This window comes from Panthera pardus, unplaced genomic scaffold (assembly GCF_024362965.1).
Source record: "Panthera pardus isolate Hobbes unplaced genomic scaffold, ASM2436296v1 HiC_scaffold_22, whole genome shotgun sequence".
Lineage (NCBI taxonomy): Eukaryota > Metazoa > Chordata > Mammalia > Carnivora > Felidae > Panthera > Panthera pardus.
The window spans coordinates 58,829,823-58,968,185 of record NW_026526788.1 but is presented as its reverse complement, the minus strand read 5'-3'; the positions used below and the strand labels follow the sequence as shown (position 1 = coordinate 58,968,185).

At 49.2% G+C, this 138,363-nt stretch overlaps 8 protein-coding genes across 21 annotated transcripts; 2 read left to right on the top strand and 6 right to left on the bottom strand.

Moving 5' to 3' along the window:
- Positions 1-70: 70 nt before the first annotated feature.
- KAZALD1 (Kazal type serine peptidase inhibitor domain 1) lies at positions 71-4,711 on the bottom strand. Of its 2 annotated transcripts, none has more exons than XM_019459194.2 (5): positions 4,286-4,711; positions 2,668-3,224; positions 1,317-1,477; positions 1,088-1,235; positions 71-893 (listed from the first exon to the last, which is right to left on the bottom strand). In XM_019459194.2, exons 2-5 carry the CDS (start codon positions 3,170-3,172, stop codon positions 799-801), a joined length of 909 nt encoding a protein of 302 aa, XP_019314739.1. In that variant the 5' UTR covers positions 3,173-3,224; positions 4,286-4,711; the 3' UTR covers positions 71-798. The 2 variants fall into 2 exon arrangements, with proteins under 2 accessions (XP_019314739.1, XP_019314738.1); XM_019459193.2 differs by lacking the exon at positions 4,286-4,711 and adding an exon at positions 3,658-4,275.
- Positions 4,712-22,889: 18,178 nt separating this feature from the next.
- SFXN3 (sideroflexin 3) lies at positions 22,890-30,629 on the bottom strand. Its single transcript, XM_053909857.1, has 11 exons — positions 30,031-30,629; positions 28,625-28,788; positions 27,785-27,959; positions 27,342-27,436; positions 26,892-26,967; positions 26,639-26,724; positions 26,250-26,377; positions 26,020-26,069; positions 25,135-25,184; positions 24,607-24,654; positions 22,890-24,339 (listed from the first exon to the last, which is right to left on the bottom strand). Exons 2-11 carry the CDS (start codon positions 28,783-28,785, stop codon positions 24,243-24,245), a joined length of 966 nt encoding a protein of 321 aa, XP_053765832.1. The 5' UTR covers positions 28,786-28,788; positions 30,031-30,629; the 3' UTR covers positions 22,890-24,242.
- Positions 30,630-31,403: 774 nt separating this feature from the next.
- PDZD7 (PDZ domain containing 7) lies at positions 31,404-51,096 on the top strand. Of its 4 annotated transcripts, XM_053909852.1 has the most exons (17): positions 31,405-31,526; positions 32,184-32,575; positions 37,333-37,473; positions 37,779-37,953; positions 38,502-38,678; positions 38,913-39,060; positions 40,384-40,444; positions 40,822-41,229; positions 41,737-41,934; positions 43,501-43,548; positions 44,124-44,299; positions 47,477-47,568; positions 47,679-47,770; positions 47,926-47,997; positions 48,497-49,102; positions 49,397-49,497; positions 49,904-51,096. In XM_053909852.1, exons 2-17 carry the CDS (start codon positions 32,350-32,352, stop codon positions 50,117-50,119), a joined length of 2,937 nt encoding a protein of 978 aa, XP_053765827.1. In that variant the 5' UTR covers positions 31,405-31,526; positions 32,184-32,349; the 3' UTR covers positions 50,120-51,096. The 4 variants fall into 4 exon arrangements, 2 of the variants coding, with proteins under 2 accessions (XP_053765828.1, XP_053765827.1); XM_053909853.1 differs by lacking the exons at positions 49,397-49,497; positions 49,904-51,096 and having other exon boundaries at positions 31,404-31,526; positions 48,501-48,652; XR_008424904.1 differs by lacking the exons at positions 47,477-47,568; positions 48,497-49,102; positions 49,397-49,497; positions 49,904-51,096 and having other exon boundaries at positions 31,404-31,526.
- Positions 50,939-58,509, bottom strand: LZTS2 (leucine zipper tumor suppressor 2). Its single transcript, XM_053909855.1, is given in 7 exon segments — positions 50,939-51,988; positions 51,990-52,301; positions 53,109-53,366; positions 53,888-54,550; positions 55,176-55,625; positions 55,771-55,834; positions 58,163-58,509. Coding segments are annotated over 5 exon segments (2,013 nt in total). The 5' UTR covers positions 55,584-55,625; positions 55,771-55,834; positions 58,163-58,509; the 3' UTR covers positions 50,939-51,616.
- Positions 58,510-63,370: 4,861 nt separating this feature from the next.
- Positions 63,371-68,161, bottom strand: TWNK (twinkle mtDNA helicase). 2 transcript variants are annotated; one of them, XM_053909854.1, is made up of 5 exons: positions 66,866-68,161; positions 66,647-66,701; positions 66,180-66,287; positions 65,722-65,863; positions 63,371-64,563 (listed from the first exon to the last, which is right to left on the bottom strand). In XM_053909854.1, the coding sequence occupies exons 1-5, from the start codon at positions 68,106-68,108 to the stop codon at positions 64,243-64,245; spliced, it is 1,869 nt and encodes a 622-aa protein (XP_053765829.1). In that variant the 5' UTR covers positions 68,109-68,161; the 3' UTR covers positions 63,371-64,242. The 2 variants fall into 2 exon arrangements, with proteins under 2 accessions (XP_053765829.1, XP_019314724.2); XM_019459179.2 differs by having other exon boundaries at positions 66,439-66,679.
- Positions 68,162-68,825: 664 nt separating this feature from the next.
- MRPL43 (mitochondrial ribosomal protein L43) lies at positions 68,826-70,363 on the top strand. The gene is made up of 3 exons (XM_019459187.2): positions 68,826-69,018; positions 69,107-69,213; positions 69,335-70,363. The coding sequence occupies exons 1-3, from the start codon at positions 68,888-68,890 to the stop codon at positions 69,574-69,576; spliced, it is 480 nt and encodes a 159-aa protein (XP_019314732.2). The 5' UTR covers positions 68,826-68,887; the 3' UTR covers positions 69,577-70,363.
- Positions 70,364-70,996: 633 nt separating this feature from the next.
- On the bottom strand, positions 70,997-85,131 carry SEMA4G (semaphorin 4G). Of its 5 annotated transcripts, none has more exons than XR_002082605.2 (16): positions 85,000-85,131; positions 81,617-82,096; positions 81,362-81,510; positions 81,017-81,079; positions 77,659-77,757; positions 77,443-77,536; positions 77,178-77,291; positions 76,823-76,992; positions 76,578-76,747; positions 76,137-76,281; positions 75,776-75,998; positions 75,240-75,355; positions 74,954-75,117; positions 74,727-74,788; positions 72,227-73,289; positions 70,997-72,092 (listed from the first exon to the last, which is right to left on the bottom strand). XR_002082605.2 is itself a non-coding variant. In XM_019459175.2 (15 exons), the coding sequence occupies exons 2-15, from the start codon at positions 81,738-81,740 to the stop codon at positions 72,460-72,462; spliced, it is 2,523 nt and encodes an 840-aa protein (XP_019314720.1). In that variant the 5' UTR covers positions 81,741-82,096; positions 85,000-85,131; the 3' UTR covers positions 70,997-72,459. The 5 variants fall into 5 exon arrangements, 3 of the variants coding, with proteins under 3 accessions (XP_019314720.1, XP_019314721.1, XP_019314722.1); XR_002082606.2 differs by having other exon boundaries at positions 70,997-72,088; XM_019459175.2 differs by having other exon boundaries at positions 70,997-73,289.
- Positions 85,132-86,648: 1,517 nt separating this feature from the next.
- Positions 86,649-134,937, bottom strand: SLF2 (SMC5-SMC6 complex localization factor 2). 5 transcript variants are annotated; one of them, XR_002082604.2, is made up of 21 exons: positions 134,569-134,937; positions 131,925-131,968; positions 130,691-131,424; positions 129,242-129,299; positions 123,646-124,634; positions 122,599-122,669; positions 120,219-120,341; positions 119,662-119,829; positions 118,563-118,665; positions 113,185-113,260; positions 112,247-112,388; positions 107,206-107,308; positions 106,031-106,207; positions 104,728-104,825; positions 103,917-104,004; positions 102,546-102,677; positions 102,027-102,104; positions 98,741-98,827; positions 95,656-95,724; positions 92,364-92,847; positions 86,649-88,187 (listed from the first exon to the last, which is right to left on the bottom strand). XR_002082604.2 is itself a non-coding variant. In XM_019459171.2 (20 exons), the coding sequence occupies exons 1-20, from the start codon at positions 134,706-134,708 to the stop codon at positions 92,812-92,814; spliced, it is 3,516 nt and encodes a 1,171-aa protein (XP_019314716.1). In that variant the 5' UTR covers positions 134,709-134,937; the 3' UTR covers positions 89,547-92,811. The 5 variants fall into 5 exon arrangements, 4 of the variants coding, with proteins under 4 accessions (XP_019314716.1, XP_019314717.1, XP_019314718.1 ...); XM_019459171.2 differs by lacking the exon at positions 86,649-88,187 and having other exon boundaries at positions 89,547-92,847; XM_019459172.2 differs by lacking the exon at positions 86,649-88,187 and having other exon boundaries at positions 89,547-92,847; positions 123,646-124,631; positions 134,569-134,932.
- Between the last annotated feature and the right edge of the window lie 3,426 nt (positions 134,938-138,363).

Genomic DNA, 138,363 nt, shown 5'->3' with positions numbered 1-138,363 from the left:
TTGGATGCCTCCCAAGGAAATGTGGTCTTCATGTGCACATCTGCATGAACCATCTGTGCATCCGTGTGACTCAGTTTGTTCATAAATCCTTTATTGCGTGCCTACTGTGCCTAGTCCCGTGCTAGGCATTGTCCAATACAGAGTGGTATAAGATATGGTGCTGGCCTTGTGGGGTTTCCAGAATGACAGAAGCCGGTCATGACCAAATGCCCATTTTACTGCCCTGGACTAAACCATGCTCCATTATGCTTTTCTAGACAACAGATGGCCAACAGCAAAGAGGACTGCAGTTAGTAAGTGCAATTGGGACTTAGGTGAGGGGGGAAATTTCTAGAAGGTGAGTTTTGAGGACGGGTAAACTGAGGCTAGGCAAAGGTTAGGGACTAGAAAAATAACAGCCGGGGCTGTGGTAAAGGGTAGTTAGAAAGACTGGCTGAGCAGGGCTGGAGGGAGGGCTCTCAGAAAGAAATGGAGGACCTTGGTTGCCTCCTTGTGCGCCCCCACACCCCTACCCAGCCTAGGGACCAGCAGGCAGCTGCTGTCTTCTGCCTGGTTGGTCCCCGCTGGAGACTGTCCTGGCCAGGGCACTTCCTCCATGGGCCTCTTAGCATCCCACCACCCCTAGTCTCTGCCTCTCTCCTTATCCTCCAACTTTGTCTTCCTACTTACCACTACCACGTCTCCCCTATTAAGGGCATTAAAGCGATGAAAGGCCCCCGCTCCCCCTTTCAGGTCTTTTCAAGAGCAGAGATGAATACTGTCCCCACTCACCCACCCCCATAGGCCAGAGCTCCGGACCTAGTAGTAATCCTCGCCCTCTTCACTCTCAGCCTCCTCCTCAGGAACCAGATGTAGGGATGGCAGCTGGGGGATGCCTGTAGAGTTCAGCTGGTCTGCAAACACAGGTGGGCAAAGGAGAGAGAACAGGAAAGGGGCTGTCGGTTACCCACATGTCCCAGACTGTGAGAAAGCCATACTTGCATGTGCACCCATATGCGCGCACACACACACACACATGCGCGCACATGTGAGGTCCTGAATCCACCACCAGTCCCCCCAGTCCCCAGAGCCCAGGGTTCCCCCTTACCCGGCGTGAGCACCGTCAGGCTAGCTGGGGCCTCAACCTGGCCGAGAGCATTGCGGGCCAGGCAGCGGTAGATACCCTCATCGCTGGGACGCACAGCTTGGATCTGCAGCCAGCCTGTCACTTCAAACCTCTGGGGTCCACCCCTGAACTGGAGCCAGAGAAAGGGTCAGCAAGATCCTTCTAGGGGGACCCTGGGCTGCCCAAGGGAGGCCTCTGCTCCCTATCCTACCTGCACTGAGATGTGGGGATCATCCCCTGGCAGCTGAATGTCCAAGCCGTCCTTCCTCCACTCGATGGATGCCATGGGGTAGGCAAACACCTCACAGCCAAAGATCACATCCTGTCCCGTCACGTTCCAAATGTCATATGGGTGCAACACGATCTGGGGCTCTAGGGGTGGAGGCGGAAGGCCTGAGAACAGGGTGGCACATCTCGCCCAGCAAGAAGCCCATGTATGAACCCTCATGGATGTGTTTGCGGGGAAACACAATAGACGCTCAGGCAGATACACATCCATAAGCAAGACATGACATGTACACACAGGTACATACAAATGCAGGTGCGGGTACACACAGGTACAAACCCAGAAGTGGCGAGGCACATGCAACAGGATGCACAGGAACAAGCACACAGGTCCACACCTCAGCTTGGCAGCCACACTCTGTCCCTGATTGCTCCCCTGTCCTCATTCCACCCTCTAGGCCCCTGTCCTGCTATACTTGTAACTGACACCTCCCCCTACCCTCCCCCTTTCCTAACCGAGTGGAGTTGCCAAAGACCAGAAGAGCGGCCCTCCCCCTACCCCCCACTCTGGGACCAGGGAAGGGGGCGAGAGAGGGGGGTGGGATTCCCACGTGGGAAAGGCAAAGAACCTGAAACCAGATCTGGGCAGCAGGCAGAAAGCCTGAAGTTGCGGGGTAAAGTGTTGGGACCCTGTGTTTGTTTTCCTGGCAGCCACAGCCAGGCCAGATCCCTCAAAGGGGCTCAGGAAGCGAAAGTTACTAAAGCTGCCAAAGGAAACCTGAGGCTTGAATGGCCCTCAGCACCACCACCACCACCACCACCCCCACCCGGGATGGGAGGGAGGAGGTGGAAGAGCCCCCTCCTTCACTACTCCCGGGGCCCAGAAGAAAGAGAAGGGAGGCGGGAGACTGGGCTAACAGCTTGCTCTGCGAATCCGAATCCGCCCAAGTGAAACCTGATTTCATCTCACTGGAACCCAAATCGCGTTGCCTGGGCTCCAGCGGTCTAGGCAAAGCCTGGGAGTCTCTTCACTCTCTCCCTTTTGAGAGACCAATCATTGGCTATGTGCCTGCTCCCTCAGAAGGGTCCGTCCCGCCGGCCGGGTCTGGAGCTTTCACGCGCCTCAGGGCACACAGCTTGCTGACAAAGCTTGGACCGCACCTTAGGGCAGCGGTCTCTGCGGACCAGCAGCGAGCGCGGGCTCTTACACTGAAGTCGAGCACTCCCCTGCCTCATCTTTTTCGCTCCGCTGGCCAGAGACCAATTCAGTCGGAGGTCGGGGATCAGTGCCTCGAGCGCCCCGAGCGCCAGGGGTAGGGACCCCGGGCCGTGCGTACCCGATTCGCAGGGCCCCGGGTGCGCCACAGTGAGGTTGGCGTCGGGCCGAGCGCGGGCCGCCTCCTGCAGCCGGCAGATCTGAGCGTAGGTGCGGCCGTCGGATCCGCAGAGCGGGCGCTGCGAGCGGCAGGCGCACAGCGGCTCCGGCACCTCCCCGCGGCTCAGGTCCCCGCCTGCGTCCAACCGGCACTCAAGCTGCTCGCCGCAGCGCCCGTAGAAGTGGGCGCTGGGGTCCAGGTCGCAGAGCTGGCCCTCGAGGTTGGCGCATTCCCAGCAGCAGCCGCACGCGTCGCGCACCCGGCCGGCCAGGCAGCCCCGTGGCGCGGCGCACTCTTCTGGCCGGCAGGGAGCGCAGCCCTCGCCCTCCGCCAGCAGCCGCAGCCAGCCGCGCCGCAGGTAATCGGGGCCTGGGGACGGTCGCGCGCCTGTCGGGGGCGGCGTCCGCACCACCAGCAGTAGCAGTAGCGAGGGCAGCGCCAGGGCAGCTGCCGGCGGCCGTGGCATGGTTAGCTGGAAGCCCTGCGAGCGCTCTGGGCATCAGCGCGTTCGTGGCACCCTGCCAGGGAGGGAAGCCAGGTCAGGAGGTCAGAAGCAACCTCACTGTTACTTGTACCAAAGTTTGACCCACGCACTGCCCCCTTCCCTGCTGCCTTGGAGTCAAGGAGACCCTCAACACAGAAGCATAGTGACTCTCTAGGAGTCATCCAGTTATTGATCGGACCGGGTTTCTGGGGTTGGGGACAGATGAGAGGAAAGGATGGTAAAACTCAGGCGCCAGCATACACGCGCGCGCGCGCGCGCGCGCGCGCGCACACACACACACACACACACACACACACACACACACCCAGCAGCAGCACCACAGACCATCCAACTCTGAAGCTTCCTGTCCTAGAGGTAGATGGGAATGGATGGCCCCAGAGCTAAGGAGTTGTTAACAAGGGAGGAAACGCGGAAAGAGTAGATGCCCCGGGGCCCAGAGTGCTCACCTACTGTCTAGGACTAAGCCCTTCAGAGCAGCCGTGATTCCGGTCCGAAAAAGCAGGCAGTGGAAAGAAAGCAGAGGCCAACAAACGGCTGGGCCTGCCAGCCACCTCTGCTCCGGCTTGAGGATCTCTGAGAGAGCCCAAGGGCTTGGACTCGGAGAGCAACTCCTCCGCCCCCTCTCCCCGCCTCTCGACGTCGCACACAACCCCCTCCCTCCAGTTTTGAAGCTGCCAATTTTATGCAGCCGCACAGGACCCTCCTGGGCCACTTCCCCTAGCTGGGCCAAAGTCACAGTGAGAAGTGAGGAGTCGTAACCGGACACCGAAGCTGGGAGAAGACAGGGGGCAGGATGGGGTGGGGGGTTGGGAGTAGGGGCTATGAGGGTGGCTGGGAAGCTCGAAAGAGCCGAGTGAAGGTCTAAGTCTTGTCCCATCCTACTCTACAGTCCCTGGGGTCTGCTAGAGCATCTGCATAACGCGGAGGCGGTAGGAGCTCTGGTGCCTAGGCTCCTGGAGGGCAGAGCCAACCAATGTAGTCTCCCCGCAGCCCAGGGCTGGCTTCCCAGGGACTACTGCAGTCTCGTCCACCCAGCTTCCCCACTAAGGCGCCGGTCAGAGATTCGGTGCTTACATCTGCCTCACCACATCTGGCCTCGTCCACCCTCCCCACATCCGGCAGGTGCTTCAGCCCGCGGATGAGCCTGGAGATTAGAGGTCCCAGCCGACCAGCAGCCGCAGGGAGAGGTGGGCGGGGCGCCTCCCCCGCGGACCTCGCTCCGGGTCGGGATTATAGGTTATAGTTAGTTCCAAGGCCGGCAGGGCCGGAGGCATTTGGTTTCGCGGCCGCCACCGGCGCCACCGTGGCACTTTGGGCTGGGGGCGGGGAGGAGAGCGTTCCTGGAGGCCCGCCCGCCTTACAGGGGGTCGGCCAGGCCCCGCCCTAGCCTGCCCCTAGCGGCTTACAGAAGCCGCGCAGCAGTTCAGCGTGTAGGGGGCGAAAACTGCGCTTTGCAGCGGGGGAGGTGACAGTATTTAGCCAGTCTCGGGCCAGAAGGACCTGGCCCCCAGCCTAGCGGCCTCCGAGGCCTCCTGACTAACCTCGAAGTTCAGGGCTGGCGGCAGCCTGCCGACCGCCCAGGGGGATCCGCTCCGCATGCGTACTGGAGGCCCGGAGAGTCCAACTCCCTGATGCGGTCCAGGACTGTCAGTCCGGACCTCAACTTGGACAAGCCCTTCCACTTAGGGGTTCCCTAGCCGCGGGCACGTCACTCCTGGCCAGAGGAGGCTCTGATGAGGTGGGCGAAAACAGATACACAGTCACCGTGGTCCCCCAAACTCCGGAGGGACAGGGAGCAAACTTCGCGCGAGATCTCACAACTATCGCGAGAACCTGAACAGGAAGCCTAGGAATTCGGAGCAGGAAAGGCCCGCGGGTTTTAAACCGGAAAAAGAATGGGCGGGGCCGGCGATGGCTGATATTTGTGGGTAAACCCCTTTCTTTTGCCCTGGGGTCAACTGAAATGTTGACCTGGGGCAGATGTGAACTGTAAGAAAACTGCAGGAAGTCCTGAGAAAAACAGGAGAGTGGGTAGGAAGGGACTTGAAATTGCGGAACTGACTAATGGAGCCACTCAGGGAAGTCTGACTCTGAATTACAAAATGCCTTGAGGGTGATCACTCCCAGTATACAGAGGGGAAGCAGTCGGGGATCTCAAAATGAATTGTTACCGGCTTCTAAGACTTGGAGCCAGTATTTAAACAGCAAACTCCCCGGACCTACACACTCTTTACTTACCCCACTTTACTGTAGCCGGTTGTTTACTTTCAGTATTTGCTATGCTCTAAGCGTTTGACATTAGGAATCGTGTCTGACTCTTCACTGTATCTTGCGTACCTAGCCCTGCGCCTAGCAGCACAGTAAATTCTTGGTAAATATTTGGGGATTAAATGTGAAAGACTTCCTGTGTGTGAAAGTCAAGTTTAATTTAGACTTTCGGAGTCGCTGAAGGCTGGATAGACGGGGAACGAGCGCCCTCTGGTGGGCATGCGGTTGGCGATGAGAACAAGATCGTGCATACAGTAGGCACCAAAGATGTTGACGGTACAGATCGGCTTTTATTAAGTAAAGATGTGTTCCTGGAAAAACACCACATATTGTAAAAAATATTTTTAGAAGGGTTTTTTTTTTGCAAAAGACAATTTGAAAGTCTAGCTATGTTCCCAGAGCCTCATCATCTGACACTAATCCAATTCAGACTGCAAAACACATTCAATAACATCTATTCCCATTCAGTGTCTTGAAGAATACATAGTACTGCCTCTTTCTCTTCCCCACCCTTGACTGTAGACGCTTGTACTGAGAGGAGGAGGCATAGAATGTAGTTTGCTTTCCACCGTGATTCATAGCCTGGAGTTCACAGGCTATCGTATCTTCACTTTCAGCCACTGACCCATGAAATAGTTGTTAGATATAATGATAGAATGAAATGGGTCTTGTACAGATGAACAGCAGAAGAAGAAACAAGGGTAAAAGATCAGTGTGTAACCGGGTAAGAAATTACTTGGGAGGGATCACACCTTCCAACCTGACACCAGCCTCTTTTGACATGCCTCTTTGACGTGCCACTTTGATGAAGAGGCAGAAGTGAAACAAATGGTCCAAACTGACCCATGAGAGACAGATACAGAGGAATTGTGTTTTCTGAGAACATTAGAACCAGTTAAGTCAAAGAAGGCTCAACAGATAATTAAGATGGAATACCTTGTAGATACCAATGATGACAAATAGGTGAACTTAGTCAAAATATGTGTAGGAAAACAAGGTTAAGTGAAAAGGAGAAGGATCTGGATACTAATCATTACTGTGTAAATATTTGCCATGTATATCAGTAAACACCTTAAGACAATTCAGAATGAGGCAAATCGTTGAGTATACAGCTTACTATTCCTTTATTTTGTAAAATGTATTTTCCATAATAAAAAATTAGAGGCTATTTTTTCTAGGTAGATTTAGGATGTTGAGATAAATTTAGAAAGTTGGGACAGCCAGGTGGGCAGATACACATTATAATGTGGCTACAAATAATATTACCAAATGAAAGTTGGAATACTCAGGAGACGAGCTGTCTGGAATACCTAGGCATTAAGTCAAGTAAAATGAGCTTTAAGACATGCAGAGAGAGATCAGGCGAAAATTTCTTTAGTTTACTCTTCCTATATCCCAGGAGGCAATTCTCTCTGTCCCACCCTCAGTGTCCCATCCACCTTTGAGATGGAGTCTGTAGCTCCATCTGACCTGATGACTTGGCCATATTTTGAATTAATAAACTTAGAAAGGATGTTTAAGTCATTTAGATTCTCTCTACATTTCTTGTTCTTGTTTTTAACTTTTTTCCCCCATTTTAAAGTATAAAAGACAAACAGAAAAAGTGCACAAAATAGAGATATAGGTCAATTAATCATTACAAAATTAATACTCATGTGATCATCATCCAGGTCAAGAAATAGAACATTGTTAAAACCGCCAGAAACCCTCATGTCCCATCACAACCATTAATCCCTCCTTTCCCCACTAGGTACCCATTTCTAACTTCATATTTTAATTTTACCTGCTTTCAATTTATATATAAATTGTGATACACCTAGGAATGGAGTAGCTGCTTCATGTGACATACACACATTCAACATTAGCAGTTATTGCCAAACCATTTTCCCAAGTGACTCTATCAATTTACATAGTCACCAGCAATTAATGAGCGCTCCCATTGTGCCACATCCTTGCCAACACTTGGTATTGGCAGTCTTTTCAATTTTAGCCATTAAGTAAATATTGTAGAGCCTAAGATCTAAGATGGCCAGTCCACAAGGATTTCCTCCCCTGGATTAAAAAAAAAAAAACACAACACTTTATTTTGAAATAATTTAACATTTGCATAGAAGTTTCAAAAATAGCACAGGGGTGCCTGGGTGGCTTGGTCAGTTAAGCATCTGACTTTTCAGCTCAGGTCATGAACTCACGGTTTCTGAGCTTGAAACCCCCCAGTCCGGCTCTGTGCTAAGAATGCAGAGCCTGGGGCGCCTGGGTGGCTCAGTCGGTTAGGCATCCAACTTCGGCTCAGGTCACGATCTCGCGGTCTGTGAGTTCGAGCCCCGCGTCAGGCTCTGTGCTGACAGCTCAGAGCCTGGAGTCTGTTTCAGATTCTGTGTCTCCCTCTCTCTCCGACCCTCCCCCATTCATGCTGTCTCTCCCTGTCTCAAAAATAAATAAACATTAAAAAAAATTAAAAAAAAAAAAAGAATGCAGATCCTGCTTGGGATTCTCTCTCTCTCTCTCTCTCTCTCTCCCTCCCCAGCTGGCTCTCTTTCTCTCTCTCTCAAAATAAATAAATACACATAAAAAATAGCACAGAAAGTTCCCATGTACCCTCACCCACCCGACCCCAATGAAACCATATTATATAACCATAGTATAATTAACAGAACCCAGACATTGACATTGCTACAATACTATTAACTGCTAACCAAACTATGGACCTTATTCAGATTTCACTAATTTTTACATACATTCATGTGGTGTGTGTGTGTGTGTGTGTGTGTGTGTATGTGTTTATAATTGAAATTTTATTACATGTATAGGTTTGTGTACTATGAGGTGAATAAGTGGGTCTTCCGGGGTATGGGAGACTAAAGCGCATGCCAGGGGAACAACTCGTAGAATCTATAACACTAAACCAAATGTCATTTAGTATATAAGTTGCTTTTTAAGTTACTATCGAAAGTCATTGAAGGGAGGGGCACCTGGCTGGCTCAGTCGGTGCCACATGCGGGTTTTGATCTTGGGGTTGTGAGTTTGAGCCCCACATTGGGTTTAGAGATGACTTAAAAAATAAAATCTAAAAAAAAAAAAATCATTGAAGGGAAAGGAGGCTAGTTGTCAAGAAAGCTAAATATACATTTTCACACTCAACATCTACCTGTTGGGGCAGCTGGGGGCAAGGGCCGAGTCCCAGGGTCACTGGTGGAGGTCAACTGTTCATTATGGCATACTCTGAAGGAAAGACCTGGTAATGACAAGTGATGTTCTCCAAAGTGGCAGGCTCTTCAGTCTTGCCTTGCTTTTTACTTGAAGACAATTTTCTGTAAGTGAGGCCAACGAGATAATTTCCTGCTGAGACATCTACAGTGATCCTTTATTCATTCTACCATTATTTTATATGTCCAGATGATACCCAAATTTCCACCGCTGGCCCAGACCTCTCTCCTGAATGTCACACCAGTACAACCAAACTGATGAATCCACTTCTAGCATTTTCTTTTTTTTAAAAAAAATTTTTTAACGTTTACTTATTTTTGAGACAGAGAGAGACAGAGCATGAACCGGGGAGGGGCAGAGAGAGAGGGAGACACAGAGTCGGAAGCAGGCTCCAGGCTCTGAGCCATCAGCTCAGAGCCCGACGCGGGGCTCGAACTCACAGACCGCGAGATCGTGACCTGAGTTGAAGTCGGACGCTTAACCGACTGAGCCACCCAGGCGCCCCTAGCATTTTCTTCCAAGCAGTCAGAGAAGAAGGCCAGAAACAGCTTCAGCCTGCATCATATTTATGGCTCCCAGAAAAAAAAGCATCAATATGTCAAATCACAGGGTAACATTTCATTGACTCTGCTTGAGTGATATGCTCAACGAGAATTAATCAGATGGCCAAGGCCTGGCCAGCCTGGAGCACAAGTCTCCCCCTGCTGCAGATGCAGTCCATGCCCCACGCATTTACTCTTGGCCACCCCAAAGTTTACCTGCAGACCGTTCATTCCTGTACAGTCTCGTGGGTCTGAGCCCCTAGAGTGAGCTCAGGTAGCAGGGCAGGCTAAAAATGCCAGAGTTAACCCAAGAGCAAGCCATATCAGGTGAGGGGCAGGAGTTGAAGGGTAAATACCTCTGCTTCGTTTCCTTTCAGTGGGATAATTCTGAGGTGTATTCTGTCTGGTCTTCCAGAAGGGCTCCAGTGGGACTGAGCCCCAGTTACCCTCAGTGGTAACTCACTCACTGATGCACCCTCTATTTGTTTCCGCCCCCCCTTCCCTCACTTCCCTTTTCCCTCACTGTGTTCTCTGGGGGGTTTGCCAAATAAACAACTTCCACTCAAACCTTGTCTCAGGATGTGATTTCTGAGGAACCAAAACTAAGATGACCCCTGTAAGGCCATCTGTCTGGAAGCCCCATCAAGACCATTTGACCAGGAAAAGATTTTGGACCCCAAACTACATTTGTTTGTGACCGTATCCTTCGCTCATACCCCACTTTCAACCTTTGCTTTTTTTTTTTAATTTTTTTTAACGTTTTTATTTATTCAACCTTTGCTTTTAACGTATAACAGTTCAGTGTTGGCTTCTGTGGGGAGTTGGGCAATAGGTTAATAACATCCGAGACTTCTCCGAACTGAAACCAAGGTTTCCCTGAAACCAAGGAAGAATCTGGGAAATGTATGCTCAGAACTCCAAAGAAGAAATGGTAGGATGTTTTCTCAAGGGCTGATGGAAGACAGAAAGAACACTATTAGGAACTACTTGGCTTTTAGGCAACCGCACCACGTAGAAACCTCTTGACCCCGGGCAAGAATCAGAATAAGGTGAGTATAATCCTAGGCAAAGAGTAACCGCCATCTCTGCTCAGTGTGGACAACTCAGCACTAACAGAACAAACATGTTAGAAAGGATGGGCGGTAAAGAACAAACACGGGGCTCTCCCAACCGAGGTCGGGAGTCAGACTGCGGATTTGGGCTCAGGTCATGTTCTCATGGTTCGGTTCATGGCGGGCTCCATGTTGACAGCACCGAGCCCGCTTGGGATTCTCTCTCTCCCTCTCCCTCTGCTTCTCTCCCTCTCAAAATAAATAAATGGACTTAAAAAAATAAAAAAAGAACAAACACGAGACTCAGCATGAACCTCTGAGCATGTCCAAAAGTCCATAAGCCTTACATGTCACTATGAAGCCACATGAAACCCCGGACACACTTGTACACTTTCTCTCCTCTTCCCCAGTGGTTAAGGTGTGGGAAGAGAGGTACCAAGAGAGGGCACAGGAGAACCATGGCTAGCGAACCTCCTGCTGGCTCGGTCCCCCCATTGAGGGAGACCCAAGTGGGGAATTCGTTGAGTAGAATCACACTGCGGTTGAGTTCAAGAAATGGGTACAAAATGGTGCTTTAAGCTAAAAGCGGAGATCTCCAAGGGTCCCGAGACGTGACTTCGCGCCGGCTGTCTACAACGTTTCTAAAGAATTTGGATTTAGCCCAAGAGCGAAGGCTACCGTGCCACTGGTCCAGCCACTGGCAGCATCTGCAGCGTGCGGCAGCTGAAAAGGCCGACAGTGTGGGAAGGGCCTCACAGAAGTTCCTACTTGAACTTAGCATCCAGGCTTCCCGTCAGCTTTGCCAGCAGCTGCGACCCATCTGAACCTCAGTTTCCTCTGAGAGACGAGGGTGAATTCAGCCTTCGGACATGTTGTATTCGGCACAGGGTTTTGGGGTTTCTAACTAATTGCCAATATTTCAGCATAAAAATCCAGAATGTGGGGGGCAGCGTCGGCAGGCCAGGATGCTCAGGGAGGCCTGGGGGAGAACTCCCCGCTGCTCTTAGTGCTGAGATAGGGAGGTAAGAAAAGTCAAGCTAATATCAAGTTATCAAGCTGCTGGTGCTGCTAAAAAAGAGGGAGTGGGGCGGGGGGAGAGAGAAAAGAAAACCTGGGGAATCTGGTCCACTTAGCAACCACTGAGCATAAGTAGTGGCTGCTGTTTTAGGTGGGTCTGGCCCTCTCTAGCTCACCCTAGTCCTGATGGTGGGACCAGTTTGCCTCATTGAAGACTCCTGCCTGCCCCTGTAACCTTTGCGGATATGATCCTTGAACTAGATTGGTCTTTGGCTCCAAAAGGCAATAGCAACGACAACAACAACAGCTACCGCTGAGCAAAGGTTCCAGTGTGCCAGGCACTGTGGCCAGCAATTTACATACATTAGCTTGTTGCAGACTTACAATGCCTTGTAAGGTAGGCTTATTAAACTTATTTTTTTAATGCTTATTTTTGAGAGAGAGAGAGAGAGAGAGAGCACAAGCAGGAGAGGGGCAGAGAGAGAGGGAGACAGAATCTGAAGCAGGATCCAGGCTCTGAGCTGTCAGCACAGAGCCCGATGCGGGGCTCGAACTTACAAACTGTGAGATCATGACCTGAGCCAAAACTTACTTTTTAAATAAGGAAACTGAGGGGCGCCTGGGTGGCTCAGTTGTTTAAGCATCTGAGACTTTGGCTCAGGTCATGATCTCACGGTTTGTGGGTTCAAGCCCCGTGACAGGCTCTGTGCTGACAGTTCAGAGCCTGGACCCTGCTTCGGATTCTGTGTCTCCCTCTCTCTCTGCCCCTCCTCTGCTCATGCTCTGTCTCTCTGTCTCTGTCTCAAACGAATAAACATTGGGGCTCCTGGGTGGCTCAGTCCAACTCTTGGTTTCAGCTCAGGTCATGATTTCGCGGTTCGTGAGATGGAGTTGTGTGCTTGAGAGCACAGAGCCTGCCTGAGATTCTCTGCCCCTCCTCTGCTCTGTCTCTAAAAACAAATACACTTTAAAAAAAGTTTAAATGAATGAACAATAAAAGAATAAATAAGGAAACTGGGGTTCAGACCGGTAGGTAAGTTTGCCCACTGCCTCACTGACCAGTAGGCAACAGAGTCAAGACTTGAACCTGGGGCTGCCCAGGCATGATTCTACCATCACACTGTCCTGACACTATCACTCTTATCTTTATCTGCTACCTTCAGGGCAGCTAGAGCCAGAACTCCAGCTGGTGGTTTATAAGTTTAAATGCCCCATATTCAAGAGCCAACCAGTAGAGATGCAGGTGAGTATATGTCCAGTCAGCAGAAAATCGGGAGGCGGGGAGGTGATGGGGCACATCTTCGGTTAAAGCATTTGGGCACCTGAGGCCAAAGTGCCCCGGGGTTAGTATTAATAGAAGACGAGAGCTATGAGCTTGGGGGAGGGGGGAGATGGGATCAGTCTCCTGAGATGCCAGGACCTTCGAGAGGCCTTGGGGAAGACCTCTCCAGGTGCTCCTAGTGCTGAGACAGGTAGGTAGAAGGTGAGAGAGTGATGGCTGAGCTGCTGGTATTGACAGGAACTCTCCTGGCTATGGGGGGTTGGGGTGGGGGGTTCTGGCGAATGGAAAGCGGGTGGCCGTCTGAGCTGGGGGACAATGTGAGCCTCTGAGCCATGAGGCCTAGGGGTCCCACCCATGCCTTCCTCCCTTCTTGCCCCTCCCCGCTCCTGGTCTGAGGGGTCTGTGGTAACCAACCAGCTTCCTGTGCAGGACTAGCCCAGCTAGCTCACAGGGGAAAATTGGCTGGGAGCCTTTCTTAGGTGCAGCATTTTACCGAAAGCCTCGCGGACACGGCGCCCCACAGTGCAAGGACGGGAGAAGGACAAGGAGGAAAGGACTTGTTCAGAGGCCCTTCACCTCGGCGGGGGGCTCAGCCTCCACTTCCCTGGCCCGGTGGGTAGCAGGGAGGATGAGGCTAGGTCTGGGGGAGCGAGGGCACCGCGCGGTTCCGTGTCCCAGTCAGGTGAATGGCCCGGAGCCTAGAACTGGGCGCCCTGCCTGGGATCCCGCAGCCAAGGCCCGGAGCGCCCCCTGCGGAGGCCGAGAACACCGCAGGCAGGTGGCAGCACCCGGCGAGGAGGCCGGAGGAGGGAGCTCCAGCCCCGCCCGGGAGCCGGGTGCGCCCCCATCCCACCTGCACGAGGGCACCCCGCCCGGGGGAGGGGGGCGGGAGTCCGAGGCGGGTCGGATTCCCAGCCAGCTCTCTCCTCACAGGAGGCGGCCCATTATCCGGCGTCGTTAAAGAGCAATTAGATGGAAATTAAGCCGAGAACAAGTATTGATTATCTCATTAAGGCCGGGGGAGCCCGCTCTGTCGGTGAGAGTTTACCGCCGCTCACCCCATTATCTGCAAGGTGAAAGCCTGCGGTCATCAAAACCCAGTGAAGTATTGATCTTACCCCTATCCCCAAACCCAGTCCCGCGCCCTCCCCCTAGAGTGTATGGGGTCTGGAGAGGTGACACGGGGTGTGGGGGGGGGGGGGGATGATGGGGGGAGGAAAATCTCAGGCCCCCACTCTCTGTGTCTTAGCACTTCCTCTGTATTCCTTTCATTTTCTGCTTCCAAATCATTATTTTTCCCCATGCTACTTTGGTGGGGGGGAGGGGGGAAAGGAGACCAGAGATAATTCACATCCCTCCAGGGCAGTAGAGGGGGATCCCCTAGTTTTACCTCCAGAGAAGATAAACTAAAGTTGAAACTTAACTGAAATTATTTGCCCCTGTTGACACAGCATATCGGGTGTCTCTGGACCTCGAACCCCATACCCTGCAGGGAGGGGGATGGGTTTACTTCTGGATCACCACCATCTCCAAAACAAGAGATACCTAGGATCACCCCCAAGGCCCCCCAAGGCTTAGAGACCTTAGAGTTAAGAAGGGGCTTCCCCAGGGTCCCCGATGATGAGACCTTGGGAGAAAAATCAGAGCGTGTTAGAGAGAAAAGTTGTTTTCATCCTAGTTTTGCTTCTAGCTAGCTGTGTAACCTCAGGCAAGTCACGTTGCCTCTTCAGGCCACAGAGTCTGCAAAGAATGGGGTTGGAAGCGCTCTAGAGCTCCTGCGCCCTCAGACACAACAATCTGTCAGACAAAGTGCGGAGTCCGGCTGGCAGGCCTGGGGGTGCAGCTGTGTGCCCAGCCCCTGCCTGACCCTGGGGGAGCTTATGGCCTCAAGGGGAAGAAGACATTGAATGGATAATCATGGAAATAATTAATAAGTTGCAATTATGATAGGAACTAGAAGGAAGAGTGCAGGTGCTAAGACGGTGTTGGAGAAGCGAACGGAGGGGGCTTGCGCAGGAAGCAGATGTTTCAGTAAAGACACAGGGAACGTCTGTTGCCCACTAACTCGTTCAACACACGGTTACTGAAGGTGCTCCAGAGCCCAAGGTGAGCAAAACCACGGTACTTCTCCCTGGAGCCCATAATCCAGTGGGGGGAGACAGACAGCAATGATCTAACCACACAAATGAAAGCAAAAGCACACATACGGTACACCTACTGAAAAATACGACGAGTAATGAGCGAGAATAAGAGGAGGGATTCACTTGGAGAAGAGAGGGTCCAGGAAGCCTCTCTGAGAGCGCGATGGTCAGTCCATCATTGAAGACCAGAAGCCCTTCAGTGGAGTCTTTGGGAAAACGGGGTGGGGGAGGGAGTCTCCTGGAGAGGGCGCACCTTCCTCCCCAACGCGCCTTGCCTTGGAGCGCGCCCAGGACGGAGACCCAGCAGAGACTAGGGTTCCGGCCTCTGACACTCCGGACCCCACCGTGGGGCTCACCTGAGAGTTTCAGGCGAGCCTAGGGGGCGGAGGGCGGGCCGGCGGCGGCAGGTGGTACACCGGGCGCGCACCAAGTTGGCCCGAGCGGAGTGCGCGGCGCCGCCGCGGTATCTGGGCTCATCTCCCTGCCCCGGAGCCGGGCAACGATTAATCTTGGTTGACGGTTTCTAATGTCCTAATTGGGAGGTGGGGAGAGCGGCCCAGTCCGCCCTAAAGGTAGAAGCGGCTAATGGGCCTCTTCATCACCGCCAGGAGCGGGTCCCCGGTGGAGCGCGAGGGGCGCTGCAGCAGGTGAGACGCGGAGCTGGCGGCGGCCCTTAATGAAGCTGCCCGGCCTGCGCGGACCGAGAGGAGAGCTCCGGGGAGGGAGGCGGTTCCAGGGGTGGAGGGCGGTTAGCTCAGCCCAGCGCGGGGGCTCACCTGGGTGCCCTTTCCCTGAGGAGGCCTCCCGGGGGCGCAGGGCTGGGTGGGTGGGGGTGCTGGGTTAGACCTGAGTAGAGAATGGATCTTTTCGGAGGTGACAGGAGTGGGACGGGATATGGCCCTGCAGTAAGGAAGGGCCTGGCACTAGGTGGGCTCTCCGAGATGTTGCTGACCCACAAGGCCTGTGCCCGACGTGTGCAGGTAAGAGATGTGAGAAGCAAGTGTGGATTCTCAGGCTTTCGGGGACCCTAACGACTCCAGAGCGCCTTGTCTTTCACAGCTGCGCCCCTTGCCCTCTGCGACTCAGTTTCCCTTCTGGAGCGGGTTTGTGAGCTCCCAGCCCCTCCAGCTCTCAAGCCCACCCCCCCACCCCCTCCTGCATATACTAGCGGGACCTGTAGCTAACCTAGTCCTACCGATACAGTCTCCCTCACCCATCCCCATGTGGCCCAAACTGCGGGGGCTGGGGGGTGCGGGTCACGCTTGTGCCCCACTCCCACCCCCCGCCAGCCCCGGACGCGGTCCGCGCCGCTCTTGTTCTCCCCTGGGAACCTCTGCTTTCTGGAACCGCGTCTTCTCCGCGGGCTTCGCTGTCTCTCGCTCGCTCGCTGGAAGCCTCTCTCCCGCCCCCTTCCCCCTCCAGCCGCCCCAGAAATATATTGTATTCTCACCTAATCCTGTTCAATTACAGCATAATAAAACACATAATAAAAACCTAATTCATTTTTCTCCCGCGCCCCCCATCTCCCGGCATCTTCTTGCTCGGGATTAAAAATTTGTCTTCATGCTTGTGGCACCGCAGTCCCGGCGCCTCGGCATCTTTAATGTATGAGCCGGGGAGCCAGGGACCCGCCGGCTCCGCCGTCTCCGCTCCGGAAAGGCGTCCGCTAGTCACCTGAGGATGCGGGTGGGGACGGAGGGAGGAGCGCATCCCTGAGTGGGGCCCCATTGGCAGCCACCCCTCCTTTCCACGGGACGATTTGGGGCTCAAAGGTCCTCAGATTCCCAGTGGTGAGGCGATAGCTTGTCCGTCAGAGGCAACGGACCCAGTGTGGCCTCCAGGGGACGCAATGTGGGGCAGGTCTCCGGGAGGGAGTGTCCTAAGGGAGGCTTGGCTCCCCACCCCCTAATGCAGAGCAGAGCCGGGCAAGCAGCGGCCCCAGTTTCCTCGGCCTTCATTCTCTCCTCTGCTTCGGCACAACCTGGATCGCTGAAACAAGGTTAGAACTTCCCACAAAGAATTATCAAGAATTCGATACGAGAAAATTTCCTACAAAGGCATGGTGCCTGGAGATTGTAGAGGGCAGGTCTGAGACCCAGTACAAACTAGTGGTACTCCCTCATGCCTTCATTTCTTCCTTCATGCATTTAGGGCAAGGGTTCTCAAACTTTCTATGGGTTCCAATGGGACCTTTAGTTTCCCACTTTTCTTCACAGTACCCTAGGCCAAAAGAGATATCTAACAGTTCTGTGTAAGTACTTAGGTCCAAGCAATTCAGTACATATTTCTGTCCTAACTCCTTTGTACCTGTTTGAAAAACAAATCCACATACATTGCGGGAGGGGGGAGAATATTTTTATATAATTCGTAACCTTGATTACTTACTAACAGGATGTGTGCACCTGTTGAGATCTGCAAAACTTGTCCACACTTGGAACCAGCTTGGCTGCTGTCACCCTCATTGCCTGTGCCCCATTGATTTTTGTGTACTTCTTGCTTTTTGGCACATCAAAAACCCAGTTTTGCCCAAAGGCATTGAAAGTAATGCAGCACAATCTAATTTTGAAACCACGAACTTGGGTTAGCAGTTTGTGCAATGTCCAGCATATGTGGAGTATGCTGGGCTTCTCTTGAAAACTGAAAATATCGGGGCGCCTGGGTGGCTCGGTCAGTTAGGCGTCCGACTTCGGCTCAGGTCATGATCTCGTGGTCCGTGAGTTCGAGCCCCGCGTCGGGCTCTGTGCTGACAGCTCAGAGCCTGGAGCCTGTTTCAGATTCTGTGTCTCCCTCTCTCTGACCCTCCCCTGTTCATGCTCTGTCTCTCTCTGTCTCAAAAATAAATAAACGTTAAAAAAAATAAAAAAAAAAAAAAGAAAACTGAAAATATCTTGCCACAGTCCTAACTAATTCACTGTAGTGCTCTGGGGTGCCTAAGTACACGGTTGGGAAACCACAGATTTAGGGAGTCTGTCTGTTTCCTTTACACAGCAAGCCTCTAGTGGTCTTGGAAAGTTTGGGACAAGTGAATGGAAGTCATCTGATTCGGCCAAAGAAAAAGAACTTGAATCTTATCCACAACTCAGAGATCAGATAGCAGCAGGGTAGTCTGACAGCCTGGGGCTTTAGGTGTCAGAAGCCAGCTTGCAGAAATGGGGCACTGGAAGAAAATCACTAGCAGTGAAAGCAAATCCAGCAGGAAGAATCTGACCCAGCAGAGGGCTTGAGTATCATAAAAAGGAATGCTTCCAGGTATATTGTAGGGTGCCAGGTATATTGTAGGGTGATGCTTAATCTTACATCACTGCTACCCAGCACCTCCCCCACCCCACTGTGCCTTGGTGCCCTGGAAAAGAGAGGGGGCTGAGCCCCTCCTCTCACTGGCCATCACGTGTAGGGACACAGCTAGAGCAACCTTCACCTTGCCTGAGGGACCTTTCAAGCCCCAAGGTTCTGATATGCCTCCCGGGGAGGATAGGCTCCCCCATCGTCCAGGCTGAAAGTCACTAAAGATGCGAACCATTGTTTCTTTTGTGAATTTGTGACGTATTTTAGGTTTGCTGAGGAGTAATAAAATAGAGAGACACTGCTGGTGATCTTACCTAGGACCAACCTATGAGTGAGCTTTAGGGCTCTTTTGCATTCCACATTCATTTATTCAGCAAACATGTATCGAGTACTTACTGTGAGTCAGGCGGTACTAGGGGTGGTGTGGGCATAAAAAAGTGAATATATGAGCTGTTGTTTAATGGGTACAGAGTTTCAGATGCGCAAGATGAAAAAGTTATGAAGACCTGTCTCACAACAATGTGCATATATTTAACACTACCAATTATACACTGAAAAACGGTTAAGATGGTAAATTTTGTGTTATGTGTGTTTTATCACAATTTGTTCTAAAAAAGTGAAGATAATGGGGCCCGTGGGTGGCTCAGTCGGTTGAGCGTCCGACTTCGGCTCAGGTCATGATCTCGCGGTCCGTGAGTTCGAGCCCCGCGTCGGGCTCTGTGCTGACAGCTCAGAGCCTGGAGCCTGTTTCAGATTCTGTGTCTCCCTCTCTCTGCCCCTCCCCCGCTGTCTCTCTCTGTCTCAAAAATAGATGAACACTAAAAAAAATATATTGGAAAAAAAAAGGGGGGGACGGGTTTACTTCCCTGTTGGATGTATGGGGTTGGGGAGGGAGGGGCTGTGTTTGTAGCCCAAGCTATGCAGGGTTCCTCCCTGCTCTAAGGGTTGTTATTCAGTTTTCAGAACCTTGCTGGTTTCAGATTGGAAGGAGGAAAGAAAAAGCTGGAGGAGGCTGGGGCCCAAAACTGGGGCCTGCGGTTATCCTTCTGGCAGCCTGAGCTGGGAGGACTGCCCGTGAGGAAAAAGGTGTGTATATTTAGAAAGAAAGGAGGGAGCTGCCCAGGAAGTTCCCTTGGAGGGTATGATGCAACTGGGCCAAGATTCCTCCACGATTCCTAGCAAAAGAATGCCTCCGCAGCAGCATCAAAACCGAGATCGCTGTAACAGGCAGGGAGATTGACGTAGAGGGGAGGAGGGAGAGACATCTTAATGACTGCTGGGCACAGGCTGTGTCCCTGCAGATGGGGAAGGACTCTGTTCACCCAACAGGCCATTTCTACCCAGCACCGAGCATACAGCCACTCTTAGCAGTTCAGTAAACGTTTCCTGAACTGTGGGATGCAAGCGCAAGTGGCAGGGCCAATAGTCGGGTAGGCCGCGGAAAAATCCGGGCTTGGGACCCAGGAGAGGCATCGCGCGATTCCTCGAAAACGTCGCGGATTTCCGGGCAGGAAGTCAAAGGGCGGGCGCTGGGGCGCTCGTGAACTTCGAAACTGGAAAGGAGGGAGGCGATCTGGCGGCTGTAACGGTCCGCGACCGAGGACACCCGGAAAGCGGACCTGATAGTAGGTTCCTAGCTCAGGTGGGGATGAACAATTGCATTTCCGGCCAGCGGCGATAAAGCCGTTGCCTGGGAAACGGAAAGGAGGTGGAGCCCAGCCTAACTTTGATTGACAAGGGCCAGAGGAGGGGCGGGACTCTGCGCTGACTGGCTTCGCCCCCCCAGGGGGCGTGGCTTACCGATGACTGACAGCCCCCCCCCCAGGGCGGGGCTGGCTTGAGACTGACAAGCTTGACTGAGAGGAAAGGGGCTTGGCTGTGACTTGCAGGGCGCCGCAAGGGGGTTGGCGGGAGAGCGAGGGGGAGGGGGGACTAGCCTAGTCTGATTGGCCTGCGCCCACAGAGCGGAGCTGAAGCTGGCCCTAACCACTGTCCCTGGGATGCCAGCCTCAGTGACCCTAGAAAAGGGCAGGCTAAATCTACTCCTGAAATCATTGTTGCACTATATGCTAACTTGGATGTAAATTTAAAAAATAAATTAAATTTAAAAGAAAGAAAGAAAGGGGCTCCTGGGTGGCGCAGTCGGTTAAGCGTCCGGCTTCAGCCAGGTCACGATCTCGCGGTCCGTGAGTTCGAGCCCCGCGTCAGGCTCTGGGCTGATGGCTCGGAGCCTGGAGCCTGTTTCCGATTCTGTGTCTCCCTCTCTCTCTGCCCCTCCCCCGTTCATGCTCTGTCTCTCTCTCTGTCCCAAAAATAAATAAAAAACGTTGAAAAAAAAATTAAAAAAAAAAAGAAAGAAAGAGAAAGAAAGAAAGAAAGAAAGAAAGAAAGAAAGAAAGAGTGGGATATGCCCATTTGGCTCCCTCCCTATGGCCAGCCTAACCCAGACCTGAGCCATTTTTCTCCTCAGAACGTGGGTTGGGAGAGAGGGACGGTTGTGGTCTTTCTTAATAATGGGCAAGATGGGAGTTCTGGAGCAGATGAAACCAGGCCAGGGGAAAAAGGCTGGAGAGGAAGACCTAAGACGCAGATGTAGGCTCCCAAAGAAGGTTCCCAGAGTCTGGCTGCGCATGAGGAGGAAGAAGGGAGGCCCAAGAATGGGGGAGATTATTTTCCAGCGAGAAAAGTGCTACCTCTGTCCAAATGCTGACTTCCCAGGAAAATTCCAAGTACGTGGAAGCAGTTTGGAAAAGGCACCTGGCTAGGATTTGCCCCTAGAGAGCCTGTGAAGTTAGCCTACAGCCAACTTTTGCTCTGAGAAGCTGGTGTGGAATTAGGAAGGAAAGATGGCAGGAAAGCATTCCTTCCTAACTGGCCTCACTGGTGCCTTGGCCAGTTCCCTCCCTGATAGGGTTAGTGTTATCTACAGAACACAGTAAGTTATAAAGTGTTCTTAATGATTTTGTTTAACAGAGGTTCCTGCACCTCCCTCCCCAAATAGGTTTATTTTACATGGATTTTTCCAGTAAGAGTGCAAGGCCTCTTTTCAAGGAGGTTACCAAAGACCAAAGCAGTACCTGCAGAAAGAGGTTTCAAGAGTTGACCCAGAGCCCCCTGGGCTTGGTAGGAGGCACCCGTCAAGACTGGCAGAACAGGATGGAATTGAAACTGGTTTTTGAAATGTCACCCCATATTTAAAAACATTTTTTTAAAGTAAACTCTAGGCCCAACATGGGCTCAAACTCACAACCCCAAGACCAGGAGTCACATGCTGTACTGACTGAGCCAGCCAGGCACCCCATCTAAGTGTTGCCCTGTATTCAAACAATTTTTTTTAATGTTTGTTTATTTTTGGAAGAGAGACAGAGTGTGAGTGGGGGTGGGGAAGAGAGAGAGGAAGACACAGAATCTGAAGCCGGCTCCACACTCTCAGCTGTCAGCACAGAGCCCGACCCAGAGCTTGGTCTCACGAGCCGGGAGATCATGAGCCGAAGCCGGACGCTTAACCGATTTGAGCCACCCAGGCGCCCCATGTTGCCCCATCTTTAATCAAGAAGAGAAATCTTTGCTTATGCTCCTTCAGCTGTAAAACTCTCAAGCTTGGAAACTCCTCGGGCTTTAGTAAAAGGTCTGAGTACACTTGTGGGCCTATCAGTTTTGTGGGCCTATAAACAAACTGGGCCCAGGGAGGAGAGGCCCTGGAGCGTCAGAGAGACGAGGAGAATGATCTCAAGTTTGGCTGGTGGCTGGCAGGTGAGGAAGAAGCTTAGCCCAGTGGCTTCAGAGTCACGCGACTCGACTTGAATCCTGGTTCTACCACTTCCTAGTTGTGGAACCACGGGCAACTTTTTAAATGTCTTCAAGCCTGTGTTTTTGCTAAGAATGGACATAACATGTCTGGTCCCCCAGTGGGTTGTGAAGATCAAAAGGTGGGCTTAAAGCACTTGGCCCAGCACCACACGTACGGCTCAATGAGCAGTAGCTGGTATCACCCCCACTGCCCATACAAGGAAACTTCCATTTCCCAAGAGGAGTGAGAGAGCCCAGGCCAAGGTCCTTGGTTCACTTCAGGTTGTTGTGGGACCATACAGTCCCAAAGATTGTCTCCCACCACCTAGTGTGAGAGTTTGGAGCTGAAAAAGGGGAGATGAGGGGTATGTCCTGCAGGGAGTAGGCAATGGATTTTATCATAGATTCATACATGTTTATTCTTTTGAATCTTCCAAAGCCAAGACTTGGGGTAAGAGAGGCAACTAACTATAAACTGTTTAATAGTAGCTCTCACCATCTGTTCAGAGGCATGAACTTTTGGCCTCATTTCTCCCAGGGGGGGAAAAAAGGGTTACATAAGGGGGGAGTGGAGGATCCTGGGATGGGGGGGCAGGAAGGGGTGCTAACTAGCAAATGGTCCCTGCCAGGCTTGTTCCTGTGCTGTACTGGTGGGGGCATGGAGGGGTATGGAGGGTGTGCTGGTGCTCTAACTTCTCTCTGATGGAGCTGGACAGTCCCTAGCCTTCCTCTCTCCAGAGGCTTCCCTGGGAACCAGAGGCCCACCGACCCATGCCAAATGCCTGAAGGGAACCAAGAAGCCCAGAGCCTGAGCTGGTAGGTAGGTGGGATCAGCCTTCCTAGCCAAGAACGAAATGAAGCCAGGACTCTATCTGCAAAGGGAATAGAAGGCATCTACATCCCCTTAGTTAGCACTCTGGGTGCTGATGGAGGACTGATTTTCTAATCTCAGAGTGCCCTCTGCTGGGGGCTGAGGTTCCATACAGAAGAGAGGGAAGAGCTAGAACCTAGATTTTGTGGGGGAGGGAAGGCTGAAGGCAGGAGACTGGTTCTTCCTGAGCACTCAGAACACAGAATCAAGTGAAGATCAAGAAGTAGATCGGTTTTTAGTTTATTGAGTAACAATGGCATCATAGTTTTAGTCACTGGTAGCAGATAGTTGGGGGAGCACAAAAATGCTCTTAGAGGATCCCACTGGGGCCTTCCTCCACACCACCCACTGCTTCAGCTAGAGCTCATGGGAGTTGGAGTCAAGGTCAAGCTCTGCATCCTGTGAGCGTAACACCATACCTTCCATTCCCAAGCCTACCTGCCCTTTGGACCAGCTATGGATGCCTGGGCCCTTCTTCCTCGTGGGAGATGGGGGTGGGAGATGGGGGTGGGAGTGGAGGTAGGAGCAGGGCCAAGCCTCAAAAAAGAGGAGCTAAGGTCAGGGTTCTGCTGAATGTCTAACAAGAGTCAAGAGAAGACAGAATTTCCTGTCTTAAGATTGTACACTCAGGGCCTAGTTGCCCTTGAGGGTGTGCTAGTTGTCTCCACTCAGATACCTGTGGTATCTGAGGTTAAGCACCATTCCCACGGCTGTGTCCCTCTGCAAGAGGGGGCGCGGGGAGCTCTTAAAGGGGGAATGCTTGCTCTGCCTCCATGGCTTTTTGGTTTGGGTTGGGACTATAGGTGTAGATTTGAGTCTATGATGTCAGAGCAGACCAAGAACTCCTAAGAATGTACCTAAAGATGTCCACACTGCAGTGTAGGGGCGAGGGGAGGATGGCAAGAGTTGTACAGGATACCACCCCTTTGTTCCGACAGAGGAGAGGAGAGGAAATGAGCTCTTTCAGGATGTGGGGGGTGCACAAACTCCCCGTCTCCCTTACCCTGATAGGTCTTTCTCTGCCAGCCCAGTTCCTGGGAGCCAGGAAGCAAAAGTCGGAAGGAGTCGGGCCCGTTTGGCCTGCTAGTATCCCTCAGTCTCTGTTCTGAGATCCTGGCTACTCCTGTGTCCAGAAGGGGCCCTCGAGGTGCTGTCAGAAATGACTTGGCCAGTGGAACTGTTTAGGCAGGGAAGTCCTGTAGCCTGGCTGGCTGACAGGTGGCAAGAGGCCGAGAGGAGAAGCCAGATTATCAGGACATCCTAGGACAGCACGTCCGTTCCTAGCTTCTAGGACAGCATGTACACACACACATACACACGTATCATGTGTGTACATACATAAACACAGGAGCACAGGAGAAAGGGATTATGTGGCCCTGCTCTTTGAAACCAGAGAGGAGAGAAAAAGGCTTAATGGGGGCACCTCTCAGCCTATGGATTGCTGGTCTCAATGGCTGCTTCCCCACCAAGCCCCCCCCCCCCAGTACCAGGAAGAGGGGCAAGTGGCAGGGACGGCAAGGCTCCACTAAAGCAGCAGCCCAAGGAGGTGAGAGAGGGGTCCAGGGGCTGACCCTCCCTCAAAGCCCCTTGTTGTAGTAAACCACTTCGATGCTGGGGTTTTGCTCACGGACCCGAGCTCTCAGCTCTGGCTCCAGCCTGCTCACATGTAAGGAGCTGCAACAGAACAGCACAGGCAGGCTGAGGATCCCCTCAACCCAACCTGCATCAGCCTAAGGGCTCACCACCTCTCCTCCTCCCAGGCTGGACAGTCTCCTTCAACGGCCAGAAGGCCCAGCTCACCATCAAGTCCCCACCCCCAGAATAAGTCTAGTGCCTGCCAAGCCTCCTCCTGGAACACACTAAAGGACCCTAAGGTCAGTGGGTTCCAGAGATGTGGAGACCTATTCAGAGCCCCCAACCAAGCCCGGGGGCAGCACTTACCTTCTCTGGGGGAAGAGGGCACAGCACAAGGGGGTGGCAAATACCAGGCTGGGGGGAGAAGAGTGTTGGGAAGGTTTGTGAAGTTTTGACCTATGGTTGTTGCCTCCCTGCATCCCACCCCATCCCTGGAGACAGCCCCGAGGGGTAGAGATTGATTAAGGCCAACGCCGACATCAGGTTCTGGCTAAGGAAAGAGCCTCCAGGGCAATGACCCAGAGCTCCACAGCCAGTGAGTGCCTGAATCAGAAATTAAACGTGCATGAAACTCCTGGATGATACCAAAAGGTATATTTCCACGCTTTCCTCTTGTACACAAAGACTAGAATGTCTTCAACTAGACTGTTGACCTTCAAGGATGGCGATCACCTGCTAACACACACAACATGCCCTACAAGTGTCTAAGAGCCCTACCAGCTGAATGGATGAATGAATGATGTACATAAACATCTTAAAATCCGCAAATACCCACCCACATCCACCAGGGAAAGGGCACTCCCACACACCCTAGCTAAGTCCCCACACACTTACCAGAAGCCCACCAGTCCCACCTGCAGGGGCGCTCCCAGCCAGGGGCGACGCTGTAGGGAGACAGAGGCAATGGGATGGCTTGTGTCCCCTCCTCCCCTAGCCCCCACCACATTTCCCCTACCACAGCTCTATCCCACCAACCCTGCCTTTGAGTCTTTTCTTTCTCCCAAGACCATAACAGGCTTGGAATTTCCAAATCACCAGCCTCCAGTCCAGCCACGCCTACTTGCGACACCCTCCCTAGTGTCCCTTCACCCACTCTCCCCTCACAGGATTGGTTCCGCACTTCCTCCAGGAGCTGCTTTCTTCAGGAAGCCTCCTCTAACACTCCGCTCCCGTCCCAGTAGCATGCATGAATCTGTCCCTTTCCTGTTCTGCACGCCCTTCTCCATTCCCTCCAGCCACAGGGACCAGCGTTCGGTTCCTCCAGTGGGCACAGCTGGTGCTCAAGATATATTGGTGAATAAATGATTCAATAAATGAGCTTGTAGTCCTGTGCCTTCTCTGTTCTGTTCGTGCGTGTGTGAGCCTGTGTGTCTCATTGTTGTCGGTAGGTGACAGCATGAATATAGTGGCCAGTGTGATGGTGGTGGTCCATCCCCGTGTGTGTCAAGAGGCCTCTGGAGTGATACCAGCTCTCTTCAGGACAGAAACCATTTCCTTCCTTTCCTTATCTTCTCCTCCTGCTCCCTCAGTGTTCCTTCACCCCAGCCCACTTCCTTCCTGCTGAATGCATGAATGAAGGTGGAGGGGGCAGCCCAGGGGTGGGGCCAACAGGGAGCAAGTCTCAGACTCCTGGGCCAAGCTGGAAAGAGGGTTGGGGACTGGTCACTTCTGCTCCCAGCCGTCACCTCTTCCAGGGTGGGAAAGGTGGGCGTGGCCTACCTTTAGGAAGTCTTTCTTCTCCAGAGTGTCCATGATCACCGGGGGAATGGCTGCAGGGAGAGCAGGGCAGAAGAGGAGGTAAGAGTTAGTGGAATGAAAGTCAGAATCCTGAGGAGGGGTGGATCCCCTTCACAACTCTTCCCACTCCCCCGGGAGTGCTCAAAACCCCTGGAGAATGCACCCTGTTCTCTTAGAGCCTCCCATGCCCCACCCAGGCACCCCTGCCTCACCCATGGCAGGAATGGCCATGCAGATTCTCGATATCACCACCTGGAAGATTCCCTGCTTGGCAGCGGCCACTGAGTGGCCAAGTCTCTGACCTTCCTCATCAGTCACTGGGATGCCCACCTGCAGTTCCCTGAAAAGGGAAGGGGGTGGGGGTCAGATCACAGGCCCGCATCCTACCTGCACTGCCCTCACGGGCAGCTATTCCCTGGGGTCCCGTCAGATATCACAGATTCAGATATCATTCCAGGATCCCAGAGTCAGACTGAGACTGTGCCCAGAGGCTTCTGTTTGGAGAGGGAGAGGACGGTCCCCACCATGGGCCAGTCGGCATGGCGGGATGGTGTGCCTGCCTGCACGCTGGGCCCGCATGCCAGGAGCTGGAGCCACTCACCTCTGCCTCATCAGGGGGATGTTGATGCAGTTGGCAGCTGCCACAGCTGCAAAGGGGACAAATCTGCCCACCAGGGGGGGCAGGTGCTGGGGGGAGGAAATATATCGTTTAGTGGCCCTAAGGGCCATGGAGTGGTGAAGAACTCTGGGGAGGGATGTGGGGAGCCTGTAGGTTGGTGTGGAAGAGCGATGGGGAAGAGGGAGACAGATAAAGGGTAAGTGAGGGGGCAGTACAATGGGGGGGGGGCATTTACCTTGGTGAGGGATTTGAGTCCCAGGGCTGTGGCCACGGCCCCAGTGGTGGCACTCACATAAGCTGTTCCCAGCTGCCTGTGGGTGGAAGAGGCAGGACACAAGGCTGGAGGTGAACAGTCCAGCGTGTGGTTCTTTCCTTCAGGGACACGTCAAAATCCTCAATACGTGAGGCGTGACGGGCAGAGAAATTCCTCCCCTGCTACAGCATAGACTTGCCTGGAAGCTCCAGTCCCTCGGACAGGGCCTCCCTTAGCACAGGCAAGAGGACCCCAAGCCCTCAGGCCAGGAGAGTGGGGAGAGGGGCGGACTGAGGGGAGGGAGTTGAGTCACGGGCTGCAGGAGCACTGAGGAACAGGAGCAGACAAGAGGGAGCAATGGTAGGCCTGGGGAGGCCAGGGCAGGGAGAGAGTGGCGGGGTGGGGAGTCCCGGTGAGGGGATGAGCTCTCACCCCACAGTGATGGGAGCGTCGCCACTGCGATTGGAGTAATTAACAACAGCATTGAAGGACTGATTCACCCACTGCCAGAACACCACGGTCGGGGTCTTCCTGAGGGAACAGAGACACTTACTGCTGCTCCTGCTACAGTGTCCCTTATCCTCAAACCCTAATAAAGAAACCCTAAAGGTTATTCCCAAACCCTCAGGAGGGACCCAGCTGATGACCTTAGAACTTGCTTCGGTGACCTCTGCACGACCCTCCCCACTGACACGACCACATACACTTGTCTCTGGGGTGGGAGGAGCCCTGGGGCTGAGTTCTGAGGAATGCGAGGGATTCTAACACAAGCTCTCATTCACCCACTATTTTCTGCCCAAACTGGCCTCACCTAGTCATCAGGCTACACTCTAGCTTGGACAGAGTGCTCAGGGAGGGGACACACGGGGCAGGACCTGCCTGTAGAAGGTGAGCATGCAGCCAGTGATGGTCATGTTCATGGGCACCTGGGCTGACATACGGCCAATCAGGACCACCTTCTCCCCCGTGTCCGGATGGAAAGCAGAATCGTACACATACTTGGCCCTCCAGAGCTGGTCCTCAGTGAGCCCTGGCGTCACCACGCCGGCCCTGCAGAGAATGTCAGGGAACAGACAGGCAATTCTAGGGGCAGATCTGCCCCCACCAGCCCTGACCACTTAGCTCAGGGAAAGTCTGGCCAGAGGACCAGGAACTTTGGCCCTGAGTCTCAGAATAAAGGAGCTCCTTGTCTCTGGGGGAGTCAAATCTTCCAGAAGGGCAGAGGGGCTCCTATTTCCATTTTCCTTCTAGCCACATAAAGAAGGGTGCCCTTCTGTTTCTGCCTAAATGCCTGGTCATGGGTAATGGTAGTTTCCAGTGGGTCAAAAATGGCTGGGGGCATCTCAAAGGTATTTCCTCTTGGGGACAAGGGGGTGCTCTCCTATCTCCTTGGGACTCAACTTTGAGCCCCATCTGTCCTTGAAGAGGGTGGGCCTAGCAGTGGGACAGGACCCTGTGGAGGGTTGTGAAACATACAGCAGCCCCCCACCCACAAATATCAATGCCACCTCCTCAACCCAAACACCCTGAAATTCTCTGGGTTGAAGCGCTGTGCCATAGTTGCCTGTGATTCCAACATATAGAGCTAGGGAGTAAGGGGGTCAAGGAGTGGGACAAGGTCACTCTCAAACTTGAGGAGATAGATGCAAAAGGTACCATATTAATGGCAGGGAATGAGTACCCCAGGGTCTCATTCGGACGGGGCAGCGGGCTACCTGTAGTTCTGCACGATGTTCCGGGAAGCTTCCAGCTGTGCTCCAGACAGCAGCAGATTTCGGGGGTCAGTAACGGTGAAGAAGTGCCGGGCTCTGCCCAGGAAAGTGCTCTGGTCCCAGCGAGGTTCCTGGATATTGATATCTAAGGGCAACTCCCCCATTTTCTGCAGAGCAAAGATCAGGATCGGAAGGGCTCCAAGGAGGGAGTCCAGGAACTCAACCTGCGGGAGCCTCTGGTGGCTCTGCCCTGGTCCCTGGGCCTATCACCAACCCCTTCTAGAGCTCAAGGTGACTCCAGATAGGTAAGCAAGGGTTGGGGGGAGGAGTTGTTTTCCAGGCAAGGCCCTGGCTCAGAGACCTGCAGCCATTGGAGGAGGGGGCAGGGGAAAACAGAACCAGAAAAAACAGATCTCTTTTGCACTCTGGCCCCGTGCAGCTTTTCATCAGTGAGGATTTACACGTGTATGGTTGATGCAACAGCAGCAACTAATCCTATGCAGCTACTCTTGTGCTCTGTGTGCACAAAAGTGTGTATTATATGCATTATACATGCATGCTCAGGTCAGCTTCAGGGCCCAGCTGCCTTAAGACCTAGATACAAACCCCCAAGGCTGTCTGGGAAGATGGCATAAGCCGTCCCACACCCCAGCCCCTGATTGGAGGAGAACAAGGGCTCACTGGCTACTTCGGGGCTTATCTATTCCAGATCTCAAATAGGGGACTCTGATGCCAGCCAAGCATGCGTGCCCGCAGTCATGCACAAGTCCCCCTCTCCAGGGGCATTTTTCTCAACCCACACTGAATGGCCCAAGGCCCTCCTTGTTCCCCAGCTGGGCAGGGCTGGCACAGACACCCATCCACCTCTCCCCAAGCCACCTACGTCTAGAAAGGAGGAGTCAGTAAGTGCCCTCTCCACCCAGTACCAAGAGGAAAGCCTGAAGCAGCCGGCTGGCTGTGTTAGGCAAAATCCTACAATATGACTAATCCTCTCCAACCGCACTTCCTCCCGCACTGGAGGAGACACCCTCCCCTCTCTCACAAACTCACACTCACATACCCACATACAAAGATGCGTACATGCCCTACACAGATATACAAACGGCGGACACGCACTGCATACACCAGCCCACAAAGACCGTTACTTGCACACTCACACATACGCGCACACACACACACCCCATATCCATCAACTGCAGACACGTGAATGTGTGACCACATAAGGCCCCACCCTGACATTCCTCCCACCAGCCAACCTCCCCTCGTGCCCCAAGCACCTCCCTAGAACCGAAGATACTGAATCCGGATAGGATAGAGAGCACACCCAAGGCAGGCTTCCCTCCCTCTTAGCCCTCAACCTCCTACTCCCCTGAACCCCGCGAACCCCGCCCCGGACAGCCAGCACTCACGCTTTGCTGAGCTCCTGGGCTTCTGGCCTCTGCAGCTCCCGGACCCGCCTTTCTCTCGGCGCGTCGCCCCTGCCTCCGCCCCCCCAACCCATCACGCGTAACGTCACGCGTGACGCTGACAGGCAGGAGGGGCGGGGGCAACCCCCGCGCGTCCGCCGGGCGTGCCCAGGGATTGGCAGAGCCTGGGGGCGGTGGGTGCCATTTGGGGCGACGCCCCCAGCCCCGGCTGCAGGGAGCTGGCTCTACGCCGCCTCCCAAAGCCAATCAGGGCTCGGGGAATAGGTTCTGGCCCGTCCCCAGGCCTAGAGAGGAGGGGAGGAGCCGTGGGCGCTGCCCCCTTTGCTTGCAGTCCCCTGACTGGCCTCGGGAGGCACCCGGCTTCGGCAGCAACGCGTCTAGGTGCCCAGGGCGAAGGCTCGCTGGGCGCAGGACGAAGGCTGGCGGCGTGGAGGGGCCATCCTCTGATGGTGCGCCCGGAGGGACTCGGGTTACCGCCTGGGTTGTTTACTAGATGGCCGCCTTGGCAGTGGCCTTTGCCTACTTGGCCCCCTGGGCTCCTACCCCAGTTCTCACAAGCTCTTCTCGCAGCACTTGGGCATTCGCAGTCCTCCACAATCTCGTTCCGCTCGTGCCTGTGCCCCCTTCTATGTCCCCACCCTTTTCCTCCTCCAGCCCCCTCCTTACCTAGCTCCACTAGGTCCCAGTTTCCTTACGTCCCCGATCCCTATCCCGGCACCACAGACCTAGCCCCAGTCCCTGCCCTGGGAGGTGTAGGGGAAGAAGGCTCAAGGTAGCTCTGTCTGCATCAAGCAAGTGGCTCAGAAAGATTCTTCCTCCCCCTAGTGTCCTGGAACCAGTGATCCACTCTGTCCCCTTTCCAGAACTGAGGGGCCAGAGAGACACTTTGTGACATAGAAGGAAGACGCATGAGAAGGAAGTCAACACTCAAACACACACCCACACCCACCCACACACACATATACTTCACAACTCATCCAGTCACCTTACAGGGCACGCCTGCCGCACGCCCAGGCGCCAGCCCACGCTCCTGCCCACCTCATGCTCACGCCCCCACTGCCCAGGTGACATTCCTTCACTGAGGCCTCACAGGTGACGCGAAGGGGTGACAATTCCGAGCCCTAGCATCTAGCTTGGCCTGGAGAAGACGCGGTTCTGGGCTCCCCTGCGCTGAGCCGGTAGCGGGAGGGGGCGAGGCGTGACCCAAACCCTAAATTCGTGGGGGCGTGGTGGGGCATCAGAACTCGAACTGCAGGGGTCTCAGCCCAGGTGACAAACGCCTGACCCGAGCGCCCGAAACAGGGGGCGGAGAGAGTGACTGGCGGCCCTCGCAGCCAATGGGAGCCCGGGGCTACGTAGGCCAGCCCTGTTCCAGCAGCTAGGCGGAGCGTGGGCGGGGTTCCCCGGACGCTGCAAGAGCTCGCGCCCGCGCCCACCGGCTGGCTGGCGAGGCCGGCGGCCGCCGCACCAACAAGCAGGTGAGGGGGGCCAAGCTCAAGAGGCGGGGGCCGAGGGTGGGATGCTGCGTTCTGAGTCCCAGAGCTGCTCTGGGGGACTTAGCTCCGGGTTTGGGACGCGATGTTGTGGGACTCTAGCCAGCAGGTTCTCCCCGCAAGCCTGGGAGACCTTGAGGCAACCCCTTTCGACGGGAGAGGGGGTGGGAGGGACAGCAGCCTGGAGCCAAGGGATCTGTGGCGGTCGGGAAATCTCCGGGGCCATTGGCTGCAGCTGTCCCAGGTCCTGACGCCCTGCCTCGAGACATGAGCCCCCTGCCCACAAACACAAGGAAAGGCATGCAGTGACTGGTCCTGCCCCCAATTTCTCTCACACCACTTGAAGCCCTAGGGCCCGCAAGAATCCATCTCCACTCTCTCAGCCTCTACTGAGAACTGGTCACTGGGGTGGATGACTCAGCTGAGAGCAGGAATGAGGGGTGAATGAGAGGTTCCCACTGGCGTTGTATAAATGACTCCGAAAATCCACGATGGTGTCTGGACTGGGCCAGGGGTGGGAGACGTGAGGGGCCTAGGGCATGGGAGGGCAGGAAGCTCAAATCAGGGCGAGGGGTGGAAGTTCTGGGAGGCAGCAAGGGCAACATTCACACCCTTGTCCCAACCCCTGCTCTCCCTCCGCAGGCCTGGAGTGCACACTGCTGTGAGGCAACGGAGGCGGGGGGCTCCCAGTCCCTGAGACCCCAGTCCCGCACGGAAGGCTCATGGAGCCCGGGGCACGCGGGGCCCTTTGCTCCAGGGCTAGCAGATTCTTTCTGGACCTGTAGGGCGCCACCCCAGTCTAGCCACAATGGCGCACAGTTTTGCGGTGGGCTTCGACCCACTGGGCCTTGCAGACCTAAGCTCGGGCTCTCTGAGCTCCCTCTCCTCCCGAGGCCACCTGGGCAGCGACTCGGGCTCCGCAACGCGATACCTGCTGAGGAAGCAGCAGCAGCGGCTGTTGAATGGGCCCCCCCGCGGAATCCGAGCCTCATCGCCCATGGGCCGTGTCATCCTCATCAACTCTCCCATCGAAGGTGGGGGCGGGGCCCAGCTTGGGCCGGGAGCTAAGGGTGGGGGTAAGGGACAGCAGCACTAAGCAGGAGGAGGCAGAGCCAATATGGGTGGAGGAACCCAAGTGATGGGAGTCTTAAGGATGTGGGAGGTGGAGGGTCTCTGTTTACCCTTATACTCTACCTTATCAGCCCTTTCCTTATGTTTAGGCCAATCCTTTAGTGTTGCAGGGCTGTAGAGAGGTCAGAGGTGGGAGATAGGAGCCCAGAGGCACGGAAAAGTGTGTGTGGTATGCTAGCCCCCAAGTGAACAAGATAGGGTATTGAATTGGCCCCTCCATCCTATGGGCTCTGCCTTTCTCCAATCCCTTTGTGTATGCCTTTGGTGGGGGGGCAGGATAGAGAATGATATAATCCCATCAACCAGCCCATTGTGTGACCAGCTCAGTGCAGGGCTGTGAGGAGTCAGTGCCCAACTGAGCAGACAGAATTTAAGATTTCAGGTTCAGAGGCCCCTGACCAGTTCATTCAGGAGAGCGTGCGGCTCTTGATCTCAGGTCATGAGTTCAAGCCCCATAGTGTGTGTACAGATGATTTCAAATAAGTAAATAATAGGGGCGCCTGGGTGGCTTGGTCGGTTAAGCGTCCGACTTCAGCTCAGGTCATGATCTCACGGTCCGTGAGTTCGAGCCCCGCGTCGGGCTCTGTGCTGACCACTCAGAGCCTGGAGCCTGTTTCAGATTCTGTGTCTCCCTCTCTCTCTGCCCCTCCCCTGTTCATGCTGTGTCTCTCTCTGTCTCAAAAATAAATAAACGTTAAAAAAATTTATTAAAAAAAACAAATAAGTAAATAATAATAATAATAATAATAATAATAATAAAAGATTTCAGATACAGAAGAAAAGAAATAGAAGTAGAGCAGCAAATGTTCCAAAAAGTGGGGAGAAGAGGAGGGTTGAGGATCAGGAAGGGAGTCCCAGGACTGAGCCCTGGTACCTAATCAGGGGGTACCTAATCTTCTGTAGTTGCCCAATGCTGTTTCATTGCACTCCTGTTCTATACCAGCCCTGCTTAGGTCCTGTAGGGGACCTAGAGAAAAATAAAGGTCAATCTTCACCTTCCAGAAATTTACAGGGTAGCAGGGCTTAGAGACAGAGCAATGAGAACAGCTGCTGCTGGGGTAGAGGTATCCCAGATAAGGCTGGAAGTGGAAAACAAGAGTACAAGTTGCGGGGGGGGGGGGGATGCAATTAGGAGACAGCCAGGCTGCAGTGACAGATGTGAGGCGACACAGAGCTAGTGAGTAAGGCAGGACCTTGAATGCCCATGGGGAATGGGGACCCCCCGCCCCGGGGTTGGGCTCTCTGCGGGCCAGATGCCATTAATGTCTCCAGCTCCCCTTTTGTCTCTCAGCGAGCAGAACTCCCCTGGCTGGATCCCAGAGTGGGCTTTTCAGACCCTCTTCCTCCCCTCTGACCCAGCTGGGCATCTCTGTTCTCCTTCCTGGGCCACTGAGGCAGGGATAGCCATGTTGCTCAGGCAGCAGGCTTTCCTGCCTCAGTGGCCCAGCATGCCCACCCCCATCATCTACTATGATGGGCCTCACCCCTAGGTGAGCTGTAGGGCACTGCTGAGGGTCAGCACTGTCATTCGGGTCATGGAGCAGAAGTCCTGAGAGGAGCTAGGAGACATGGTAGGGGACAGGGAAGGCACTGGGGCAGGACCCTTGTAAGTCCCATTGTATTAAAACAACTATGTTTTACCTCCCCTTCACAACCACGCACACCATGCCCAGCTACGATGTAACAGCTCTGTCCACTGTCCTGCTAAAGATCCTCTTGCAGAAGTTCCAGGATTGCTCTCTCTTTCTGCCTCACCCTAGAGCCCCAGTGCAGCCAGGAGAGCAGGGTCTCCCAGCAATGGGAGGACTGGGGCATTGCTCTGACCTGCCAGCCCCTACCCTGTCTGGGCTGGGAAGCTCTGAGCCCAGAATCTTCCCCCTCTGCCCGAGCACAAACATCTCCCAATTCCCCGAAGCCTGGAACCTCTCCCCCTTGTTACTATTCAGACCATTCCAGAGGCCTAAAATAGCTGATAAGGGAGAGACAGTGGGAAGGGAGAAAGTGCTACCCCCATCACCCCCACGAGTTCCCACCAGCTCCACAAACTCAGCTGGTCCCAAAGGAAATGCATCCTCTAATCCAAACCAGCCCTTACTCTTCACTCTCCTTGTTCATTGGTCTATTCACTCATTCATCCATTTATTCTTTTACTCATTCAAAAAAGACTTAGCAGATATCAAGTGCTGCGCAGCACATTGGAGATATATTGGCAGAAAAGAATTACAAAGTCCCTACCACGATTGAGTTTACAATCTAGTGGAAGGAGACAGACAATAAAATATGAATAATCAGTATATGAATAAATAATATATGAATAAGCAAATAATGAGAAAGGATGGTAAGAATCTTGGAGGTACTAATTTGGACGGTACGACAGAGTAGCAGTTCTCAAACTTTGGAATACATCAGAATTGCCTGGGGTGGGGGGGCTTGTTAAAAGACAAGTTGCTGGGTCCTACACCCAGAGCTTCTGATTCATTGTGTCTGTAGTGAAGAGCAAGAGCACACATTGTTGTTATATAATTTTTTAAGACTTTATTTTGAAGTGATCTCTATACCCAACCTGGGGCTCGAACTCATAACCCCAAGACCAAGAGTTGCATGTCGTACCAACAGAGCTAGCCAGGTGCCCCAGGTATACATCTTTTTTGAATAAGTTCCTGGGTGCCGCTGCTGCTGTTGGTCTGGGGAGCATGCTTTGAGAACCGCTCTAATAGAGACCATCTGGGAAGAAGGGAAGGGACTTCTTTAGGTAGGGTAGTCCAGGAAGGCTTCTCCGAGAAAGCGGTGTCCGAGCCAGGAGGGGCTGCAGAATGGATGCTGGCTTTACAAAAGTCTGGACAAGAGTATCAAGGATTGAGGGAACACTGAAATGATTGGCCCGTGAGAGGAACAGGAAGGAGATCAGTTTGGCCAAAGCTCAGTGAGGCTAGGGATGGTGGCCAGAGGTGAGGGTAGGGAGGTGGGTAGAGGACAGCCCATGGAGGGCCTTACTGGGCAGGGGGGGCTGTGGAGTTCCTTCTAGAAGCCGGAGCAGGCATTGAAGTTCTCAATAAGCAGTCTACTGTAAAAGCTGGCTCTGGCCACTGTAGAGAATGGTCTAAACGAGGCAAGAATGGAGGTGGGGAGACAGTGAGGAGGCTGTGAGTGCCTAGAGGGAGAGGTTGGTGGCCCAGGCTAGGGTAGTGGAGGTAGAGAAATTTCCATCCTCAGAGGCCCCAAGCTCCTATGCTCAAAACCCCAGTGTGGCATCCCTCTGGCTCAGGGCCCTAGGAAGGCCCTAGGGAGGGCCTGAGAAGAAAGAGGGTTGGGGGGCAGGAAAGCAATAGACTCCTCGGCTGGGTTGAGACGTATACAGTCAGAATCAGCCAGGAAGCCTTAGAATATCGCACATCTCTGTCCTGCACCATCCATGCCCACAGGCTGCCCTTGGAGATTTCTTCCTGAGCTGTTCTGCTCATGTATTGTAACCTGATTTCTCTTAGATCACAGAGAGAGAGAGAGAGAGAGAGGAGAGAGAGAGAGAGAGAGAGAGAGAGATTTGTCCCCCAGAAACACCTCTAGAGTAAGCCTTGTTCAAGAGGAAATCTCATCTTCTCACCTTCTCACCTGAGACCTAGCTTCCCTCTGCAGTCTTCTTATTTTTCTCTAACCAAAGGCCTTCTCAAGGACTCACTCCATCCCCTTCTTCAATAGTGCCCTCCCTTTCTGCTCCCCCCCTCCAACCAAATCCCACTCATCTCAGGCTTCCAAATCATTTTCCCTGACAGCTCCAGCCCCTAGGGACCCTGCTCCTCTGACTTTTCCCAACACTGATGGAGGGGACCCCTCTGGGCTCTGGGCAAACCCTGCAACATAGTGGTGTTTTGGGTTTCTCTCCTCATATAGTCAAGTAGCTCCTAGAGCCCTTACCTCCAGAATCACAGAGTTGAAGAGATAGAAGGAGCCTCGGGGATCCGTCCACAATATCCCAGACAAGGATTTATCAGGGGTCAGCTTGTATGCCTCCAAAGATGGGGAACTCATTATCTCTCCAAAACTCATTCCGTTGTCTGACAGCTGAAGGTTTTAGATAGATAGCCTCTATCTCAGGCTTGGTTCTGTCCTCTGGGTTACACAAACAAAAACATCCAATGTCTTTCACAGAATAGCTCTTCAACTGTTTGAAGATTAGCATACTCATTTCTGTGCAAGCTGAAGAGCCCAAATTTGCTCAACTCTGCCCTATCGAATGGAATCTTGAACCTCTTCTCTATCCATCTGACCCTTAGAGTGACAGGATTTGTAGGAATTTGTCCTATCTCAGGCCTGTGGGTGTGAGAAGCTGAGTAAGCATTAGAAACACACACACACACACCTGCACACACGAACACGCGCACACACACATACGCACACACACTCACCTATATAAGGGAAGGAGAGCAGTGGCTTCTACTGTGGAGTCCTGTCCTGCCTATTCCCACACTCTCCCTGGCCCATGGCCTCAAAACCACCAATAGGGAACTCAGAAATTGGCTGCCCTCAGGCCTTAGAGCTTTAGGTATCTTTGCCTAGAAACCCAGCCTTTGCAGGCCCCAACCTGGGAAACCCAGGGGCCCTCTGTGCCCAGAAAGGACATGGGAGTCATGCCTATGTCCCTCCCACCCACACCACCACACAGCCAACAGTGATGAGAGCGACATCATCCATGCGGTCCGGGTGGAGAAGAGTCCAGCAGGGAGACTGGGTTTCAGTGTGCGGGGCGGCTCGGAGCATGGCCTGGGCATCTTCGTCAGCAAGGTGGAGGAGGGGAGCAGTGCAGGTGAGCAGGGCTCCCAGGAGCGAGGTTCTGGCTTAGGATGGTGCTCTTATCAGGGATGGGAGGAAAGGGTCCTCAGCTTTGGAGGGCCCGATCCAGTGGGGACATGGGGCCCCCTCCCAGGGTGGAGTGGGCTAATGGACAGGTCCCTAGTCTCATAAGGACTACTCAGACTTCACCTGGGGATCCCCAATTTCACGGAAGAAGTTTTACCCCAGGGAGCCTTGTGTGGTGGCGGGAGGCTTAGCTTCACCCTGGAGGACTTCTCCCAAGTGGCCCCTGCCAGCCACGCCCCTCCCCTGGTGCAGAGCGGGCCGGCCTGTGCGTGGGGGACAAGATCACAGAGGTGAATGGGCTGAGCCTGGAGAGCACCACCATGGGCAGCGCCGTGAAGGTGCTGACTGGCAGCAGCCGCCTGCACATGATGGTGAGGCGCATGGGCCGAGTGCCTGGCATCAAATACTCCAAAGAGAAGACCACGTGGTGAGAACGCCTGGCCCCAGCCCTGGCTTTTCCCCTCCCCATCCAGTCCCCGCCCCCCCCCCCCCCCCCCCCCCCCCCCCCCGCAGGAGAGGCCGAGGTCACAGGGCTCTGCGTGGAACTTGACTAGTGTGGCTTCTACTCTTCCCTCCACCCAGGGCACCGGAAACACAGGGATCCCAAGGCCTGACCTTGAAATAAGACAAGGCCGTGTCTCTCCCCAGCCCTCCTCCCAACCCTGCCATCCCAGAGGCCAGCGGCCCTGCCCCCAACACCGCCCAGCCTCTGCTGTGAGCCTGGGGGTGGCAACAGCATCTCCCCCTCAGGGCTCTTGTAGGGAGTTGGGCACGATGGAGCTGCTCCGTAAAAAGAGGAGATCCAGGTCGTTTTCCAAATTTGGCGAAATCTACATCCCACTGAACGTCCCTGGGCTGGGGAGTCCCCCAAGGCAACCTCTCCTTTCCCGTGCGGTTGTCAAGGATGCTGGGAGGAGGGGGGGTGGTGGTGGTGGATGGGGGGCCCAGGCCGAGGGCCCCTTGCTGTTGTCCCAGGGTGGATGTGGTGAACCGGCGGCTGGTGGTGGAGAAGTGCCGATCAACGCCGTCTGACAGCGGCTCGGAGGATGGCGTGCGGCGCATCGTCCACCTGTACACCACGTCAGACGACTTCTGTCTGGGCTTCAACATCCGCGGGGGCAAGGAGTTCGGCCTGGGCATCTATGTGTCCAAGTGAGCGCTGGGCGGGGCATGCAGTGGGCGGGGATCAACAAGCGAGGCCTGGCCAATGACATGTCCAAAGGAGGGCCTGGGTCAGGGGTGGGGTCTGGAGAGGGGTGGGGGGCTCCGGGAGAAGAGCCAAGGAGTCTGGCTGGGGCATCCCTGTATCCGAGGGAAGAGAGTCTGGACTAGGGTGAGAGAGGGCAGGCTAGGCAGCCGACCAGACCGCCTCCTGTCTGACCCCAGAGTGGACCACGGTGGGCTGGCCGAGGAGAATGGCATCAAGGTGGGGGACCAGGTCCTGGCGGCCAACGGCGTCAGGTTCGACGACATCAGCCACAGCCAGGCCGTGGAGGTGCTGAAGGGCCAAACACACATCATGCTGACCATCAAGGTGGGCAGGACCGTGGGTATCAGGGAGAGGCCAGACTATAGAAGGACTTCCCTGACCGCTCTAGTACATCATTATGCCCATCGCTCTACAGTCTATGGTTTTGCCATAGCCATCGGAGAGGGAGGGCAGGCATTGCGCTCGTCCCTATTTCTCAGAAGAAGAAACTGAGGCTCAGAGAGGCAGAGTAACTCAGGAATCCCAGTCCATTACTCAGCTGGTCAGTAGCAGGGCCTGGGTCCAGTCCTGCTCTTCAGATGCCTAGGGCAGTGCCCCTTCATATGAGTGGTGGAGGACCTGGGCTGAAAGGAGAAAATGTCCCACCCAGAGGGTGGGGTGGTAGCTGTGGCTTTGGGCAGGACGTGGGCACAGGGCAAAGAGGCTGGGCTGGGGCCAGAGATTGGATTTCAGGGGAGGCACCTGCATTCATTATTCATGTGGGTCTCACACTTGCCTGAGGATCAGGTCTTTCTCACTCTGTCTCCAGAGGAGGTGACGTCTCGCTCTCCGCTAGTGCCCAGTCCCAGCCCCTGCCCTGCTCTCTTCCCTTTCCCAAGCTTTCACCCACATTGCCCTTCAGGGCCTCCTCTGCCATTCCTCTCCTTCTGCAACCTTATTTCCCATCCCACGACCACCCCCCCCCCATCCCGTTTCTCCCTTTCCTTCCTCTCACATGACCCCAAACACTCCTCCTCTCTCCCGCTCTGCCCCTCATTCATCCACTGAACATTTTCGAGTACGTTCTACATGATGGCCACTATGACAGGTACCGGGGCTGCCACGGTGAACAAGACAGGCAAGGTCTCTGCTCCTCGGGGGAGACGGACACACTAGATGTGGGCCAACTGTGACGAGTGCTACACCGTAATTAACAGAGAGGTGGGAGGGGTAATTTGGGAAGGCCCTTTTAGCCAGAGCGGTCAGGGCAGGTCTCTCTGGGGAAGTGACACCCGAAGAGGGAGGAGCTGGCCAGAAGGTGAGTTGAAGGAAGAGAATCAAGGCAGAAGGAACAGCAAGTACCAGGCTCTGAGGTACAGAGGAGTTTGGCATGTTGAGAAATAAAGCAGCTTGTTTGTCTAGAGCATGATGAACTTGGATGAGAGAGAGAGATGGGGTTGAAAAGTTTACTCCTGTCCCATCACTCCCCCTTCTTAACCCCATCCCTTCTCACCCACCCCCTTCTCGTCTTCCCTCACCCACCCCTCCTTCCACCCACCCCCTTTCTCATCCCTCCTACTCACTTACCCCCCTTCTCATCCCCCTTCTCACCCACCCCCTTCTTGCCCACTCCCCCATGCCTTCCTATGCCCACCGCGCTCTTCCCAGGAGACTGGCCGGTACCCTGCCTACAAAGAGATGGTTTCTGAGTACTGTTGGCTGGACCGATGTAAGTGGCTCAGGTCCATGGGTTGGAGGGAAAGGGCTGAGGCCCAAGGGTGGGTCAGAGTCTCTGAAGAATAATTGGGCAGGAGGAGCAAACCTCCTTGGGACTTTCACACCACCCAGCGCCATTTCTGGGCTCCCTTCCGAGGAGCTGCAGGTTTGGTTCCAGGCTCCCCTTGGCTCTGGGGTCCTGCGGTGAGTGGAGGAGAACTGATTTGCCTAAGTCAGTGGCAGGACTGCTGAGCACCGGTTCCCCGGAGCCCGTGCTTCCAGCCCTGGCTGCTGCCCCACACTACCCCACCCCCCGACCACCCCCAAGCCCAGGGTGGTCTGCAGCCTGGCCTTCCCCTCAGCCGCCCCCGCCTTCCCCACTGCCTGCAGTGAGCAACGGGGTGCTACAGCAGCTGTCCCCGGCCTCTGAGAGCAGCTCCAGCGTCTCCTCCTATGCCTCCAGTGCCCCCTACAGCTCGGCCGAGGGCTCGGGCTCCCTGCCCTCCGACCGCATGGATGTCTGCCTGGGGCCTGAGGAGCCCGGCGGTCGGGGGCCGGGCTGGGGGCGGGCGGACACAGCCATGCAGACGGAGCCCGATGTGGGGGGCCGCGTGGAGACCTGGTGCAGCGTGAGGCCCACCGTCATCCTCAGGGACACAGCCATCCGCTCCGATGGGCCCCGGCCTGCCCGCCGCCTCGATTCTGCACTCTCGGAGTCCCCCAAGACTGCCCTGTTGCTGGCCCTGAGCCGACCCCGGCCCCCCATCACAAGATCCCAGAGCCACCTGACCTTGTGGGGTACGTAGGGGGATGGGTGGCTGATGTTCTCTCCGAAACTCCCAGTCCCAAACCTGCCTCGCACCTTGTCCTGGGCCCCAAACCTCCCTTTGCCCCGGGCCTTGACCCAACCTCAGTTGCAGCCCCAGGATACACTTCGATGCTGCTCTGGGCCCCATTTTAAACTGGTCCTGGCCCCCAAGCCCCAGTTTGTTTTCCTGTCAGTTTTGGGCCCCAAACCAGTCCTAACCCATCCCTTCCACCCTACACACACACACACACACACACACACACACACACACACCAGCCCTCTTGGAGACTCCTCAAAGAACTAGAGCTGTGGGGTGGGGGAGGGTGGAAAGTTGGAGGAGGACACCCACCCCTACCTCCAGCACCACCTCCCCACAAAGCTTCAGGTCCTGTCTGCCCCCTACTCTCTCTCCTCTCTGTCCCTCCTCATACCCCTGCCCCTCGGCCTTCCCTTCTGCCCACCACTCCAGCCCCGCGGGCGCTCCCTCATGTCTGCAGAGGAGAAGAGGCAGAGGAAGAAGGAGAAGTTGGGGTCTCCTGGGGAGAAGGGAGCCCTGCAGCGCTCCAAGACACTGATGAACCTCTTCTTCAAGGGAGGGCGGCAGGGGCGGCTGGCAGGGGACGGGCACAGAGAGGCCTGGACGCTGGACAGAGGGACCCCGGCCAAGCCCCGCCCTCGCCTGGACCCGGAGAAAGGTAAGCGCCATGCCGGTCAGATGGGATGGGGTGGACGCAGGTGGGGCCCACGTTGGCATCCAGCAGCTCTGGGTTTAAATCCCACCCTGCTTATTACGAGCTGGGAGTAACCACTGGCCCCTGTAAGCCTGTTCCCTTATGAGTAAAGTGAGAGTGATGATACCTATTTCTTTAGGAATAGTGAGGAATAAGTGTATGTATGGATGTAAACCACTTAAGGACCTCGTCTGGCATATGGAAGGTGCTCAGAAAATGTAGTGGTTATTGTTATACTGTCTCGTCTCCCCACTTTCCAGAAAGGAAATCTGATAGAGGCACAACATAGCAAGGAAGTTGAAGGGCTTGGGTCAGATCCCTGTGCCCTTGGTGCTGAGGTGGGTAGGGGGCTCCTCTCCTCGAATACGTGGCTACATCTCCCCTGGCCAGAGCTCCACAGGCCCTACCCAGCTCTAGAACCATCCTTGAGCAAGGTCATTTCTAAAGCAGGGCCCAAGCAGAAGGGCCTCGGCAGGCTCCACTCTGTCAGGGGCTTCAAGGACCCTCAGAGAGGGCCTCTCGTCTCTCAGGTGAGGTTCAGAGACTGGACCGAGAGTGGACAAGTTGAGACTCTTGGGGTTGTATGGGCCAGAAACTCAACTCAAATTAGGTTTAAAGCACTGCTTGGCTCAGCTACTGATGTAAGTGGGTCTAAAGATTTAAACACTCTCATCAGACATCTGCCCCCTTCATCTTTGGTTCCATTTTCCCCTGGGTTGGCTTCATTATCATGTAGGTTTTGCCCACTCAGAGTTAAGATGGCCACTGTTGCTTAGCAACCCAGGGACAAGAAAGCTTCTTAAATAGTTCCGGCTGAAGTCCTAGGTTCTCACTGACCCAGCAGGGACCACATGCCCAACAAATGGCTGTGGGGGGGGGGGTTGGGGGGGTGCTCTCATGGGCCAGCCTGTGTCTTGTGCCCACTCTGGAGTACATGCACCGAGAATGGGGGTCCCCAGGTGAAATCGGGGTGCTGTTTCCGGAGGGAGAGTGGGTGTTGGGTAGGAGCTGGCCCTGCCCCTCCTGGGGGGCTAAAGTGAGAGTCTCACGGGAGAGACTCTTTAAATGAGGCCAGGCCAGCTTCCACCTCTTCAACCCATCTCTTTTTCCACAGCCCCCGGGGCCCTGCTCTCTCCTGATTCTCCTCCCATCCCTCTGGCCTCTCCTCTCTCTCCTCCAAAGGCTCTTCTTTTTTTCTCTGTCCCTTGAAGGTAGGTGCCCTCCCCCCACCTTCCCTTCGGGGTTCTTCCCCCCATATATTTGCCTCTGAATGAGTCTCCACAAGCAGAGGTCAAACTGTACCCTCTCTTGGTCCCAAACCTTCACGGACTTCCGCTGCCTATGAATGAAGTCCCTAGTTGACCGTGGCCCCAAGACCTTCATGGCCTGGCCTCGGGCCTCCCCATTCCACCTCCTCCCAGCCTGAGCTTTTCATCCCAGCCAGTGGTCCAGCCGTCCCTGAGCCCCCCCAAGCCCCATTTGCAGGTTGGGCGCCAGGGCCTTCAGCTTAACCCTTCTTCTCCACGGCAGGGGCAGTGGGGCCCGTGCAGAAGTTTGTCACATGGAGACTGAGACGCGGTAATTCAGCATCCCTTTAACAAGGCCTGGTGACAGAGCTGCAGATGGGGTGCATGTTGGGGGCTGCTAAGGAGCTTTGGGCTAAACTCAGCTGGGGCCAAGTATGGGGGACTGGGTGCGTATTGAGGGCAGCTAAAAGCATTGGACTAAGCTTACTCGGAAAGACAGGGCTGCAGACAGATGTTGGGGTACGTTTTTGAGGACTGGGGAGCTTGGTTGGGACTCCCAAAGACAGATTTTGGGGGCGGTGAGGAAGCCTGTGCTAGAACTCCAATGAGTACTATGACAGTGCATGTTCGGGGGCCCAGAGGGCACTGGGCTAGGACACCATTAAGGAACAGACTAGTAAAGGGGTCTGTGATGGGGGCCACGGGGTCTGGACTGGTGCTCCACTGGTGGGCAGATTGCTATGGGAGGCCATGGAGGGGAGAATCCGGCCTAGGCCAGGATGTTGTCAGGGGCACCTAGGCCTCTCACGGACCTGTTCTGGGGTCCGACCCAGTTGAGAGAGGCCCCTACTTCCCCCTCGATGTCTCCTGGCTCCTTCATCATACACCTTCGTTCCTGCCCTACAGAGCGGGAGAGGGGCCGGGCCCTCCTCTCTGCCAGGTCTGGGAGCCCCTCTGGCCAGCTCCCTGATGTGGATGAGCGGGTGCAAGCCTGGGAGAGCCGACGGCCCCTTATTCAGGACCTGGCCCGACGGCTGCTGACTGACGACGAGGTGCTGGCAGTCACCCGCCACTGCTCCCGGGTGAGCTTCCAGCCTGCCCCCAACTCCAGCACACGGTCACCCAGCCCCTCGTTCATTCAGGCCACTGTCTCCGGCTATCTGGGATCGAGGCCGTGAGGTCAGTGGTCAGAAACTGCAGGAGTCACTCCTGTCACACACACACACACACACACACACACACACACACACTGAGCTTACAGGCAGGAAGGGGAGTTACAACGACTAGAACCTAGACACCCGTAGTGGCAAATCATGTGAAGTACTGTGAAAGGAAAAAACATGAGAACATAACCCAAGAGATACAAATTAGGTCTAGGGGGGCCTCCTGGAGGAGGTGATATTTCAGCTGAGACGGAGCCAGACAGGTGATGAGTGGGGGCACATCGCAGTCACTGCCTTCCTCCTCCTCTCAACCCCAGCCTTCCCTGCCACATGCCTCCCTCTGCACCTGGGTCAGCCGACAGGCCCAGCCTCATGCCGGACCCCCTCCCCTGTTACCCAGGTAAGTTATCCTTTGCCCCCCGCCACACACACACCCCGAGCCTCCTCCGACATCTACATCTGTTTCCTTCTACTTCAGACAAGAAGTAGGGCCCCAGGGCGGGGTGCAAGTTAGAGGTGAGGCAGTCCTTGCGGCCTGAATGTTGGGGAGGCTGTGGGAGGCACAGGTTATCCCTTCCAGGGGGATTGGTGGGCCCTCCCCTATCCCTCTGCCTCAAAGACCCCCAGGTTTCCTGTGCTGGGGTCCCTGTGATGTGCCTGCATCAGTGCACGTGTGAGCCTGTGTGCAAGGACAAACTGAGGGGTTCCAGGGCATAGTTTGTGATCCCCAACCCCCCAAAGCTCTCTCACTCTGGTCGGGGTAGGGCTGTGTTGTGTGACTGTGTGATGTGTACATTTGTGTGTCCGTGGGGTCCCTGGGTTTGTGTCACCGTCATCCGTCTCACTCACTGTGACGGAGAGAGTCATCCGTCTCACTCACTGTATGACGGATCTGTGTGTGAGCGTGTATGTGGCTAAGGCACGTGTGGGTCACGTGGAGACTGAGGCCCAGTAATTCCTGTGGCCCTTTACCAAAGTCTGGTTTACAGCAGAGCTGCAGATGGGGTGCGTGTTGGGGGGAAACTAAGGTTCTCTGGGCTAAACTCCGTAAATATCAGCCTGCTCCACTCTGAGCGCTAAGTGGGGTGGCGCGCCCCGGCCGCCGTGAGTTTGCAATTCCGAGCTCCGGCCATTAGGTGGCGTGATGTGTCCGTTTCTTTGGTCAGGTCCTTCTCCATCATCCCTCTGTTCCTCCCACCCTGTCCAAACCAGGACCACCTCTCACTGCACCCCCACAGCACCTGCACACCACCCAAACTTGACCCGCACGACACCCTCACCAAGAGATCAGGCCCTCTGGGGTAGAGCTCTGGCCAGAATGATTAGTAAATCTCCCCCAGTGACTCAGATCACCGGGCCTCCCCTCTCTCTCCTCCTCTGTGCTGTCTCTCCACAGCCACCAGACCAGGCTTTATAAGTCACCTCTTTGATCACTTTACACTCCCCAAACCCCCTTGCAACCTCTTATCTTTGGCGGAATAGAGTTCCTTATGCTCACATTCAAGGCCTTCCCCGATTTGACTCCCCAACCACTAACCTCAGCTCTCCCATGGTCACCACATCACCACGTCATTATCTTCTGCTGGCCACTACATAGGGGTGTACAGGTGATGAACTGCACAACTCCAGAGCACTGCCTCTGGGAGTCACGACGTGCGCGGCCTACACGGAGGCCCTTCATGTACCCCGCGGCTAAGTTAAACTTCTCTCTGCCCATTATGCCACGTCTCCCTTGGAGCGCCTTCCTCCCAGCTTGCATGTTGTTCCCTGCATTCATCCTTAAGAGTAAGTGTAAATGGAAGCCAACAAACAGACCAAAAGGGCTCAGCGTCAATGCCGCCTCCTCCAAGAAGCCAACTCCGGTCTTGCCACCCTCCTCTGAGACTCCCTCTGCCTCATTGCCAGTGGTTTGGAATTCACTGGGGCACGTGGCTCATCCTGCCCCTTGTTCCCACCACCAGACTGGCTTCTGAAGGAGCTGGAACAGGGTCATCTTCCTTGTGCCCCCACTGCCCAGTGCAGGGCCAGGCCCGTAGTAGGTGCTGAATGCAGGTTGGTGGACTTGAAGTGTGTATGTAAGAGACTGGTTCTGTGCAATTGTATGTATCCCTCTCCCGACATGTGGGGTTGTATTTTTGATACGTGTTTGTCTGAGTCCCTGTAAGTCTGTGTGTGGTTTAGGGCCCCGTGGCTGACAACTTATTTCCGGGTGTTTCTGAACGTCTCACTCTGACCACCAGGGCTTGCTGTGTTGTGTCTCTGTCTATCCCTGTCCAGGACGCTGTGCGTGCGTCTCCCTGAATCAGTACGTGTCTCCCTTTCACCACCAGGGGGCGGTGTGCCATCCAAGCAGGGTGGCTCCCAGCGTTCGGTTTACCAGTTTGTCTGCGTTAGTGGGGTGTGGCTGGTGGCATCCGGGCAGTGCCAGGCAGAAGGGCCTCCCCCCAACCCCCCCCACCCCCCCCCCACCCCCCGGGTACTGACTGGGTAGGCTTTCTGTCGAGCCGCCCCTTCCCTAAGGTCCCCATTCCAGCCCTGAACAAAGCTTAATTGGTAGGTCTATGTGCAGACATATGCTGGGCCTCCCAGGCCCGCGGCCTAGTGTTTGGCTCAAATTCCTTCCTTCTGCCTGGGAGGTGGGGGTGGGGAAGAGAGCCCGCTGCCTGCACATCCTTTTCTGGCACCAGAGCAGGCAAGGGCCAGACTTCTCAGGTTCCAGTCCCTCTTCACACTTCCTTACCTGTGTGGCCGTGGGCAAAGTCCTCGTCTCTGAGCCTCAGTTTCCGCACCGGTAAAACGAGGATAATTAATGTCATCTCTCAGGGTTGCTCAATGAGAGATCATATGTAAAAGGCTTAAAAAAGTGCTTGCTCCAAAGCTGTCATTGTTGTTGCTGCTATTATAGGTCTGTTATTATCGCAGGCTTCCACCTAGTCACCAACGTAAGACCGTCCTGTGAACAGCCCGGGGTTGGGGAGAAGCCTTCCTAAACGTGGGGAAACCCACATGCTCAAGCAGCGCCCCCCCCCCCCGCGTCCCCCCCCCCCAGCTCTGGATGGCCGTGCTGCTATCTGACCTCTGGGTCTCTCTCTGCAGTATGTGCACGAGGGCGGTGTGGAGGACCTGGTGAGGCCCCTGCTGGCCATTCTGGACAGGCCCGCAAAGTTGCTGCTACTGAGGGACATCAGGTGGGGCGGAGGGTGTGGGGAGGGCTGGGGGGCAGAAAGGGGACCTCTAATAACTCCCCCTACCTCCAGAACTGTGCCCCTGCCCACCCCCTATCTCTTGCCCTCCCCAGGAGTGTGGTGGCCCCCACGGACCTGGGCCGCTTTGACAGCATGGTGATGCCCGTGGAGCTGGAGGCTTTTGAGGCCCTTAAGAGCCGGGCAGGTCAGCAGCTGGGCGGTGGGGAGAGGGTGGGACCTGTAGACCCTAAGCCCCGGGTGGGGATGGGAGTGGAGTCTCCCAGGGGAGAGGGGGCAGAGATGACCAGCCGTGTCCCCCGCTGGGCCCCCTGTCTCTGACCGGATCTCCTCTCCCACCAGTGTGGCCTCCTGCCTTGAGACCAGCCCAGCAAGACGCACCTCCCAAGCGTCACCTCGTCACGCCCGTGCCTGGTCAGTCAAGAGTCCCAGAGCCTGGGGAGGGGGCACACAGATGGGGTATTAGGGAAGGGAAAAGGGGCCTTCTGCCCCTGCCCCCGTGTAGGGTATCCAGGCTTCAGAAGTTTGTCTGGTTCCCTGAAGGAAGTCCCTTGTCCACCGGAACCATTTTTATCGTCTCTACTCACCACCCACACTATTATTTCCTTAATAATTGGTTTTAGACCCACTCACTTTTGAAATCTAGTCTCACTCTCTGCAATAATCTCCGAGAAATTGCCAGTGTGGTGTGCGAGCGATATTTTTTCTACGACACATATCGCGATGGAAAGTATGAAAATACTATTCCAACAGAACCCGGGCAGTGTCCCTCACTGTGGCAAAGCTGCCGCAGGGCCCAAGCAAACCCACGCCTGGGTCCCCCAGGCCCTACCCCAGCAAAGGCAAGGACTGGGGCCTGGCACCAGCAAGGGCAAGGAGGGGCAGCCTGCCTGACATCGGCCCTCTTCCCCAGATAGCCGTGGAGGTTTCTATCTGCTGCCTGTGAACGGCTTCTCAGAGGAGGAAGATGATGGGGAACTGAGGGAGCGGCTGGGGGGCCTCCAGCTCTCCCTGGGGGCCCCTGCTCCCCGCCACCCTCATAAAGGGATCCCCCCTCTCCAAGACGTGCCGGTAGATGCCTTCACCCCACACCGAAGCACCCGCACCCCCCCTCCGCAACCACCCCCCGTGGCTCCCAGGCCCCCAAGGCCTAACTGGCTGCTGACAGAACCCCCGACCCTGGAGGACCCGCGGCAGAGCCAGGTCCAGGGCCCTGCCCGGAGCCACAGCCGCAGCCGCAGCCGCAGCCGCAGCCGGGGCCGAGGCAAGTCCCCAGGATGCAGGCGCTCCCCGTCTCCAGCACCTATCTCCACCCAGAGCGTGGCCAACGGGCGCTACCACAAGCCTCGGAAGGCCAGGCCACCTCTGCCTCGACCTCTGGATGGGCAGGCAGCCAAGGCGGGAGGCCACCAAGGCCCCTCTGAGAATGGAACTGGTGGGACAGCCGAGGAGACAGCCGCGAAGGCCCCTGGCGGGGAGCTGAGGATAGTCACGTTGTCCAAGATGAAGCAGTCCTTGGGTGAGTCCAGGTGGGCCTGGGCCTGGCAGGTGGGGCTCTTGGGTTTGGTGGGGTCTGTGGGCTCGGTTTTGGGCTATAACTAGGGGGCTTGGGCTTAAGAAAAGATTGGGGTATGGGGGTAGATTGTGGAGGTGGGAGTAGACGATTTTTGGAGTTGAGGACTGAGTAATAATAGAATATGGGGATTAGGGAGAAGTCCGGGCCCGGACTTGCTGTTGGGGTCCTGGGTTTCTCCTGTGAGCTCTGGGTGGAGGGGGGTGGCTGCGCGTTCACCCACTGCTTCTCTCTTGCCAGGCATCAGCATTTCTGGGGGCATTGAGTCCAAGGTGCAGCCCATGGTGAAGATAGAAAAGATCTTCCCTGGGGGGGCTGCCTTCGTCAGTGGGGCCCTGCAGGTGGGTGAAGAGCACCCAGGCCCACTCCTGAGGCCCAGAGCTGAATTCTGGCGGGAGTGGGGCTAGAACATGCTCATCTTCCAGCCAGACAGGTTTAGACCAGGCCATGGGAGGAGGCTTGGGTGCAGGGGGGTCAGGACTGCAAGATGACCAAGCCTAGGGAAAAATCTGTCCCCTCATGCCAGCCTGGGCCTGAGGGTGGCCCATCCTGTTCCACCCCTAGCCCCAAGGGACAAAGGGCCATTGTCTGTGTCTCACCCTGCCCCCGACCGCTCCAGGCACAAAAGTCCCATTGTCCATCCCCTCCACCCAGATGGGGAGGAGTGTCCTCGCTGGTGGAGGTGAGAGGTTGGGTGTTGGGCTGACCTGAGAAGGGAGGGCTGTGATTTTCCCACTCCCATCCCAGGCTGGCTTCGAGCTTGTGGCAGTGGATGGAGAGAGCCTGGAGCAGGTGACCCACCAGCGAGCAGTAGATACCATCCGCCGAGCTTATCGAAACAAGGCTCGGGAGCCCATGGAGCTTGTGGTCAGGGTCCCTGGGCCCAGCCCACAACCCTTACCCCCCGAGTCGTCAGCCCTCGCCGATCAGTGCCTTCCTGCTGACCATTCCCCTGCCCGCTGACCCCCTCCTGGTACTCATTCCTTCCCACTGCCTCCCAGAACCTCCCATAAATGCTCTTCCCACCGATTCCCAGATCCCTCCCACTGATGCCAGTCTCCTCCAGCGGACCGCGAGCCCAGTCCCTTCTCCAACCCCTCCGGACTCCCGATACTAACCCCAGACTCTCTCCACCTATGCCGGGACTCTTCCCACTGACCTCAGATCCTCCCGCTGCCTCCCAGGACCCTCCTGCTGTCTCCCAGACCTCCCCTCCTACCCTCCTCTCGGGATTCAGGAACCTCTCACTCCTCCTCGACTTGCCTCCTCCCAGAGCTCCACACTGCTGGCGCAGACCTCCCCACTCTCTTCCCTCCCCCGCTGTCACTAAGGCTCTGCCCTTTCCAGATAAACTTGGTGTCAAGGACAAGGTGCTGCGGGGTAGGCTGTGTCACCCGCGCACTGCCCCCAACCTCCCACGACCGGGAGAGGTTGGGAGAAAGCCAAGGTCTGGAGCTTGGGACTGGCGGGCCCTTTCTCATGAGGCCCCCTTTAATGCCCCCAAGCACTGAGGAACATGGACTCTCAGGGCCCGGAGGGGTCATTGCATCCGTCCCCCAGCCCCAAGCAGTGTTCTGTGCAAGGGATAGGATGGAAAGCTTTTCTAGTTTCTCAAGTCCTGGGAGACCGCTTCATGTGGTGGTCCGTTAGGATCTCACACTTTCCACTGGAATTGTCCATCCCCCATCACCCTTTCTCTCCCCAAGACCTCCACGAGGGGTCAGAAAGAGGTGGGAGTCGGGGTCAAAGAAGTTCCCATCAACTCTCTCTAGCACACTCGTCTTTTTTTACAAACAGAAAAATTTTTAATTTGTTTCTTTGGGTTTGTACAAGAAATTTACAGTGTGGAAAAATATACAAGTGAAAACGAGGCCATAAACCTGGGTGTGGGGAGGGGCCACTTGGTCACAAACACAAATAAACAAGACGTTTCTGAGTTCTTCCTTTGGTCTGACTACAGCCCCTCACCCTGGGAGACAGGCTGCAGAGCTGGAACCTGGGTGTCAGACCCCAGTCCCAGCCCTGTCGCCCGACATGGGCAGGGTGGGGGCAGGCACATCTGGAGCAGCTGGCACTGTCTGGCTCTCTCTGGCTTCGGGGTAGGGGAGTGTGGAAACGAGGGAACCCCTTCTTCTTCCCAGCACCCCCCCCGCCCCCCCCCCACCCACCCCGGGCGTCTGGGATGAATGCGGTCGGCAGAGTGGCAATGGCGGCAGCTGGGGAGTGAAACGGGTGGAGTGAGCAGGAACCTCTGTGTGACAGTGAACACGGGGACCTTCGAGGAGTCCGATCTTGCTCATCCGAGTCACAGGGCAGCCCCAAGTTCTTGGCAGAGGCCCAGAGGCCTGGACCCCCGGGGGGCGGGGGACGGGCGGCTCTGGGGCCCTCAGTGGACCTGAGGCTCCCGCCCCCACCCCCCCCTTCGGCAAGGCTCCCCGCAGATCCGGGACGCCGAGGGCCCTAGATTTCGGTGGCGGTGATCTCCTCCAGGCAGATGCAGGGAGCTGGCTCGGCCAGGCCCAGGTCGGCGAGCTCCCGAGCCTCCAGCTCCAGGCTGAGCTGCTGCAGCTCCTGCTCCAGCTGCCGGTTGCGCCGGTACATCTGGATGTAGTTGTGCTGCAGCTGCTTCTGGTAGCGGATCACCTGCTCCTTCTCCGCCTGCCAGGCCAGCCGCTCGCCCTCGAAGCTGTCCCGCTGCTCCTCGCCCCGCCGCCGCTCCCGCTGCAGCTCTGCCCGCAGCCTCTCCACCTGGGCCCGCAGGCTGCCCCCGACCCCGGCCGCTGCCCGCTGCACCTTGGCCTCATCGCTCTCCGCCAGGAGGAAGGGGTCGGCGGGTGGCAGGTGGCGCGGGGGGTTCCCGGAGTCCGGCGGCCTCGGTGTCCAACTGGCCGGCTTTCTCTCGCAGCCGCTCGGCCTCCTGGCGGTGCCGCTGCAGCTCCTGGGAACAGGCCTCCAGCTCCAGCTCCCGAGCCCGGGCCGCCTCCTGCAGGCCCCGCGCCCGGCCCTCACTGACCCGTAGTGCGGCTCGGGCTTCTCGCAGCGCCACCCGCAGCGCCACCAGCTCGCTGCCCTTCTGCACCAGCTCCGCCTGAGACTCCTTCAGTTGCTGCTTCAGCAGGGAGATCTCGCCTGACTTCTGGCACACCTGTTGTGGGGGGAGGAATGGAGAAGGATGGTGAGAAGAGTTCTCCCGGGGGGTCAGGCCCTGAGATCACGCAGGGTATGTGGGGAGAGGCTCTCTGATCGTGACACCCGTAACACAGATGGGGACACTGAGGCAAGCTTAGTGATATGTCCAGAGTCACACAGCTGGTAAGTGGCTGAAGGGAAATAACGGATCCAGATCTTTCTCCTTCAGAGCAGGTGTCTTTAAACCATCGTGAAGCACCACCGAGCCCTGGGGACAGGCTGGTGGCAGGCCGTGCAGGAGTGGGTGCGGTTGAGGGCAGTGCCCGCATTTCCACAGGCAGGCACCGCGGTGTCTTGGTTAACAGCACAGACACTAGAGCCAGATGGCCTGAGTTCAAATCTCAGCCCTGCCACGGACTAGCTGTAATTCTGGGCTCCAGCCTTTCTGGGCCTCAGTTTCCTCAAACGGGGATGTTAACAACACCCAGCTGGCAGGGCTGTTAGGAGGATTAGAAGATCCCCCCCATATGACATAGAACGGTGCCCGGGGCACAGCAGCACTACGTTCTTATTCTTAACTGGTCGGGAGGCAGCGGGTGGGAACACCACTGGCTGTGTGAGCGCTAAACCCGACTGCTGAGGAGCCCCACAAGGGTGGCACAGGGAGACCCCCACCCAGAAAGGAAGGCCAGAGGGGGAGCTTCATCTCACAGAGGGGAGGGTGGGGGGGGGTCCTCTAGCAGTAGCAGGCCAGAGGGGGTGGGTATGGCTGGACTCCTTTTCCCAGCAGGCCCCGCTCCCTGCCCCTCCTGGTCTGGCCCACCTCCCACTTGGTCTCCTCGAGCCTCGGCCCGAGCTCCCGCTGCTCCCGCTCGAAGGTGGCGCAGCGCCGCTCCAGCTGCTCTCGTTCCTGCAGCAGCTGTGCAAAGTCGTCCTGCAGCTGCCGCTTCTCCTGCTGCAGCTGGAATACCTGCAGCTGCAGCAGCTGTTGGGCCCGCTGTGCCCGCTGTGCCTGGGCCGCACCGTCCTCCCGCAGGGCCTCGCGCTCCCGCGGCCAGTGCCGCTGCCGGTCCTCGTAAGCCTGGGGACGACAAGGCGGCCCTGGGTCCTGGCGGCTCCCCCCGCCCGGACCCCGAGCCCCGCCTGCCCACAACTCCCCGGTCACCGACTGCTCTGGCGGCCCAGTGGCTGGGCTCAGGGACGGCAGGCTCCGCTGCACCGGGATAATGATCGCGACAATAATCACAACCACTTTTAGGACGCTAGAAACAATATCCATAATAGCAAGCGCTTCCGTAGAAGTTTCTAGGTGCCAGGCGTTATTCTAAGCACTTTACAGCCTTTGCCTTACTTCATCCTCATGATAAATATCTCCATTTATAGATGAGGAAACCGAGGCTCAGTACCATTAAGTATCTTGCTCAAGTCTGAAAGACAGCAGACGGTGGTGCTGGCTTCGATTCCTTACCACTCTGCAGGTTACGCCGGACAGCTGGGCTGGGGACCGCCCCCCCCACCCAGCACAAACAGAAATGCTCCTCGGACTCCCCAGCACCTCTGGATGTCCTGCCATGCCACCCCCATTATCGCTGCTGACCACACCTGACACATGGTCACCTCACTCTCGTCCAGACTGTCCCGCAGCTGCTGCAGCTCTGCCTCACGGTCTCGGAGCTTTCCTTCCAGGACACAGTGCAGCAGGGCCTCATCCGAAGGGGGTGGCGGGGGTGGGGGCGGGGGCGGAGAGCGCTCCCCACAGGAGCCGCTGTCAGGGGAGGCCCGGGCACCGCTGCCCAAGAGCCCCCCAGCCACACGGCCTCCCAGGGAGCCTGTGCTCTTGCTGGAGGAAGACCGACCACTGTCCGAGTGGGAGGGCCCAGTAGGGGCCCCTCGGGCTGGACCCGGCAGTGCCCCCCGCCCGGGGCCGTGGGAGGGCAGGTGCCCGCCTGGGGAGCTGTTGGCTGGCTCTGCACCCCCGGTGCTGTAGGTGGGCAGGCTGGACAGTGAATTTCGGCCGGAGTCAGACAGTGTCCCCGATGGGCAGCCACTGGCCCAGCCACTCAGTGCCAGGGGTTTGTCAGCAGCCGAGGAGGAGGAGGAAGAGGAGGACGAGGCAGGGCCCCCAAACAGCTGGGTTAGGCTGCCCTGGCTCCCAGACAGTCCGGCGGCCCGAGGACCCAGGAAGCTAGGTAGGGATGGTGCCCCTCGAGGTTTGGGCAGCACTGGCTTGAAGGCTGTTGGGCGGATCAGGATTTTCTCCATGTTCTGAAATGAGGTGCCATGGGACACTGGGGATCAGCTGCCCAATCTTTCAAAGCCCTTATCATACTCCCTGCCCTCCCATCTGGGGTCCCGATCCCCACATGTTAATAATAAATGCTACCACCGGCTGAGGGCCTCCCGATGTCCTCTACATCAAGCAATTTAAAAGGTTCATCTCTTATCATTACAACAGCCATACAAGTAAAATATCATCAGTATCCCCATATTACAGATGAGGAAACGGAGGCTCAGCAAAGTCAAAGACCCCGTTCAACATCAGACATGTAGTTGTTGTGCAGTAACAGTAACTTGAGCAGCTGACATTTATTGAGTACGTTATGTGACAGGTACTAGGCTAAACCCTTACGTACATTATTTGACTGAATGCTCACAACGATCACATGAGAGCTAACCTATTACCTCCATTTTACAGATGCAGAAACTTTGGCTCAGAAAGGTTAAGTGATTTTCCTAAGGTCATGCAGCTAGAAGGAGGCAGAGCTGGGATTAGAACCCAGGTCTGGTGAATCGGGAGCCCACATTCTCTCCTCTGAATCGACCCTCAAATTCCGGCTTCTTCAGGGGCTCCTGATTCCACCCAGGCCCCAAAGGAAGGGCTGGTCCTCACCTTCTCCAGCTTTCCAGAGACAGGGATGAGCTTGGGTGGGGGGCCGCGGAGATGGGCATTGCGTGCCCGCTGCTCTCGGGCATCCTCAAGGTCACTGCTCGGGCTGGGGGGTGACTCTGTCCGGAAGTCCTCGTTGATGTAGGTGAAGCTGGTACCAGGGACGGCCTTCCTAGGGGGCACAGCTGGACACAGTGGCTCCTGTGCCTCATAGCCACCCCGTAGCAGGCCATCCTGCTGGCGGAAGAAGGTGGGCCCAGAGGGTCCGTGGTGGCGGGGAGGAGCTGGCCCCCCAGGGCAGGGCCGGCCTGAGATGAGGCTGCTCACGCTGCCCATGGCTGGAGGTTGTGGGGCAGTGGTGGCCTCAGGAGTGGGCTCCAGTGGCACTGGCAGAGTCTGCACAATGGCCATGGCGACAGGGGCTCAGGCCTGGCCAAGGGCCTCCAGGGGAACCTGTGAGCAGGGCAGGGGTGTAAGAGTCCCTTCACCTTGAGGTCCCTCCCTATCTGAGTCCCTGAGTCCCTCTCCTGACCCCGCGTCCCAAGACAAACAGCCCCCTGACTGCCCACAACTTCCCCCTCCAAGCACTAGCACGAACCTGACTTCTTCCTGGGACCCAGACCACTGCCCAGCTCTGGTCTGAACAGGGCTAAGGACTGACTCTACAAGCAAAGATGATGATGGGATGTGAGGCCTGGTGGTTACGCAGGGCCCAACAGCAGAGGCCCAGGCCCCAGCCTAAACCTGCATCCCTCATGGAGGCTAGGACTCAAGTTTAGGAGGGAGCTCTCTGCCAGCTCCCAGCACATGTTCCTGGTCCCCTAGGACAGGTGTCCTCATTAGAGAGCAGTTTGGGCACAGGCAACCTCAGGGACAGAGTCAGCAGCCACTCAGATGGCATTTAGGGAATAAAGAGCCAAGGCCAGGCAGTGCCCAGCCTCCCCCAGCTGGGCCTCAGTTTCTCCCAGACAGAGAGGCAGCAAGGATGGAGCTGGCCAAACAAGAAACCCAGAGCTTTTAGGGAGCCCACAGGTGCCCTCTGGGGTCTCCCGCCTTCCAGACGTGGATACAGGCTCATGCGTGTTTCCATGACAATTCCCGGCCTCACCATACCCAATCAATCAGGCCTAAAGGAGCCTACACAGGCATGCCACCAACCTCTAAGAAACCATGCGGCTTTAGACATTCCCCAGAGTAACCCGGAGGGGATGAGGGTAGAAGCCCCACCATCACCTTTGGCAGCTGCTCTAAGATCTCATTTCCCTGGAACCCAGGGAAGAGGGCTCCACCTCCCCAGGCTCTGCTCCTTCCTGGAAGCGGACAGCAAGTCTCCGCCCGGAACTCCCTCCCCAGTCCTGAGGCCGAAGACCAGGACTCAGGCATCTGCTGAAATCATCATGCAGAGCGGGGGCCAAGAAGCGGACAGAATCGAGTCGGAACAGGAGTGTGCGTTTGTACTCATCGGTGTGTGTCGGGCTGCGCACAGGCGCATGGAAATGAACTTACTTCGCGTGTATGTGAAAATGTGTGAAAACGCGAGTGCATCTGAGTGTATGTATGTTTGACTAGAGGTATGAGTACATTCGTATATTCGTATGTGTGAGTTCATATGTGCACGAGTATGTGCGTGCCTCCGGATCACTCTCAGGAAATACGTAAAAGTGGTAACTGCATATGTAGTAAGTAAATTTGTGCTGTATGAACGTGACTGAGAGAAGAGAACACCTTTGGATAGATGTCCATTCACATGTTTACGTGGAAACTGCATACGAACAGGGAAGTGAGTGTGCACAAGCGGGTGCAGAGCAGTGTGCGCACAGAGCATGTGTGAGAGTGGGTGGGAGCCTGGGTGGCGAGCAGGGCCACCTAGGTGAGCAGGAGCCTGGTTTCTGTCACTCATTCGAGTGTGGGGAAAGGACGGACACATTATCTGACTCCTTTGCCGGGTCCGTTCCCCTTCTTTCTTGCTTGTATCGCACGAGGCTCCCCCTCCACTCCCCACTCAAGTCAGGAGACCATGAGAACCGGGAAGGTATCCAGACTGAGCCTGGAAGCGGGGGTGGGGGGGGGTGGGGGTGCGCTGAGCCCATCGGCAAGTGCCAGCCCCGAGCCAGGCAGCCGGGGCACCGCCTCTCCTGCCCTCTCCCCCACCACTCCAGGGCATAGAGAAAGCTGTGGGGTTAGGGGCTTCTTAGGGGGCAGTGGAGGCTGGCACCTCTGTCTGCATTTGCCCACTTCAGTGAGCACTGAGAAAGTGAGAAGTAAGGGGAGGAGACAGGCGGACTCAGAGAAAGACAGGGGCCCAAACGACCAGAGACAAAGACTCAACAGAGACCCCAGGGTCAGGGAGACAGGCTGAACCAGTGAGCCCAGGGACCTGAACCCCACAGAGCCAGGGGCCCCTAAACCCAGAAGAGACATGAAAGCTGGGCCCCGAGAGTCAGACGCCCAAGGAGCCAGAGCCAGGCCTCTGGAAAGCCAGGCCCAGCCAGCCGGGCTCCAAGAGCGGGAGCCCGAGAGAGGAGGGGCAAGTGGAGGCTCCATTTTGAGAAACGCGTTGTGTCTGTGGGAAAGGGAACCCCTGGCTCTCCCAGCACTCCTTGAGTAATCACTCTGGCCCAGCGCACGCACACCCCCTTCGTGGGCCGGGGGCAGCCGGGTGCTGGCTTCGGCCAGGGCCCCGGGCAGGTCTGGCTAAGCCCAACTCCCGCAGACCTGTTCTGGGGGCTGAAGAGTTGGGGAAAGTCTCCCCCCACCAAACTCCAAGGACTAGTCAAGCGGGATCGAGTCTGGGATCACGAGTTCGCATTCCGCGATAGGAAGCCGGGAGCCCCCAACCCACCCTCCAGGGCCCCCCGACACCCCCCCCCCTCCCCGCCTCTATTAAGTGCGGGCGGCTGGGGGACGCCTCCTCCCCACCCGCCCACCGCCGCGCACAAGTTGGGGGCGCCCCCGGGTCGCCTCCCAGCCCGGCCCCCCCTCCCCCTCACCTCCGCCGCGCCGCTCCATGCTCAGCCCCGGGCCGCCCCCAGCGCTCCACAGGCGCGCCGCCCGGCTCCAGCCCGCGCTCGGCCACTCGGAGCCGCCCGGCCCGGCCCCGCCTCCGCGGCGCCCCTAGCCCGGCCGGCCCCCGTCCGGCCCGAGTGGGCGGCGCAGCGCGGGGGAGGGGTCGGAGGGGCGTCCCCGCCCCGGGCGCGGACACGCGCAGGCACCCCGCGTCACGCGAGGCCGACCAGGCGCACGCGGGGGCTGCGCCGGGGGACCCAGGATCCCCGTCCCCCCGCGCCCCCACTCCGAGACCCGGTCGGCTCAGGACTCGGCCGCGGCCGCGGGTCACCCTCTACCCCTACCCGGGCCCCGGGGCCAGCGGCAGCTGGTCATTGTTCGAGCACAAAGGGCCGGGCGCCAAGGCGGCCGCCCTTCCCCCTCCGCTTCTTCGGTCGAAGCCTCCCCCGCAAGACACACTCTCCGGCTTCGGAGTCCAGAGCGAGACGCCGAGGGTCGGCTGCCCCTCCCCCGCCCCAACCCCTGCTACCGGGACCCTGCGCCCCAGGATGAGTCGGGGGCCGAGGCTCGCGCCGGGCCTGCCCCCCACCCCCAGCGGTTGGTGGAGGAATATTTGGACTTGCGGAGGCGGCGCCACCTGGCGGCGCATTCGGTGAATACACTCAGTCACCCCCCGCCCTCCACCTTGGGGGCCTCTACACGACTCCCCGGCCCTGTACCCTCTCCTGCGCGAGCCCAGGCCTGTCTCAGGCGCGGCTCTCTGCTCCCCAACCTTCCCTCAGAATCATTTAAGAAGGAGGTCATTGCTGGGAGAGGAGGCGCAGCCCCTGGTCCCCCAACAATCACTGGGGTGAGCCGGTCCAAACCTACACCAGCCTCACAGCTGACAACATTCCTCTGCCTTCTCAGGGTCGCAGATAGTCTCACCTTCTGGCAAACACCACAGTCTTCATAACACCCACACGACCTTTCCCACATGCAGTCCCACGCAGCCACAATCACACAGTCTCATCCATCACGTGGTTCCACGCTCCTTTCCATAATCTTTCAGGCCACCGCACACACAGACATACTCCCTGTCACAAACCTTGTTGTGCACAGTCTTTCACAACAACTCAAAGTCCTTACTACCGACTCACGATCTTAAATAGGCTTCCTCTCCTAAGCATCTTTCACACATTGGTGGTCTCATTCACAGTCAGACAACTTTCATAAACAGTGAGTTTCACAAACATTCTACCACACAGACTTTCCCCGAAGGGTCTCTGTGCCCCAGTCAGGTCAGCTGATGCCCACACCCCTGGGCAAGAACAGCTTCCCACCCCCTACTTGCAACCCCACCCCCAAGGCCAAGGCCTGCCAGAGCTCCTCTGCCCCAGGAAGGAGCATCCCCCCCTTCCAGGCCACAGCCCTGGCCAGCTCTCAGCTCTATTTTTAGCTCTATGGAAAGGGTTGTTTTTCTTTCTTTTTCCCTGGAAAGGGAGACATAACCCAACTACCCTCAGGCTCATCCCAGACCCTGAGCCTTACAAGAACAGACTGAGCCCCCCCTCCCCAATAGAGACCCCCTCCCCTGGCCTTGCCCTGATCCCAGCCTCTTGGGGCACCAGGAGCCTCCTCCCCTTTCTGGCAGCCAGCCCAGAAGCTCAGGCAGCAGCTGGGCTCAGCATGTGTGTAGGGGTGGAGGGTGGGGCGGTGAGGGAGGCAGAAGGCCGCTGCCCACTCCCTCATTCCCTGGGGGAGGGGGCTCATCCTCCCTTCTAGGGGAGGGAGATAGGCCCACTCTTGTATTTAGGGACATTTACCCTCATGCATTCTCCGGGAAAGGGCTCCCACCTTCGCAGGAGTGGGCTTTCTGCTCCTACATTGGGGGGAAGAGCTCCCAGTTGTGCAAGGAGGGGAGTGGTAGGAAGGGGACCCACTGGGGCTCAGGCAGCTGCTCCCCGGACTGGAGGTATGGGGCAGGGGCTGCTGTACACTGCCATCAAAAATAACTCCCTTCTTCGATACCTTCAGGGATGAGGGCACCACGAACATGTTCGGGTGAAGGAAGGAGAGGAGCCCAGGTCACCCCACCCAGTGCAAGTCTCCAGTCCTGCGCTACCCGGACTCCAGGGGGCGTTCTGTTCCCACTTCTGTGGGAAGGTTTAACACTTCTCTGGAAGGAGAATGGAATACTGCTCGGCTGGAGACCTTGCAGACTCGCCCAGGACTGGGGAGGGAGGTCCTCGCCCTGATGCGCGGGTGGGGGAGCACAGCCCACTTGTCTGCGAAGCGATCACGTGCTCGGCGCCTGTTTACGTCTTAGTCTTCACCTGTGGGCGGCCAGGAAGCAGGAACCTCGGGAGGTGTCCCACCCGGCCCGCCCCCGTCGGCGGTCACAGGGCAGCCCTTTATCTCCAACCCCCGTCAAGTGCGCGACAGCAGAGCGCTCTGTCCGCTGGGGGTCCGTGCGGGCCAGTGGCGCTGCTCCAGGGACTGCAGGGGTAATCTATGGGGCGCGTCCTTTCCTGAATGCACGTGTGTTCGTGTGTCCCAAGTGCGTGGGTCTGTGTGCGCGCGTGTGTGTGCCCGCTGGTGTGAGTTTGTGTCGGTTCCCTGTTCAGACTCCTCGCCTGCGCCCCGCCCCCGTCCCCCAGAGTAGGGACCCCTTTCTCACTCCAGTCCCCGGCTTCCCCAGATCGGGAAAGTTCGCTCCGGAGCCGGGATGTGTGGAAGGCTGGAGTTCCGATACCTCCGTGTCCCCACCACTCACCCAGCGCCACCTGCGCCGCCGCTCCAGCTCCCGCCCAGCTCCTGCTCCAGCGCGGGCACCTCCTCGCCGCAGATCCGCCGGCTCCCAGCCAGCTCCGGGCTCCGGACTCCGGGCGCCCGCCTGGCCGGGCCTGGTGGAGCGGGGCGGGGCGGGGCGGCTGAGGCCGCGCCCCCGGCCCAGGAGGGGAGTGGTCTGCCCAGCACCCCCTCAACAGCCGACCCGGTATCCAGCCCAGCAGTAGCTCAACGGTGGCCTGAGGCTGCTCCGCTGGCCTCCGACTTCACAGGCTTCTGGATTTGGCTTTCGACCTGGGAAAGGGGCGAGCAGCACGTGACCGAGAGCTAAACTACCTGGGTGCCCTAACCAAGTTGGCGATAGGGCTTTACTGCCACCTGCCCGGCCCTGTGGGGAGCCAAACCGAGTCCACTCTCAGCTCCTTCCCTAGGCACCGGGAAAACCCCTAGGAAGCAGACAAAGAAGGCTCAGGTTTCACCAAAACAGACCCCGCCCCACCCTCGGGTCAGAGCTGCCCTCGCACAACTACCTTCCCCCTCCCCCGGAGTAGGTGTCTGCCCAGGTGAGTGTGCTTGCCAGTTCTGGCCCCCCACAGAGCAGGGGCCAGGCTTCCCTTAGACTCATAAAGTTCCACCCACAGGCACAAACAGGAAGTTGCCTTGTATTGCAGGGAGGCACCTAGGGCTCCCTCCCTCCATGGCACCAGAGGCGGCCTGTGGGAAGGCACAGACTGCGAGGTCTCTAGGTATCTGGGCCACACTCGCAGCCTGAATACTTGGGCAGCGGGAGTGCAGTGAATTTAGTCCCTTCTCAAACCCATCTGCAGTAACGAAGCTGCTGGAGGACTGAAGCTGCCCCCCTCACAGACAAATGTGACCCGGAATCTGAGAGCTGCGGATCCAGCTGGACCCTGCTTGGCCAGGCCCTTCCTGAATGCTCAAGGAGATTCTTAATATCCAATTGGACATAGGCAGAACCAGGGTAATTTGACTTAATCTGCTCTGGTTGGGTACAGGGACAGTGGCTCCCAGGGATTCCCCCACTGCTTTCTAGGCTCCTGGGACTCTTGAACATACTTTGGGCTAATCTTGATGTGAGGTGTTTTAAGACAGGGGTGCAATGGAATGTGTTTGTGTAGGGGGAGGGCTGGGGGAGCATTAGCTTCCCCTGCCCCCCATCATTATTCTCGTTTGTGCCGGGCAGGGAGTCTGCTAGGAGGGTGGGCCAAGACAAACAGGCAAGTGTGTGTCTGTCCCTCTATCCCCAATTCACAGGGACCTCCGGGATTTCCTGAGAACTCACCAGGAGTTCCCAGTAGATCAGAATGTGGGATGTAGAACCCACATCCTCAGAGGTAGGACTGACCTGGTGGTGTGCATCTGGAAGGCATGGCTGACGTTGTTATAGACCCTGGATGAGGCCTAGACCAGCCAGCGGCTGGGAATGATTACTGCGGGATTAGGAGGCCTGGCTCCAGCCAGTCTGGGAGACCCCCAAGAAGGGAGGCCCTGGAGGAACTACCCCCTCCCTCCCCCACAGGTTCTTCCCCAGAGAACAGCTTTGTTCCAGGGTCTATTTCAGGAGTCAGCTGTAGCCATAGTTCTCACACCCAACAGACCAGAGAGCCCAGAGCCTTCCAGAGGGCCCCAGAAGCCCGCTTAGGTGGACTGGGGGAACCTGATAAGGCAGCCCTGCCTGGAGGGAGCAGGAAACCTCCGCCTACCCTTACAAAAGGCTTCTTCTCAGCTCCCTCAGGACACCTGGCATTCTGACCACTCTTGCATGCAAATCTAAAGGGAAAATAGGGCTTAAGGGTATCAGAGGAAGTGAGATGGAAAAGTGCCATCATTTAGAACTATTTTTCACAAGTCTCTTACAGGACAATCCCCTTCAGTACTTGTTAAAGACGAGAAATCCTGTAACTTTTCTCAAACCTCTAGAATCAGAAACATCTGTGTGTGTGTGTTGGGGGGGAGGGGAGTAGGCCCTAGGTTCTTCATTTTTAAAGAATCCTAGGAGTTCTGACACATACTGACATAAGACAAACACTGAGTGTACAAGGATGAGGAAAATGGATGGGGAGTCCGATAAGAAGGCAGCATGCGGAACCCGCACTCAGGTCAGTGAGTGGCTCGTATCACTGAGGGACAGCTGGTCAGGCAGGGCCTAGACATGTGGCCCACTGACCCACACCTGTGCCAGGGATCACATGGAGATCTTCAGGGAAGATAAGGATAAAGAGACACCATTCTGTCATCCCTAAGCCAAGAAGAGGTATAAGGGGTTGTGTGGGTGAAGGCCCTTTAATGCCCGTTTCCTTGGGAGTGCACAGCTAAGACTCCCTACTGAAAGCAAGAGGAAAATCCAGTTCTAGACTGGGGAGACACCTGGTGGACAAATAAGAAAAAACACAGAAACCAAGGCAATGGAAAAACTGTTTTCAGTAAAACTAGAAAAGGCTCTACAAAAAGTCATGACTGTCCACCCCAGTGGTCTGAGGTGACAGAATATGGAATCTGTGTCCATGTGGCAGGCACTCTGGGCTCTGCTTCCTTCCATGGCTCTCTGGCCAGCTTCCACCTTTGGGGCCCTGATACTACAGGGTCAAGCACCTAGGATCCAATCAGTGGTAGGGAGTGCCACCTCATGGCAGGGTCCAGAATGGGCCAGAGAGGAGTCTGGTACCCACCATGTCACCCTTTGGCTTCACAAGCCTAGGTTTGAGTTGGGCAAGAAGTCCTCTATTCCCTTCTACGTTCAGGGGGCCTGAACCCACTGCTTTGAACTCAGTTTGCTCATTCCCACCTCAGGGCCTCTGTATCTCATTTCCGCTCTGCTTGGATCCCTCTTTCTCCAGATGTTCACACGGCTCAATCCTAGTCCTTTAAGCCCCATCTCCGATGTCCTCTGCTTAGAGATATCTGTTCCGACCCTAATCTACACTAGGCTGTACGTATTGCCGTTTTCTTTTCTTCATGGTGTATCTCACTGTCTAAAAATACATTTTGTGTTTGTTCATTATTTCTCTTGTCTTGCTTATCAGACTGCAGGTTCTAGGGAGGCAGGGAGCTCATCTGTCTTGTCAGTGCTGTATTCCCAGGACCTAGAACGAAGCCTGGCACACAGGAAGTTCTCAAGTCTCTCACTATGGAACTCTGCCCTAGGTTAGGCCCCTTGGTGGAGGACCCCTAGCTTAGGCCCACAGGACAGAGGTAGTCTTGGCAGAGGGCTAAAAAAGTCTATGCCCCTGCCTGTCCGGCCAGGCTCATTTCAGTGTCCGGCTCTGAACGGCCTTCACCTGGAGGGCCTGGAGGGGTCTGGCTGGCAGGGCTGGTGGGCCTGATCCAAGCAAGTCTCAGAGTTCTGGGGCACAGCCCCCTTTTTGCCAGAAGAGGGCTTTTTGGTCGCTAGCCCATTGTCATCCTTGACCTTCTTGAGCCGAGCCTTGCTCTTTGGTGGTATGGAGAAGGTAAGAGAGCTCTTGTTGAATTCAAGTGGGAAGACACCTACGTCTCCATCAAAGCGGTTCTTGGACACCTGCAGATACCGTTTCCCTGGACCAGTTACCAATTTCCTGTCCTGTAGGATCAGAACGTTGTCCGCTTCCTGGCTTGCCTGGGGGATGGGGGCAAAAGGAGGAAGGAGCAGTGAGAAGACATATGAGAAGTAAAAAGGAAGGTTGAGGGTCCAGGGAAGAATGGCAAAGCCATGGACTACTGACCACAACCTGGGGCCACCTGAATCCTTCAGTTCCTTGACTACTCACTGCTGCCCTAGATTCTGTACACGCCATTCCCTCTGATTGTAACACTTTTCCACAGCCCACCACCCCACTCAACCCCTGCTTCTTATCACTCAGGTCTCTATCAGAATGTCACACTTTAGGGCGCCTGGGTGGCTCAGTCGGTTAAGCGTCCGACTTCGGCTCAGGTCATGATCTCGCAGCCCGTGAGTTCGAGCCCCGTGCCGGGCTCTGTGCTGACCGCTCAGAGCCTGGAGCCTGTTTCAGATTCTGTGTCTCCCTCTCTCTGACCCTCCCCTGTTCATGCTCTGTCTCTCCCTGTCTCAAATATAAATAGAACGTTAAAAAAAAAAAAAATTAAAAAAAAAGAACGTCACACTTTATCAGAGACCATTCTTGATCCCCATAAACAAAGAACGAACCATCATCTTCCCGCTTCTGTGTTACTCTCTTCCCTAGCTCCATGTCTGTTCCATTGTGGCACAGTTTGTGCTCCCCACCCTGTATGCCCTGTGCCCAGCCGGCCTGCCATGTAACAGGCACTCAGTGTACCCCTGGAAGCTCCAGGACTGGGCTGGTCCCGCTGCCCAGGAGGCCCTCCCATTTATCCGATTATCTAGCACTTACTGTCTGCCAAAACTCAACCTAACCTTTGTTGACACCTCCTCTCCCCAAATGGGTGAAGAAGTCTCCCCAGATGTCCCAGGCTGACTCAGATGTTTCGCGGCTCCCCCAATGCCTGTGTTGCCTACTGTAGCTCTTATCATACTGAGTTATAATCACGGTCTTGCTATTTTCCCCACTGGATGATGTGAGCTCTTAGAGGACAAGGAGGGCAAAGGACCAACTATCATCAGCCTTTATATTCCCAGCACACGTATTCCTCATGTCATGGCCCGAAGGCAGCGACAGCTGTCTCCTGCCTCTTCTAAGTGGATAGTCAAGATGATTTAAGGCTGAGTGAGGGCCATCCCTGGTCACACCTGCCCCCTCTACCCTCCTAAGCTTGGGCTCCCCTAAAAGCCACTCACTTTGGCTGAGCCAAAAATGGACGCTGTCTGCAGTTCCTTATCGTCATCCTCCTTCCGGGGGTGAATGACCAGTGTCACGTGGCAGCTATTGTCTGTTGCAAACTTTCGAAAGGCCCCGACGATGTAGTCTTGAGCTGCAATCCTGCCCCCACCCCAACAAAGTGAAGAGGTTATCAGACACAGACAGAAGCACAAGAGCGTGCACACACTCTTGATTCATTCGCATCTCCCCAGGCCACAGACCCACACTACTTCACTCTACCCAAGAACTCACACTTAGGTTCCTCTCCATACGTCCCACTGCCACAACCCACACGTCTGTGAAGGCAGAAATACACACAGGGTGGTGTGTACTGGCACACAGGTCAGACATCAAGAACACAGCGTGTGCCTAAGGGCCGGCTGCCTACGAAGACACGCGTGTTCAAGTGTGTTCCAGTTACACAAGAGGGTGTCACCTGTCTGTGGACAGCGGCTCGTGCCCCATCATGAACTGCAGATTGTCGATGACCACATGACAAATGTCATACACGTATACTGCATGTTGCATTGTGTCTATCACAGTCCTGGGAAGAGGAAGAAGCAAGGAATTCAAGAGTCAGTTACAAGCAGTCTCTAGACCATCCCAGCAGAGAAGCCAGCATTCCTGAAAATTCTGTTGGGGATCTGTTCTCCTGCAGTCCCATTCTCTGAAAACCCTCGGCCCTGGAATCTCACCTGATGCTCTGCTGCCCATGGAAAGTCATGAAATAGAGAGGCAGGTCCTCAAAGCGGTCGGCCCACTCATCGTATTTGTCCAGTTGCTCTTCTAGCCGCCCCACAGCGAACTGTGTCAGCATGACCCGGGCGAGTCTCACGTTGCTGATCTCAAAGCTACCCCATAGCGTGTTTACCCCCTGGGTACACAAATCCAGGGCATACTCACTGATGAATGTGGTCTTCCCACTGCCTGTTGGCCCTGCAGGGGGTTGAATACAGACCTGGGTAAGGGAGGAAAGTTCTACCCTTAAAATTAAGACCCGGAGCAAGGGTTTCAAAGTTGGGAGAAGCCTCCTCTTTAACATTTGCCATGGCCCAAACCCACATGCGTTTCACCACCTGATCCTCTGCCTCTTACCCCAAGAAGTGATTTCCCAAGGCTCACCTGTGAAGACTGTCAGCTCGCCCTTCCGATGTCCCTTCAAAAGACGATTGAGGTCTGGGAAGCGGTTCCAGCGGATGCCAGCTGCCTGCTCCACATTTGACAATTCTCCTAGCACCTCCTCCCGAAGCTGCCGGAAAGACACGATCGACTTGTGCCAGGCGGGCAGGGCGGTACGCAGAATACGAGAAAGACTTAAGCCTCGGTTCAGGGCCTCCAGGGGCCGGGGCTGCCGGTCTCCAGGCCGCACCAAGGAGCATCGCTTGGGATTCAGTTTTCGGGCAAACAACTTGGCAGCTTCCCAGGACCGAAGGTCATCTCCTAGCCAGAGCACAATACGTCGAAACTGTTCGAGGTAAGGGAGCAAGGCAGGGGGTAAGCAGGCTGTTCCTCGGGGTAGGGCAAGGGTGGGCAGCCCTGTGGATTGGTTCAAGGCCAGGCTGTCCAGCTCACGACTCGTCAGTACCACCTCAACATCTCGACGACTGATCAGTGGTAATCCAAACAGATTACGGTAGACCCCAGGCCGGGGAATGGTGGTTTCCTTGTAGTGCACTCCATCTCTCTGGCCTTCAGCGCCTAGTAGCTTCAAGCCTCGTAATCCCAGACCTCCAGGGGAGAGCCAAGGGAAGACAAGGCTGCGAGCCGGCCGCAAATACCGCACATTGAAACGCCTGAGCGTGTCATCTGTCACTCTGGTAAGGCCAAACATCACACGAGCCAGCTGGGCCTCCTCCGGCTCAGGCAGCTCCCAGAGAGGTACAGCTCGGTCCCAGATCCTCCGGACCTCCTCACTGTCCTCCACTTCTGGGGCCTCACTGAGCAGGACTCCCTCTCTGGCCCCATCTCCTCGTCCCTCCACACTGGCCTGGAAGTCTTCCCAGCTCCCCTCTGCTAGACTGGTCATGCAGAGAAAGCGGCCTGTGGTCTTGTCAATGAAGAGGCTGAAGGAAGCAGTAGCACCATTCTGGTCCTTGAGCGGCAAGGCCTTTACAAAGGGACTGGGTGCCCGCAGGCAGCTGTGGCCATCTTGGAAGGGGATCCCACGTGCCCGCAAATATTGGCGGATTTCAGTTGTAGTTACAGGCAACACTGGCACCTCCAAGGCTGGGAGAGCCTCCTTCCTGTACCGTCTTCGGGGAGGGCCTGGGGCCAGGCTTCTGGGCAGGCCCCTGCGACCCATCCACTCCCCACGCAGCGGCAGCAGGATACGGAGGGGGTACCCACCTCGAAGGAGTATCCACATTCCTAGTCAAACCGAGGAAGTCACTACTTGAAATGCCTTCCGTGCCTTGTTCGGGGGGGGGGGCGGGGGGGGGGCTTCGCTAGGTCAGACCCCAGGGATCCTCGGCGCAGCACTCTACAGAGCCCACTGGAGGTGGTTTCTTTCTTCCAACTTCTCCCTCATAAACATCTCTCTGAATCCTCTTCAGCCCCTGCGCATTGCTACTTCACATCTATGGCCATCTACAGGACCCTTTCACGTCCGTGGGCTTCTGTCTGGCTCTCTGTCTCCATGGCCCTGTGCAGCCACCTCACCTCTACGACCCTCCACACTGCCCCTCACCGCTGTGCCTTGCCTAGATCATCTCTTTACCACTTCCGCCCCTCCAGGGGATCTCCTGGTCGTCCTCATCTCTACCGCCGCCTGAGCCCTTCCTGGCCTCAAGGCGCTAGCCCCCAACTCGAGGCTCTCCTCGCCGCTCCTTCCTTCAAAGAGGACTCACCACAAGTAGAGCGCCATCCGGCGGCTCCCGCCAGACCCCGCGCTCACCTCGCCCCCGCGCCCGGGTCCTCCCTCGACTCTACTGCCAAGAGCTGTGCCGCTTGCGACCGTGGCCGCGCATCACCACCTTCCTCTCGCCCCTCTCGACCGCAACGTGGGTCACTGTCCCACGCCCCGAGCCATGACCGCGGAAGCAAAACTCCCCGGCCGCGTGTGTTCCCGGAACCGGAAGTCCCGGCGTTCGTCCCGCCCCCGTCCCGCGAGGTTGGGTTGGGCTAGGCTGCCTGGGCGCTGTAGCCATGACGGCGCGCGGCACCCCGAGCCGCTTTCTGGCCAGTGTCCTCCACAACGGTCTGGGTCGCTACGTGCAGCAGCTGCAGCGTCTCAGCTTTAGCCTCAGTCGCGATGCGCCCTCGTCCCGCGGCGCCAGGTGAGCCGGGCGCAGGGCGCGGGGCGCTCTCGGGGCAGAGTCGCCCAGGGTCGGGGGTCGCCGTGCTTACTCTTCTGGGCTTCCTCAGGGAGTTCGTGGAAAGGGAGGTGGCAGACTTCGCCCGACGGAACCCGGGGGTCGTAATATACGTGAACTCGCGGCCGTGCTGTGTGCCCAGAGTAGTGGCCGAGTACCGTGAGTGGGGCCGGACGAGGGCTGGAGGGCGGCATCTGGGGGGTGCTCCGCCGGCTCGCCTTCCTCTCGTCTTACCCTGATCCATCCGCTTCCTCTCCCCCCACCCCCTCCCTTCGGCCAGTTAACGGGGCTGTGCGCGAGGAGAGCATCCACTGCAAGTCAGTGGCGGAGATTGCGACGCTGGTGCAGAAACTGGCGGACCAGTCGGGCTTGGAAGTGATCCGCATCCGTAAGCCCTTCCACACGGACAGCCCTAGCATCCAGGGCCAGTGGCATCCCTTCACCAACAAACCGACAACGTTGGGCGGGCTGCGCCCGCGAGAAGTCCAGGATGCCGCCCCAGCCCAGGTGCAAGTGCCATGAAGAGTTACCCCAACAACTCCAATCCCAGGCTTTGGACTCTTGCCCCAGTGGAGGTGGTTCTTCCTCTCTGGTTCAGGGGATTCCAAGCCCACGCCGGCAGATGGAGCCCACCAAAAGGGAAGTTGACGCCAAAGCTTTTGCTTGGGATAAAGAAGAGCTGCTTGTCTTCGTTGCATAGGAGGAGGGGCAGTGACTTTGTTAAGTCTCCTAATTATCGCCCAGTTGACATCCTTGAAATCTGATTCTTCAAGGATTTTATAGGCTTTTATTTCTCTGTAATCCAGACTGATAATAGTGATCTCAAATCCAGGTGTGGGGTTTCAAGACTGGCTTCTGAGGAATCTCTGATGTCCCAGTTCTTTCTTTCTTTTTTTTTTTTTTTAACATTTATTCATTTTTGAGAGAGAGACTGTGTGTGTGTGTGTGTGTGTGTTTGTGTGTGTGTGTGTGTGTGTGTGTGTGTTTGTGAGAGAGCGGGGGAGGGGCAGAGAGAGAGGGAGACACAGAATCCGAGGCAGGCTTCAGGCTCTAAGCTGTCAACACAGAGCCCAATGTGGGGCTCAAACCCACAAACTGAGATCATGACCTGAGCCAAAGTGAATGCTTAATTGGCTGAGCCACGCAGGTGCCCCTCCCATCCATGTCCTATTTCTGCAACCATTGAACTAGAGAGAGCTAGCACCTTAGATTCTGCTGTGAACCTGGCATTAGGACAGCCACTTTACATCCGTGTAAATGTTTAGATTAGAAAACTGAGGTTAATAAACTTGCCCAAAGTTACACTTGAGATCTTCAAAATATGTGTATATTTTAAGTCTAACCCCATTTTTCATTATCCTAAAACCAGAAGGGGAACATACAACCCTTCAGGATGGTTAGTGTTAGAGGCCATGTGATTATCCAGTCCTAACCCTTGGAGACTGATTCTTAGGCCAGGTCCCTGGTAACAAGCTTGCCCTGGTCCTAACTACTAACTACTCCCCAAGAAGACAGGCCCCTCTGCAGAAATGAATTCATGTTGTCCCTTGTTGGGGGGAGGGACGGGACTGAAAAGCTTCTTGGGGATGAGCAAGAGAGCTGATAAACAGAGAGCATCTTCTAGGCTTAGCCAAAACAAGGGTGAGGAATAGTGAGGAAAAGAGCTAGGAGGTAAAAACCTAGACACCCTTGTATGAATTCTTGGAGTGTTGTAATTTTGTTTGTCATGCCCATACCACCATGATCAGTGAGTAGTGAGAACGTTATAAAGGCCTTTGTATCCACCCAGGGCAGTCAGATGGAACCTGAGGATCCCAGTTTCCTCTGCAAATGGTTTTATGGGGAGCAGAGCCAACCCTGCAGCACCATTTCCGTAGAATCAGAAGCCTGCCCCCTGGTGACCAGGGGAAGGCCAGTCTAGACCAAGCAGACCACACATGGCTGTGGGGAAAGAGGGTATTTATTAACCAACAGGAGGGGGAGGAGCTGAGCCCAGGCTCCCCACTCTGTCACATGCCTGTTCTGCCCACCTTGGTGGTGAGTGGGGGCATTCCTAAAGAAGTGTAGCCGTTCTCACAATAAATACATTCATTGTGGGGTGGAGGTGGGAGAAGTTGGGTGAAGGGCAGTAAAAACCCGTGGGATTCCACGTTCTCAGCTACAAAAATAACAGTCATCCTCACCCAAAGGGAATGGGGGAGCTCAGTCAGGATTTGATTGTCCCATATGGGCCTGGAGACTTCAGAGGCCCCTGGACCCTGAAAGTGCCCCGGTGAGGTAGGACAGGGATGGGAGCCAAGCATCCAAACTCCCAGCCTCTGCCCTTTGCATAGTTCCAAGAACGGGCTTCATGTGCCAGGTGAGACATCAGATCTCCTCCCCCTGCTCTGGTCTGGGGGTAGCAAATGCTTGGTCCCCAAAAGGGAGGCTGGCTCATTGCAGTGTTGGTCACCCGTCCTAGGGAAATGTCTGAGAGGACAGCTGAATGGGAGAGGGCTCTCCCTCTGAAATGTCCATGGACCAAACCCAACAGATACAGGTCCGAGGCAGCAAAGGGAGGCTCAGAAATGCAAGTGGAAATGTAAGCATGTGTGTGTGAAGGGACATGCCTGGGGCTCTGTCTGTCACTCTTGAGAGTGACCAAGGGGGTGAGGAGGTTGACCAAAGAGGGCTGCACGTTAAGGAAGAAGAGGGGAATGACACAGTCCTACCTCCCCAGACTGGCCTGTTCCCGAGCTTTTGCCAAAGAGGTCACCACATGGGGCTGGGACTAGGGGAGAAACCTAGATAGGATGGGATATGGCCATTGGAAGGGTACCCAGAGTCCAGGAGAGATGAAACACAATGTTCCAGGAGATGGGGGTGGGGGCCCTGCAGCCCAGCTGATAGACATTCATCCGTGTGCACACGTGAATGCATGCAGGGCTCAGGTGGCTCTGGTGGCTGGCAGAGGTCTTGTCTGGTTTCGGGACCATCCAGCACATAGGGCCACGCAGAGGGTGGTGACCTTGAGGTCATCTGGACCTGCAGAGCCCTGCCTGGGAGAAAGAGGAAGGATTTGAACAGACAAATGGGGCAGGAAGTTGGCATCCTCTCCTCCCAAGTGCTTGGGGTAAGGGAATAGGAACTGGGGCTGGGTCTACGGAATTCCACGTCCTGGGGGAGTACCCACCTCTGAGGAGCACCGGTGGGCCTGGGCTGCTCACAGATGGGTCTGTGGAGACTGAGGAGGGGACTTTGGCTGGGCCTGACTCTGCCAGCCCTACAGGGACATCACAAAGTTGGGAGAAGGGCCTGGAGTTGGGGGGAGGGAGGTGAAGGTAGAGTGGCTGTGTTGGGGAAGCAGCAGCCCAGCCTGGGGCAGACAGGCTGGCTTGGAAGAGCATTTGTCCTAGGAGGCTGGGCTCAGACAGAGCTCTCGTCCAGGTGCTCTACAAGCTGTGTGTGTTTCCTCTTCTCCAGGATGCGGCTGAGCTCCTCAGCAAACGAGCAGGGCCCTGCTGGCACTCCGTTGTTGCTCTGCCTCAGGAGCACGTAGCTGTTGCCGTTCATCCTGCGCAGCCGGCTGGGTAGTGCCACCAGCCCGTTGGTCAGCTCGGCCGGTGGCGGTGGGGGCGGCGGAGGCGGTGGGGCTGGGGCTCCCTCCCCAGGGATGATCTGGAGGCAGCCACCTTCCAGGCCCCCAGCCCCCTCCCCATCATCACCCTCGTCTTCCTCTCCAGGACATTGGCCTGAAACTGTCTGCAGCTGCACAGCAGAGCCCCCTGCCCGGCCAGCCCGACCCAGAGAGTATTTCCTTCGACGCCCTCGTCTGCCTCCCTGAAGACAGGCCACATAGAGGAGGGAGGAAGCCAGGATGAGGCAGAGGCCGCCAAGCGCAGCGATGGCTAGCACATACAGTAGCCTCACGTCAGGTGCCAGCTGTGCCCCGGGCATGGCAGGGGCTTGTGGAGCTGGGGCAGGAGTGGCTGGCCGGACTGTGAGGCTGTAGGAGGCCAGCAGGGTGCGGAGGCCATTCTCCTCAGCATAGCAGCCATAGTTGCCACTGTGCTCAGGCTGTATGTTTGTCACCAGCAGCCCATCCACGCCCACGCGGTAGCCATGCTGTCCGTCATTCAGGCCCATGCTCCCATTGAGCAGCCACAAGGCCCGGGCCAGGTTGGATGGCTGGTCACAGGGCAGGAGAACATCGTCACCTCGGAGGACAGAGCGGGTTCTCAGTGGTGGTGGTGGCCCTGGAGGTGGGGAGGGGGGGGCGGTGAGAGGAGTGGTCAGTGTTGTCTATCTGAGGGAGGGCGTTGGAGATGGCAGGCCAGGTGGTTCACTGTTACGTCCCTGGCACCAAGCGCAAATCTGGAATCATGGTGACAACTGAATGAGGTCTCCTGCGTTTGTGTTCCCATTTAAGGTTTGCATTGTCCCGTCTCAGTGGTTTCAGTGCCTGCTATCTGCCAATGATTTGTAAGCTCAATCTCTAGCACAGAGTTCTCCCCTGATCGACAGACTTGAACATCTTCCACACACAGGGCATCTCCACGGGAGGTCTCTTGAACATGGCACAGGAACTAAGGCCAAAGCCTCCGTCCCAAACTACACCATGTCTTTTCCTTGAATTGTCACAATGAATGGCACCAGTAGCTACTCAGCTGCTTAAGTCAGAAACCGGGGAGTCCCCTCGCCTCTCTCTCTCCTTCACCTTCGTGTCTAATTCTCACCAGGATTCTGCTTCCAGAATCCATCTCAGCCCTGTTCACTTCTCTCCTTCCCCAGCTGCTGGCCCACTCTGGCCCCCATGTGATTTATTCTCCATGCAGGAGTGGGGTAACCTTTTAAAAACACCACACTGATTGTGCCACTTCCCTGCCTCAACATGGTCCCTGCCCACTTCTGCAGCCTCTTGGCAAACACCCCAAGCTCATCGGCCTGCTGTCCCCTCTGCTTGGATGTCACCCCCCTCTCCGTGCCCTCTGCTGGTTGGCCAGGGGGAAAGAGCACAGAAGTAATGAAAAGCACAAACTCCAGTCAGACTGTTCGGGGTCAGGTTTGAATTCTGACCCCACTACTTAATAGCTTATTAACTTTGGGCAGTTTACTTACTCTCCCTGTACCTCAGAGAGATTGCCCCTCATAGGGATGGGGATCGTGGCACCTCTCTCCTAGCAATGCTGTGAGCATAAGAGAAATCGTGTGTGTACGTGTTCGGTCAGCGCCTGGCACAGAGTAAGTACTCGGTACATGTTAGTATGACTATTAACTTCTGCTCCTCCTTTAGGTATCAGCTCAGTCATCTGATCTTCCTCAGGGGAGTATTCATTGTCCTTCAAATCCTTGTTATAGTTGTAAGTATTCCTTTTGTAGCAAAAACCAATGGAAAGAATTACTTGGGTGATCATTTAATTGCCCCCCCTCCCGCCCCTGCCAGCACACACTTGGCTATAAGCTCAGGTGTGACAAAAAGAACTTTTATGTCATGAGCCTTTCTCCTCATTTATAATCCTTTAGGGCAACAGATGTCTGTGGAGCACTTACTCTGTGCCACACTGTGCTGGAACATCCTCGCTGAAAGCACACAGACACAACCATTCAGATACGTACACGCACAGGCAAATGACAGTAAATGTAGAGGACAGGCTGTGCAGCCGGGCCTACACACGTCCATGCCTGTCACTTACCTGTGTCCTTGTTGCCTTCACAGCCTCGGTTTCCTCTCTCTATGTCCTGTATCAGTGCTGTCCTAAACTCACGAACAGGGGAACTGAGCTTTAGTCTCCCCAGTGGAAGTCAATGATGCTGTTGCCAACAACCGCCCCCCACTCCCCCTCCAGCTAGCAGCTGAGGCCTTCCCTCAGGCCCTGATCCCCTGTTCACACGGGACCCTCACACCCCTACCACCTCTTACCTGCTACCCTGGGACCTGTTGGTTATGATGCAGGCATGGGTGCTGGGGTCCCAGCCACAGTAGGGGTCCCGGGCCAGGATGCAGTCATAGCAGGAGCGGTAGCGGGAGCAGCTAGACAGTGGTAGCTGGATGACACCACTAGGGGCCCCCACGTAAAGGCTGTGCTGGGAGCCGGAGAGGAAAGCTGGTTGGCAACACCCCCAACTCCCACCTACAGACACACACGGCCACTGCCCAGCCACCCACTCCCTCCCCCTATTCTGGCAAGTAGTGGGTCAGAGGCTACCTGCATTGGAGAGATGACCAGATTTTCCACAGACTGGGGCTCCTTGAACACTTGTGTCTCTTCGATAATGTGCATCCCAGAACCCAGCACCACGGCCTTGTGGATCCAGCCATCAGCTGGTATGGAAAGGGCAGAGGGTCAGAACCCAGAAATGGAATTTGTTTTCAGCCCCCTGCAATAGCCTAATGGGAGTAGCTTGGGAGCCAGGACGTCAGGGACAAGGATTCAGCCGGTAACAGTTACTCAGGACTGGGAACAGTTCCCTGGCTGGGAACTCTGGGCTTGCCATGGCAGGAATTGTTGGGTCCAGAAACATTAGTGATCAGGGTCAAATATCACTGTGGTTGGTGACAGGAATCCGCAGGTACCAAGAGCCAGTGGTCATTGGGGGTCAGTAGTGAGTGTTCATTGAAGAATCAACATCATTGGTCACCAGGGTTTTGTGATCAAAAGTCATTCAGGGGATGAGCGGTCAACGAGGATCAAGGACCCAGGTCAGCAGTTACCAAAGGGCCCAGGCCAGGGGTCAAAAGTACCTGTGCCCAGAAAGAGCAGGTCATAGGTGGGTCCGGCAGGCGTGGTGACAGGCGTCCCTGTGAGGTGTGTATAGCGCACACTGCGCTTGAGCAGCAGGGGCCGTCCTCGTGTGGGTACCACGGGCCGAGCCATCAGTGGGTGCAACTTCACAAAGTCCAAGACGAGGGATGGCAAATCCTGGGATGAGTTGTAGCCGCGAGTGCGCAATGAATCTGTGATGCACTGGGGTGGGGGGCAGAGGCAGTGAACCTCAGGAATCTACTGCTTGTGTGCCCTCCCCCCCCCCCCCCAAGGCTAGGCCCTCCTGCCCCTCCCGGGGGTTCTGTCTACTCAGCACTGACCCCAGGCCTGGGCACTCACTGAGCCGGGCCGGGGCTCCGGCACCCCACCCTCATAGCGGCCCCAGCGCCGGGCACCATCCTGGTATTCCATGTAGGGACCTGCGAAGACAGCCTGCACCTCGGCCAGGTCGTAGCGGCAGATGGCTGAGGCCTCTAGGGTCTTCCTAGGAAGGGACATAGGGGAGGGGCCTGAGCCACACTGGGTGGAGCCTGCCCCCTTGCCACCTGCCCCAGCCTGGAGCTCACTGTTAACCCTGGCCAACCCCAGCTCTCGGCCTCAGGGCCTCTCCTAAGGGTCAGGAGGCCACTGTGGCCTCTGGCTCCAGGCGAGCTGGATGTGCCTGGAATTCTCTCTCTGCAGCCAGCCTCCCCACAAGGGATCCTATTTCTCCTCATTGACCTCTGCTCCAGGCCTCAGGCTGTCCCCAGTTCCTTGTGTCCCCACTGTCCCTGCACTAACCACTGTGTGGTCAGCGTGAAGGCCGCATAGAAGTGTGTGCGTGCTGAGGTGTCAGTGTCCAGGCTGCAGACACCACGTAGCATCTCATACTGTGGAATGTGGCAGACTAGACGCGCCTTTAAGAAGGAGGTCCACTTCTTCTGCAAGATCTTCTTTCCTCCTAGGTCTCCCTGGGGAGGTAGGGCACAGGGTCAGCGTCAGAGGTTCCGCTTGTACACTCTTGGGCCAAACTTGGTGCTACTCACCTTGCACACACGGGCCACACGGGCCACACGGTGGCTGTTGCGGCTCTGAGTGAAGCTGCTGGGGCCCTCGTCAGTGGCCCGCTCCGTGAAGAAGTAGTAAACCTTGTCGTCATCGCCCACTGTACTGGCCTCGCTCTCCCGTACCAGGACGGAGAACACAAACTCAGCATCTGCAGGTTGGGCAGTTCAAGTGGCCCCTGAGACAGGATGGGGATCCCCTCCACTACCCCTCACTCAACCACACTCAGGAATAGACAGGCTCACCTGGGAATTTGGGGATGGGATGTCAACTGCCCAAGGGAGTAAAGATGAATAGTCCCCTGCCCCCCAACATCCCGTGCCTCATCCTCCTAACCATTGAGCCAGTGCATTGGAGCCTCCTCAGTCCTCAAGGAGTGCGGGTGGCGGCTTCGGCGGATGTCAGGGATGCTCCGGAATTCATACCGTGTGGCTGTGTAGAGGCCTCCATCTGGAGCACAGGCATGCCACGCATGACAGACACGTCACATACAGTAAGGCACATAACACATATCAGTGGCAAGTCCTAGCAACGAGGTCCGTGTCCCCCAAAGAGCACGCTGATGGATAAGGGGCCAGGGTGGGGAGGAGCGCATGCTCACCAATGATGAGGCCTGTGAAGCCACGGGCTGGGTCATAAGGACACTTCTCCTTCCCCTCCTCAAAGCTTGTTGGCAAGGTGAAGGCCTCAGCATCCTGGAGGATTACGAGGCCAGAAGTCAGTGGTCTCGAGGACAGGTAGGGGTCATGGCCCAAGCTCAGACTGGTCCAGGGCCAGGGAGCAGCAATAAGGGCTGGGCTGGGGCAGGCCTACTCACAATGGCTGCACAGAGAGGCTGGAAGGCGTGAGTCCCGCATGCATAGAAGTGGGTGGCATTGAGTCGCTGAAGGAATCGCACATGGTTGAAGCACTCCGTCTGGGGGGGAGGTGGGGGAGGGCTGTGAGCCCCCAGCCTGCTTAGAGGCCTTTTCCGTTAATCCAGCGTTGTAGTTCGGCTCTTGCCCCCACCCACCCGACACAGTTCTGAGTTCCCAGTGGGCCTGCTCACTGCCCGGAACACAGACTACTCCCTGGAACCCACTGTCCTTGGGCTTCCCAGCGGCACTGACCCCTCTTCAGTCTTCTATCTCACTGTCAGGATTACCTGACACATTTTGCCAGCTTCTGCATTGCCTGCAGCCCTCCGCACCCCCAGTTCGGGGGCCCCCAGGGCTCCCACCACCCTGAGATACTTCTCTCACATCTCCTTCTCAGCAGTGTCCCCTACTCCTGGAGCTCCCACACCCCCTGTGGGGTGACACTACCAAATGTATCCCCAGGCTCTGCCCTCTCTCCACCCAATAGCTAGCTCATTCCCTCCTCCCTAACCTGCATCTTCCCTCCTAAACCTGTTCATCCAGTCTTTCCCACCTCACTTCATCCATCCATCCTATTAGTCGATTCCAGGAGTCATCCTTGCTGCTTCCCACTCCCTCACCCCCATGTTCAGTCCTTCCTCGAGATTCTTTGTCATGTCTCCTGACGTGGTCCACTTCCCCCTCCACCACCCTAGTCCATGTCACCACTGTTGCCTCTTCCCTGGACAACTGTAGAGACTGCCTGACAGTTCTCCCAAGCCTCCGCCACTCTGTAAAAGCTACTTGTTTATTCAATGAGTGAGGAATGCATGTACACAGTGTAAAATTCAGCAGGTACAAAGGGATAGGTTGTAAACAGAGCGTCTCCTTTTATCCCTGTTGCCTTCAAAGGGGACTGCTCTTACCATTGTCTGGTTTCCTTCCAGAGATATTCTACCGATTAGCACCCTCTGGCAACCCACTTTCCAAGGCATATTTTAAACATGTAAACCAGATCGTGTCACTGCTGTATTTAAAAAACCTTCAGTGGCCCACTAGAGTCCTGAACATAGCCTACCACTTCCGGCCCTGCATGGTAGGGCTCTGCCCCTTCCTCCCCTCCCTCACCTGCTCCAGCCACACTGCTCTTCTCTGCCCATTAAATGCCTCAAGCTAAGCGCCCCCTCCCCGACTTGTTTGCCTTGTTCACGATTCCTCCTCCTGCTTGTTACCCAGGGTTTGAATCCATGCAGGCCTTTTTGTCTCATCCCATTGCCTCCCCGGGTCCCTTCTCTCCACTAGCCTGCTCATGCCTTCCTCCTCTGACCCCCATGATGCCCCCAACCTTCACTGCCTTTCCTGCCTCCAGACTCACTATTTTATTTTATGATTTTTTTTGAAGGATTTTTTTTAAGTTTATTTTCATTTATTTTGAGAGAGAGATAGAGAGAGGGTAGGAGAGAGGCAGAGAGATAATCCCAAGCAGGCTCCTTGCAGGACTCAAACTCATGAGCCGCGAGATCACGAACTGAGTCAGATGCTTAATCAACTGAGCCACCCAGGTGTCCCATAGACTTACTCCATTTTAATCCATCTAGTGCCTGGGCCTGGATTAGTATTACTCTAGTAGTGTTTCCCCAAGATGTTTACATTAAAAAAGGTCGGGGTCCCTGGGTGGCTCAGTCGGTTAAGCGTCCAACTTCGGCTCAGGTCACGATTTCACAGTTTGTGAGTTCGAGCCCCGCATTGGGCTCTGTGCTGACAGCTCGGAGCCTGGAGCCTGCTTTGGATTCTGTGTCTCCCTCTCTCTCTGCCCCTCCCCACTCATGCTCTGTCTCTTTCTCTCTCAAAAATAAATAAACACTAAAAAAAAAAAAAAAAAAGTGGGGGGGTGGGTGGGATGGGGGTGGGTGGGAAGGAGAGCACCTGGGTGGCTCAGTAAGTTAAGTGTCTGACTCTTGATTTCGGCTCAGGGCAGGAACTCATGGTTTGTGGGATCAAGCCCCATGAGGAGCCTGTGTGGGATTCTCTCCCTCACCCTCTGCTTGCCCCCCCCCCCATTCATGCACACACACTCTCTCTCAAAATAAACTTAAATAAACAAATAAGGGGGGATGAGGGAGGAATTCTGTGGTCAAATAAGTTGGAAACCATGGCTAAAACCTGCCTTGCCAGGGGACTTCTCAGGGCCTTAGGGATGTTGCTGTGCACTGTGGGATTAAGCATACAGCATTTCCCAAACTCATCTGACCATTAAACCCCCCCCTTTTGAAAATTAATGTTTCTCAGAACATGTTTTGGGAATTGTCTTCCTGAAGCCTTGCTACCCAAAGTGTGGCTTGGGGAGCAACAGTATCAGCTTCCCCCGGAAGCTTGTTAGAATTGCAGAATCTTGGGCCCCTTCCCCAGACTGACTTGAGTTAGCACCTGCATTTATAACATACCCAGGTCATTCTTGTGCACACTAAAGTCTGAGAGTCTCTAAAGTACCAAATGGTGAGGGTGCCCACTGTCACAGAATAAAACCCATACCTCTTGCTGGGCATTTGCAGTGCTCTGTGACTGGGTTCCACTTGCTTCACCAGCCCCACTTCCTACCCATGCTGCTCCAGCAGGACTTTTGATGAAATCTCTTAGCGGTGCCTCGTTAAACACACCTATCCCGACACCACCCCAGACCCACTGAATCAGAACCCCTGGGCCAGGGAATATAGTTTTTTTTTCTTTCTTTTTGGGGATGGCTCTATGCCCAATGTGGGGTTTGAACTCATGACCCTGAGATCAAGAGTTGCATGCTCTACTGACTGAGCCAGCCAGGCACCCCTGGGAATGCGTATTTTTAAAAAGTTCTCCGGATGGATCTGTTACATACATAGCCAGACATGGAACCCCTGCAGACACCCTGTTCTTTAGCTTGGAAGAACTGGCAATTTGCTAACAGCCCTCCACGGAATACTGGGTATTTGAGCTAGTCCTTGACTAAACCTCATTTGTCTCATCTGTAAAATGGAGGATAATACTATTTCATAGGGTTATTTTAGAATTAGGAGAGATAATGGCTAAGTCAGCATTTACTAGAGATTACTTATTTCTATCATGATTCTTACTCAGGAGCCCAGAAGAGATTCAGATGCCACTATAGGCCAAGCTGGTAGGTGACCAGCTGTTTGGATTAGAAGCGCTGCACCTAGGGGCCCACCACTCTGGCTACACTCACGTGTTTGCTGTGGTTGCTGCAACTGACTGGCTGATCCATACCTCTCCATCTGTGTCCCCACCAACCTTGACATCCCCAGCTGAAGAGAAGGAAAGGAGCTGGGGAAAGGACAGACCACATACCTGGTTGTTTTTCCCTTTTTGATGGCATTTGCTTTGCATCTCTGGGGAGGCCTCCCAGTGGATCTGGAGACAGGGAAAGGGAATGGGCTGATGTGTTGACCCCAGGACCCTTCCCTTTCACCATTATCTGTGGGACCAGGTATAGGACTGCAGGGAACAGGGGAAACTGGGGTACAGGTAGGTTTCAGGAGGAGCATTGGATGGTAAGGGAGACGTGGGTTAGGAAGGGCCATGCTATCTGACCAGGGGGCTATGGAAGGCTGGCGAGGCTTCCAGGAAATTGAGGTCCCAGGGAGGTGGATAAAGCCGGAGATCCTCTGGGTGTTCCAGGTTCTAAGGGCTAACCTCTTTGTGAGCCCCATCTCCTATGTCACGGGCATTGAGAGAGAAGAGGGCACCTCGGGCTCCAACCAGCAGTCTTGCTGAAGACTCCTCCAGCAGCAGCGTTGAGTAGTTCTGGGCTCGGCCCTTGAAGTGCCGGGTCCTGGAGAGCTCTTGGGGAGAGTGGGAGTAGTGAGCCCAGCCCTGGGGTGTCCTCCCCACTCCCAGACCTGGCTCCTGCTGCGTTTCAAATTTGGCGGGGGGGGGGGGGGGTCTAACCTTCATAGGGGATGGTCATCCGTGGGATGGCATCTAGTTCTCTGGATGGTCTCCGCAGTGAGGGTCCAGGGACTGCAGATGCTGTGAGGAAGCTCAGGAAGAGGGGCCAGAGCCTTCCCCACATTTTTCTGGGGAGGCCCAGACCAGTAAGACCCCCAAGGGGAGCCAGGGCCACAGTCACAGGGTATGATGGCAAGAATAGTCACAGGTGTCAAGGTCCAGGGAGGTCACTTGGAAGGTCAGGGGTCATGGGGCCAGGGAGGGTCCTGGAATCGAGGGGACATGGAATCACAGGGTTGTGTGGCCATGGAATCCCAGGTTAGAGGTCAGAGGGAGGGATGGATCACACACTGCTTTTCTGCATCAAATACAAACTCCATGGTGGGAAGGAGTTGTGGGGTCATAAGGGGGTTGTAGGTCACTGATGGGGTCACCCTGCCCCGACAGCAGGACTAGTTCTGGTTCTCTGAGGTCCGTTTTCTAAAGAAAAAAAACAGGGTAGAAAAGCTCTTTTATCTGTGTGTGTGTGGAAGGTAGATGGCATTACCCCCAGACTTCAGGGGGCACTGGTGGGAGGGACCACAGAACTCCTACGTCAGGATTGGCTCACTGTCGCTCTGTCCACTTCTCTGCTCTGATGCAAGTTGGGTAGAACTTGCCCTCCTTACAAGACCCTAGACTCCTCCCAACCCGAACCCAAAGTATCCACCCTCCTCTGACCAGCCCAGAGGCTAAGCTAGGCCTCCGACTCGGGTGGAGCTCCGTTTTCAGAGAGAATGCCTTCTCCTCCCAACAATGGGACCAAACTTGGGGCAGCAGCTGCCCCTGCTGCCTGCGGGGGTGCCTTATGCAAGAAGGCTTGGCAGAGACATTTAATGGGCCTTTGTTGATTTTGTCCTGTTTTCCCTTTGTTTTTTCTTTTCCCTGGCCTGAGAGCTCCCTCTGGAATCTCTCTTTAATTAGACACTTCTCCTCCTCAGCATTCCTCTCTGAGGGGGTGCACATCTCTACTCTGCCCATGCGAGTCTGTACTGCACTCTCTGGCTAGGCATCCACACGTGTCCCTACCTGCAAATAGGCATTCATAGACATGGTGGGGGGCGGGTATCTGGGGCCCCCTGGCTGCACTGCACAGGTGTAATGTCTATGCAGGATGCTCTAGTGTGCAAGGCCAGTTGAGATAAAAGCAACATGGAAATGGTGAGTGATGGGAGCTCTTGGCCACCTCCCCTGGCTTACCTTGGAGACTATTCCACACCTGGACTCTCTCTCAAGTCATGTGGGGATGGGGTGGAAGTAGGTGGCAGATCTCCCCTGACCCCTGTAATAGGCCTGATCTCTGAGGTGGCTCTTGAAGGCTTCCTGGACTGGGCTGGGTGTGGAGGAAGCCTGACCCACCCAATCTCATCAGACACCCACAGACACAGCCACAAGGGCCACTGGCCTCTCCCCTCCTTTCCAGGTCAAATATTAACTATGTGGCCTTGAGGCGAGGGGAAGGACTAGGATCCGGCCAGAGGGAAAACAGGAATTTGGAGCATTTATTCAAGAGGTAAAGGTCAGCACTGTAGTGGTCAGAGCCCAGAGGGGGAGAATATAGTATGAGTGTAGAGAAGAGTGTAGACTAGAGGGCGTCAGCTCCTCATCTGGGGGCTGGGCAGCACAAGGCCCCAGGCAAACTGCCCATGCCCCACCCCTCACTGTGGAGGCACACCTGTTTACCTTTGGGGCCTATTTGCTTAGTGCAGAAGTGGGGTGGGGGGTGGAGAGGGAGCCCTACGGCTATGAGGTATCAGGCTCTAGGACTGGGCAGGAGGAACACACTCCAGGTTAGAGAAACCACTCAGAGTGTGGTTCATGGCAGAAGTCAGACATGTCCAGAAGGGGGTGATGTGCACGCAATAGGTGCACATACACACATGTTCACAGAAGGGCTGCGAACAAATGTACTCATAGGAGAGTCATGCACACATACATTCACAGGGAGGTTTGTGCACGCATATGCTCATATAAAGGGCCTGCCAGATGCGTTCATACACATTGACAAATAAGGCTCTATTCACATATTCTCATCCATTCATTCAGCAGTTCGCACAGCCTCAGAAGTTAAGGAGGGTTATAAATCCACACGTGTGCATATGAAGGATTGTACACCTATTCACAGAAAGGTCATGCACATACATATGTGTAGGGACATGCACACAAACCCACCGATACAGTAGGTCAGGCATGTTCATGTTAACAGAAGGGTCAAGTACATGTATGTTCACACAGTGCTCAGACACACAAATTACATGTGTGCAGAGGCAGCATATGTTCAAACAGGGGTCCAGTTCTCACTGCAGGGTTGGAGGCTGCCAGTGTCCACTGAGGTGCAGAGCAGCACTACCTCCCTTCCTCAAAGTCCCAATTTTAAGGCCAGATTCCAAATGTGTGTGTGTGTGTGGTGATGTAGGGAGGCATCTGACCTCAGATGTTCAAATGCAACGGGCTTCTCTGCAAAGGAAGGGGTACCTAACCCAGACGGAAGGAGGCCCCTCGCTTTAGCAAAAGAAAGATGGAATGGAACTTAGCACCGCTCCACTCCCCTGTATGCAGCCGTTCTAGATATGGGAGTTGGGCAGGGGCTCTCAGCCTCCATTTAACCTGTTGGGAGGGAGGGCGGGGCTAAACGGGGGGCGGAGCGGCTGCCCTCCCTCCCCCAGTGGCGACAAGGCTTCAAGGTCTCCAGTCTACACCCCACACTCCACCCCCAGTTCCACAGTTTGGGTTCCTCCCTAGGGCCAGCCCCCTGAACTCTGATCACCTTCCGAGCATTAGATCCTAGGGCTCAAGAAACTGAGGAACGGAGGCACCCCCTCCCCCCCAAAACAGGATCGATGTTGGATCAGCAGGCTCTCGACCTTCATCCCAGACGTCCACCTGCTTAGTGTAGGCGGCATTCCCCTCGGCCCAGTAGGATGGCCGTCTCTTCTGGCCTGAGAGCCCTTCCCCCGCTACCCTCTCCTTCCATCATCCTGGACAGTATGAGGGTCTTCCCTCTCCTCAGATCTAACCTCTGTCTCTACTGCTGCAGCTCGAGGACAAGCTCTCCTTCGATCCCGCCGGACGCCAGGAGACGTGACCCAGATCCCGGGGAACACTGTTCGCCACGCGGGTCCCCGCCCCGCGCCGGTCCCCGACTCCGCGGTGGCGGGTCTGCGCCCTGCACGGCAGGAGGCCTGGCCCGCGCCCCTCCAGAGCCTTTATAGCAGCACCCGGGACTTGACGGTGAGAAAGGCCTGGCCCAGCTTGGAGGGTGGAATGGATGTGGGGAACGCCTGGCCTGGCCTCCGCCCCCCGGCCCAGGCCCCGCCGCCGCCCGCGCTCCCTGCCTCTCTCACCTTTGCGCTTGGATCCCCGGCCATAGAGACGGCGACGCGCTGCTCCGCGGCCCCACAGCACCAGCTGCGGGAGGAAGGGGCTGCGGCCGGAGGCGGGGCGGGGGGTGGAGGCGGAGCCGGGGGTGGGGCGGGGGCTGGAAGGCGGGGCCAGGGAGGCGGGGCCGACAGGGTGGGGTGCAGGGAAGGGCGCCGCTCTCTTCTTTCGCGCCCCCCACCCTACACAATAAAGGTTTGAGGCCAAGGCTCACACGGCCTCCGGGCATCTGGCGTCCTCCACCCTCAAGGGCAGCAGCACCAGTATCGCCCCCTGGTGGTGGCCTCACTACCCCTGCGCTCTCTCCATGGGCTTCTGGCCCACCTTCCCTCCCCTCTAACCCCAGGACCCCTCTGACTTGCCTACTGCTGGGGACTTGCAAACCTGTTCTCTGGGGGCTTAACTTTCCGAGGGCTCTCTGACCAGTCTTCTAATATGGACCTCACTTCTTGCGTTCCTGCTACGCTCTTGGGCTCTCTGCCCAGGGTGCTGAGGGCCAGGGTAGATGGAGGCCAAGCCTTGGGGGCAGCTCTGAACATAGAACTGGGTCTGGATTCCCAGCTTCACAGCCTCCGGCTGCCTGGTCCTTCAGCTTGACTGTGAGTGGGTGAAAGGAGTTGGGCTTGGAAGGATGAAGTAACAGCTTGGCAAGAAATTCACACAGAAAATGCTGTTTTTCTGAATAAGCCACAACCGTTTGTACCTGTCCATTCAACCAAACCTTTTAGTAACGGGGTTCACCTCCTCAGGGACTGGGTCACTCAGATAACTTCCTTCCTTCCCTTCCAGCTCATGTTGAACATCATTCTTACTCCAGATCTTCCAGTGAACTCTCCTCACAGGCAATTAGACATTCTGTCCCTCCTAGGCTCAACCACCTCACCCCGCAGCGATCTAGGAAGCCCTCCTCAGAATCAACTCCCCAACTCCTCAGACTCAACCATGATGGTCCTCCCATGCAACATTTGGTGCTGCGGTTTCCCTGCAACTCAGGCCATGCCTCTGCCTCAGGGCCTGTTTAAGACCCCTCTAGGGTTTGAATCAAACCGGAGCTCTAGCCATGACCTGGCCTGCTCCTCCCTCCATCATTTATGCCAATATTGCAATGGGCCCAAGAGCAGGACTTAAATGATGAAGGCCACAGGGACATAGGTAACTGACTCTTGCAGGTACCTGGGTGTCTGAACTCTGGAGAGGCAGGGGGTCAGGGAACAGGCAGATGAACACTGGCCTGAGAGAAGGTGAACAAGAATCAAGTGGCTCTTGTCATTATTGAACTGAAGGGACTCTGGGAAAGGCATGTCACCCCTCTTTCCTGAATATCTCCCAAAGCTAGTTTGGCACTTCATCATATACAGGCTTGTAGTCTGGGCTGCTGTGTGTGACTCCAGATCGCTAGACAGCAGGGCCCACGCTACACTTCCACTTCCCCAGCACTCTAAATAGGATGTGTGTGTATGCGGAGAGGGAGGCAGCTGAGAGAAATGCATATGGTAAAGTGTACACACACACACTTACAAAGACTATCAGGCTTCATTTCAAAACACCGTACCCTCATTCTGTCCTGAGGGATTAATAGCCCCATTTTATAGATGGAAAAACGGGCTCTAAGGGGTTAAGTAACTGGCCTTGAAATTCACTGTTGTGTTTACAGAGAGGAGAATCTGTACCGGAAAAACCTGAGAAGAGAGATACAGGGTAAACCTGAAGGGGAATTATCAAAGGCAGAAACATGCACAGACGTCTATTGGGAGGAGTAGGCAGAAGGGAAGGGGTGTGAAAGAGAAAAGTGAGTTTGATGTGATGAGATGGGAGGGCTCCTAGTGGGAACTAGAAGGGAAAAGTCAGCAAATAGTTCCAGAAAGACCACAGAAGAAAATCCTGATAGATTAAGGAAGTCCACGCTGGGAAGTCCAGGAAAGCCACGGCTAAGAAAAATAAATCTGCGGTCCTGTGGGCAAGTGGGTTGGGGGTGACAGTGGAGGGAAGGCAGGAAGGCTGCTAGCCCCATCGTACCAGACAGGAGACAAATGAAACTGCAGGGGCCCAGTGGGCTAAGAGACGCAGCCCATGTTCTCACAGAACTCACAGCGCTGACTTCAGGTACCTGTGCAGCTGTAGTGATGTGGTGGCAAGTTTAGCATCCCACTTGCCTACACTGTGAGGCAAGCCTTTCTCCTCCAAGGCGTACGATGGCAGACTCAGAACCTCACACATTCCAAATGAACAAAATGTGTAAATTACAATGCGGAGTTCCAGCATGGCGCTTGCAAGACAGTAGTTGAGCAGCGTATCTCTGATAATATAGATTTAGATCACAATCCATTTCTCTCTGCTGTCCTTCCACTTCAATCTCTGAACCTAATGAAACGATCAGATGTCATGACAATTAATGGAACTTTCTATGAGAAGCCCCTCTGATGGACCATGCTCTTCTCTGCAATCAAGCTGATAAAATATGAATGAGGGGAATACCGACAGTGGAGGCGACTCAAAATCAAAGCAAGAAACGAACCCTAATCTAGCCATGGATCTGTGTCCTGGGACACAGGCAGGGCATTCTTTGAGCAGGTCGTTAGTCATCCTTAAAGTCACTAACCCCAGCTGCTTCACAGGGTGGCTGTGAGAGGACCCCATCTGAAAACCTTCTGTTGTACTTCACAAGCACGGAACATAAAACGTGCTTTTGTTTTTGCTAGACTATTCTCCCCAACTCCGCTGTGAGAAAGTGGCTGTTGTCCTCAGCCACCTACATACCAGTGTTTGCTCCAGGCTTCGCACAGAGCAGTTACTCACTGTAGCAGGGATCCTAGGTGAAGGGGGTAGGTATGAACTCCTGAAACTTGAGCAGAGGTTCCCTGAGGCAAAGAACTCTGGCCTAGTCAAGTTGTCCTGCTTCCTGTTCACTGTGGCAGCATTTCTGTTCCTGCTTTGCCCAGCACTCTCCCTTTAGGTGGCGTGATCTTTATTTTGGCCATATGTATAGCTGAGGTGCTTCTTCGGTAGGGACTGTCACCAGGGCACCAATGCTGTAGTCTCACTGTTCCACTGTGCCTCAGAAGCCTGTTTTGCCTGTTAAGTTTTCCTCCCAGCCAGTCGTCTTGGAGTCAGACCCAAAGCTGGGCCTTCTGGTTTGCCCTCTCTTGACTCCGGCCTGGGGAATGGTTAGCAAGGAAAAGGGAGTGTCAGGACATGTCCACAAATGCTGGAAAATCACCAACCACCACCCCTTCTCAGTATTAGCATGCTGAGTCCTAAAAAAGTCACAAACTTACATATATATATATATATATATATATATATATATATATATATATATATATATTCTTTTTTAACCAGTAGAGACAGAGCTGGACAGAGAAGCCTCTGAAGCTGTCAGAAGGCATAGAGCACACCCACACTACAATTTTAATATCTGGTTTGCTTAGATGTCAGTGAACTGCACCCCCGCTCCCGCCAAGTGCCTTAAGTTCAATTTTAGCTGTCATTTGAGAAGAGCTTTGAATTGGAGCTAAATAACAACACTTAGCATATATGTCAGGCACCTTGCTAAGAACTTTTCATGGATTAGTTCACTTAATCCTCACAAGTTCTGAGATAGACATCATTATTATTCCTTTTAACAGATGAAGAAATGAAGGTTCAGACAAGTTAAGTAACTTGACAAAGATCAAGGGTTTGGCATGGTCAGTCTGGGATCTGAGGTCAGGACTAAGGTCAAGGTCAAGGCTCTTAACTTGCACAAGGCTGTACTGCCTGTCTCTCTGTACTTCAGGCAGCACCTATGCTTCCACCTGGCTGTCACTCCCCCCACCTCTAAAATGCTCACAAGTGGTCTCCTCCAAACCAGCCTGTCAGAAGACAGAAATACTGGTATGGTTCTGGAAACTGAGGCCTCTGGTAACCCTTCTATAAGCTCATTAACAGTTTCTCCTGTGAGTTGTCGTCAACCTGTGTCTCCCCTCAGCTGGCATACCCACAACCGTATCTGCCTGGCAGGTTGAAGGTGGTCCCGAGCCCTGCCTCTGCATTGTATGGCTTCTCCTTTCTTTGCCCTGGGCTCTAGAACAAGGGAGCCAGGCCAATGGTATTCCTTTTCGGTCCACTTTGCTGAGCACCAAAGCATTTTCACCTGGATACCAGAAGGGTAAGAGTCAGGAGAGCTCTGTGTTGTTCGCCACTGAATCCTCAAGAGTGCCTAGCATGTAGCAGGTACGCAATAGTTGTTGATGAACCTAGTGATCGGGGTAATGGAAGAATGAGATTACTGAATTGCTGACTGCCAAGTATGCAGCAGATTATTATATGGGTTATGTAAAACTGAACTGTGTGCTACTATAGCTTTATGTTTTCCAGAAATAGGAGACATCAAGCTAAAAAACAGACTGAAGAATCCAAAGCAAGAGGGGAAAAAAATTCAGTTTAAAAACTAGGGGATGGGGCAGGGGAAGAAACAGCACATTCCAGAGACTTCACCATTCCCCACTCCCAAACAAATATTACCAAACACATGTTCAAACTGAGAAAAAGCATTTTTAATAACACACACATACATTCATGGGACTTTAAACAAGATGTAGTAAAAAAATCTTAAAAAAAAAAAAAAAAAAAAAGGAAAGAGGAAAAGAAATCTGCATTTACTTTTGAACTGCCTAAGAGCTGGTGGATTAACTCACTGACAGGACTGCCCAGGGAAAACAAATGCACAGATAATGAGGTGCACCAACACTGTTAATGAGTAAGAAATAACAACCACGGTTCATGCTCTACACGCCCAGCCACCGGTACCCTAATCTTGCCTCCTTAGAGACAAACCAGGACAGTCCCTTCCCTAATTTTCCAACTCAGTCACTTGTTAATGGGTCACCTCTTAAATTTTTTATTTTTAAATTTAAAAATTACCCTTGGTTTAAAGACTCCACACATTATTACTGGCCAGTCCCCACCAACTATACTTGTTTTGATAGAAATAAAAATGCAAATGCTCTAACTGAGCCTGGATGACAACACATCTTTATCTCTCTTTTACATCTGGGGAGATTTTTGTGAAGTCAAAAGCAAGCTATTATTTGTACTGCAAAACAAAACCAAACGCCAACCTTCCGAAAGGTGACAAAGGCACCACTGCCATCAGGAGATAGGAAATGTACAAATGCTGTTACTTTACTGCTACATAGATGCGTTTTGTGCACAGAGAGCCTCTTCACTTAACATGATATAACGAATAGAATTATTATTTTCTGATAATGAGAAAAAACAGTTTAGAAAAGGCAAACAGTTACACACAAAAGCATAAACACTTACAAGTACCTTAATTTTTAGCTTGCAAGAAGGGTAATAAGTTTGACATACATATCCAGAAAATTAGACAAGATTATTTTTGGCACAGTAATATTGCCAAACACACCACCACTCAGTGCAAGCTTTGTTTGCCAAGTCCCAAAAGTGGCCTGACATTCTCTGTGCAATGAACATTTTCTCCCCCGCTACCATCCCATTCGCTGGGCAACAACAGCAGGAGGGAGACAAAACATGGGGACTCAAGAGGGAGAAGGATAATCCTTGATTTGGGAGAAAAGTCATGGGCTACTTGTGCTAGAAGAGAATCACAGGATTTGTATGAGAACCCAATGCAAATACTGACTGGAGTATGACCTGGAGATGGAGATATCTAACCAGAGTCATAAATACAAGGGCCCAAACCGATGTCTGGCCATTTTTAAAGGGACAGATGAAGTCTTTTTCTCTAATGAAGAAAGGCAATTAAAAATAGAGACTTTTCTTATTGGAACTGCTAAATAAAAATGTATCAAAGTGGTTTTAAATTTGATGAGCAGTTATCTGTGGAAACTGCGATACAAAAGGGTCACTTAAAAAAAAACCTGAATAACCCACTTGTCCCCCCGTCAATGTACACGATTAGAAAATATTTACACACTGTAATTACAAGCAATATAAGCAGTATTTTATACTTTGAGATTTTGTACACTTTACACAATGCAAAATGAGAAAAATATGAACACTTATAAAATTACACACAAATAATGTATCTACAAAGTATTAAATTACAAAGAGTGAAAGCCCCCATTGTTGGGCAGATAGATGCCAGAGTTTCAAGCTTCTGTCAAATAGAACTCTTTGTATCTATCTCATTAACCATAAGTGGCATTTTCTAATAATACCCTTGAGAGGTAGTATCAAGATAATAATATTCTTACCAGTAAACTCAACACAGAATAAAACTTTTGTTGGTCTGACTCTTGGAGCCTCATTCAGCTGGGGTTCTTGGGAACTGGATTTACTAAGTCTTCCCTATAAAATCTCTAACTGCTCAATGCCTGACATGGGCTCAAAAGTTATTTATACTATTGTAAATGATAAATTTAAGATAAAATGCTTTTTTCTCCTAAGCCTCAATTTAGAGGTAGAAAGCTATTTTTTCAAAATTTATTTTCTCCCCTCTCAAATCATAAACGCGCAGTCCAATTCCCTTCCTCTCCATCGTCCTTCCCCCACCACAACTGGAGACATGAGAATGCTCAGGAAAGCAGTGTCATCCAAGTCAACATTGAAAGAAAAAAGTTGGCATTTTCATTCAAGAAACAAACCGTCCTAAAAGGACAATCAACAAAAGAATTGCTCAGTTAGCTAGTAAGAGTCTATTACTACCAAAGGCTTCAAAGGGCCCTTGGGCTACGATCAGCATGTGCACTTCTACTAACCCTCCACCATTTAAACCAAAGGATGGCTTTCCAGTGTTTAAGAATTTAGAGCAGCTGTGGTTTTCAAGTGCAACAACTTTAAAATACAAGCACACACACACGTGTGCAATATTCCAAAGAATAAACTCCATCCAGGTCTCTACCAAGCTTATATACTCATGAAAGTAAGGTTTTTGGAAACTTGTCCAGATCGTTAAGCTTCTATAATATAGACTTCTGTAATATGGCTAACCAAGGGCCAGAATTCTAAGATTTAGCCAAGAATCTAAGATTTAACCAGTATTTAAAAAATATATATACACTTAAAAGGAATCCAAAACAAACGGCATATGAATGTTTTGGCATAAAAACGGAGATACTATTTTATAGCTTAACTTCTTCCCCTTAAGGAGGATCTAACACTATACCAGATTTCTGTTTCTCAACTCTTTAAATGTATTTTAAAACCTAACAGATTTATAATCTTGAATAGTGAAGGAAAATGTATGGATTGAAATCTCCCTGTGGTTTATAGGAGTTACAGAAAAGATTTATCCTTTTTGTTATTAAACTCAGTTCTAAGATTTCTTTTTGAGTCCTAAAATAACCAAGAGAAAATTAAACTCAACTGGAACTTGGTCTTGATTTCCATCTCCAACTGCTCAAGTTGGTCCAAACCCTTTCCTACATATTTCCTGTGATTATCCAAGTGCCATAAATACAATCCAAAAAAAAAAAAAAAAAAAAAAAAAAGGATAACTGGCTTACAATTTAACAAGAGCAGTTAATAGGGGCAGATTCGACATGCAACTATTAGCTGCTTCTACCTCTCCCCTCTTGTTATAGGATTCTGCTCTTTTTAAAAGGCCAGTTGCCTTAAAATTAAGCAGATCACGTTTCATATCTGCTTCAGAAATGGCAATTTCTTCATTACCAGCTTCATACTAGACATTCAAGTGGCACATTGCAGCGCATTTTCTAAGCATTCCACTGGAGTTTGTAGTATTCTTTCTACTCCTCTAGGAAAAACTCTTATTGAATTTCTCTTGGTTCATATTTTTGCTGCTTCAACTCCTGTTAAGAATCTGGTACCCAGAAGTCATGAAGCTGCCCCTAGAAAAGGGAAGGGGGGGGAAAAAACAGGACAAAGTGAAGTCAGATTATGAATTAATCCTTATAAAACTAACCATCAAACAGGCTTTTGATAAAAAAAAGCAGTAACATCTTTATATTGTATATTTCTCTGAAAATTTATGGTAATCAATTTTCACATTTTGTGGTCTAACTTTAAATTAAAAAAAGTATAAAATAAAAGCAAGATGTTTTCCTCACCAACACCTATGTGGAGAATCACATTTGAGAAGATTAAGTAAAATGTTAGGCTGACTAATATAAAAGTTTTGGTATTAAATTCTTTTGTTTTAATTCCACATTAGCAAAGATGGCCAGCCTAAAATCTTTCGCGATTAGAAACCGAAACAACAACAACAAAACATTCATCAGCTTAAGATTTCTCAAAGGTTTCTTCTCTAACAGAGCATGCGTATCTTATGAAGGGCAACTACAGCAAAAGAGCTAAAATACAAAATACAGAGATTACTTTTCTTAATTAATCTTCACTGTTCCTGTTGCTTTGATATAAAATATAAACAACCGCTAGGTCCTAGCTACTGAAATTATGGTCCCTGGACCAGAAGCACTGCCATCTATCTGAGAACCTGTGAGAAACGCAGCATCTCTCAGGTCCCACTCCACACCTATCAAGTCAAAATCTGCATTTCAGTAAGTTGATGCCTGTGCATATTAGAATTTGAGAAATCACATTTTTATTTATTTTTAACACATTAAAAAAATGTTTATTTTGAGAGAGGGAGAAAGCACGTGCGCACAAGTAGGTCAGGGGCAAAGAGAGATGGAGGGAGAGAGAAAATCTTAAGCAGGCTCTGTGCTATCAGCGCAGAGCTCCTAGTGGGGCTTGATTCCTCGAACCATGAGATCATGACTGGAGCTGAAATCAAGAGTTGGATGTTCAACCAATGGAGCCACCCAGGTGCTCCGAGAAGCATCATTTTAGACAACAACGTATCAGTTAGTTTGTATGTAAAAGGCAAATTTATAGTATGGCAAATTTAATACCAGGTGCTTATGCCCCTCTTAAGCAAAGTCCCCTTAGATATGACACTATAAGCCTAAGTAACAAAAGGAAAAATAATAAAACTGGACCTCATCACAGTTAAAAAACTTTTGTTCTAACAAGTGATACCATCAAGGCAATGAAAAGACAACACACAGAACTGGTGACTATATTTGCAAATTATATACTTAACAAGGGATTTGTCTTTGGAACAAATGGAGAATTCTTTTTCTTTTTTTTTTGAATTTTTAAGTCTATTTATTTTCGAGGGAGACAGAGACAGCGTGAGCAGGGGAGGGGCAGAGAGAGAGGAAGAGTGAGAGAAAATCCCAAGCAGGCTCTGCACTGTCAGCGCAGAGCCCGATGCGGAGCTCGGACTCACAAAACTGTGAGATCATGACCTAAGCTGAAACTGAGAGTCGGAAGCTTAACCAACTGAGCCACCCAGGCACCCCCAATTTTTTTTAAGTTTATTTATTTATTTTGAGAAAGAGAGAATGAGCTGGGGAGAGGGGCAGAGAGAGAGGATCCCAAGCAGGCTCTGCACCATCAGTGCAGAGCCCGATGAACAATTCAAACTCATGAACTATGAGATCATGACCTGAGCCGAAATCAAGAGTTGGATGCTTAACCAACTGAACCACCCAGGTGCCCCAAAAACAGATGGAGAATTCTTACAATTCAATAATAAAAAGATAAAAACCCAATTAAAAAACAAGCAAAGGATTTCAACAGACATTTCTCCAAGGAAGCTACATGAATGGACAACAAGCATACGAAATGTGAATCAAAACCACAAGGAGATTCCACTGTTTAACACCTTACTATGGCTATAATAAAAAACAACAGATAATAACAAGTGCCAGCGCAAAGTGGAGAACTTAGAAACCTCATGCATTCTGGTAGCAACGTAAAAGGGTGCACTTCGGAAAACAGTCTGGCAATTCCTCAGAGCATTTAACACAGAATTACCATATGACTCAGCAATTGCACTTCCAGGTATACACCCCAAATCTTTTCATTTGAAAACATGTTCACAAAAACCTGTGTAAAGTTATTCATGGAAGTATTATTCAGAATAGCCAGGAAGTGGAAACAACTCAAATGTTCATCTCAAAAGTGGATAAATCAAATGAGATACATCCATACAATGGAATATTATTTGGCAATAGAAGGGACATATGTGGTAGCTGGATTCGCCTAACATGTTGTGAAAGAAGCCAGTCATAAAAGACCACCCAGTATATCATTTCACATCCATGAGATGTGAAGAATAGGCAAATCTATACAGACAGAAAGAGCAGTGGTTGTCTTAAGGCTTGGGAAGAGTTGGTAATAGAAATTCAGGTGGTTGGGGAATGGGCAGCGACTGCTAATGGGTTCTGGGATTTCTTTCTAGAGTAACAAAAATGTTTTAAAGTATATTAAAAATTTGGTAGTGATGGTTACACCGCTCAGTACATATACTAAAGACCACTTTTAAATGAGTGAAATGTATGATACGTGAATTTTATCTCAATAAAACTGTAAAGAAAAACGCTCCTGAAGACATAACCCCCTTTTGATGCAATGTAACATTTTAAAATGGGCTCAATAGTCTCTGGAAATAAATTAATATAAAGCAAACAAAAACTAAAAAACATATACACACTACTATATGGGAGTTTTCAGTTTATCTTAAGATACCAAGAAGCAAGTGCTTGGTCATATTTTTTACGAACAGTATGAAGAAATGCCATTTAGCAAAACTACTAAGAATAAAATAAAATTGTTTAATAAAATGACACCTGAGTAGGCCGACAGTTCTGGATTATTTCCTGCCATTTTCCATGTATCCTGGCAACCAGGTCTTTTACCTTAAAACATCAAAAAGGGGAAAAGGGATCAGATCAAAACATTCTTAACTAAAATCAATTTAATGTTTTATACAAATTATCTGATAGTTATGACAGGCCCACACCCAACAATTCAACTTAATTTTGTCAAGAAAGAGAAAATAAACTACTCATCTTCTGGCTTTCAAATCATAGTGATTAATAATAAGACTTTTCTTGATCACCATAATCTAAATTACTGAATGCTTAAGACTCTATTCTCCCATTAGTTACCAAAGACCATCCAGAGAAAAACATATTCCCTGCCTTCAAGACACTTATATTTTCAACATGCTGGCTTTTGAACACCCACATAGAGAAGCTGAAGTGTGGGCTTTGTTATAGGCCCGAAGACTTTGGCTGTTCCCTGCCTTTCCAACTTCTATTTGAAAGACTTGAGGCCACAAAAATGGTTGTCATTTGCTCCTTTCCACATATTGGAACATCCAAGATTCACTGTTACGTCTCTCTAGGTATCTGCAAAGTACTATGAATCTTCTTTATTATTATTATTATTTTTTAACATTTTTTTCATATTTATTCATTTTTGAGAGAGAAAGAGGACGAGTGGGGGAGGGGAAGAGAGAGAGAGAGGGAAACACCGAATACGAAGCAGGTTCCAGGCTCCAAGCTGTCAGCAAGAGCCCAATGCGGGGCTTGGACCCACGTCGAGGTAACTGACTGAGCCACCCAGGCACCCCTATTATTATTTTTTAAATGTTTATTCATTTTTGAGAGACAGAGAGAGAGAGAGAGAGAGAGCACACGCGAGTGCGTTCGAGCATGCCCCAGTGGGGGAGGGGCAGTGAGGATCTGAAGCAGGTTCTGTGTTGATAGTAGACAGCCTGATGTGAGGCTCGAACTGACAAATCATGAGATCATGACCTGAGCTGAGCTGAAGTCGGATACTTAACCAACTGAGCCACCCAGGTGTCGCTATGAATCCTCTTTAAGTACCAAGTATATTCCTGCATTTGAAGGTTTAGTAAGACTGTCTGAAAGTCAAACTTTTCAACCACTCTAGAGATACTCAATAAGCTCTTAAACATAATTGCTTGAGAAAAATGTTTTCAACAAGTCAGGAATTTTATAGCTGCTTTAAGGTCTGTTTCCCCCCGCTTCCCCTTTAGAGTTCGGCAGATTCAGTTTCTCCAAAACAATCACCTTTTCTACTATGGGCTGTGAAGAGGCAACTTCTCAGCAGAACCATCCTCTGAAGCAATTTCCATACATCTCTGTGCTCTCTCCACTCTTAAGTAAGAGAAGCCCTGGCACCAGTCTATCCTGACCCTTGGCTTTAAGAAACAGAAAACTTGGGTGGTCCTCTTTTCTCTTTCAACATATCTGTCAGCAACAGCCACTACCACCAAGTTCTACAGGCCAGTAACTCGAGTCAATGTTCAAAAGCATGTGCTTCTCTGAAACTATGGTTTCCACTCTAAGGCAAAGAGCTATCCCCTACATATTTCTGAAAATCTGCAATCTGATACGACTTCATTAGCTGCTCATCTTTGTATTTAACTTAAATCTACTAAAATAAATACACATACCGAATCCAAACAGGCATTGTTGAAATGGTTAAACTTTACAGCTAATTAATGTAAGATATAAAGTTACAAAGCTGAAACTTCACATTTAATGATTTATCTAAACACAGTGGAAAAAAAAAAAAACAACCACAGCTTTACATTACAAATGCTAAAAGGTGATTTGGAATAAAAAAAAATCCTTAGAAGAAAAAGCTTTAAAAAAAGTATTACTTATTTTTGTTTCGGAAAAAAACGTCAAATCGTTTTATTAATACTAAAGTTGCTTTCCTAACTCCATTATCATATTCTGCTTTTCTAGTGTCTTTGAATATACTAAATTTTTAAGAAAAAAGTTTATTACCAAGCTTACTGAACCTTTTCCATCCTAGAGCTCAGACTGGGTGATGTAGAACTGAGAAATCTGAAGAATCCTTTTTAATATATCCTCTAATGGAGCATTCAAAGAATAACAGCTAACCTATTTCTTCTCTATGAACAAAAGTTTTCAACCATCACAAAACTTTATAACCACTTTTAAAACTTATATATTTATTTAAACAATGCTTTTAACCCTTGAAACTCACTTAAGCATAAAAGTCTTAATTTGTACAATAGGACAAAAGCTAATAAATTTCATTAGAACTGAAGAATTTTCTCCTTAGCTGTCAGGAGCTTTAGAATAGAGAGTATAGTAAAATGAAAAATGTATTTGTTTCCAGATTTTTTTTCCTTTTCCTTTTATTTTTTGAAGTAATCTCTACACTTGGGGCACCTGCGTAGCCCAGTCAGTTAAGCATCTGCCTCTTGATTTTGGCTCAGGTCATGATATTGCCATTCATGAGTTTGAGCCCCTTGTTGGGTTTTGCTTGGGATCCTCTTTTTCTTTCTCCCTGCCCCTCCCCTGCTTTCTCTCTCTCAAAAACAAACTTAAAAAAAAAAAAAAAGTAACCTTAACACTCATTGTGGGGCTCAAACTCACGACCCCGAGATTAAGAGTTGCATTGCTCTATGGACTGAGCCAGGCAGGCGCCCTTCCTTTCATTTTTAATCTAGTTAGAAGTACTTAGTAGAAGCTTCTACTGACTTCTGTTATTAAAAGAGAAAGTCATATTTCCCATCTTATGTGTACTTTTTTTTTTTTTTAATTTTTTTTTCAACGTTTTTTATTTATTTTTGGGACAGAGAGAGACAGAGCATGAACGGGGGAGGGGCAGAGAGAGAGAGGGAGACACAGAATCAGAAACAGGCTCCAGGCTCCGAGCCATCAGCCCAGAGCCTGACGCGGGGCTCGAACTCACGGACCTCGAGATCGTGACCTGGCTGAAGTCGGATGCTTAACCGACTGCGCCACCCAGGCGCCCCTGTGTACTTTTTTTTTAAAGAGAGGCTTATATGTTTCTTTTCCTTAAATATTAACATAATCAAGGTTCAACAACAAAACCTAACAATTCTTTGAAAAACACACTTACCTTAGTTCTATAAAACAGTCTTGCATCTTCCCTAATGTCACACTTAACATGCTTTTCCAAAGCCCCACAGAGATGCACGAAGTGTTTCTGTGCAAAACAAGCATGAGGAATGAAAACAAGTCTGAAGCATTGTAAATTAACAAAGAGATTATGCCGTAAGAACAAAAACCATTTAAAAATCTGTCATTAACTAGTTAGTGACTTTTGATGTTAACCATCCAACTTAATAGCAGTCGTATCAGTGAAAATAGTAACTGCCACAACAGTAAGACTGTCAAGGTTTACTCCAAGTTGACATAAAAATATACACAAAAATGGAAGTTGTTTTGCTGTATATTAAGCTACACTAATGAAAAATTAATGCTAGAGCTCAGACTATGAAGTAATAATGCTCAGAAATTTAGAGTCCTTTTTTTCTAACACGTTCTGTAACTGAATATTCAAATAACAGCTAACTTACTTTTTCTCTATGAACAATACAAGCTTTAAAAGTACTTTTTTGAAAAATCAAGTGTCTTAAGTTTTAGAAGTGTATAGGCCAAAAGAGTCATTGTCATATATACACTAAAGTTGAATATACTAAGGTGAGAATGTAAATGGACACTTTTGGAAGGGAAATATAATAACCACTATCTTATAATAATTAAAATTTGAAAAATTTACAACCTTTGATCTAGAAATTCTAATTCTAGTAATTTATCCTATAGAAATGCTTATATAGGTTGGTAGAGATCTATAAATAAGCATGTTCACGTTAGTACTGGTATAATCACAAAGAGTATAATGTTCATCAAAAAGCTTTTGAAGTACTACCGTTATCAGACAGAAGTGCTAATATCTTAAGGCAAAAAAAAGTAAGTTGCAAATATGAACAGTATGACTCCATTTTTTGTTAAGTATATGCACAAATTATGGAGAAATTTATAGGAGGGCACTGGATTATAGGAGTCTTTCACTTTTTACCTTACATAGTTTTAAAACAGTTGAATTTTTTAATAATAATCACTGCTTCTAATCAGAAAAAAATAATTAAAAAAAATGTGAAGACCATGTAAGAACAATATAGATACATGACAATAGATTCCAACCAGGAGAGCAAACATAATTCTATGTACAATAATGTTTATAAAAATACATGAACCAGTCACTGCACAAAGAAGGAAACCATGAACAACATGAAAAGGCAATCTACTGACTCGAAGAAGATATTTGCAAAGGATATATCTGATAAGGGGTTAGTATTCAAAATATAAAAACACTGAGAAATAATCCAATTAAAAATGTGCTGAATACCTAAAAAGGCATTTTTCCAAAGACGACATACAGCAAATAGGTACATGAAAAAATGCTGAGTATCATTAATTACCAAAGAAATGCAAATCAAAACCACAATGTGATATCACTTTACACCTGTCAAGAACGGCTAGAATCAAGACAAGAAAAAACAAGTGTTGGTGAGGATGTGGGGAAAAGGAACCCTCACATTGGCAAGAATATGAAGTGGTGTGGCCACTGCGGAAAACAGTACGGAGGTTTCTCAAAAAATTAAATAGAAATACCATATGATTTAGTTATTCCATTACTGGGTGTTTACCAAAGAAAACAAAAACACTAATTTGTTGTCGGTTTTTTTTTTGTTTTTGTTTGTTTGTTTGTTTTGAGAGAGAGAGAGAGAGAGAGAGAGAGTGGGTGCACAAGCAGGAGAAGGGGAGAAGGAGGGAGGGAGAGAGAGAGAGAGAGAGAGACAGAGAGAGACAGAGAGAGAGAGAGAGAGAGAATGAATCCTAAGTAGGCTCCATGCCCAGCACGAAATCATGACCTGAGCTGAAATCAAGAGTTCGACACTTAATGACTAAGCCACTCAGGCACCCCCAAAAACACTAATGTGAGAAAAAAAATGAACCCCTATGTTTATTGCAGCATCATTTACAAGAGCCAAGAATGGAAGCAACCCAAGTGTCCAGCGACAGATGAATAAAGAAAATGTGATATATACACACAATGGAATAGTACTCAGCCACAAAAAGAATGAGATGTTGCCATCTGAGACAAATGGATGGCCCTAGAGGGTATTATGCTAAGTGAAATAAATCATACAGAGAAAGACAAATGCTGTATGACTTCACTTATACATGAAACCTGAAAAACCTAACAAATGGATAAAAAAAGCAGAAACAGACCTATAAATACAGTGAACAAACTGCTGGTTGCCAGAGGTAGGAGGGGTGAGAAGATGGGCAAAATGGTTGAAGGGGAGGGGGAGATACAGGTTTCAAGTTACGGAAGGAATAAGTCATGGGGATAAAAGGCGCAGCATAGGGAATATACTTAACGGTACCGTAATGGCGCTATATGGTGACAGATGGTAGCTACACTTGTGGTGAGCACAGCGTAATACATAAATCTGTCGAATCACTGCATCATACACCTGAAACTAATGCAACATTGTGTGTCTACTTAACAAAAAACAAAACAAACAAACAACAAAACCCAAGAAAACCCCACATCAACCAGTCTCGTGTCCTTTTCACAATGCCTGGAAGGGGGACCTGCATAGCTCAGTTGGTTAAATATCTGACTTTTGCAGTTTGAGTCCCACCTTGGGCTCTCTGCTGTCAGCCTGGAGCCCACTTCAGAGTCTCTCCTAATCTCTGCACTTCCCCCACTCGCATGCGCTCTCTCTCCCTCTCCCAAAAATAAAAAAATAAACATTAAAAAAAGTAAACAAATATAAGACAGGTTGGAATACCTAGAGTATTCTCTAGGAATACCTAGAGAAACATGAGGACTTAAACAAGAACTTTCTCCAGAAGTACGGATTATGGTAGTTTTGGAAGAACAGAATAATTCAAGATGAAAAGTTTAACGCAGGGGGATAATTAAGAAATGTGTATCTAAAGTAGCCTGACTTACTATCAGTTTAATTCTGAAGGCAACTATTATTTCTAAAGAAAAAGAAAGTGTAGCGGGAAAAGAGACTGGAAGAAACCAGCTTAGAGCTGGCCCATTTGGTGAGCTTGATTATCTTATTAATGTATTACATTGTTGTCAAGTTATGATGGTTAAATTACACTCCAATAAACAGAACTAGCACGTACTGAAAAAAATTCTTGTCAATGATATGGTTGCAAAGCTACTATTACTTCCCTCTTTTCAGCGTACACTGGGATTTCTAGAGCAAACTCCAAGTTAACTTTTACCAAGTTTTCTCCTATGTAAAGAACATCCATTCATTCCATCAATAGTGACACTTATTGAAAACAAAATAGCACTAAAAACTACCTACCCGTTGTCCAGAAGAGAAAGAATGAGAACAACTAACTTCACCAACTAAATGAAGAAGAATGTAGGTCAGATAATATGCCTGTTAGAGAAATAAATAAAACAAACACTCATGAATTTGCTAGCATAGATGTCATCCCAGTTTACAAGTTAGGAGAGTTGCCCAGGAAGGATTAAGAATTTGCTAAAGTTAACTGAGCTGGTATGTAGGGAAATGCCAACCATTTAGCCTAAGCTTCCTGACTCCTAAGTCAAGTGTGTTCCTTTTACCATCTCCTAACTGCCCTAGTAAAGGACTACAAAAAATACTCCCAGTATTAAATTACCAAAAACCATCCTATAACTTCAATTCTCAACTCTCAAGAATAGTGGAGTTTCATGACAGCAAGAAGTAAAAAAATATCATTTACTTTATAACTGTGTTTGCTAGAATGTATCTGAGTCTCTAAATCAGTCTGTAGTTAAAAAGTTGGCATCAGTCATGCTCATATGTATTTTTTTGAAATGACCTAGCCCTGGATACCTGCTTTTCAAGCTCCAAATGAAGGCTATCATCAATAGTGCCATTTGGTTGTTCAGCCCTTTTCTTCAGGACCATTTTCTTCAACAAATCCGACGGTTTCATTTGCACAAGGTAGCGATGTAGGACTGATATCTATTAACAGAAAGAAGAGAAACTGAACAATATGAAGCAATGCAACTGCTCTTTCCCAGTCTACTTTTTTGTCAGTGATCCTCTGTTCATCTGGACTTCTCTAATTTTGCCCCTTTAGCTTTCTTTATAGTCCAGCGATAACGATTCTCCTTTACTTAAAAGTCCTCAATTGCTTAAAAGGGATTTTAAATTAAAAGGTTCAATACTTGTAATGGAGGATAAAAGCTGGAGGAGGAGACTAAACGGCATTACAACAGAGGCAAAAGGGAATGCTTTCTCTGTGAAATTATTTGAAAGTCAGCAAAACTGAATCTCGCTGTGAAGAGAAGTCACTGAATTCTGAAAAGAATTCTCTTTTGATGGAAGTAGGTATCACTGAAAGGATTGAGAGCTATTTGGCTGGTGGCTCAGAAATGGTCCCCATATATCTGGAATCAAATCGACCAGAACTCTACTATCCCTTTCAATCTCTGTGTCCCTCTGCATCCTGTGCATACTTCTATCATTGTTCTTACTACAATGAACCACAACGGCTGGTTTATTTTGTTTCAACGTAGATTATGTTTTCAAGGGCAGAGTCTCTATCTAATTCATTTTTTCATCCCGAGGACCTGTAGAGTATCTTATACTGAATTGAAGTTCACACAAGAACACATCTAGATCAGATTATACATTGAGTTTTAAAATTCCAACTATGTGTAGGCCCTGTAGCCCCCTTAGTGCTATTAATGTTTGTAAAAAGCTTTCAGGGCCTCTCAGTGGAGCTTCCAGTGGACATGTTTAAACCCACTCACATATATATGATATATTCAGTACTGAACAAGTACTAGAGGACAACCATGTTTAAGCTCTACAACTTAAAGACTAGTATTAAAACAGGTACAAGATGCAATTAATGTACAGTGGTTCTGCAACTTCTAATCCTGTGATAAAACTGCTAATCTTGATAAGGTGAACTAAATAGTCCTATTTATATAGCACATTATGACTTTCCCAGGAGTGTCCACACATTAATTCATCTAATTGTCCACAACCATTCTATATGGTGTTGGGTATGGTATCATCTCCATGTAACGGATCTCATTAGGAAGGACCATTCTAAAGATTACATAAAGAGTGTTATGCCTGAGACTTGAGATCTAACCCCTAGAACTTTTGACCTAAGAAACATCAATTTTCCCTACACCTACCCCACTATCTTTCCCATTTGTAAAAAGAAAGCAGAAATATTATTTATACCTGAAGATTATTGGCATTAGGGATATCTTCATGTTTCTCATCCAAAAGCTTTGAAATAATCACTAGGCTGAGGCACTGTCTCAGTTGCCTGGAATTAGAATTTAAAAGTATTTAAAATGCATTTTAATCAACACTGCTTGAGAAGCAATGAGCCAAAAGTTGCTCTTCTAATTGGAAACATAGCTAATGTTTCAAGAGAAGGCAGTACAAGAACGTATAAACTTCCACAGAACAGTAAAATTTTCACGTAAAATATTTGTACATAAAGTTAGAACTGTGTGAAACTCAGGCAAATCATTAAGAGCCTTTACCTTTGACCATGCTGATTTACTGAGAGAAAACCTATTTTATTGCCTGAATTTATTTTTACTAAAGCAAAAAAAAGAAAAAAAAGAAAAAAGCCAGTTCATTCATTTTCATATGTGCCATCTGTATCTGTATTGTTACAAGCTAAAATTTAAAAAAGAATACTATGGACTGCCTGTCTGGCTCCATTGGTAGAGCATGTGACTCTTAATCTCAGGGTGGTGAGTTCAAGCCCCACACTGGGCGTGAAGCCTACTTAAAAAAAAAAATTCAAGAATATCATAAAATATTTTATTTTATGATAAATAAAATACATAAAATACATAATACATAAAATATTTTAAGTATTAGAGTCAGGCTGTCAATGCCCTTTCCCACAGTTGAATATGAAATAAAAGACTGATCTAACATTCAAAGGAATGATGAAAGGGAATAAAGAGCCCAAAAGCATTTCATTAATATAAACATACGTTTTTCTTCACGCTTAATTCTCAATTTTCAATACCTTCCACGAGATGTCCAGTTAGGGACCAGCTGTACCAACCACAGAAGGTTGTGGGGATGACTAGACAGTTCATTTATGGCCAGACAGAGTTCAGGCACCTGAAAACAAAGAATAAGCAAGATTTTTCAAACAGGTCAGTGGAACCAACTTCTAACAGACCATCCACATCCTTTACTGCCTTAATGGAAGCATTATGACAAAAAGAGCACTCGTTTTCAGAAATAGCATGGAGTCTAGAACCTGATAAAACACACACAGTACACGGATTTAGTTTTATTTTAAACTCTAGGACTGAACAGATACATTTAGCAGAATTTCACTTGGCTTTCAGGTTTTGTGCTATACCTCTACCTGTATCTAAACAGTCCTCTGGAAGAATTACAAATCTAAATCTAAACTGATCTAAATACAAATGCCATCTTCTGAAGGTGTATAATGAGAATTGCAGAAGATCGCACGTTTCTGACCTGTGTGCTTTCTTGCATTTTAGGGATCCTCAACTATTTCACAGTATTTAAAGTCTAACAAAATTGCTTCAAAATAATCTCTGAGTGGGGGAGTGAAGTATGGGATGAGGGTAACAGATGAGACAAGGTTGATTATATCTTGTTAATTGTTCAAACTGCGTGATAGGTACTTAGGGGTTTATCATACTCATCTACTTTTGCACGTTTGAAATTTTCCACCAAAAAAGATTGAAAAATCTAGTTTTTAAAAACCTATCAAAAATTATACATGTTTACCCTCAATGTGGCTACAGATGTGCAACTAAAATTTTTATTATATGTGTGACTTTGCTTCATCATTTCATGTAGGGCTCTCCTTGAAGGTCACTTCAGAAAGGCCTTCCCTGACTGCCCTACCTGAAATAGCAGAGCCTCCCAGCCTTGCTATTCTCTATACCCATGTCCTGCTTTATTTTAATTTGTAGCCTTTATTACAACTTGACATATTATAATCTACATTTACTTTATTACCTAACCCTCTCACAAGCATAAAACTGCCACGAAGGCAAGGGCTTTAGGTTTTTCACAGCTGTACCTACGTTACTGCTGAACCACAGTAAATCCCCAATAAATACTTTTTTTTGAATGTACGGCTGCAGTTTTAGAGAAGATTCAATTATCATAAATTTAAATACAGTTCCAGCAAAGAAGACCCCTTCCTCAGTTTATTTTTCATCTGCCAAAGATCTTAATTGAGTTTAGAAACTATTAATTCTGTATGCACTATGAAAGTCAAATTGTGATGCAGACAAAAAGACCAACGCTAAAACCAATAGAAAGGCTTTAAGTACAGTTACCTTTGTGTTCCAATCTCTAATGTTTTTCATCAGATTTATCAGGAGGCTCTGAAAGTCCACTAGAGGAATCTGTTTCAGCTGTTTTTCCAAACTCATTTTAAACAACATTAAAATAAGCAACATTATCTCACGATCCTGGTAACCTTCTGGATGTATAGATGTACACAAGCCTAGAAACTGTGACAGAAGTGTAGAGACAAAACAACTTAAGGAGATACATTTTACTTGAAGAGTTTAAATTTGAAAACTTTCTGACAAAAAATACAAAAGAGAAGTTATAGAAAACAAAACATCCAGATGTCTAGAAAAAAGAAGGCAAAAAGAAACATGCATGTTAATAGTTAAATTAGGACATAAGTATTTTCTTCTCTAATTTTCATTCAGATTTTTTTTAAATGGCTCAGTATCACTGCTTTGATTCAGCCACTAAAAAGATTTAACACTGTTATTCGTTTTTTGTTTTCAGAGAGAGAGAGAGAGAGAGAGAGAGAGAGAGAGAAAGACAGAGAGAGAGAGCGCAAGTGAGCAGGAGCAAGCAGAGCCAGTGGGCATACATGCACATGTGCATGTCTGAGTGGGGAAAGGGGCAGAGGGAGGTGGTAAGGGGAGAGGAGGGGGAGGGGGGGAGAGGGGGAGAGAGAGAGAGAGAGGGAGAGAGGGAGAGAGCGTGCAAGCGAGGGCTAGCAAGGGAGCATCCTAAGCAGGCTCCATGCTCAGTGAGGAATCTGCCTTGGGACCCAGTCCCAGGACCCTGGTATCAGGACCTGAGCCGAAATCAAAAGTCATGCACTCAACTGACTGAGCCTCCCAGGTGACCCTATTATTAATTCTTAATCACTAAGTCATATGGTAAGTAGTAACTTTTATTTTCATACATCCTAACTCTAAAAAAAATTGTTTCTAAAAAATACTGGTTTCTAAAAGCTTCTTGGTAAAGGTATTCCTAGAAATACATTAATTCTGTAACTTTGAGCTAAAGTTCCCTTTCACTCCTAATACTAAAACAAAAATAAAAACAGCAAAAACAATGTTTACTACAAAGATTACTGCTAAGAAATTCCAGAGATTGGAAATCACCTGGTAAAAACACTAGTGATTTTGTTTTAAAACAACTAACCACAAAACTAAATGGTTCCAGTTTTGTGCTAAAGACATTAAAAAGAGTTTTTCCCTACCTTAACCACATTTAAAATGTTGGTTTCAGGAAGAGTTGAAAAAATTGGCTTACAAGATGAATCTTCACTTCCTTTCCCTCCCAATGTCATCTGTGTTTCAGAACTATTGAAAAGTGAATAAAACAATGTGAAATTGGGCACAAAATAATGATTTTAAGAAATACTGAACAACAAAAACTAAGTTTTGTTTAGGCATAACTTATAAACAATAAAAGGAACATATCCATTTTAAGTTGTGATCAATGTATATAGGAGCATAACCACCAACAGAATCAAGAAGTAGAACATTTTTCCATTACCCACAAAAGTCCCTTCATGCCAGATCCAAGTAACTTTACTATCTCCCATTTCAGTAAACACCAGTCTGATTTCCGTCTTTATGCATTAGTTTTTCCTTGAAAAGCTACTTTTTATAAGGCAGTATCCTCACTGCTCTTGGTGTCAGAGAACTATGTAGAAGGTAGCTCTGGCTACGAAGAACTCATAATAAAGACCTCATGAATAGAGAGCAAATATAAAGAAACAATTTTAAGCACCCCAATTCCGGTTGAGGTAATCGGTGAAGGTTCATGGAGGAGGAGACACATGAATTTGGCTTTCAAAAGTTATTTTACTTAAGGAAAAATTTTTATATGTTTACTTATTTTGGGGGGTGGGGAGGGGCAGAGAGAAAGTCAGACACAGAATCCGAAGCAGGCTGTAGGTAGGCTCTGAGCTGTCAGCACGGCTCACGCGGTGTTCGAATCCATGAACCATGAGATCGTGACCTGAGCTGAAGTCAGATGCTTAACCAATTGAGCTACCCAGGCGACCCCCTTGTTTACTTTTTTGAATAAATATCTTCATATGGTTAAAAAACCTCAAAAGGTATGAAGGTATGGTACGCTGCGCAGAACCACCCTTTCAGTCTAGACCTTCTGCCACCCATTTCCCTCCCCACAATCACTACTAGTTTTAACCCTTCCTTCCACGGGCATTTTATGTATACACAAATAAATATGAATATATGGCCCCCTTTAATATAAATGGTAACATATACTATATGCTCTGTTGTGCACTTTCACCTAATATATCTTACAGATACTTCCATAACTATAAGTGAAAAGCTTTCTTATCTCTTAAAGTCTCTGCTTGGTAGTCCTGTGTGCCTTCTTAGCTAGTTAACCTCAGGAAAATTACTTAACCTCTCTGTGCCTGACTTGCCTGTAAAATGGGAGTGAAAATACTATCTAATAGCTGTAGTGACTATGAAATGAAGTACTATATGTTATGCCCTCAGAACTGCACCTGGCACATAGTAAGCAATATATAACTATTAGTACTTGTGTTGATTATAAACGTATCATGATTTATTTAATCTGTCTCCATACTGTCTTGCTCTTTCCAACAGTGCTTCAATAAGTGAGACAGGTAATGTTTTGGTGAGCAGACACTGATGATGGAGGTGAGAGACCAGCAGGAGGAAAAGCCAATGCCACAATGACTAATATGAAGGAACAGTGAACAAATCAATTTGGTTAGAACAAAAGGGAGAGCAAAATAGAAAATAGGTCAGAATCAAACTGTAGTCTTAAATACAAGATGTAAAGGTTTGAGAATAGGGGAGATAGAAGTTTAAGGCTATACTTTCATAAAAGGAATCCTCCAACATTGAAAAGAATATCTTGGGGGTAGAAAGCCCCTGGGGAAAAGGAGATTTTTTTTTTTTTTTTTTTTTTTTTTTTTATTACCAGAGTAGGCATGAAAAGAGGATCTGAATCAGACTGACCCTGGGAACAAAAAAAGAAGGAACAGCTGTGAGATGAGCAGAGGAAGAACACAGGGATGTGAGAGCTGATGGAATGTAGAAAAGAAAGAGTTATGACTCATATTTTAAGTCTGTACATCTAACAGAATAACGGTCAAGAAAAGAACTGTTCAGGGAGCCTGGATGGCTCAGTCGGTTAAGCATCTGACTCTTGATATTGGCTCAGGTCACCATCTCGCAGTTCGTGAGTTTGAGCCCTGCACTGGGGCACTGTCAGCGCAGAGCCTTCTTGGGCTTCTCCCTCCCACCCCCGTCAAAATAAATAAATTAATTAAAAAATAATAATGTGGCAATACATAGTATTACATAAAAAAAAAATTAAAAAGAAAAAAAAGAAAAGAACTGTTCTACTATCTATCTTTTAGTATCTTAGTCTCCCTATCTGAATATTTAAGCACCTTCAAACATTTCATGCCTACCAGCAAAAATGGTTAGGCTGCATGTGAGTCTTAGTGAGAAGAGCTGCAGTCGTATCTCAACAGGATTCAGTCTTGTACTTGTGTTGCCTACACAGGCATTTCATCACGTTTCGCTCATTCCTTTACCAGCTCCCTCCTGCTTTCCTGTCCTCATCAATGCCTATCACTACACAGCAACAGTGACTACAGCCACCACCTCCCTGCTGGAGTCACCAAACCTCACTGAGGTCAACTTTTCAACTGATAAGTAACCAATAAATAAACTACTTTACTAAGTATCATTTGCATGTGTTATGTCTTAATGCATTTATATCTTTATTTCACTATTTCCACTATAGTACCTGCTTGCAACAGTGAAGAAAAATTCAAATCTGTTGCATACAACATACAAAATTACCACACATGATTGAATTCATTAAATGTTAATAAAATCATTGGTATTTTAACTTTTTAAATATAGGTAGTTTGACTATCTTAGTAATATCTGGGGGAAATGGTTGGGTTTTTTAGATAGGCTGGGAAAGCATTATTTTCCCTATTTAAACTGATGGAGGGGCACCTAGGTGGCTCAGTTGGTTAAGTGTCTGACTTCGGCTCAGGTCATGATCTCATGGTTTGTGGGTTCGAGTCCTGCATCGGGCTCTGTGCTAACAGCTCAGAGCCTGAAGCCTGCTTCGGATTCTGTGTCTCCCTTTCTGTCTCCCCCTCCCCTGCTCATTCACTGTCTCTGTCTGTCTCTCAAAAATAAATAAATGTCAAAAAAAAAAATTAAAAAAAAATTAAGTGCTGGAATATAGTCTTATCTGAAAATGTGCTATCCAATATATTTTTAGATACAGATTGCATCGGAGCAATAAAGGAACATGTATGGAGTAGAAAGGGAACTGGAGAGATAAGAGTTTGGCTTTAGATATACCAAGTAACAAGAATTTACCTTTCTCTTAGAAGTTAAGATGAGTATATTATCATGCTTAAGAACCATTTTTATTCCTGTGATCAGTTTATTCCTTTGTCCATTTTTCTATGTCTATTTTCTGTTTTTCTTAATTTGAAACTAAACCTTTGTCTGTAACCAGAGTTGTTTCATTCATACATATACGAACATGGAAAATTCATCTGAATATGTATCTCTTTCCCACTCCTTTTTGAAGTTTTTCTTTTGACTTTGTGTATAGTGAACACTGTCATGGTAATCTGTTTTTAATGTGGTCAAATAAGTTAATTTTCCTTTTTATGCCTTTTGAGTGTTAGTTCATACATAAAACCGTCTTTTCTAGGGTTATAAAAATCTTGTTTCTTCTATTACTTTTATGGTTTCATTGCATACATTTAAATCTTTGCTCTATTAGTTTGAGGTATGGATGCAAAAATTTTTTCTAGATGGCTACTCATTTTTCCAAATACTGGATAATACCAGATACTCAATAAGCCTACTCTTTCCTCATTTGTGGAAATATCACCTTTAGCATTTACATAGTATCTATATGTACTTGGTTCTATTTTGGACTTATTTCATTCCACTGACAGCTTTGAACCTTGTACTTGTCCCATACTTATATCTGCTAAGGCCGATCCTGCCTCCTAACTCTTCTTTCTCAAAGATTTTCAGCATATTATTTTTTTCCATATGACTTTAGAATCACTTGTATAGTCTCAACTCTCCCCCTCCCTACAAAATATCTGACTGGCATTTCTTATTCGAATTTCATTAAGTTAATGGCTCAACTTTAGGTGCTCTCACATACTTATATTACAATGCTTTGAGTTTTCCTATCTGAAAGCATGGTATGCTCTTTCATTTATTTAGGTCTTTTATTTTGTCTCTTAGTAATGTTTTTACACACACACACACTCTCTTCTATTTAAGTTTATTCCTAGGTACTTCATATATTTTTCTTATTATTGTAAATGAAGTCTGGTTTATCTCTTTTTAAAAGATTTTATTAAAACATTTTTAAATGTAATCTCTACCCTCAATGTGGGGCTCGAACTCACGACCCTGAGATCAAAATCACATGCTCTACTGACTAAGCCAGCCAGTTTATCTTTTAAACCAGGTACAGTTCATCTATCTGAAGGTTACTAATTTCTCTTTATTAACTTTGTACCCTGGCATCCATAACAATTTCTCTTTTTTAAAGTAGGCTCCATGCCTAATGTGGGGCTTGAACTCACAACCCTGAGATCAAGAGTCACATGCTCCACTGACTGGGTCAGCCAGGAGCCCCATACCAATTTCTCTCTTTTTTTTTTTTAATTTGTTATAGCTTTTTAGCTGAGTGTTAGGCTTCTTTGCATACATTAACATACTTCTGCAAATAATGAAACCTTCAACTCATTTGCAGTTTTTGTATCTCTTATTTTTTTCTCTTACCTAGTTGCTTTACTCAGTACCTCCAACAGAATAATGTCAAATAACAATGGGCAGTGTTATTTAAAAAAAAAAAAAAAAATTAAAGATTTTAAATGTTTCTATTTCTTCCTTGTTAAACACGATGATGCCCCCCGCCTTTTTTTTTTAAGTAGGCTCCAAGCCTAGCATGCAGCCCAATGCAGGGCTTGAAATGACAACCCTGAGATCAAGACCTGACCTGAGATCAAGACTCAGATGCTTAATCGATTGAGCCACCCAAGGTACCCCCATGATGATGACTTTTAGATTAAAAATGTGTCTAACTTAAGATCCATTTCAACTTTGAGAGATTTAAAAAAATCAAGGATGGGTACTGAACCTATCAAATGAATATTAACTGTTAGTGTATTACAAATTGTTTAAAAGAATGTTTTTGAAGTTAATTATGAAAAGAAAACTTACACTAGATTGTCTTCATTAAAGTCTGGCTGAAGATTCTCCAGAGGAAACAAAGACCTAAAATCAATTCCCATATTGAAAAACACAGCTGCTATATCAGATAATGATGGGATCCAGGGCCAAACTGGTGAATCACTGAAGGTATCTAGTTAATAGAAAAAAATATTTTATCCCAAATTCCAGGTTCACAGATGCACAGTCAGCATGTGAAACATGGATTATTACCATTTTACAGAAATGACATCTGGTAATGATATGTAAGCAATATAGTTATTTAGAATGATCATATAGGAATTATAGGTGTTTAAGTAAATGTGAAGGAAATGACATTTATGAAAGTATCTGAGAGTGATGATGAATAAATGGGTGTAACTCAGGAGGAAGTAACACATTTTGAAAAATCTGAAAATAACAATGGTAAAATATCAACTACTGCTAATACAGAAAGATTTTATCATCTTCAGTGCCCATATAGTCCCAATCCTCAAAACAAATGAAACACATAAATCATAACGCTTATTTCATTATAAGGGATCTCAAAGGTGAGAAAGCAATTGTCACATTTCTGTAGCGGATATTTTCAGTCTCCTCAGTGCATAATCAGCACAATACTTGTTTGCCAATAAGCCAGTTAAAGTAAATGGCTAAATAAATAAACAAACTTGCTATTTCCACTTACCCAGGACAGTAACCCATGAGTTGGTAGGTAAGTATTAGGTAAGGGTTGTCACCTCAAGATCTTATACCCTTTTTCTCAGTGCAACTAGAAAAATGCAGATACTCATTTTTGATTGGAGTTTCATTTCATTATTAAAGATTTTAGATCAAAAAAAATTTTTTATTCTATATTTCTGAATAATCTACATGTTTAGCGATATGAAAGACTGCGTACATAGCAACCAATAATTCACAATGCTAAATCAGTAAATTTACATACTCACCATTTCTAATTGTTATTTCCATCAATGTGCTTAAAATCTGTACAGACACAATACAGTCTGTATGAACCGACATCATCTGCCAAAGTAGATAAAAGTATTAAGAAAGAAGAAAACGAGCATTTACTATTTGCCATGCATATATAAAAGTGTTTTATGTGCATTTCCTTTAATGTGGTATTTTATGTGCATTTCATTTGAATACTTTACAATAGTTTTATGAAGTGGTCATACATCATTACATATAAGCAGACAGGCTCAGAGAAATTAAAATACTTTACCCAAAGTAATACATGAGGAGCTGGAATTTAAATCCAGGTCTAATTCTAAAATCAGGGCCCCTTCAATTCAAACATGCTGATTGTTTAATCATCAAGGAAAAGGCTGATTGATAGTTGATCTAATCAGATCATAAACTAGCCAAAGTATTTGAAAAGATACATGTAAATTAATATACCAATATACTTTTTAAAAGATGTTCAATATCATTAGTAATCAAAGAAATACAAAGAGAAATGACAAGCTATCGTTAGCTTGTCAAGAGAAGCTTGACTGAGATTGTTAAAGATCAAGAATATTGATAATACCCAGTATTCACAGGGTACTAGGAAAGAGGTAGTATACTTAGTGTAAGTATAATTTGGTAAAATTTAAAAAGGAATTTGGTAATATTTAAGCAAGGTTATTGTTTTTATACTTTGATCCAGTTAGCCTTTTTACATACAGAATTTATATGCAGAGGCATAAAATTTAACTTTACAAGACCATTTTTTGGGAACAAAATCTCAAGTTTCAAAAATTTTTTTTTTTTTAATTTTTTTTTTTTAACGTTTATTTATTTTTGAGACAGAGAGAGATAGAGCATGAATGGGGGAGGGGCAGGGAGAGAGGGAGACATAGAATCGGAAGCAGGCTCCAGGCTCTGAGCCATCAGCCCAGAGCCCGACACGGGGCTCAAACTCACGGACTGCGAGATCGTGACCCGGGCTGAAGTCGGACGCTCAACCGACTGAGCCACCCAGGCGCCCCTCAAGTTTCAAAAATTTTTAAAGAATCATGTGACATATTGAAAGTGATTTTATCTTTTTAATGTTTATTTATTTTAAGAGAGAGAGAGAGAGAGCGAGCGTGAGAACATGCAAGAAGGGGAGGAGCAGAGGGGGAGAGGGAGAGAGAATCCCAAGCAGGCTCCACGCTGTCAGGGCAGAGCCTGATCGGAGACTCGAGCTCCCAAACCAGAGATGATGACCTGAGCCAAAATCAAGAGTTGGATGCTTAACCAACTGAACCACCCACGTACCCCTGAAAGTAATTTTAAAGTGGTTTTGTAGGGGAAAACATTCCTCTTTCCCTTTTGTTTTGTAGCCATAGATTATGATTACAGTAAATTTAAATCTAACACATAAGGGAGAATAACTCAAACACTGGTTTCAATCAGGCATACCTGTGTTACTGTATGTTAGTATTTGTGTCATTTGTGTGTTTCTGCCATTTTCAAAATCTACCTGAGTCAAAAAGTCGGTTATCATGTTTGTGTTATGTTTTGCCACTAGTGGGCAGCACCCCTCAAAGGCATGTTTGGAAACAGGATAAGTTTTAGATAACAATCTTTTTCGGGGGGATAATGAATTCTAAGGTGGGCAACACAATACTAGGAGATAATTCAATAAATGTGCAAAGAGGTGTATATAACAATCTAATGTCTATCAATTGAGACTGGGTTAAATAAATCAGCATAACACTACAACAGAATACTATAAAGCCCTTGAAAAGGATGACAACATACCTATACTGATGTGAAAATAATTTGTTATCTGCAATAAAAAAATCGTAAGGCGGAACACATTCTGTTGATACTATCATACAGCAATCTATGTACACACAGAGAACAATCTAGAAAACACTAAAATGTAGCAGTCCCTGGAAACTGGGGAGGCTAATGCCTTTTAAATAATAACAAGCCTTTAAAAAAAATCTTAATTTTACTTGAACTTTTCAAAATTGAGCGTGAATCCCTTTGAAAATGCTTTTAAAAAGTAGTAAAGTGTCTTCCTAGTTTTACACAGTTAGGATAAAATCAGGAAAATGCGAACATTTTAATTACCCTTTAACAATTAAATTTACAAACTGTTAGTACCATAGATTTCATTCTTTTTTATGGCTGAAAAAAATTCCGTTGTGTGTGTATGTGTGTGCTGCATGTACATCTTCATCCACTCATCTATTGATGGATGCTTGGGCTGCTTCCGTAATTCGGCTATTATAAATAATGCTGCAATAAACGTAAGAATGTACATATCCTTTTGAGTTAGTGTTTTCGTATTCTTTGGGCAAAAAGATTAAAAAAAAAAATGCTAGAACCGTAGCATTAAAATAAATTCTGACACACTTTCTAAAAAAGAAAAAATAGTTTTAAGTTGGTATGCTCCATCCATCATGAAAAATGGGACTTGGAATTGAAAAAGAGAGATGAGACAGTGTTTTACACAGAAAAAGTAATTAATGAATGATTGTTACAGTTTTCAAATAATAAATACAAAGAGTATAAAAACTGCTTACACGAAGATATGCTTTAACGTTATCATCAGGGTTTTTAGAGGCTATAATGAGGAGGGCACCGGGGTGGCTCTGTCAGTTGAACATCGGACTCTTCATTTCAGCTCAGGTTGTGATCTCATGGGTCATGAGTTCGAGCCCCACATTGGGATCTGCGCTGGTAGTGCGGAGCCTGCCTGTGATCCTCTCTCTCTGCCCCTCTCCCATTCATGCTCTCTCTCTCTCTCTCTCTCATAAACATTTAAAAAAAGGATATGAGGACCCACATCAACAAGATAAAAATAAACACAGATAAATGCAAAATTTTACTTGTAAGTTTAAGAAAAGATATGTTACATAATTAGAGAATAACAAAGCTCTGGCATGACTGCAAATGAAATTTTTAACTACAGTACAAAATAGTATAAAATAAAATATAAAAAAATATGAAAACATATATATTTATACATATTTACGTATATATAATATAAAATATACATAAAGTATAAATATAGCATAAAACAAAAATATGTCGGTGGGTAGATGGGAAAGAGTCTCACTGGAGACTGCTGTTAAGAAAGACCTTATCTGGGAGCAAAGTGTCTGACTTCAGCTCAGGTCATGATCTCACGGTTTGTGAGATCGAGCCCCACATTGGGCTCTGTACTGACAGCTCAGAGCCTGGAGCCTGCTTCAGATTCTGGGTCTTCTCTCTCTCTCTGCCCCTCCCCCACCCGCACTCTGTCTATCTCTATTTCAAAAATAAACATTAAAAAAAAAAAAAAAGACCTTATCTGGAGCATATGTGCATTTATGGGGGACACATTTTAGGAGCTAAAGGTCATTCAGAAAGATGATCAGTAAAGAGACTAGAAATTTGGTGACTGGAGAGAGTTTAGTGTTGGGGAGAGATGAGGGTCATGATAGCTATTTTAAAATGAACGAAGGACTGTTAGATGAAACGTCTTCTGGAGAGCTCTTGAAAAGATAATTAGTACCACTATATAAAAACCACGGGGAGGCAAATTTTGATTTAATTAGGACTGTTTAAAAAATTTTTTTTTTACCGGGGTCCAGGTAGGAAGCTCCTCACCGCTGGAAGTAATACTCCTGCCTCATGGTCCGCACCACTTATCCTCTCTGCCTAGAATGCCCTTTTCCCACACAGTGGCGTGACTCATTCCAGCACCTTCTTCTCAGATCTTTATTCAGATGTCACCTTATCAGTAAGGCACTCATTATCAACTATCTTACACATACATTTAAAAAAGCAAACTTTCCCATCTTGACACTTCTCTGTATCTACTCTGGCCTACTACTTCTTCATAGCACTTACCACGTGACATAATAGATCTCTAAATATGCACACCACATACACATTTACTGTCTGTCTCCTCTATAGTACTAGAATGTGGCTCTCAGGGGATCAGAAATGTACATTTTCTCATTGCTGTTCTCTCCAGCACCTGGGACTCAAAAATGCCAGCTATATGAAAAAAATGAAAAAAAGGCTACACTGGAATATCTAGGTTCTCATCATTCTTTGAGATGTTATCTTAAATCCCAGAATAAACTCCTTATGTTTCTCTCACTTCTCACTTCACACACAATAATCATATTTTTTTGTTACAAAGTTACCATGCAGATAACATAAAATTTTAGATACTTTTTATAAAATTAAAAAAAAATTTTTAAGTTTATTTATTTATTCTGAGAGAGACAGAGACAGTGTGAGTGGGGGAGGGGCAAAGAGAGAAGGAGAGAGAGAATGCCAAGCAGGCTCCGCGCTATCAGTGCAGAGCCCTATGCAGGGCTCGAACCCATGAAACTGTGAGATTATGACCTGAGCTGAAACCAAGAGTCAAACGCTTACTGACTGAGCCACCCAGGCACCCCAAAATTTAGATAATTATTATATTTTTAATGTTTACTTACTTTTGACAGAGAGACAGAGAGAGACAGAGCATGAGTAGGGGAGGGGCAGAGAAAGAGGGAGACCCAGAATCTGAAGCAGACTCCAGGCTCCAAGCTGTCAGCACAGAGCCTGATGCAGGGCTCGAACTCCAGACTGTGAGATCATGACCTGAGCCAAAGTCAGATACTCAACCAACTGAGCCACCCAGGCGCCCCAAATTTATATAATTACTTAAGTAGACTTAAGAATTAAACATGAATGGGGAAGAGAAACATTTGGTTGGAGATATTTATATACAAATGGGGAAATGTTAGAAAACAAGTAAAATCCTAAAAATATCTATGCACTAATCTCCATAAAAATGGGACAAAAAAAGATTTTTAAAAACCCCACAAAGCTCCCACCCCCAAAACAGATAATGTAAGAATTAGAACTCTTCTAAAACTAAGTGTAATAGGGGTGGCCGGGTGGCTCAGTCGGTTAAGCGTCTGACTTTTTAGCTCACGTCACAATCTCCTGGTTCGTGGGTTTGAGCCCCATGTCAGGCTCTGTGCTCATAGCTCAGAGCCTGAAGCCTGCTTCGAATTCTATGTCTCCCTCTCTCCCTGCCCCTCCCCCACTTGCGCTGTCTTTCTCTGTCTCAAAAATAAACATTAAAAAAGAAAAAAAAAGCCTAACTATAATAATGATTTACCAGCGTGATGAAATGTCTTAGGCACAACTAACATTACGGACTATTCTGCACACTACTGGCATTAGCATTTCCTTTATAATCTACCTACACTGACTCTTTTTGCCTCATTTTAACCCACTGAAATCATGGGTTTGATATGCTAATTTTTTCTCTAGTAATGTGCAAATGTGGTATTTTGCTTGCTTTTGACTAGGAAATGCAACAGGAGACAACTATACTCCCCAAACGTTCTCTTACCCGAAACAGCCACTTTAACACAGGTATGGGACACTGGACATAGTGATAAGCAGAGGTAAGGAAGCCTTGTGTTGTCAAAAAAATTTGATCTGTTTTTCCTGATCTGAAAAAACAAAATGAAATTAATGACTGTTACTTTCACGGTAAGAAACTTCTACCACCATCACATCTGACATTATAGGGAAACGAGCAAGCACACCATCCTCAGTCCTTGGAGGTGGACTCTACCCCAATATGGATGGGTTACTCATAAAGGAAATTCAAGTGCTAGCCTAAAGCTGATCCAGTCTGTTGGCCTACCTCCAGATTTTTGTGGTGGACAAATCTACACTAGCTGGCAGTGTTGAGAAAGTATCAAGCTTAGCGCATCATCTGCTTTTGCCAGCTTGGGTTTGTACTTCCAAAACCTCACCACCGGAATTAATGTGATCTCTCTGGATCTGAGATTTCATGCACTGAGAGAAATTAGACCAGTTTGGGCATTGTGGTACAGACTGGTAGCTGCCCATCCCAATACCTATTCTTGCCTTTCCTCCTGGCAACTGAACACTGATTTTGATCTAGGTACACTTGCTGCCTGAAACAAAAATAATTTCCCAGTCTTCCTTATTAATTAGGTGTGGCCATGTTGACTAAGTTCTACCTAACTAGCCATAAGTAGAAATGTGTGGGATTTCTGGGAATTTGAATGTAAAGACTGGAATACCAGTAGCACTTGAGGCAACCAGGTGCTAAGGGTGGTGGAAAAGAAAGATTATATGGTGGAACACCAGTCCTGGACTTCCTACCTCTGAACTTCTTTCACATAAGAAAGGAATATACTTCTTGTTTAAAGCCCCTGCTATTTTGACAGCTGCTGTTATTATATGCTAATCTTAATCCCAACTAATCTTTATTAGTTAGGCATGTAATATGCCAAGAGACCACCTTACACTGATTCCATAATTAATAAAACACAAAAGACAATAGTAATGAGGATTAGGAAACTGGATAGGTTATCACAGAAATTAATCTTTTAGGAGATTATGCCAGTTAGAACTCCTTTAAGGAAAATTTTTATATGGGAAAAAGTAAAATGTTTTTCTATTTTTCTACTTACTTAAGAATAAGCTTTTCTACAGCGCTCTGTCCTATAAAGCCAGAGTCTCTTAAATCCAAGGTATACTGATTGAAAATTTTTCCGGAATTGAGGAAATTAAATATTTCTTCACCTGGGTGATGATCAGGAATAGCATCAATTGTAACTGAAAATTTCTTTAGAAATTCCCTGGAATAAAAAAAAAATTATTGAATACCAGACAGTTACACTGTATATGGTTTTGTATTTAAAGGCTGGGTACAAAGAAAACTTTTCTTAGGAACAATGTTAATACCAGATAAGAAGACTAGCATGAGAACATGTGTTTTGTTCCTCCCACTTTTCGCTAGTAGTTAGTCCAAAACCAGTAAATGGGTCTGTGTGAAAAGAAACCATAACCAGGAGAAAAGACAAAAATGCAACTTGGCCTTAACATCTACCCTTCAAACTCATCATGGATGGATTAGAAAACCACCACAGATTACTAAGTAAATAACCCATCAAAGGTCCATTTATTTCACACAAAATTAAAAACATGTAAGCTTTAAATAGAGTATACATTATGAAAAATGCTATACCTGTGCTCTTCTAAGAGGCCATCCTCATCATCTGTACTGTCTTGATCTCCAATTCTGATGGGGGATTTAATACCTCGGCCCTGCCTTATGTCTTCCTGTAGTTGCTTCTGCAGTTCATCTAGCCTGAGAATTGAAAGAATGTTACAGTCAATGGTTTACCCTAAAAATAACTTTAGTTTATGCCTAAAAGCAGCACCAAAAGATAAAACACAACCTGACCATGTTAATCAGGCTTTCTAGCAGCATCACTGTCATCTTCACTAGCATCACAATAGCTAACACTGAGCACTTAACTACGTGACAGGCATGTACTAAGGACTTTATGTATTAATTCTTTGCACCCTCACAACAACCCCATGTAGTAGTTTATTATTACCCATTTTATACATGAGGAAACAGACTTTAGGAAAGCTAATTTGCTCAAGCTCACAATGCAAGGAGCTGGGATTCAAAGCCAGAGAATCTAGCTCTGCAGTCCTGGCTTATACTGCTTGCCAGGAATAAGCTATTTTAATCAAGGTCCTTACTCCCAGCTCCCGTCCCACAGTAGATGAGTATAAGACAAGAGTAAATGAGCAGTAAATATAATGCTCTATCAATACAGGAAAGAATCAATCATCACATCAAACTAGCATCTTTGCCTCTGGTCTGTACAACGTTCAATTTAAATAAACCACTTCAGATCTGACATCACAAATCACATGAATTCATGAAATGTTTAAAAGAATTTTATAATAGAGATAATTTCTCTAACTAAATGTAGAAAAGGGAACACTTCTGACCTACTAATTGTAATTCCTATGGTTAGCTAACTTGTTTATCAAGTTTGGGACACATCTATACCCACTTCAAGTCAGCTGAGCTTTTAGTGAAATTCTCTGGGGTAGTTTTGAGGATATTTCTTAAATAAGGAATATATTTTTCCCCTCATTAGCAAAATCAGTTTGCAACTAGTGACGCAAATTTTATTAGGGCCATTATGATCCTCAACTTTTTGGTTTCTGTGTGTGTATGTGTGTGTGTGAGAGAGGGAGAGAGGTACAGTGACAGAGAGAGAGAGAGAGAGACACGTAATTCTACACTTCTTCCTTAAGAGCAACTTGATGTGGAAATACCATGTCTGGCCATGCTGGTTTCAAAATTTGGACTAGGTGAACATAGGAATATTTTAAAAAGTTCTACCCATGCAAACAAAAAACCCCCAAACCACTCAATTAAAAAATGAGCAACGGATCAGAATAAACATTTCTCCAAAGAAGCTATACAAATGGCTGATAAGGACATGAAAAGAGTCTCAACATCATTAGTTATTAGGAAAGTGAAAATCAAAACTATAATGAGGAACCACTTCATTCTCATTCGGATGGCTATTACCAAAAAACCAAAAAATATCAAGTCTCGGTGAGGATGTAGAAAAACTGGAACCCTTGGGCACTGCTGGTGGGAATGTAAAATGGTGCAGCCACTGGGGAAAACAGTATGGCAATTCATCAAAAAATTATGTATAGAATCACTGTATGATCCAGCAATTCTACTTTTGGGTATATACACAAAAGAATTGAGTAGGGACTTGAAGAGATATTTCTACATCATGTTCACAGCAGCAACACGTCCAACAGCCAAAAAATTGAAGCAATTCAAGGGTCCATCAAAGGATGAATGGATAAATAAAATGTGGTATATACATACAACAGAATATTATTCAACCTTAAAAAGGAAGGAAATTGATACATGCTTCAACACAGATAAACCCTGAAGACTCTATGCGAAGCAAAATAAGCCAGTATAAATGGACAAATACTGTATGATCTCATTTATACGAGGTACCCAGAGTAGTTAGTTTCATACAGACAGAGAGCAGAATGGTAGTTGCCAAGGGCTGGGAGAAGAGGAAGATGGGGAGTTATTATTTAATGGGTATGGAATTTCCATTAGGGAAGATGAAAAAAAAAGTTCCGGAGGTGGATGGTGGTGATAGTCGCACAACAATGTGAATGTACTTAATGCCACTGAACTGCTCATTTAAAAATGATTAGAATGGTAACTGAAGTTATCTGTACTTTATCACAATAAAAAAAAATGCACAAAAAATTCCTCCCCATACTTTTGATCAAGAATTTCAGCTACTAGTTAGATTCTAGTTGTGGTAAGTGGAAAGGAATTTGTATTATTACTGAATGCAGTAAACCACAAAAACCTGAGCTTTTCACCCAGCCTGTGAACAAGAATACTTTATTTCTAACACAATTGACTGCAAAACTGCGGTAATAGTACTAGCGCAAAATGCGAATTTCTCATGATTTTTTAAGGTAAACTGAAAGCCAGCCACGCAAATAAGGAGAACGTTAAATTTAGCAAGGTAGTCACGATGCTAACTAACCTTTGAGTGTCTTCCATCTCTTTCACTAGACGTTCTAAAGTATTTGTATATGTTCCACTATGAACATGTTCCTAAAACAGAAGAAAATTTAAGGATACTTCATAACATATCTTAGAAGAACTGGGATGTTTTAAGCTATTCAGAGTACTAAAGAATATTTTCTCTTTTAATAACCTAGGCCAGGAGGATACCTTTCTTAGAGAATTTTCACCATCATGCTTTAAATCTATTATTTTGTACTGCAGGCAATTTGATTTTACCACTTATTAGGAAAGGCACTACTTACAAAACCCTGCCAGCCTTAGGAACTGACTGTAAACACCCAAGGGCTCCATGGCTACCCTGTCTTTATTTTTAAATTTTATTTTAGTGGAATCAAACTACCAATTTTTAGGTGTTACCATGGAACATTAACACCTTCCCCACCAAATTTTACAGACATACTAGAATTTAATGCAGCTTATCCCCAAGATAGAATGAAGCACTTTATAAATAAAATTGCACACCACAATTAACAACATTTCTACACTCTACCTTCATTTACAGCAGTGGTCTCCAAAGCAGGGGGTGTGCAAGGTGATCCATTGGGGTGCAGGAAGAAAATAATAGAACTTCTATTTATATGGAACTTCTATAGAAACTCCAGTAGAACTTAGTCTATAGTAACTTCTACATAACTTCTAAAGGAAAATACTTTTCTCTTCTTCCTTTTAAATTCTGTTTTTGTATATATTTTAGCAAGTACACAGTAGTATAGTGGTACATGTATATAATCTATACGTATACATATATATTGGAGTACATGCTTAAAAATTTTTTTTTACTAATAGAAGTGTGTATGATCTAAAAAGTTTGGAGACCACTGATTTACAGTAATAAAACTAAAGATATGGGAAACCCATTACAACCAAACAAGAACTATACCAGTTTCAGTCCAATTATGAATCACAACAAATACTAAATTTTAAAATAAATTCTAACCATTTATCTCTCTACTAATCAATCTTTCCCTCTTCAAGTAAAGATAAATGTCACAGAACTACTTACTGTATAGTCTGATGACTGAGATCTAAGCCCCTTGGAAAGAGCAGGAGGCTTTCCTGTAGTTGTGGGAGTCTGATTGAAGTTCAAAGCCATTATTTCTTCCAGTGATTTTAGTGTTTCCTCTTCCTCATCACTGTCTAGGTTGTAACCTAAACTTTCTTCATCACTATCAAAATCACCCCTTAGTTTTCTTTTCAGTGCACTGCTACCTGCATTGGAATTTCCTGAACTCTCTTTATCTGAAGGGGCTTTATCTGAAGGTGCTGTAGGGCTTGGGATACATGGCACAACTTCCAAAGCGGCTGGGGGAGACTTTGTAGGAGTGCCATATTCTGAATGCAAAGATCCCCCAGAAATTTTCCCTGAAGATACATTAGAATCAGCTTTATCAGTCTTTGCTTTGTGTTCCTTGTGTTTGGAGGACTCTGTAGAATGCCCAGAACATTCTTTAGATGAGGAACGCTCTTTTTCTTTTTTAGGAACTGGAAGAGTGCAATTTTTAGCATTTAATGGTACCCGAGAGGAACCAGCACTTGGAACATGGGAAAGTAAAGGTAGAAGTTTTGTCTCCTTTGATGCCACAGAGCTAGCAGGTTTATTTTTCTGAAGGCTGCTAGCTTTTTTATCGGCAGACTTTTCCTGAGGTAAAGATAAGTGGGGTTTCTGCATCTTAGTCTCTTTGGTACTTGCCACACGGATTTGGTCACTATTCCTGGAAGAATGGTGGCCAGAATTTGAAGGTGTCAAGCCTCCAGAGGAGCGATCAACTTCTTCACTGGGTTCCTTGGATATATCTTCCAAGCGCAATACATCCCCAGGTGTCTTCAGTGCAATATGTTTTATAAATTTCTCTCTCTGATGTGATCCGTCAGGACGCTTCTCAAGGAAGGACTCTTTTACTTTTGGCATTATAGATTCTCTTGTGCTTTTCAGATCTGAGTCCACAGAGTTCCTTTTTCTTTTGTCAGGGAATTTATTCTGCTTAGACCCTGCTAAAATTTAATTTTTGCCAGATTAGTGAAAAGTATATTTTCCTATCTTAGTAAAGTTTATTCAGTGAGTGTTTAGAACACTCCAACAAAAAGCTTAAATTCTAAAAGTTTAGGCTGAGATCATTTAACATATGTAGGATAAGGAAAAAGAGTTCATACTACCATTTATTTCATTAATAATAAATACTGGTGTCTTAAGAAATTTAAAGCTAATGACAATGCTCATTTTCATTCCAAAGCTATTAAAAGTTTATCACCCAAACAAAATTTAAGGTGCTGCTCCCCAAACACAAAAATTGCTTATCTGTATCATGGAAAGGATTGGAAAGGCACTTTCCCTCAAAGTTCAGATATTCTTTCTTAGACCAAGGACTCTCTGCTTCCAGAAATGAAATACTTCTACATCTAAATTTATAGTACCTTAAAACATGTATACAATCACTAGTTGAAAGCAGACAAATTTTAATTTCTCAATTAAAATAAATCCACCCAAGTTTCTCTCGCCAGTGTTTCATTTTTCCTGTGCATCCTTCTAGTCTTCAGCTGAGTTATGAGTTGTGGATGAATTCTGGAAAATGACTCCCAGAATCTCTGACTTTAACTCGAAACAGGATCTTTACAGGGGTAATCAAGTTAAAATGAGGTCATTTGGGTGGGTCCTAATGCAGTCATAACTGGTGTCCTTAGATAAAGGGGAAATTTGCAATCTTTTTTTTTTTACATTTCATGCCATGAATTCATAGGGAATGGATTGCAGCACCTCAAGCTCCTTTCCATCGGTTCTCACAAAGACGTGCTTCTCTGGGCGGAGCAGGGAGGCGTTTTAGTTGAACCCAAGTACCTTTCTCTTTGGGTTCCTTCAAAAGGCGAAATTTGGACATGGAGACACACTTGAAGAGGGAAGATGATGTGAAAACACACAGGGAAAAGATGCCATGTGATAGGAGTGCTGCATCTACAAGTCAAGGAATGCCAAGAATTGTAGGCAAACACCAGAAGCTAGAAAAGGCAAGGAAGGATTCTCTCCTAGACTGGTTAGAGCACGGCCTTGCTAATAATCTTAATTTTGGATTTCTACCTTCTAGGACCATGAGAAAATAAATTTCTGTTGTTTTAAGCCACCTAGATTTAGGAGCTCCACCCAGAAGACCTTTAGTAAAGCATATCTATTTGAGTTAACCAAGTTTAAAAAATTTCTCATTGTATTTAAAAGTGTGATGTATAGGTTCATAGGATTGAGCCCTGTGTCGGGCCCTGCACTGACAGTGCGGAGCCTGCTCGGGATTCTAACCTTTGCTGTTGCCCCCACCCCCAAATAAATAAATAAATAAATAAATAAAGTATCATTAATTAAAACCCATTATTCATTAAATATTACTATTTACATAATCAGTATTCCCCAAATCAAGTTTCTCTCTGCATATGGGTAGATGTCCTCAAATCAACAGTTTAAGAAAATAAAATAATTCAAGAGTTAAAAGCAATTATTTGGGTAATTTAATACATAATCTGAAAAATTCAATTTATAAACATGAAAAATCAATTAATAAACAAATGCTGCTATCTCCATTTTTCTCCAGATATTTCCTATTACCTGAAAAAACCATCCTATGCCCACTCAGTTTACTGGGTTAACTGTCATATAAAAAAGAACAGGAGTCCCTTAGAGTACAGGATTAGAAATCACATAACCAAGAAAAAGAAGATCTGGGGTGGATTTACACTGATAATATTTCAACTTTGAGGTTACAAAAAAGATACCTACAGAACCGCCAGTATGAATTCAGTTCCATTCTCCTAGAGAAATCAATTTATATACAGCTAGAAATGAGGAGAAATTCCTGCTTTGCTCAAGAATTGAAGACCTGACCAGGAGGAGAGAGAAACTGTTTTTGGGCAAAGTTTAGGAAAAAGCAGCTTATTAAGAGCTTCTGACACCTAGAATTAGAGGACGTTGAACTGGTACCGTAGGTAGGCTCCCCTTCTGCAAGTTCTCTAGGGCAGTGGGTTACCTGCATGATTCTTTTTGCACTGCTTGTACAAATTGTAGACCGTTTAAGCACATTTCAAATATCTGTTAATATATATATAAAATAGACAGGGATTGAGTTTGTAAATACAAAAAAGGTAAAAACCCAAATGTTCATTAATAGAAGATAGGTCACTAATAAATTATAGAATAAGCAAGGGATGTTAGAATAAGTTGGACCTCAGAATGCAGCACAAGGACAGGACTCTGCAAGACCCCAGGGCTAAATGCCTTTAGCAACATTTCTGACATCTTTTAACTTGTGTGTGATTAATAAAGGTGTAATTATATATATCACCCTCACAACTGAGAAGTATAATAGCAGTAGCATTCTTCACGTTATCTAGAGTGAAAAAGCCCTTTATGTCCTTTATATTCTGTTGATGGTCAAATGCAGTATAAATGTGTATTTATTAAGAATGCAATACCATAAGGGGCACCAGGGTGGCTCAGTTGGTGAAGCATCCAACTTTGGCTCAGGTCATGATCTCATGGTTCATGAGTTTGAGCCCTGCACTGGATTCCACGCTGACAGTGCGGAGCCGGCCTGGGATTCTCTCTCTCCCTCCCTCTTTCAAAAATAAAGAAATAAACTTAAAAAAATAACATAAATTTTTAAAAAGTATAAAACCATAATTAATGATTATGAAACATGCAAAGATATTAGAAATAAAAATATAAGTGAAGGCAACCATCTTAAATCTGCCTGTGACAATATGCAGAAAACATCTTTTTCAAGCACTGTTCAAAAACTTCAGTATGTGGGTTTGTATAAATGAAACCACTGCAGGCAACACTGATGAAATTTGCAACCCATGAACTGAAGAGAATTTTTATCTTAGTCATCATCAGAGAGAAAAAAAGCTGAAGAGCTTGGTGGCAACACCACCACCAGCAGCCCCTTATGTTGGCAGAGCAAACCTAAAAATATTTTCTTCTTCTGCTCACCTCAGTGCAAAGTGATCATTTATTACAAATGTGTAATACCGCTGAGTACAGGAATAATCTCATTGCTAAGAAATTATTGTTCTTGTACTTCATAATGTCAAAATTCAATGAAATTTGAAACTAAAACCAACAATAATGTAAAAATGAAATAAAAAATAGGGGCGTCTGGGTGGCTCAGTCGGTTGAGCGTCCGACTTCGGCTCAGGTCATGATCTCTCAGTTCGTGAGTTCGAGCCCCGCGTTGGGCTCTGCGCTGACAGCTCAGAGCCTGGAGCCTGCTTCAGATTCTGTGTCCCCCCTCTCTCTCCGCCCCACACCTGCTTGTGCTCTCTCTCTCTTTCAAAAATGAATAAACATAAAAAAATTTTTAAAAAATTAAATAAAAACTTTAAAAACCACATAAAACTTCAAATTTATTCCTGTATTCTAGAAGCTCCTTCTATGATGGTAAACTATGGTTTCGGATTTTAACACCTGAGATCACCTGGTCAAAATGCAATGTACCTCTAGAATATATAAAAAACAGAATTTTACATGAGGGGCACCTGGGTGGCTCCATCAGTTAAGCATCTGACTCTTGATTTCAGCTCAGATCATGATCTCATGGTTGTGAGATCGGGCCCTGTATTGGGCTCTTCGCTGACAGCCTGGAGCCTGCTTGGGATTCTCTCTCTCCCTCTCTCTGCTGCTCCCCTGCTTGTGCTCTCTCTCAAAATAAATAAGCTTAAAAAAAAAAAACTAAGAGTTTTACATGAAACCTGAAGAACAAGGAGTCACAACTGTCTCTCTGTACCTGTTTTTTCATTTCTAAAAGTATCTTAAAAAGATGTGAAGATCAAACAAATTAAAAGCACATAGAAGAGGGCATGGCACACAGTAAGTGCTCAATAAACCTTGGCTATTATGTCCACTGTATCTTACTGAGTGTAGAAATCTGTAAAATCCATTTTTCAAAGTTTGTAATCATGGCAGAAAAAAATCTGATACACTAAACTATTAATGGTTGTTATTTCTAAGGGCCTTTCATTTTCTGTTATAAATTTCTGCAAGTGTTTGAATTTTATACTGTTCTATTTTCTAGTTTAAAAAAAGATAAAGATATTTTAGGAATTACTGAATTAACACTAGCTGTTTGTTAGTTATGTTATTTGCTCAGCCAACAGATACTAGAAGTACAAACCAGTTATCATATAGGTGTCCTTGAAATTTGATATTAAAAAGGTATCTTAGTATTTGAAATATTAGGATAACACTGTTTTGGATCATGATAGCAGTTTCAACTTTATACAAAGCATCTATAATACCAAGACCTCAGACAGTCCATAATTCCAATAATGTAAGATTATGCTGCTTAATGTAGGCAAGATTCAGCAGAACACTGAATACCAAAATGAGAAACATGTTGCTAGGAACTCTTAAAAAAGGCAAAAAAGTCAAGACAAACCATGGGCTACACAAACTAAATTCAAGGACTATTCCTTTCCACTGTAATTTTACCAAACTCTTAACTAACCTGAGACATTCAATTCACCTCTAGGAAGCCAACTGTGCATTTAAACAAATTTGTTTTTAAAAAGTGCCACTGACGTACAATTTTATTTAAAAATTAATAAATTAATTTTGATTCTACCTGAAGCAGGTTCCCATGAATCAGAAGAGGCTCTTTTCCTTGAGAAATGTCCATTTTCCTTTTAGCAAAATGAGAAAAAATTAATTAGGAACTGGGGCCAGTAAAGAATATGAACTTTTCTTCCTAACATCTAAACACAGATTTCTAGACCAAATAAAGCAAGCACTTCATTTGGAGGTAAACTCAAACTTTTATAGTAAAATATTTTAAACTCTTAAAGTTTTACAAAAACGAAGGGCCTTTATATCATAAAAAGGTAAAAATGCCATAAAAAATAAAGCCAGTTTTCAAAATACAAATTTAGGGATTTATATTAATTCAAGATTAATATTAGAGCACTATACCATTATTTTGATAGAGAAACAGTAAGCCTAATACTTGCCAATTACACAGATACAACTTACTCTTCAATACTTCAAGTGCTGATGCACCACCAAACACTGAAATCTCAGGATGGAGCAAATGTTACAAACCTCCACTGATTGTTAGCAAATCTCCCTGGTAAAGACCCCAAACTCCTTGCAAACAAACCCTGGAGTTTACAAATACATTTTCAAGCAATATATAAGGCAACAATCTCCATTCACTCTTAAAGTGTCATAGTTTGGTTTACTTTTGGTCTATCTGGTTTTAAAATCTCATAGCATCTTACCAACACTGCCTTTTCTTGGTATCTGATCTTCCTTTATTCCATCTGTACATAGAGAGGCTCTATGAAACAGAGGTATTTATCTTTCTAAGGGAGAGGGTCACCTTTTATGCTAATCTAAAGTTGGTCTATTTTCAAGGGAATACGATGAAGTTAAGATATATCTGGATAGCTTTCTAAGTGTTATCATCTAAGTTGTCTAAGACAACTTAGGACTTCTAAGGAATCTATATTCCTTAGGACTTCTATATAATCTAAATCAGTGATTCTCAAAACTTTAAAGTACATCAGAAGCACCCAGAAGTCTTGGTAACTGCAGACTGCTGGACTCTTAGCTCCAATTTCTGATTGAGTCTAGGGTTAAGCCTGAGAATTTGCATTTCTAAATTCCCAGGTGATGCTGATATTAGTCCGGGGACCACATTTTGAGAACCTCTGTTCTAAACCATTTCCTACTATTTTAGATTTTCTATTCCTCAAATATTTCCTTTCAGCACAGCCTCACTTAAAAATGACTATACTTGCCTAAAAAAAGAATGCTTACTTCCTTGATTAAGAAAGATTTTTTGTTCCCAGTCTGAAAAAATTAAAGGCAAGAAATACCGCTTTACTGAGTCCTACGGACAGTTGGGAGGAAACCTAATGTAATTAGCTTTTAAACAAGCCGTGTATCAGTATTTCCTGAACAAAAGCTACCAATGTAATGTTAAAAAATATTAAATATATGAAATGCTTTTAGATTTAGTGTTCTAAATATAATAAAGCAGCAACCAAGCTAATTCAGTAATTACTACACATACCAGGTTTGAAAGATTACTCTTTCCAGGTGTGACATCATTCTGTTTACTTTGTTCCTGCCTTGGTTTACATTTTCTTTCTATACTAGAGGATTTTAAGGAAAGATTGCTTGCTTTTGAGAAGGAATTTTCTGAGTTGATTCTCTGCTCCATTTGCTCCCTCCTCAACTTCTTTAGTTCTCTTTCTCTGCAGTAAGAAGCTAATGACAACTGGAACTTAGCCCCCAAAGGACTTTCTCCTGGGTGGTGCCTGGACAGGCTGCTCCTGCTGCTAAGACTTCTAGAGCTGTTCTTGAAGATGTCAGCTTCTGTCACTGTGGCCTGCTTTTTGGAATCTGCACTGGTCTTGTCTCGATCTCTATCATTCTTCTCCCTGCTATTTTCATGAATGAACAGTGACTTCCTTCTCTCTGGAGATCGATGTTTTTTCTTCAGTGTCTTCATCTCCTTTGACAAGCAATATGGAGGAACATAGACTTTTGTAACTGCCTTTGGATATTTGGTGGCTATTGACACACAAGGTCGACGTGACTCATGTATACCACGATCTTTATGGTGCTCTTTAACACCTTTCATGAAAGCCTCTAAAATAGTGCTCTTTTCTGATGGCATCCTTTTGGGTTTGGATTTTTTTGGTGAGGATAGTTTCCTTTCAAACTGTTCTGTCCCAGTGATGGAGAATCCACTTCCTCCATATTTGATGTCTGATTTTTGTGGAGAATCCAACATATGTCTGTCTAAACGGCCAATTAAAACACAAATTGCATGTTATTAAAAGTAACACAATCTATTACATTTTGTATATTTATTTAAGTTAATATTTAAAATACTAAACTATAACAAAAACTTTCAAATCAATATTTAGATGATGATACACATTTTATGGGGGGGTGGGGATTAAGACATGGCTTATTATTTAATAACCTTACTTTCATAAAGCTCCCTTTTGCTACATCTTGTAAGCTCACTGTGGCTCCGTTTATAAAATGTTATTAGAGGACCAAAATAGTATGCATTATGAACATTATTGACTGGAATATTTTAAATGTAAGCATAACAGCAAAAAGTTTCTTCACGATGCTTAGAACTGGCTTATCTTTGTAAAAAACACTGCATCTTCATATTTTCAATTTGAACATTAGGTTTAATCAAATAAGAGCTGTTAGAGAAATTTAAAAATTCAATCTATCTCCCTCCTCAAAAGATCCTGCAAAAAATGCATTAATAGCATACATACCTTGTTTTGAAGCTGGTTTGAAGAAATCTATAATTGACTGCTTCCTGAAAATAAAAGCATAACTAATATGGTATCACATAAGTAAATATTAAAACCTCAATAATTCAGATTAAGGGGAGAATACTAGTTGGTTTACAGGATATAGATTTGATTTCACTACCTGGTTTAATCAAGTTCTGACAATGGCAGGAATGCTTTGCTAAGCTGATTATAATAAACTGAAAATATAGTTTGCATTTCCTGTAGGAGTAAATTTATAAAAGCACAACTGAGGTTTATATAATCTATAGTACCAAAATAAGATTGGAGTATGGATCCAGTATGGAATTGGTAGTGTCCTTCCTAGGACTGACAAGCTTACTGCTACGTGGTAGAATAAATGATTTTGAGGGGATCTGATCCTATTGCTTGGTATCTCCGGTGTCTGGTACAAAATAATGCTCAATAGATGTTTTCCAAACGAATAATGGAGATTATAAAAACAGACTAAAACCTAAACAGACTCAAAACAAGAGTAAATGGTAGAATGGCAATATCGGTGATTTGGCCCATCTGGGGAGGCAGCTGAATTGAAGGGCATGCTGGCCCAAAGACAAAAAGGATTAAGTACCAAGCTTATACTATCCTCTTTATGTACTACAGTAAGATGTTAATCTAAAGTAACAGCAAAAATTAGAATGAGTCTTCAGGACTAAACAGTGTTTCAAATCTTATTTTTTATCTAGGAATTCTTAAGGTATTTACAAAAATAACACACTGCCTGGAGAAAACACGAAACAGAGAAAAGGAAGAAAGTTAACAATTACAAAAACCGAATTGTTTTAAGGATTTCTGCACTTTACAGTAAAAGAGAGTGAATCGTATTACCGGAATTTGTACTCCGATTTATATTTCTAGAGTTATTTGTCAGCGGCACAAAAAGGAACGTCACATGTAGAGCAAAAAGTTAACTTCCTGCCAAAATCCTGCTAAAATGTATTCATTTTACTGAAAGAGAAGCAGTATATGACCAGTTTCCCTAAACATTAATCCACTATGAGGTGGGAATACTCAGAGAAAACTTGAACAATCCAAGTCCCTTGGACACTTTACAGGTCACATTAAAGGAGCCACATCCATCTATAATGGTTTACTGAGAATCCACGTTTGTGAGATAGATGTTGGTAGAAAGGCTAACTGGTTATGAAATGAATAGGAGTGACAGACTAAGGAAGAATTTATGCATCTGTTTGCATATAATAAATTATACCAGCCAAATTAACTCCAATGGAGAATACAGTTAGAAATGCTAGAGGTTCTGCAAAGGAGGAAAGGAGAGGATGTTCTCAGTTACTGGGGGAGGAAAGAGACAGGAAAGGATTAAGCGGCAGCTAATTCAAGACTATACTAAATATGCCTTTATGTTAATTACTAAATAACGTTCTATCTCTTCCCAAAATATGAGATCCCAGGCTCCTTTTTGATTAATACACCAAAGAGAAAAATGGTTTTGGGTAAAACGTACAAGAAATCTGTAAAATAATCATGAATGTAACTTTCAAGTAGGAACAGTTGCCTAATTTCATATGCACAGAAATACCCATTAGTTATTTATAACTAGCTTTAAAAAATTATAACAGCTCACAAGCCCTTATCTGAAACTTTTGGGGTCAAATGTATTTTTGAATTTTTAATTTACTGGATTTTAGAAAGGGGGTAACTTAGATGCATTATGTAAAGTCCCCACCGGGTGTGACACTGCACCCCCAAAGCGAACGCATCAATATGTCTCCGGCATATAAATACACTTAATGAGATAATGACCATATACAGCTTTCCATTAGTTCTAGTCAGGTTTGGCGGCCAAGTAAGATGTGGTGCCAAACTTACTGACAACTTTTGATTTTCATAGCACTCCGGCTTTCATAATTGAGATAAGGGATTGTAGACCTGTAGCACAATATTAGAAGATAAAATTACTGTTAAATTTAAGTCACAAGCTTTTTAAAACTTAAAATAAAAAAGACAGTACCAAGTGCGTAGAGAATTTAAACATATTTTATTGTCAGAGGATGTCATTTGATAAAATTCCCCATCTCATTACATAGCTCCCACAAAATCTTCACAAGGTACCTAGCCTCTTGGAGAAGCGTAGTTACTGAAGGAAAAAACATCACATTCCCGATCGGCACGTTCCTTTTAAGTATGAATGATCGTGTATACTGGGCTATAAAGTAATTCGTGGAAGGGTTTCCCTCGTCCATCGTACATAATTTCACCCACGATTTAGAAAAGATTTATACTGTTAAGCTACTACGATCAGAACTGACAACGTACAGAATAACCCACCTAAATATGCACTAAGCAGTTAGGGCCCCGGGTCCACCATCGTAAAGGACAAAAATCACGTTCTACCTAAGGCGGGCTCTCCGTAGCCATCCTGGCTATGGTCACTGAACGGAGACCGGCATCCCAACTACAGAAAAGGAAACTCGAAGTCCCAGAAGGCCCCGCGCGGAGGCGGGGCAGGGGTTTGCCAGGCCGCAAAACGCCGAGGCCCGAAGCTCGCGGAGGATGGCGGGAACTGAAAGAGCGGGCGTCCGCAGTCCTCCCTCATACCCTTGCCCCCGCGACCCGGCCCCTTCTCCAGCCCTCTGCACGGTACCTGTCCCCAGGACTCTTTGTTCTCTTTCCCGCTGCAGCAGGGGCGGTACTACCGGGTCTCAGATGGCAGCGCGGGGGCGACGACCCCGGGGCTGGGGATGAGGGGAAACCTGGCCTAGCGGGCATGCAGCGCCTTGTCATGTCGGCGCCGCTGGCAACGGCGGCATGAGCTGTGGCTGGAGAAGTTGGGTGCGTGGTTGCCGTCTTGCTGCTGGGACTCGGGGAGGCTGTCGGAGCAGAGTTGGGCGGCACCCCCTTCTCTCTTCATGGCGGTTCTCTCTCTTCGGAAGTGACTCCTGTGTGAGCGGGAAGGAACCTCAGGACCGACAGGGGGCGGGCCTTACTGGAAGGGTCGCATTCTGACTGGCTGGCACGGCCGTCACTCCGGTAGTGGCGCAATGGAAAGCCGCAGCCTCTCAGGAGAAGGCGGGGTTTCGAGGAGGGGGAGGGGTAAGAAAACTGCCCCCCCCCCCCCCGTCACGTGCGCGGTTGGTGGGGAGGGCACCGTCGCATCCGGGCCGCGTCGGCCTTGGCAGGCACGCGGGGGCGGGTTGGCGCGGGCCGCTGCAGGCGCTGCGGCAGGCAGCTGGTCGAGGGCGAGGGACGAGGTTTGCAGAAGCAAACCTGAGCCCGGCAGCTGCCCTCAGTGAGGATGGTCAACAGTTGGCCTTCCTGTGTCTTTCAGTTGTGCCGCAGAAATCCCCAGCTGTTCGTTACATCGTCTCTTTCACATGTTAGGTCAGAGTGCCCAAGTGCTGTCACCATTTCCTTGGTTAATCTGCACAGCCCAATTTGAAGACTTGTCCAGTCTGTGAGAGTTCTTGTTAAGGGCTATGGTGGATGCTTTTTCTCCTTTTTTTCAGAAAGAAAGAAAAACAACCCCAGCGAAATAAAGGCCGTGTTTATTCCACAGAAGCATTTTGTTTCTCAGCTGTTGAAACGAGTTATCCATGAAGTCTCTACAGCCAGATTCCTTGGAGATTTTTTGAAAGGAACATAGGGTCAGCTTTCAATTACCCATGTTAAGTGTGGACAGCGTAGATTAGTGAAAGCTGCCAGCAGTCTCCGGTCCTCCTCCGTAAGGAGCTTGTGCTTTGGAGGCTGTTAGGGTTTTCCTTACAAACAGACTGGTCAGAGTATTTCTGAGCCTCAGTTTCCACATCTGTAAAAGGAGTATTCTACTCATCTATAAGATGAAAAATCTACAATTTTCTGGGAAATTGTAAACTATAAAAGAGATAAGCAGTGTGAACGTCACAGTTCAGAATCTCTCAGGTAATAGGTACTAAGCAAATTAGTGTTCCCTTTCCTTTGCTCTTCAGACATACTCTTACACTTGACTATAAAATTTTCCAGGGACAGGTCAGATACTGTCATATTTAATATATTAATAGTTATAAAACATAGTTTTATAGCTTTATGCAATAAGTCTTAACCAAAATATCAATCTCCAGGATGCCCAAGCTTTAACTGGCAGGCCTGTTCAAGAATTTAGACAGGTCTTGGGGCACCTGGGTGGCTCAGTCGGTTGAGCATCCGACTTTGGCTCAGGTCATGATCTCGCGGTGTGTGAGTTCGAGCCCCGCATCGGGCTCTGTGCTGACAGCTCAGAGCCTGAAGCCTGCTTCAGATTCTGTGTCTCTCTCTCTCTCTCTGCCCCTCCCCTGCTCATGCGCTGTCTCTCTCTGTCTCAAAAATAAATAAAAACATTAAAAAAAAAAAAAAAGAATTTAGACAGGTCTTTATATAATAATGTACTAGATGCTTGAAATGTGTTGAATGAATAATGATTTATATGTTTTGTTTATTTAGGGCTTTTTACATGTATTATTTCCTATCTCTTGTATTGGTGCTTTCAGTTGGATGTTTCTACACTGGTAAATTCTTGCTTCTGTAACGGCCCATCTACAAAACACTTAATCCAATTCGTTTCACTGCATGCTCGGTCCATTAAAAAGAGCGATGCATAAAAAACAACATTCTACATGATCAATCAGTTGCTTTTCTTGGATTATAGTATTTGAATCATCTAGCCTCCAAGGTGTCACTTTAAAGTCTGTAGTCATGCTCCCAAACAATAGTTTTCACATTTTCTTAATCTGAGCAACAGATTATGGAGTTAAGTGAGGCAAGAAATCCCTTGATCAATAAATGGAGATGGAGTCATAATGAAAACACAATTTAAAAAATCTCTTCTTAACAGGGAAGTAGTGATCTAAATCCTCAATAAGCATCAAGGCTCTTCTTTCTTGAAGCTGTGTTTGAAAATGATACAGATTTGGTCACAGAGTGAAATATGCTTAACATACTAACTAGAACTGTTGGGAGCCTCTCGGGCACTTTTCCCCCCCAAACAGCGTTGGGCAGTCTATTTTGTGTTTATACCCCTTCTCCCACACTGAACGTATATACGTATACGTATACATATACATATGCCACATGCACGTATGCGCGCGCACACACGTGCGCACACACACACACACACACACACGGTTCATGTAGGGCTTTTTAATTTGTAGTGGGCCAGAAATAGATATTCAGCAGCTGTACACTAGGTGAAAGACGTTAAAGACCTCAGGTGTTTGCATGTGAGGAGACAAGAGGAGAGTAGAACTGGGATGGGGCTAGGGGAGAGAATGATGAATAAACTAGACAAGACTGAATTCGAGACCTCAGATAAAACTTCAGCCAGGATTGTCTAAAGAATTTGGAGAAATTAAGGCCAGACAGCCATAAAAGGCTAGACCGAAGATTTCTGGGAATGAGGACGGGCATGAGGAAGGAAAGACTGCAGGAATGGAGTGGCTACTATGCCCGAAGCTTCTGTGGGGTGCAGCTCAGCTCAGCCTGGCATCCTGAACTGTTAAAGACCATTATGAGGAGCCCAGACTCTGGCCTTGATGGGAACGGATGGGGCAGCAGGAGAAACAGTGTTACATGAACAACAGATCAAGTTTGCTGGGAGCATCAGGCCCTACGTGGGAATCCTGAGAGGAGTGATAACATAGCCGATGCCAGAGATTCTAAGCAGTCACAAAAGAGACAACAGCGTGGGCAGATTGACTCACACGGTACCTTAGCAGGCAGGGACTCAAAGAACAAAAGGTCAGTAAGTGACCAAGAACGTTACTAAAAAGAAGACAACTAAAGGAAAAGTAACTTCTCGTTCTACGGTGAGGACATACTTTTGCTCTGAGATTATTACCCTCTGGTAAACTCCGAGGCTCTTGTCGGAGGGTTCTCTAGGACAGGCAGAGAGACAAAGATAGCTCTGGGGCAGAGCTGACTGCCGTTTGGCCAAGACTGGATGTGTGGCGGGGAGGGTAGAGGGACCTGGGAAGGGGGATAAGGAGCAGACCCAGAAAAACAGGAAGTAATTAACTTGAACGCCTGACAGAGAAAGAAAGAGCACGTGATGATCTGAAGAAGGAAAAGCGAGCTCCAGCTTCTCAAGATCCACACAGCTCACTTTGCAAATGGATGCCGAACTCAAAACTGCCCAAGTGGTTGGAAAAAGCACCGGCCTGGTTTTAAGGGGCTGCTAGGGAAATGCCAAAAGTAATATAACGTACTGTCATGTAATCTAAATTTCCTGGGAATAGCGAGTAACACTCTGCAAAAGCAGATCTGCTGTTGGGGGAAGTACGTTTCTTGTTATTTCATCTTGGAATGTTGCAAGGTAATATTACCTACACTTTAGAACGCAAGTAACATAGTTGTGATTTTTGACATGCCTGAATATGTCCTATACTAATATTTACTTAACGTTTTCACTTAAATCGCTCTTAAACACATT

Excerpts from the sequence above, each read along its gene's own strand:
- MRPL43 (XM_019459187.2), top strand. The coding sequence starts at position 68,888 with ATGACGGCGCGCGGCACCCCGAGCCGCTTTCTGGCCAGTGTCCTCCAC. Across the intron at positions 69,019-69,106 it reads CCCTCGTCCCGCGGCGCCAG|GGAGTTCGTGGAAAGGGAGG; the intron begins GTGAGCCGGGCG and ends GGGCTTCCTCAG. Across the intron at positions 69,214-69,334 it reads CAGAGTAGTGGCCGAGTACC|TTAACGGGGCTGTGCGCGAG; the intron begins GTGAGTGGGGCC and ends CCCTTCGGCCAG.
- KAZALD1 (XM_019459194.2), bottom strand. The coding sequence starts at position 3,172 with ATGCCACGGCCGCCGGCAGCTGCCCTGGCGCTGCCCTCGCTACTGCTA. Across the intron at positions 1,236-1,316 it reads ATCCCCACATCTCAGTGCAG|TTCAGGGGTGGACCCCAGAG; the intron begins GTAGGATAGGGA and ends CTCTGGCTCCAG. Across the intron at positions 894-1,087 it reads CCTGACGGTGCTCACGCCGG|ACCAGCTGAACTCTACAGGC; the intron begins GTAAGGGGGAAC and ends CTGTGTTTGCAG.
- SFXN3 (XM_053909857.1), bottom strand. The coding sequence starts at position 28,785 with ATGGGGGAGTTGCCCTTAGATATCAATATCCAGGAACCTCGCTGGGAC. Across the intron at positions 27,437-27,784 it reads TGCTCACCTTCTACAGGCAG|ACCCCGACCGTGGTGTTCTG; the intron begins GTCCTGCCCCGT and ends TCCCTCAGGAAG. Across the intron at positions 24,340-24,606 it reads GCCCTCTTCCCCCAGAGAAG|CTCCTTACATGTGAGCAGGC; the intron begins GTAAGTGCTGCC and ends GTTCTGTTGCAG.
- PDZD7 (XM_053909852.1), top strand. The coding sequence starts at position 32,350 with ATGGCGCACAGTTTTGCGGTGGGCTTCGACCCACTGGGCCTTGCAGAC. Across the intron at positions 32,576-37,332 it reads CATCAACTCTCCCATCGAAG|CCAACAGTGATGAGAGCGAC; the intron begins GTGGGGGCGGGG and ends ACCACCACACAG. Across the intron at positions 43,549-44,123 it reads CACATGGAGACTGAGACGCG|AGCGGGAGAGGGGCCGGGCC; the intron begins GTAATTCAGCAT and ends CCTGCCCTACAG.
- SEMA4G (XM_019459175.2), bottom strand. The coding sequence starts at position 81,740 with ATGTGGGGAAGGCTCTGGCCCCTCTTCCTGAGCTTCCTCACAGCATCT. Across the intron at positions 81,511-81,616 it reads GATGACCATCCCCTATGAAG|AGCTCTCCAGGACCCGGCAC; the intron begins GTTAGACCCCCC and ends ACTCTCCCCAAG. Across the intron at positions 75,356-75,775 it reads CCTGCTCTTTCTGGGCACAG|CTGATGGCTGGATCCACAAG; the intron begins GTACTTTTGACC and ends TTTCCATACCAG.
- TWNK (XM_019459179.2), bottom strand. The coding sequence starts at position 68,108 with ATGTGGATACTCCTTCGAGGTGGGTACCCCCTCCGTATCCTGCTGCCG. Across the intron at positions 66,680-66,865 it reads CGAGCTGACAGTCTTCACAG|GGCCAACAGGCAGTGGGAAG; the intron begins GTGAGCCTTGGG and ends AACCCCCTGCAG. Across the intron at positions 64,564-65,721 it reads CCATTTTTGGCTCAGCCAAA|GCAAGCCAGGAAGCGGACAA; the intron begins GTGAGTGGCTTT and ends CCCATCCCCCAG.
- SLF2 (XM_019459171.2), bottom strand. The coding sequence starts at position 134,708 with ATGACAAGGCGCTGCATGCCCGCTAGGCCAGGTTTCCCCTCATCCCCA. Across the intron at positions 122,670-123,645 it reads CTCAGTCATCAGACTATACA|GAACATGTTCATAGTGGAAC; the intron begins GTAAGTAGTTCT and ends CTTCTGTTTTAG. Across the intron at positions 95,725-98,740 it reads GACTGTTTTATAGAACTAAG|GTAAAAGACCTGGTTGCCAG; the intron begins GTAAGTGTGTTT and ends TGATGTTTTAAG.